The sequence below is a fragment of the Pongo abelii genome, chromosome 7 (assembly GCF_028885655.2).
Source record: "Pongo abelii isolate AG06213 chromosome 7, NHGRI_mPonAbe1-v2.0_pri, whole genome shotgun sequence".
Classification (NCBI taxonomy): Eukaryota; Metazoa; Chordata; class Mammalia; order Primates; family Hominidae; genus Pongo; species Pongo abelii.
The window spans coordinates 96,854,007-96,982,028 of NC_071992.2; the positions used below are offsets into that span (position 1 = coordinate 96,854,007).

Sequence of the window (128,022 nt, forward strand, 5' to 3'; positions counted from 1 at the left end):
TGATTGATGGGCATTTGGGTTTGTTCCATGATTTTGCAATTGTAAATTGTGCTGCTATAAACACGCATGTGCAAGTATCTTTTGTGAATAATGACTTTTTTCCCTATGGGTAGATATCTGGTAATGGGATTGCTGGATCAAATGGTAGTTTTACTTTCAGTTCTTTCAGAAATCTCCACACTGTTTTCCATATCGGCTGTACTAGTTTACATTCCCACCAGCAGTGTAGTAGTGTTCCCTGATCACCGCATCCATGCTAACATCTACTGTTTTTTGATTTTTTGATTATGGCCATTATTGCAGGTTGGGGTGGTATTGTGTTGTGATATTGATTTGCGTTTCCCTCATTAGTGATGTTGAGTGTTTTTTCATATGTTTATTGGGCATCTGTATATCTTCTTTTGAGGATTGTCTATTCATGTCCTTAGTCCACTTTTTGATGTGATTGTTTGTATTTTTCTTACTGATTTTTTGAGTTCGTTGTAGATTCTGGATATTAGTCCTTTGTCAGATATATAGATTGTGAAGATTTTCTCCCACTCTGTGGGTTGTTTGTTTGCTGCTAACTGTTCCTTTTGCCCTGCAAAAGCTCCTTAGTTTAATTAGGTCCCAACTATTTATCTTTTTTATTTACTGCATTTGCTTTTGGGTTCCTGGTCATGAAATCCTTGCCTAAGCTAATGTCTAGAGGGTTTCTCCCAATGTTATATTCTAGAATTTTTATAGTTTCAGCTTTTAGATTTAAGTCCTTAATCCATCTTGAATTTATTTTTGTATAAGATGAGAGATGAGGATCCAGTTTCATTCTCCTACATGTGGCTAGCCAATTATCCCAGTACCATTTGTTGAAAAGGATGTCCTTTTCCCACTTTATGCTTTTGTTTGCTTTGTCAAAGATCAGTTGGCTCTAAGTATTTGGGTTTATTTCTGGGTTCTCTATTCTGTTCCATTGGTCTATGTGCCTATTTTTATACTAGTACCACGCTGTTTTGGTGACCATGGCCTTATAGTATAGTTTGAAATCAGGCAGTGTGATGCCTCCAGATTTGTTATTTTTGCTTAGTCTTGCTTTTGGCTATGCAGGCTCTTTTTTGACTCCATATGAAGTTTAGAATTGTTTCTTCTAATTCGGTGAAGAGTGATGGTGGTATTTTGATGGGATTGCACTGAATTTGTAGATTGCTTTTGGCAGTATGGTCATTTTCACAATATTGATTCTACCATCCATGAGCATGGGATGTGTTTCTATTTGTTTGTATCGGCTATGATTTCTTTCAGCAGTGTTTTGTTTTCCTTGTAGAGGTCTTTCGATTCCTTGGTTAGGTATATTCCCAAGTTTTGTTCTGTTTTGTTTTTTGCAGTTATTGTAAAAGGGGTTGACTTCTTGATTTGATTCTCTGCTTGTTCGCTGTTGGTGTAATAGAAGAGCTACTGACTTGTGTACATTAATCTTGTATCCGGAAAATTTGCTGAATTCTTTTATCAGTTCTAGGAGCTTTCTGGAGGAGTCTTTGCGGTTTACAAGTTAAACAATCATATCGTCAGCAAACAGAGACAGTTTGACTTCCTCTTTACTGAATCGGATGGCTTATTTCTTTCTCTTATCTGATTGCTCTGGCTAGGACTTCCAGTACTATGTTGAAGAGGAGTGGTGAAAGTGAGCATCCTTGTCTTGTTCCAGTTCTCAGAGGAAATGTTTTCAACTTTTCCCCATTTAGTATTATGTTGGCTGTGGGTTTGTCATAGATGGCTTTTATTACATTGAGGTATGTCCCTTCTATGCCAATTTTGCTGACAGTTTTAATCACAAAGCGATGCTGGATTTTGTAGAATGCTTTTTCTGCATCTACTGAGATGATCATGTGATTTTTGTTTTTAATTCTGTTTATGTGGTGTATCACATTTATTGACTTGCATATGTTAAACCATCCCTGCATCCCTGGTATGAAACCCACTCGATCATGGTGGATTATCTTTTTGATATGTTGTTGGAGTCGATTAGCTAGCATTTTGATAAGAGTTTTAGCATCTATGTTTATCAAGGATATCAGTCTGTAGTTTTCTTTTTTTGTTTGTGTCCTTTCCTGTTTGGTATTAGGGCGATGCTGGCTTCATAGAATAAATTAGGGAGGGTTTCTTCTTTCTCTGTCATGTAGAATAGTGTCAATAGGATCAGTACCAATTCTTCTTTGAATGTCTGGTAGAATTCTGCTGTGAATCATCTGGGTCCTGGACTTTTTTTGTTGGTAATTTTTTAATTACATTTCAATCTCACTGCTTGTTATTGGTCTGTTCAGGGTATCTAAGTCTTCCTGATTTAAGCTAGGAGCATTGTATTTTTCCAGGAATTTATCCATTTCTTCTAGGTTTTCTAGTTTATGTGTGTGAAGGTGTTCATAGTAGTCTTGAATGATGTTTTGTATTAGAGTCGCGTCAGTCGTAATACCTACTGTTTTGTTTCTTAGTGAGGTTACTTTGATTTTCTCTCTTCTGTTCTTGGTTATTATTGCTAATGGTCTATCAATTTTATTTATCATTTTAAAGAACCAGCTTTTTGTTTCATTTATCTTTTGTATTTTTTTTGTTTCAATTTCATTTAGTTCTGCTCTGATCTTGGTTATTTCCTTTTTTCTGCTGGGTTTCGGTTTGGTTTGTTGTTCCTGTTTCTCTGTTTCCTTGAGGTGTGACCTTAGAATGTCAGTTTGTGCACTTTCAGTCTTTTTGATGTAGGTGTGTAGGGCTATGAACTTTCATCTTAGCACTGCCTTTGCTGTATCCCAGAGGTTTTGATAGGTTGTGTCATTATTGTCATTCAGTTCAAAGAATTTTTTAATTTCGATCTTGGTTTCATTTTCAACCCCATGCTCGTTCAGGAGCAGGTAATTGAATTTCCATGTATTTGAATGGTTTTGAAGGTTCCTTTTGGAGTTGATTTCCAGTTTTATTCCACTGTGGTCTGAGAGAGTGCTTGACATAATTTCAATTTTCATGAATTGATTGAGGCTTGTTTTATGGCCTATCATATGGTCTTTCTTGGAGAAAGTTCCATGTGTTGTCAAACAGAATGTGTATTCTGTGGTTGTTGCATGAAATGTTGTGTATATACCTGTTAGGTCCATTTGTTCCAAGGTATAGTTAAAATCCATTGTTTCTTTGTTGACTTTCTGTCTTGATGACCTGTCTAGTGCTGTCAGTGGAGTATTGAAGTCCCCCCTATTATTTTGTTGCTGTCTATCTTATTTCTTGAGTCTATTAGTTATTGTTTTATAAACTTGGGAGCTCCAGTGTTAGCTGTATATATGTTTAGGATTGTGATATTTTCCTGTTGGACAAGGCCTTTTACCATTATATAATATCCCTCTTTGTCTCTTTTAACTGCTGTTGCTTTAAAGTTTGTTTTGTCTGATATAAAAATAGCCAGCCTCCTGTCAGATCAGTGGCAGCATTAGATTCTTAGATTCTCATGGGAGCCTGAACCCTACTGTGAACTGTTCATGTGAGGGATCTAGGCTGCATGCTCCTTATGAGAATCTAACTAGTGCCTGATGAAACCACCACTCCCCAAACCCCTGTCCATGGAAAAATTGTCTTCCACAAAATTGGTTTCTGATGCTAAAAAGGCTGGGGACTGCTGTTCTATATAGCTAATCAGAAGCCTTTATTTAAAAACAAAACATCTTAACTGATAAGAAAGCACATGTATTTGCAAATTAAAATGATAATTTTCAATCAACTAATATTTGGAGACTTTCTTGGCCAAAAATACATACCTATAAGACTAATGACTTTTCTCTTAATTTCTAGCCTTTACTTACGATTTGAATGATATAACAATAGTGATAAAATCTCAAATAAGAAGCACAAAAAAATCCCATTTTCAATGCCACATTTATGAAATTAGCATTTGCGGGGGGCCTTGAAATTTTTTTTCCAATGAATGATTCATATAAAATATTCATATATATTTATCCAAATTTAATTTTTAATATATAATATTTTCACACAACTAAAAATGCAAGTATGTATATAGTAGAAGGTCTTCTCCCACTCTAGTTCTCTATCAAGTATTTTTTCTTATAGGCAATCGAAATTTAGAGGGCCTTGAGTATGTTTCCAGAGATGTTCTATGTTATATATAACACAAACACACACACACACACACACACATGCATCATACTATATATACTGTTCTGCATCTTGATTTTTCCACTTAACAATATATCTTAAAAAATATATATTGGACATCACTCCATAAATACATAAATTGTTTCCTTTTTTAACAGAATAGCCATTTCACATTCAGTTAAATGGACATGCTATTAGTATAGCCTAGGGTATGTTCCAGTAACAAACTATCCCCAAATCTGAGTGGCTTAAAACCGCAAAGTTTTATTTCTAGCTCATGCTATATGTTTATCATGAGTTGGCCAGGAGTTCTGTCCCACGTCTACATCAGTAGGCCATCCAGGCAAATGCAGCAAGCTTTATCCAGTCATTTTGGCAGTAGGAAAGAGAATTTTAGACTCACACTAAAATTAAATGATTCCATCTAAAAGTGGTAGAAGTTATTTCTGTTTATGGCATTGGACAAAAGGGTCACATGGCCATATACCACCTCAATAGAACCAGGAAGTGCTGAAAACATTTGAGCATCCCTAATAACCAGAGGGTCTATCATACTTTTAAAATCAGTTTTCTACTGATGATCCTTTAGCTGTTTTCAATTATTTGCTACAATAAATAAATACTATAGTAAATGTGCACATGTCATTTTGCATGTGTGAATACATCTATAGGGTATATTCCTGGAAGTAGAATTTTGCATGCATCTTTACAAGTCTACCTGTGGCACACAGCACACCAGGAATTTAGTTTCTCCACATTTGACATACACTGAACACAGATTATTAAAATTATGTATTTATTTTTGAGGTGGGATGTGAAAGCAAAAAGGTATTTCAGTGGAGGTATTTCCTTCAAAGATCCCAAGAATATGTTGTATTAATTTTGATTTTACTAAATGTATTAGATAAAGAATATGATGTTTCTTGGCCTTTAGCTCTTTAATATATTTAGTTATTATATGTATCTTCTTTTAGAAGTCTTCCAATGGCTGGGTGCGGTGGTTCACGTCTGTAATCCCAGCACTTTGGGAGGCTGAGGTGGGCAGATCACTTGAGGTCAGGAGGTCAAGATCAGCCTGGTCAACAGGGCAAAACCTTGTCTCTATTAAAAATACAAAAAAATTAGCTGGGCATGGTGGCACAGGCCCATAATTTCAGCTACTCAGGAGGCTGAAGTAGGAGAATCGCTTGAACTCGGGAGGTGGAGGTTGCAGTGAGCCGAGATTCCACCACGCACTCCAGCCTGGGCGACAAAGTGAGACTCCGTCTCAAAAAAATAAGTAAATAAATAAATGAGGTCTTTCAGGGACACAATTTATTACAGTTATATTGTCTGAGCCGGAATAGGGAACAAGAATAGCTACAATGTTTTGTGTTTAAATCTTATTCCCAATATTCTCACAATTACTTTTACATTTCAGTTAAGTCAGAATCATAGTCCTGGATGTTGCACTAAAGGCTAGGATTAGATGATGGAATCCTCTAATTATTTGTTTTTACTAAATATCCCAATAGACCCATGGAAGGTTGATTGTGGTATATTAAAAAATTATTCTATGACTACATTAGTTTGGGAAGCATCAGGTTAAACACCAGTGAATTTTTTAACCAGAGTACTTTACATAGCCTCGTTTAATATAGGTGCAGAAACTAAATTTACGACATAAGAATACACCAGATGTTGCCTCAAATTTATTTCACCGTGGAGCTAATGTTTTATGAGCTTCTCCCTAGAGAGCCTAATTCTTAAAAGAATACATTTAGATAAATATTGGTTTAAAACCATACTAAACCATAATTCGACAAGCAGCAATTGAGCATGAATTATATTTTAGTCCTATGTAATCATTCTCTGATTACATAAAAGTAGGCCAAAGTCCTTGTTTCAAGTAGTCTGCAGGCTTATGGAAAATAATAACACAAAAAATACAAGTCACTGCTATGCATACAGAATATAAATGAGAATTTGCCTGAGACAAAAGAATTATTTAATTTTCTTTTCTTTTTTTTTTTTCGAGACAGAGTCTTGCTCTGTCTCCCAGGCTGGAGTGCAATGGCATGATCTCAGCTCACCGCAACCTCCACCTCCTGGGTTCAAGCAATTCTCCTGCCTCAGCCTCCAGAGTAGCTGGGACTACAGGCACACACCACCATGCCCAGTTAATTTTTGTAGTTTTAGTAAAGATGGGGTTTCACCATGTTGGCCAGGATGGTCTTGATTTCTTGACCTTGTGATCCGCCCACCTCGGCCTCCTAAAGTGCTGGGATTACAGGTGTGAGCCACCGCGCCTGGCCTATTTAATTTCCAATACAGAATCTGACACATTTGTTCAAGTTTCTTTTTTTTTGAGACGGAGTCTCCCTCTGTCGTCCAGGCTGGAGTGCAGTGGCACAATCTCAGCTCACTGCAAGCTCCGCCTCCAGGGTTCACGCCATTCTCCTGCCTCAGCCTCCGGAGTAGCTGGGACTACAGGCGCCCGCCACCACACCCAGCTAATTTTTTGTATTTTTAGTAGAGACGGGGTTTCACTGTGTTAGCCAGGATGGTCTCAATCTCCTGACCTCGTGATCCGCCCGCCTCTGCCTCCCAAAGTGCTGGGATTACAGGCGTGAGCCACCGCGCCCAGCCTCAAGTTTCTATTTTGATGTTCATTCACTTTTTCATTGTAAGGAAGTAAATTACTTAGCACAAGAGAAAAACTGTTTTGTTTTGTTTTTTTTTTTGCAATCTAAAGTGTTCCCCAGTGAAATTCTGAGGAAACAAATGTTATCTCAGTTGACTCATGGCTTTAATTTTACTGTTTTCAGATTCGTCAGACAGCAATGAATAAAATAATTGCCCGACTAAAGAGGAGATATCCTCTTTAGATAAAACAACTGAAGACCCATTACCAAAATAGGGAAAAAGAAACAATCTCTATGAAAGAGCTTCAAATAAAAATATGTAGGTGCTTTGGACTTTTTTATTTCTTTATTTTGTCAGCCATGTCATAAATGTTTAGACTGACAAATATCTGAGAAAAATCATCACATAAAAATCCCCTTAAAGCAAATGTCATTTTGATGCAATTAATTTTTGATTACTCTTTGACACCTGCTAAGCTTCTTTCATATGAAAAAAGTATACTCTTGTTGGCATGTCACTAGTGTAATGCCCTCAAATATGTTAACATTATTCATGATTTCATTCTTAAGTACATTTTGACTGAATTATCTTGAGTTAGGATATAAACAAAATGACTTTACAAATAAATGTTTTGAAGGGAAGTTTCTTGAGATGCTTCCTTGATGATGTAAAGTCAAAGGTTTAACCATATTTTCAGCAATGATCTGAAAATGGGTTTTTATTCTTAAAAATATACAGATATGTCTATTTTATTTGCATGTATTCTCTTTCTTTTTTACCTAATGAAAAAAAAGTTAACAGTGGGTTCTTATGAGCTATTTTACAAAGGAAAATTGAGTTCTCTTCTGAGACAAAACTGAGATGTAAACATACTGGTTTAAAATTTGTAAGAAACAATGTACACACCTACTTTCCACCTGGTACTTGCCAGTAAGAGAAAAGCGTGACAATTGTCCATATATTGTTGCATTTTGACCTTACTGGTCAACAGCTGTCAGCTCCCGTAGAGCTCCATCAAGCATCTTAACAAACATACTCCTGCCAAGCCACCTTTTAAACATATCTTTCCAAGTCCTAGTGATACTAAAGTTAGAATGAGAGATTTAACATGTTTGTAAGTTTTTAGGTTCTAATTACAAATATATGTAATTTATTAAATATTTTTTAATCTTATTTTGGTGCCACTTTATTTGCCCAATTTACAGCTATTTGAAATAGAAACTAATACACTTATATGCCTTTAGATGACCTCTATTTTACTTTTATAAGTTTTAATCTAAGCCATAACATCTTTGCTTTGAATATATTGTCAACAAAATGAGTTCATTAAATAAAACTCTTCTATTAATTAAAAAGGACAGTGGTCTGCCCAAGTAACTACCTTATCATTCTCTACACAGGGTAAACAGACATTCAATATGTTGGTAAAAATATAGACTTATCACAAAAAAAAATAAAAGAAGAACTAGCATCTGGTCTTCTTTAGTTGTTTTAAGAAACATTCTATGGACAAAGCATGTACTTTCTGCATGAGAATCCAGATGTTGGACACAATCTAGTCCCTTAGAGTTTTCCATTGTCCCCCCAAAGGCAAAGTTCTGTCAACGCCTCTCAGCTGGACCCTAGGCACAAGTCTAGCTTATGCCCACCCACCCTGCCCAACTGTCTCCTTAAAACAGGCCTTTCTGCCCATATTTTTGTTCATCCAGAGAGGGAAGCTATGGTGAGGTAAGAGTCTTGAGTAAAATATACAACAGAATACTTTATAAATATAATAAATTCAATTTTATTCTTCCTATTGTGTAAGACTCGGGATAGACTGAGAAATTTTCCTGCTTCTCTAACATTTTTGATCCAAGCTGTTTTATCCTGGAGGTTGCCTTACTCTCAGGGGAGAAATAGTAGGACTTTGCTTTTGACTGCATGGCCTAAAAGCATGGCCTGGAGCAAGTCTCTAAGACAAGGGCAAGAGAAAATCAACAGGACAGGGAAAGGATTGAGAAGAGTCTGTTGCTGGGTAGAAATGCTAAACTCTAATCAGAGTGCCAACAAGGATACAATGAAAGCTGGAATGAAGGCAGAGCCCACTCTTAAAGGCTCTTATGCCTTTGCTCAATCCATTGGGGCCAGTGCTACCCAATCACAAGGCTTGAAAAGGGAGGACTTTGTGATCATAAGTGTCTCTTTCCTAATACTTTTACCCGTGGAAACACTCTTCTGCTCCAAAAGTCTGGTTTGACCCTCAGGAAAGGGAAGGAATTCCCTACCACATGACTAAGATTGAATTTCTTAGCATCCTGGGGGGATAAATCTCAGAACCAGATTTAACTTCATTTTGAACAAATAAGAGAATGTAACATTTCTACATCCCTAAACAGATACAGTGCCAAAAAGGTCTTCTCCATGGACATTATAGTCAATTTTTTGAATGTCAAAGACAGAGAGAATTCTAAAAGCAGCAAGAGAAAAGCATCTAGTCACTTATAAAAGAACCCCCATCAGATTAACAGTGGGTTTCTGAACAGAAACTTTACAAGATTGGAGAGAATGAGATAATATATTCAAAATGCTGAAAGAAAAAGAGTTAGCCACAGATTCCATACCCAGCAAAGTTATTTTTCATAAATGAAGGAGAAATAAAGTCTCTCCTAAACAAGCAAAAACTGAGAGAATTAATCACAATTAGACTGACTCTATAAGAAATGCTCATGGGGTCCTACACCTGGAAGTGAAACAGCAATATCTACCATCATGAAAACACACAAAAACATAAAAACAACTGGTAGAGCAAACACACAAACAAGGAAGAGGAAAAGCTCAAATGTTACCAATACAGAAAACCACCAAATGACACTGAAACAAGAAGAGAGAAAGAAAAACACAAAAAATAAACAAAACAACCATAAATCAATTAATAAAATGAAATAAGCATAAATGTATCAATAATAACCTTGAATGTTAACAGATTAAATTTCCACTTAAAAGAAATACATTGGCTAGCTGGATTTTTTTTTTTTTTTTTTGAGATAGAGTCTCGCTCTGTCACCCAAGTACAGTGGCATAATCTCGGCTGACTGCAACCTCTACCTCCCGGGTTCAAGTGATTATCTTGCCTCAGCCTCCCCAGTAGCTGAGACTACAGACGTGCTCCATCATGCCTGGCTAATTTTTGTATTTTTAGTAGAGACAAGGTTTCACTATGTTGGCCAGGCTGGTCTCGAACTCCTGACCTTGTGATCCTCCCACCTTGGCCTTCCAAAGTGCTGGGATTATAGGCGTGAGCCACTGCACCCAGCCCTGGATTTTTTAATGACCCAACTATAAGCTACCTACAGGAAACTCACCTCACATGTAAAGACACATGTAGACTAAAAGTAAACAGATTGAAAAAGATATTCTATTGAAACAAACCACAAGCAAGCAGAAGTAGCTATAATTATATCAAATAAAATAGACTTTAAGTCAAAAATAGTAAAAAGAGACAAAGAAGGTCATGATATAATGATAAAGATATCAATTCAGCAAGAGATTATGACAATTCCAAACATAAATGCACCATGCACTGAGGATCCAGATACATATAACAAATATTACTAGATTTAAAGGGAGAGAGAGACTGTAATACAGTAATAGTTGGGGACTTTGATACCCCATTCTCAGCATTAAACAGATTATCTAGAAAGAAACTTAACAAAGATATTGGATTTAAACTGAACATTAGATCAAATTAACCTAACAGACATTGACAGAACATTTCATTCAGCAATTACAGAATACATATTCTTCTCAGTACATGGGAGATTCTCCAGGATAGACCACATGTTAGGACACAAAACAAGTCTCAGCAAATTTTAAAAAATCAAAATTATATTAAGTACCTTCTCAGACCACAATGGAATAAAACTAGAAATCCATAAAAAGAGAAACATTGAAATCATACAAATATATGAAAATCAAACAACAGACTCTTGAAAGACCACTGGGTCAAGGAAGAAGTTAATGAAGAATCAAAAGTCTCTTGAATCAAATGAAAATCAGCACGCAACATGTCAAAACCTGTGAGATACAACAAAAGCAGTGACAAGAGGGAAGTTTATAATAGCAATAAGCACCTACGTCAAAAAGGTAGAAATATTTCAAATAAACAATCTAACAATGCACCTCAAGGAACTAGAAAAGCAAGAAGAAACCAAACTCAAAATTCACAGTAGGAAAGAAATAACAAAGATCAGAGCAGAACTGAACAAAATAGAGACAAAGAATCAACAAAACAAAAAGTTTGTTCATTTAAAAAGATAAACAAAATTGATAAAACATTTGTTAGACCAATCAAGAAAAAAAGAATGCCCAAATAAACAATCAAAAATGAAAAAGGAGACATTACAACCGATATCACAGAAATACAAAAGAGCATCAGAGATTATTATGAATGACTACACACTAAAAAACTGGAAAGCCTGGGGGAAATGAATAAATTCCTGGACACATACAACCTACCACGATTGAGTCAGGAAGAAATAGAAAACTTGAACAGACCAATAACAAGTAATAAGATCAAGGTAATAATAAAAAGTCTCCCAACAAAGAAACAGCCAGGAATTGATAGCTTCACAGCTGAATTCTAACAAATATTTACAGAAAAACTAACACCAGTTTTCTTCAAACTCTTCCAAAACTGAAGAGGAGGGAATTCTCCCTGTCTCATTATATAAGGCCAGCATTACCCTGACACCAAAAGCAGACAGGACACAACAAAAATCAAAAAAACCTACAGGCTAATATCACTGATGAATGTAGATGCAAAAATCCTCCACAAAATATTATCAAACTGTGTCCAAAACCCCATCAAAAAAGTAATACACCCTAATCAAGTGGATTTATTCCAGGGATGCAAAGATTGTTCAACTACACAAATCAGTCAATGTGATACATCATATCAATAGGCTGAAGGACAAAAAACATATAATCATCTCAATGGACAAAGAAAAACATTTGATAAAATTCAACAACCTGGAGAGTGACATCAGCAAGTTGGCTGACTAAAGAAGCCTAGAATTCTTCCCCCAACAAGAAAGGACCAAGTCAATGAATAAACAGCTAAGATTTGACTAGAGTGTCAAAGGCGTGGTGTTAGAGTGCAGGAGGTGAGTGGAGATGCACCTGTGGTGATTGTAAGTCCAGGAGAGGAGCATGGAGGCACCGGCCTCTGCAGCTCCATCTTCCCCACCCAGATTAGATTAGCCTGGACTCAGAAGGGACTTCCCATTATAGGTAAAAGGTAAGTAAGCAAAAGATTCTTACCAGCCCCCATTGCCACTGCAGATACCTACAGTTTTTACAACAGGCAAATCCCACAGTCCTCACAATTTCTGAGCCCAGTTTGAAGAGCTACTAGGAATTCACACAGCTGCATTGTCCTAGATTAGGAACACAAGGTGTGTGACTTCCCACCCTGACCAATCCCCTGTGAGCCAAGCTGCTGCAGATATCTCTTTGATATATTGATTTCCTTTCTTTTGGATATGTACTCTGAAGTGGAATTGCTGGATCATATGGTGATTTTATTTTTAGTGTTTCTGAGGAACCTCCGTACTGTTCTTCATAGTGGATATTCTAATTTACATTCCCACCCACAGTGTACAAGGGTTCCTCTTTCTCCATTTTCTCACCAGCATTTATTAGATAATAATCTTTTTGATGAAGGCCATTTTAACTGGTGTGAGATGATATCTATTATAGTTTTGATTTGCATTTCTCTGATGGTTAGTGGTGTTGAGCACCATTTCATATACCTGTTGGCCATTTGTTTGTCTTCTTTTGAGAAATATCTAGTCAGATCTTTTGGTTATAAATCCCTTGTCAGATGGATAGTTAGCAAATATTTTCTTCCATTCAGTGGATTGTCTCTTCACTTTGTTGATTGTTTCTTTTGTTGTGCAGAAGCTTTTCAGTTTGATGTTATACCATTTGTCAATTTTGGGTTTTGTTTCCTGTGTTTTTAAGGTCATACCCCAAAAATCTGCCAAGACCAATGTCTTGGAGCACACCTTGAATGTTTTCTTCCAGTCGTTTCATAGATTCAGGTCTTAGACACAAGTCTTTAATTCATTGTGATTTTTCGCTTTTTGTGTATAGTGAGAGATAAGGGTTCTATTTTTATTCTTCTGCATATAGTTATCCAGTTTTACCAGCATTATTTATTAAAGACTGTCCTTTCCCTATTGTATGTTCTTAGCACCTTCGTTGAAAATGAGTTGGCTGTAAATATCTGGATTTATATCTGAATTCTCTATTCTGTTCTATTGATATGTGTCTGTTTTTATGCCAGTCTCCTGCTCATTTGGTTACTATAGATTTATGTTAAAATTTGAAGTCAGGTAGTGTGATGCTTCCAGCTTTGTTCTTTTGGCTTAAAATCGCTTTACCTATGAAGGGTCTTTTGTGGTTCCATATAAATTTTAGGATGTTTTGTCTATTTCTGTGAAGAATATCATTGGCATTTTGGCAGGAATTTCGATGAATCTGTAAATTGCTTTGGGTATTATCATTTTCACAATATTAATTCTTCTAATCCATGAGCATGGAATAACTTCCCATTTTTTGTGTGTCCTCTTCAATTTCTTTCATCACTGTTTTATTGGTTGTTTATGTATAGATCATTAACTTCTTTGATTAAATTGATTCCTATGTATTTTATGTTCTTTCTTTTTCTTCTTTCCAACTTTTATTTTAGGGTCAAAGGGTACACATGCAGGTTTGTTACATGGGTAAATTACATGTTGTGGGTGTTTGGTGTACAAATAATTTTGTCACCCAGATAATCAGCATAATATTCAATAGGTAGATTTTCATTTCTCACCCTCCTCCCACCCTCCACCCTCAAGTAGGCACCAGTGTCTATTGTTCCCTTCTTTGTGTCTATGTGTACTCAATGTTTAGCTCACATTTGTAAGTGAGAACATGCAATATTTGGTTTTCTATTCCTGTGTTAATTCTCTTAGGATATTGGCCTCCAGCTCTATCCATTTTGCTGCAAAGGACATGATCCCATTCTTTTTATAGCTGTGTATACTCCATGATGTATATGTACCACATTTTCTTTATTCATCCCACTGTTGATGGGCATCTAGGTTAATTCCAGGTCTTTGTTATTATCAATAGTGCTGTGATGAACATATGCATGCATGTATCTTTATGATAGAACAATTTATATTCCTTTAGGTATATACCCAGTTATGGGATTGCTGAGTCAAATGGTAGCTCTATTTTAAGTTCTTTGAGAAATCTTCAGACTGCTTTCCACAATGGCTGAATTAATTTACCTTCCAACCAGCAGTGTATACATGTTCCCTTTCCTCCACAACCCCACAAGAATCTATTATTTTCCACTTTTTAATAATAGCCATTCTAACTGGTGTGAGATAGTATCTCACTGTGGTTGTGATTTGCATTTCCCTAATGATTAGTGATACTGAGCATTTATTCCTGTCCTTGTTGCCCACCTGTATGTCTTCTTTTGAGAAGTGTCTGTTCATGTCCTTTGCCCACTTTTTTAATGGGGCTGTTTGGTTTTTGGTTGTTGATTTGTTTGCAAACATTTTTCTCATTCTGTAGGTTGTGTGTTTACTCTGTTGATAGTTTCTTTTGATGTACAGATGCTTTTTAGTTTAATTAAGTCCCACTTATCAATTTTTGTTTTTGTTGTAATTGCTTTTGGAGTCCTTGTCATGAAGTCTTTGTCAGGGCTGATGTCCAGAATAATATTTCCTATGTTTCCTTCTTGGATTTTTATCGTTTTGGGTTTGACATTTAAGTCTTTAATCTCCCTTGAGTTAATTTTTGTATATGGTGAAAAGTTGGGGTCCAGTTTCAATCCTATGCTTATGGCTGGCCAGTTATCCCAGCACCATTTATTGAACAGGGAGCCGTTTCCCCACTGCTTGTTATTGTTGGCTTTATTGAAGATCAGATGGTTGTAGGTGTGCAGCTTTATTTCTTGGTTCTCTGACTTGTTTCATTGGTCTATGTGTCTGTTTTTGGACCAGTACCATGCTGTTTTAGTAACTGTAGCCTTGTAAGTTGGGTAATGTGATGCTCCCAGGTTCGTTCTTTTTCTTTAGGATTGCTTTGGCTATTCAGACTCTTTTTTAGTTCCAAACTAATTTAAGAATATTTTTTCAATTTTGTGAAAAATGTTATTGATAGTTTGATAGAAATAGCATTGAATCTGTAAATGTCTTTGGGCAGTATGGCCATTTTAACAATATTGATTCTTCCTATCCATGAGCATGGAATGTTTTTCCATTTGTTTGTGTCATCTCTGATTTCTCTGAACAGTGTTTTGTAATTCTCATTGTACAGATATTTCACCTCCCTGGTTAGCTGTATTTATAGATATTTTATTATTTTGGCTATTTTGAAGCCACAAAAGCATTAGTAGCATTTCTATACACCAGTAATGTCCAAACTGAGAGCCAATAACTTGATTTGGCTCTCAGCTTGGACATTATTGATGTATAGAAATGCTACTAATTTTTGTACATTAATTTTGTATCCTGAAACTGCTGAAGTTGTTTATCATATCTAGGAGTCTGTATTAGTCAGGGTTCTCTAGAGGGACAGAACTAATAGGATAGATGTATATATAAATAAACAGGAGTTTATTAAGGTGTGTTGACTCACGCAATCACAAGGTGAAGTACCACAATAGGCCATCGATAAGCTGAGGAGCAAGAAAGCCAGTCCAAGTCCCAAAACTTCAAAAGTAGGGAAGCCGACAGTGCAGCCTTCAGTCAGTGATCAAAGGTCCAAGAGTCCAAGAGCTGAAGAACCTGGAGTGTGATGTTCAAGGTCAGGAAGCATCCAACAATGTACACTGGAAGACTAAGCCAGTCTAGTTTTTCCACGTTCCTCTGCCTGCTTTTATCCTAGCCACACTGGCAGCTAATTAGATGATCCCCACCCAGTTTTGAGGGTGTGTCTGCCTCTCCCAGTCCACTGACGCAAATGTTAATCTCCTTTAGTAACACTCTCACAGACACACCCAGGAACAATACTTTGCATCCTTCAATCCAGTCAAATTGACACTCAATATTAACCATCACAGAGCCTTTGGGCAGAGACTGTGGGGTTTTCTAGATATAGAATCATATTTTCTGTGAAAAGGAATAGTTTGACTTCCTCCCTTCCTATCTGGATGCCTGTTATTTCTTTCTCTTGACTGATTGCTCTGGCTAGGACTTCTGGTATTTTATATTCTTTGTAAATTGTAGCTATTACAAATGGGATTGCTTGATTTCTTTTTCAGATTGTTTACTGTTGGTATGTATAAATGCTACTGATTTTTGTATATTAATTTTGTATACTGCAACTTTACTGAATTTATTAGTTACAACAGTTTTTTTGTGAAGTCTTTATGTCTTTCTAAGTATAAGATCATGCTGTCTGTCAATAAGGCTAATTTGACTTTTTCCTTTATAGTTTGGATGCCCCTTTATTACTTTCTCTTGCCTAATTTCTCTGGCCAGGACTTCCAGTATTACGTTGAATAAAATTGGTGAAAGTAAGCATTCTAGTATTATTTTAAATCTTATAGGAAAGGTCTTAAATGTTTCCCCACTCAGTACAATAACAGATCCTTTAAGGAGAAGGGATTTGGAGATACAGGTTTGCTGGAAACACCACAGGAAGAGAAACAAAAAGGCGCAGTCATCAGATGAAATCTATATGAATATCCCAGCTGGGGGCTGGCAGTGGATGTGTTCAAACTTAGAAGTGAATCAGGGGAGCTTTAAAGCCTTGAACCCACTTCAATATGGCATGTTGGAGCCACAGCCCATCCCTAAGCACAGCACTCCAGATCAGCAACTATGGATGAGGTGACTGTGACCTCACTCAGGTTGCATAAGTAGGGATATATTTATGCCTTTCAAGTTGCTGAAGGAACCAGCAACTAGAAGAGAAAAAAGGGAAAGCTCCATAAAGAGCAAATCATGCCCCCTTCCCAAAGGAAAAAGACTGGGACTGGATAGTTGGATCTTGCCAATGCTGGAGTCATGGGAGAAATCTTCAAATTAAATTTGCGAGTTAATTTTTTTAAATGAACGGAAATGAATCCTTTAAAACAAAACAAGCCCTGGCAGGGTCATTCATGCCTGTAATCTCAGCACTTTGGGAGGCCAAGGATTAAGGATTGCTTGAGCCTAGGAGTTTGAGACCAACCTGGGCAACATAGTGAGAACTAGTCTCTACAAAAAATAAAACAAATTACCCTTCTCCTGTCTGCAACAATCTCTCTAGCTGGCAAAAACACAGGGGATCCATCACCTTCACCTCCCAGAAATCACAAACAGCCCGTACCTCCCCCTGACCCCACTTCTAACCTGGCAGTCCCTGAGACAGCAGGTCACCCAATTCACTTTCTCCCTGTTTAGGGAGAATAAGAAAGATTGACAAACCCCTGCTTAAGCAGACATTTAAAAAATACGTATGTGTCTTCCTTTTCTTTAGACAGCACCATACCTTATGAAGATTCTTTTGGCACCTCCAGCTCTTTGGGTTGCTGGGAGCAAAGCACCTCTCTCTCCCTGCAAACTGCACCTTCTGAAACAGGCTGCCTTTTCCCCTCTCTGCAGGCAGGCATCAAGTACCCAAAGAAGACAGCTGGTTCTGAGTGGTCTCTCTCTAGTTAGCCTTTTGGGAAATAGTTGGCCTTAAACATAGATGCTTTCTTGAATTTAAAATTTGAACCATATAATGACTTTTGTTCATAACTTTGAGTCACTGAAATTCCAACATGAAAAATTCCAGACAACATTCTATTATTTACACATATATAATCAGTTCAAAAGGCATTTCTAAAATTGTTCTAATTGTGATAACATAATCTCCGTTTAAGCAATAGATTGTCCTACCTGAGAATTCCAAGAAGAGAATTGAGGTGAACCTGAGGAAGGACCATCGGACTTCCACCTGCACACTATGCAGAGGCAGCACTTACCAACGAGTCCTCTGAGGTTAGAGGATTTCCAGGCTCTGTTAGAGGATTATTGTTCTATTTATGCTTCCTGTCTCACCATTTCAACATATGCTCAGCATTGGTTTTACAGGGACCATTTATACTTTACAAACTACATCCAAGAGTAAGAGACAGAAAGAAGTTGTAATGAAATGCAAAATATTATGATTCTCAGATTGTCTGGATTGAGTCTTCAAGAAAACATGCAAAAAAGCAATATTGGCTAACCTTCATTCCTAAAACAATCAAGTGATAACATTTTAAAAGCATCATAATTTGAATGGCCAAAGATTTTTTTTTTAAAATTCAGCTTTACTTATTTTGCTTCTTTCTGCTAATAAAATAAAAATGATTTATTTAACGTTTATTCTTCTTTTACAAAGTTTGAATGACTGTAGGAATCACATTTTGATAATTTCTTTTGATTACTACTTGATTTGATCTGAGACTATTTATTTATTTATTTATTTTATTTTATTCATTTATTTTGAGATGAATTCTTGTTCTGTCGCCCAGGCTGGAGTGCAGTGGTGCAATCCTGGCCCACTGCAATCTCTGCCTCCTGAGTTCAAACGATTCTTTTGCCTCAGCCTCCCAAGTAGCTGGGACTATAGGCGTGTGCCACCACGCCCGGCTAATTTTTGTATTTTTAGTAGAGATGAGGTTTCGCCTTGTTTGCCAGGGTGGTCTCGAACACATGACCTCAGGTGATCTGCCCACCTCAGCCTCCCAAAGTGCTGGGATTACAAGTGTGAGCCACCACGCCCAGCCTGAGACTATTTATTTTAACCATCTACTTAAATAAAAATGTGCAGGACAGGCAGTTAGATCTCATCACTGCTCCATTAACTCATCATTTTAAAGCAGCTTCATCTGAGCTTGGAGAACACTGACTTATGTTAAGTAATAGACTCCCTCTAGTGGATAAAGATGGGAGGAGCAGACTGAGTTTTTTTTGGTTTTTGTTTTGGATTCCCCAAAAGCTAGACTTTGTTAGATTCAATTTATCAAGGCTCCAGCAAGCAGTGTATGAACTTCTTTGTAGTTTAATTTCATCTGCATTGTTGTATTTTATTTCCATCATGGTTCTCTTCATCCTTGAAGTCATTCAGCTAATAAATATTTATTGGATGCCTGCGATGTGTCAGGCACGGTTCCATGCACTGGAGATACAGCAGTGAGTGAACAAAACAATTTGAAATCCTGTCTTTGGGAAACTTAAGACAATATTAGATTATTATCATCATGTGCTTTCTACATGCCAGACTATGTACTTAGTAGTTTGCAATTATTATTAAATTGAGTCTTCCCAACAACCATGTTTGAAAACTGAGAAGCTAAGAAACTTGCCCCAGATCAAACAGAAACTGACGGACCAGAACACCTCAGGGACTTCTCTGACCATCTGGTCAGTTACAGACAACCCAGTAATTCTGAGTGGCCCTGTCTTGATTTTCATTGTGTTATGCTTTTTTTAATTGTCTGTCTTCTCCAACTAACATCATTATAACCCTAGCACCTGAAACCTTCCACTGGGTTCTCCAGAAACACCTGGTTAAATGACTTAAGGATAATGAAATAAATGAACAGAGAGTCAAATTCTGGACTATTTGACAGCAAAGTCCTTCTCACCAATGTCTCTACTGCCTGCATGAGTGTCCAGAAAACAGAAAGCAACCCCTTCCTGGATGGCTCAGTTGAATTATTTCAGAGCTATATGTCGGCTCCATTTTCTTAAAGAGTAGGTGAAGAAAATGAGTCTAATATGAATGAGATCTGATTCTGTGGAAGATTTTTAAATCTTTAGCCCTTTTCCTGTTTAGAAAAAAAAAAGTGCAACTTGCTGCCAGTGCTCATTTAATTTTACATAAACTTGCTCTTTGAGGCTGAAGCAAATCTCACTGATTTTCAACATGAAAATAAAATGTAAAAATTGTTCTCTGAATTATTTCTAAACAGAACTAATATGAAAACTGTCTGAATCATTAGAATTGTCTATTTTGGAAAAATCTGATTCATCAAATGAATCTTTGGCCAACAACTGTTCAAGAACAATGGTAGGAACACCATGTTTTGTTAGGATTTGACATTTTCAGTGAATGAGAATTACTGTATTTTGTAAATGGAAATACCACCTCTAAAAACAGAATGCTATAAATAGAATGATGGATTTTGCTTCCAAAGTCACTGTACTAGAGAGATGTGAAAATAATAATAAAAGTGAGATACTTCGTGGAAGTTATCGCGGAGTAAATGCCGCAGCTGCCAACGCCACTGGCAATTACTTTCAAGGAGAATGGGAAAGGGGTTAAACAGGTTCTCATTTGCCAGATCTCCTGGGTTTTACCACTAGACGAATCAGGGAGAAGCTAAAGGTGCCTTCAACTTTTGCAGGAATGTATTCCCCTGAAAGGGCCTATTCTGCTGTGGGCAGCAGGAACTTACCAGAGACAAACAGATTCAAAACCCGCTAGAGATATCATCTATTGGAATTTGGCAATGATTAAAGAGATGGTGATGCAGGAGCAGATGTGGGAATGAGTTCTTTTGGGGACATGATGAACTTTAAGCAAATATAGGAAGTCCAGGTAGAGATGCCCAGAGGGCAGCTGGAAGAGCCACCTGAGTTTGGGAAGGGAGAATTAGGAAGATTAATAAGAGTTATCTGCTGAGAGGTGATAGTTGACATTGTAGAAGAGGTGACTGCAGAAAGGCAGGATAAGATGATTTAGAAACAATTTTTCCTTAGATGATCTTCTTAGTATGGATCCATCCTATTGGGGACAGATTTATCAAGGAAGTTGTTATATGAACTGGACAGAAATGAGCTGCCCTTGCGTGTGCAGCAAAACCTGCTGTGAGTAGAATCTAATGCCAGTATAAAGGAGCCCATTTGCATGGTACTATTTTGTTATTCTATAGTAGTTATTTCGTCAGTCATTATGTGCTCTATACCATTACTTGCCACTAACCAAGTAACTTGAGAGTGTGATAGCTATCATTCAAATCTATTAACCTTTCTTGGTGTGTTTAAAAGTCATTAGCATTCTGGCCAATTGCAGAATAGTAAATATTGAAAGAGTTATCTTACCATTTGAAGTGTTTTCTGGCTACAATAAATATTTGTTCAGGTTGTAGCACTGCCTGGGTAATCACTAGGTAAAAAGGCAGGATCAACTTCCAGTGCTAGAACAAGCAGGAAAAATTACTAGGTGCAGGAACAGGTTTTATGGTGGATTTCTCTTAACCTACTCTTTATGTTTGAATTTTAAAGGGGAATTATCATTGTCTGCTCACATTACACAATGCACAGTAAAACAAACCAAAAAGAGCAAACGAAAAAGCAGTTATTTTAGGACAACAGTTTTAAAAAACAAAACAAAACAAAAACCAAAACAGGGTGATCCTGAATATTGCAAATCAAGAGGCCCAGCCTGTCATCCAAACCTCATTGAATTCACAGAAATGGTTTTTCCCTCCTTGTCAAGCTTTTTCTGTACACGGAGTTTTGAAAGATAAGCTTGCCAATTGATTCTCTGCAGTTCTTTTTTCATTTCACCCTGATTGTTTTCTCCACAATCAGATTAGGATGATAACTGACAACCAACATCTTAATTAGAGAGGTCAAGATATCAGTTTCTGGGGGGTTAAAATGCTCTTAGAGTCACTATTTTTATTTTGTATGTAACAACTTCTTTGATAAACCTTTCTTCAAGAGGCTAGATTCACACTAAGTAGATCCCCTGAGGATCCTTCGTCTCTGATTTCATCTTTCTGCTTTAGTGCAAACACCTCCTGTCCTACAGTGTTAACTATCACCTCTCAGCAGACAACTCTCAGTCTTCCTAATTCTCCTTCCCACACTCAGTTGGCGATTCCAGCTGCCCTCTCTACCTTAATTTCCTACTCTTACTTGAAGCTCAACATGTGCCAGAAGGAACTCATCTCCAAATCTGTTCCTGCATCACAATCTCCCTAATGATTGCCAAAATCCCATGGATGATATCTCTACCCAGGATTTTTGATCTGTCCCCCTCCTATGAGTTCCTGTTGCCCACAGTCAAATTGCCCTCATTCATTATTTCTTGGACTATTATAAAAGCCTTTTAACTGGCTTCCATTATTTCCAAATACACTTCTGTCTGCATGCTGCCATTCATCAGTCTCTAAATCTGGTGTGCAAGTTGCCATTAATCTCTCTGCTGTTCAACAGCCTTGAGCAGCCCAGCCTGGCATCCAGGACCCTGTGCAATAGAGTGTCTCCCAATATGTTCTTAAACCTAAGTGCATGCTCCCTAAACCGGAGTTCTCACCCTTCCCTAACCAGTCCTTCCCTGTCTCCCAGGGTTTTCTTATACCATTTCTTCTTCATGATATGCCAGTCACATCTCTATCTTTCCGGGTTTCATCCATTCTTTAAGGCCTTCAAGTTCAAAAGCCAACTTTTCCACAAAGTATTTCCAATTCCTCCTGGGAGTTTTCCCTCCAAATCCTTATCACACATTGTTGTCTAATTTCATCAAACTTTCCTTATTTTTTTCTTGGTATTAGAGTTATTAATATAATTTATATTAATTTATAATGTGCCTTATTTATTAATAAGACATTAATTTATGTGTCTTATTCCCCCTATACCCCCACACCCCCATGCTGGATGTGGTACAGCAATCAGGTGTAAAGAGAAAATAAGTCTCAGGACCACTAAATCACTAAGCCAAAGGGAAAAGTCAAGCTGGGAACTGCATAACAGGCAAAACTGCCTCCCATTTAATTCCTAAATAAGATAGCTACAAAGATTTTTAAAAGCTACATACCTCGTCAAAATTTTCTCACTAAGAGATTCCTTGTGGTCCCCAAGATCTTTAACCTAACACAGTTCTGTTGAATTTCACACTGACAATGTAAATTGATAGATACAGGAGGAAGGATAGAACTCAAAGTCATCCCTCAGCTCACCTGAGACAAATGCATATCTGATTGCTTCCTTCGCCCTGTGTTTATTTTATCTTATGTAAAAATGCAGATTCACTGAGCCAGATAAATGCAAAAGTGACTATTCTGGCTGGGTGCAGTGGTTCACACCTGTAATCCCAACACTTCAGGAGGACAAGGTGGGCAGATCACGAGGTCAGGAGATTAAGACCATCCTGGCTAACATGGCGAAACCCCATCTCTACTAAAATTACAAAACAAAATTAGCTGGGCGTGGTGGCACGCACCTGTAGTCCCAGCTACTCGGGAGGCTGAGGCAGGAGAATAGCGTGAACCCAGGAGGTGGAGCTTGCAGGGAGCCGAGATTGGCCACTGCACTCCAGGCTGGGCAACAGAGCAAGACTCCGTCTCAAAAAAAAAAAACAAAGTGACTATTCTTCTGCCCACCTCTCACATGTGAATGGCTGATCAAAGATTCAAAAGAATGCAACCATTTGCCTCTTATCTACTACACCTTTTAAATATTTTTTCCCCTTTCCCCACTATCTACCCTTCCCCCTTTAAATATTGAAGCTCTCAAAATCATCTTTGGAGAAAAGCACCGACCTGTCAGCCAGGTGCATGTCCTTAACCTTGGCAAAATAAACTTCTAAATTGATCGGGACATATCTCAGATACCTTTTTGTTTACACAGGAAAAAGCAGGTGGTTTGAATCCTAATTCTAACACCTATCTGCATAGTCATGAGTAGTTTCCTTATCCATTCTAGACTTATTTTTTTCTTATTTGTAAGAAGGGAGTAATGCTCAACTTTTTCAAATTAAATTAAATCATGTATATTAACTACCAGGTACTCACTAAATGCTCCTCTTATTAACTATAATTATCCAGAGGGGGAGCACTCAGACTTCTCATCTCCAGACCCCTGCAATACCCTGCCCATACCTCCAGAAAACAGGTGCTCAGAAGCTTAGTTGAACTGAAGGAACTTGTCTTTAGGTGGGTCCCTTTGCTTAATACTTACCTCAGAATTTAGAAGCAGTTTGACAAGCCCTGTGCTGACTGATGGAGCACTAAAGGATATTTCCCCATTAAATTAGTCAGACTTGGGTTTCAGCTGGATGAAAATGGCCCAATTCTTGCCCAATTATTATAAAGCTGCTGTTGGTATGATGAAGCTCAGCTGTCATTATGTTTCAGAAAAGATGAAGGCATGTGACAAGTAAGTATTCAAAAAAGTGAAAACCCAGTAAATGCAATGACGCCCAAAAACCTCAATCCTGGTTTCCAAGGCAGGAAGTGGCACTACACTGCATCCTCTAATGGCTTCTGGGAGTCATTTAGCTGAGAGGTCTCAAATTTTGGTCTCACTGGAGGATCCTCATGGAAATGACTGGGAAGAGTAAAACAAAATAATAAAATCTGTATTTTCCAGCTGTAACACATGGCCAATCATCAGACAGATAAATCAAACAGTCCCCAGTCCCAATGTGGTACAGTTTCCTGACTTAACTCCATTTGTAGTGATTCTCACAGGCAGGGAGGTTGCGGTACAGATAAAAAGGCTAGAATGAATTTTCCCTTATGGAAACATTTCAAAACAATCTAGGGGTAGCCTTCACTGCCAGTAATTCTGAGAATCACTCTTTAAAGCTCCTATAAATTAATGGCTTTATGGTAATTAGCTAGCAAGTAATGAATACAAGACAGTGATTAAGGAGGAAAGGTTTATGCCCAAGCAAGAAAAGGCACAAATGGGGAAAAGTTGTCTCATCAAACGTCCAAGCCACTGTTTCAGATGAGTTTTCTAGCTGGTACCATGAGTTTAATAAAGAGAAACTAGGATATATAGTTGCTTTATGACAGTAAAATAAAAAAGCCATTCACTGATCAACAAGTACTATAGTTCTCTGGTACATATGCACAACCTCCTCCTCCATACTTCCAGCACAAGTGAGCATACACACACACACCCACACACACACACACACACACACAGCTTTCTCCAGGTCTGCCAAGGGTGCTTACTCTGCACCAATTGCCAAGAATACCTTGTTCTCTACAGAAGCTGAGTGTAATCATTATTTTTCTATTTGTCTGGCTATCTACCTGCCTGTTTCTTGCCCTGTTTCAAAAATCATTTAAGATGGCTATGTGGATATATAACATAACAAGAACTTAAATTAGAAGTGAGATAAAAATAGATATAAAAACAAATCAAAGATGAAAACACAGCAGACAGAGAAATAACTAAAAAGCATAATGCTCCACACAACTGCTACCAGGGAATCACAAATTTGTCTTTAAGTTTTCCAGTGGCGACATTTGAAGAGAAACCTAGTCAATTATATAATTCTGATCTATAAGAGAGATTCCCAAAGTTTTGTGTGCATCTGAGTCACCTGAAGAGCTTATAAAATGATAACCATAATTTCAAATTCTGTAGCTCTGTGGTAGGCTCCTAGAATGTATAATTTAAGCAAGTTCCCATTGACCTTGGAGATAAACACATAAGGACTCGGGAAAAGAACAGTTTTTTTAATATTAAAATCTTAAAATCACAGTGAACTTTCTTCTAGGGAGTAACAAAGAGAACCTTGTGAGATACAATAAACATTCTTACAGTGATGCAAAATGAGTTTCAGAGGTCACTGGTTGCTGCTTACAATAACATTCAAATAGGGTTTCACAGAGCTTTGTAAAAGTAATTATATTGAGATTTGGTGAAAGTGGAAATGAGGGCAAAATATATAATAGTGTTTCCCAGGAACCTGATTTTTGCCAAATTGGCTTGACCCAGGATAGGAATTAAAAAGGACTTTATAACTACTCAGTGTCATCTTTATACCAAGCAAAAAGATAAGAACCCCTTAGTAACTATCCCAGCAAAGCATACAAGCTTCAGGTCAGCACCGAGGCTGATCTGCAAACTATAATGTGGTTTTGAAGGAGTGTAATCTAATTAATCTTGTCTTTAAAGTTTATTCTCCTTCAGGGATTTAGTTGTGATGGAGGGAGGAGGCAGAGAGAGCAGGAATGGAAGGGACTGAGTAAATCCCCACTGTGGGGATTGCTCTTCGTGAAGACCTAAGTCTGTTTTTAGTGGGCTAAAATCATCCAAATTTCTCAGTATGATGAAGTTGTCAATATACATGCATTTTACATAATCACTTAAATTTCCTTTATTTCAGTTTTGTAGCAGAAAATATTTAAGTTTTATTATATTTTTCACATCTCATATCTGTCAGTTTGATCTGAAATGACTGCAAGATTTTGGGGTGCTTCATGGGGTTTTGTTTTGCTTTGTTTTGTTTTTTAACAAATCAAGTATTATATGAGCTGCTCCTTTATGTGAAAAGGAGAAAATCTGGACTACTTTTAGACTATCTATTATTTGCAGGTGTGCATAAAATTATGGCCCTCAAACCTGAGTATAAAATAGCATAAGAGAGATGCTATTAGATATTAAGACTTCATTCACTTATTCAACAAATATTTATAAGAACTCGGTATTTGCCAAGCACTGTGCCAGATAATTAGAGTACAAGAATGAGCAAAACACTGCCTCCACGGTGTTTATAATAATGTCCTTACAGGCAAAATGCAATTATAACATAGTATGGTAAGTGGTCTGAATGAAGAAATGCAGAAGACTCAGGAGAGGAAATAAACCCACCCTTGGGTTGTCAGGAAAGGCTTCTTGAAGTCACAGGGAAGGTAAGACCAAATATGTAGGTAATATACAAGTGGAAGTTAGACATGTGTGGGTGGGTTCAGTGTGAGTTGGGATGGGGTTCAAAATAGAAGGTGGAAGATGGTATTCTTCTGTATCTGCAGATCCTCTGTATCTCTGTATCCTCTGTATCTGCAGGCTGTGCATCTGCAGATTAAACCAAATGCAGATGCAAAATATTTGAGAAAAACAACCAACAACAACAAAAATACAACAAAAAAGAATGATACAAGCTTTTAAAATACAGTATGACAGCTATTTACATAGCATTTATATTGTAATGTAACCATCCAAGGGGTTCACCTTGCCCACTGCCTACATAGAGCTGATTTATCAAGACTGGGGAATTGCGATAGAGAAAGAGTAATTCACGTAGAGCCAGCTGTAGGGAAGACTGGAGTTTTATTATTACTCAAATCAGTCCCTGGAGCATTTGGGGATCAGAGTTTTTAAAGACAATTTGGTGGGAGGGGAGGGGCAGTGAGCCGGGGAGTGTTGATGGGTTGGGTCGGACATAAAATCATAGGACATCACTGTCTTCTTGCACTGAGTCAGTTCCTGGGTGGGGGTCACAAGATCAGATGGCGCAGATTCTCAATCTGGGTGGTGCTGGCTGTTCACCAAGTGAAGGGTCTGCAAAACATCTCAAGCATTGATCTTAACAGCAGTTTAGGGAGGGTTAGAAGCTTGTAGCCTCCAGCCACATGACTCCTAAACCATAATTTCTAATCTCGTGGCTAATGTTAGTAGTCTAGTCCCCAGGCAAGAAGGTGGTTTGTTTGGGGAAAGGGCTGTTATCGTCTTTGTTTTAAACTATAAACTGAGTTCCTCCCAAAGTAAGTTCAGCCTATGCCCAGGAATGAACAAGGACAGCTTGGAGGTTAGAGACAAGATGGAGTCATTTAAGTTGGATCTTTATCACTATCTTAGTCATAATTTTGCAAACGCAGTTTCAGTATTAGGTATTGATATGGTTTAGCTCTGTGTACCCACCCAAATCTCACCTTGAATTGTAATCTCCATAATCCTCATGTGTCAAGGGTAGGACCAGGTGGAGGTAATTGGATCACGGGGGCAGTTTCCCTTATGCTGTTCTCGTGATAGTGAGTTCTCATGAGATCTGATGGTTTCATAAGTATCTTGCATTTCCCCTGCTTGCACTCGCTCCATCCTGCCACCCTGTGAAGAAGGTGCTGGCTTCTCCTTTGCCTTCCGCCATGATTATAAGTTTCCTGAGGCCTCCCCAGCAATGCAGAACTGTGAGTCAATTAAAGCTCTTTCCTTTATAAATTACCCAGTCTTGGGTATTTCTTCATAGCAGTGTGAGAATGGACTAATATAGGTATTATAAATAATCTAGAGATGATTTAAAGTATAAAGGAGGATACCTATAGACTATATGCAAATACTGTAATGCCTAACTTTGTTTTTACTCTAACTCGTTACTTTTAAGTTTTCCCTGCTTGTCTCTTTAGTTACCCAGCCTTGTTTTTCCCATACGAGTAAGACTTTCTCTCGGCTGGGAAAGCCGGACAAACTCCATTTGGCTTCTTGATTTACAAGACATTAAGGGCTCCTTACCCAACCCCCTTCCTCAAGGAGTTAACCTGTGTAAGCTGATCCTCAGCATTTCAAAGGAGCACAATTGACTGATAAGGTACTGAAACAAACAATGTAAGAAGTTCCCAGGATTTTACTCAAAGAGATAACAACATAAAGCCTCGAGACTGTGTCCCGCATAGCACCTATATCTAACTCTAATGTTAGATATAGATGCTTTTCTTTGTTTCTTTGATTCTTGCATGTTTTTACTTCGGTAGAATTATTGCATTTGAGTTCCCCTCCCCTTCCTAAACCAAGGTATAAAAGTTAATCAAGCCCCTTCCTCAAGGCGGAGAGAATTTTGAGCGTTAGCCATCTCTTTGGCCGCCGGCTTAAATAAAGGACTCTTAATTCGTCTCAAAGTGTGGCGTGTTCTCTAACTCGTCTGGGTATAACAATACTACACTATTTTATATTGGGCGTTTGAGCATCTGCAAATTTTGCTATCCACCAGAGGTCCTGGAACTAACCCCCAAAGACACCAAGGGAGGACTGTGTTACCTCTTACCCCTCAAAAACGAAAAAAAAATCTCAGCTTGTTGTGAAGGTTCACAACAGAGGAAGGAATGCTGCTGCAGCTGAAAGAAATCCAGTCTGAACTTTATGTCAGTGTATGAAGCTGGAGGTGAAAACCCTGAGACGAGGAGAGGGGGATCAAGCCTGATGACCTTATAATCCATATTAAGGAATTTAGACTTCATCCCAAAACTGAGGAGCCATTAAGCTGGTGATCACTGATTTGCATTTAGAGAGAGTATTCGAACATCTACAGCCCTCACACCTCACCTTTCATCATGTGTAAAGTCAGATGAATGATGTTAAGGGGTTAACACTTGAAACTCTAAGGTAGTAAAAAAAATTCAGAATGGAGAACGCTATGGTAGGAAAAACCCAAGCACCATGCACAGGTGCACACAGTCCTCACTGCCCTGAGTCTGCCAACTCTGAAGTGGCCAGGCAAGCTGCTACCACTTTGAGGTCAGGGATATGAAGGTACATTGCCAGTTATGAGAAACTAAATCAATGATAATGTTATTACATTGTTCCTCAACATAACATAAATAGTAATTGTATACTTCTCTTATATTTTTCCTCACAAACCCCACCTCCTTTACTCCATCATGCAAGCAAACACAATTTCTAAGAAAAAAGAAAAGGAAAGTGGACATATAGTAGTGTCTGAGCGCCCCCTGCCTTGTACCCCTGGAGATACAAGCTCCCAGATGTTTTTGTTAGTGAGTCAATTATTTAACAGGGATATTGAAATATATTTGTGGAAAAGTGTTCTCAGATGTGATAACAAAAGACAAGTATTTTAATTTCTATATGTTTGTGATTAATGAACATCTTTTAACAGCTGAACCTGGAAGACAACTGAAATCCAGGCCATAGTATGTACAGGGCACCTATGGCTCTGCTGAAGGGAATGTGAGTTAACCCATGACCCATAGTAATTCAATTTACGAAGGATTCCCTTGGTTTTAATACTATTTTACTAAACTCAAATATTGGCTAATGAGGTTATTTGAAGAAAAAAGTAGTGTTTCAGAAATGGAAATACCTAATATAAGATGATTCTTTACGTGTCGTTTGTCATCTAGTGTTAATTTGTGGGAATTAAAAAAGGCCGGTACAATAATATCCAAGGAGGCTCATCAGGTAGCAAAGCAATATTTTAATTTTAAGGTATCAAGTTGTGTCCTAAGACCCTTTAAGTTTCCTGGAGGTGGATGAGTAGGTGGGTATGTGAATTGGCTGCTTTTAAGAAATCAAGCCAGACACGGTGGTCCTTGCCTGTAATCCCCGCACTTTGGGAGGCTAAGACAGGAGGATTGCTTGGGCTCAGGAGTTTGAGACCAGCCTGGGCAACACAGAGACTACATCTCTATAAAAAGTAAATAAAAACAAAAAAGCCATGTGTGGCGGCTCACGCCTGTAGTCCCAGCTACTCAGGAAGCTGAGATGGGAGGATTGCTTGAGCCTGGGAGGTCAAGGCCGCAGTGAGCCATGACTGGGCCCCTGCACTCCAGCCTGGGAGACAGAGCGAGATCCTGTCTGAAAGACAAAAGAAAGTTACATTGAGAACAAAATGGTTCTCAATTCTGGCTGCTTGGTATCACCTGGGAAACTTAAAAAATACAGATGGCCAGGTGACCCTCCAGACCTGGTCAGACTCACTCAGGTGGGACGCCAGCAGTGGCTTATCTATAAGCTCCCCAGGTGGTTCTAACGTGCAGCCAGCAGGAGGACCACTAGGCAGGCGGTTGAGACTGTGCACCCCAGCCGTGTCTCTGCAGAAGTGTCATTGCTTAGCTATGTCACCCTGAGCAGGGAAATTGGGCTAATTAACGTCTATGTGTCTCAGTACAAGGAGGATAATGATGTTTCCTGGAGTTATTGTGAGGTTTAAGTATGATCATGAGTATCAAGTATTTAGCATAATGCATGTTACGTTGTGCTTAGCCAATGCTAAATATTATTAATAACATTTTATCAAGGAAAGTATTTCATGAATTACTTAAACTACCTAAGGGATATGAAGGTATTATATAGGACATACTGGAAATAAGAACATATTACCTATGGCATATTTCCACTCCTCTTAAACAGGCAGCCTGGTGGGGTTGAATGCTGATACCCAGCTCCATCTGAGAAGCTTGTTACTTCTTTTCCAGTGCTTACCTAAAGTGCTTTATAACACGTTGAATTATTCTCAATTTTTCGTAATCTGTCTTTGGGTTCAAAATATCAAATGCCTTAGCAAATTTAATTTGTCCTTTTGGGTCAGATATCCTTTCCTGAATTAAACAAGGAAAAGAGCCACACCATCTACAGATGTGGTGACAGTCGGCACAGTCCTGTTTGTTGGGGGCAACTCCCAGAGAAAGGAGAATCACTGTAACTTACAGTAAACTTCACAATCATAAAAAAGTAATGTATTATTAGTGTAGACTATTCTGGGCAGAATGACTGTCATCTGAAAAGGCTCAGATGAAGAGCTAGTGTTACAGTTTGGTTGGAGAATTCAAACATGACTTATGACAAATTGGATATGAAGACTAGGGAAAGAGAAAACTCAAATATGTTGGTAGCTAATTTGAAAGGGCAGAGGAGAATGCTGCAGTAGAGTAGTAGAAAAGTGTGAGCAAAAAATAGTTAGAAATATATTGAGCAGATCAAGTATGGGCAGGAGATGAAGGGGGAGAATTCAGATGGGAAATATGGGCTGTAGGTCAAGACTGGGGAGTAAGTAGAAAGGATGTGATGGTTGAAATCATGGGGCTTGCATGGGTCTCCTCAGAGTGACTTGATAGTCAGAAGGTAAACTACCAAGGAGAGCACTCTACAGAACTGTATTATCACCAGAGAAGAAAAGTCAGCAAAGGAAACAAAGAAAGGAACAAAGAACATTTCAACATGGGATTTTTTTAAAACAGAACAAGCAAGAGGGAAGAACTGAAGAGAGGTTAAGTTCAAAGCAGAAACAATTTGGCTTCTGTAAATTATTAGGATATCATTGGTGATATCAAAATGTGCAGAACCATTGGAAGTTAGAGCTTCAGCCAGATTGCAATCATCCACATTATTGTGTGTAACTGGAGTCTATTTTTTTCACTGCTGCAGAATAGTCTTCATGTGATTAGACCACACTTTAAAAAAAAAATCCATTCTGTTGGTAGAGTTTTGCATTGTTTACTGTTTAGGGCTATTATAACAGGATGCTACTATAAACATAGTTGTCCATGCTTTTTTTGTGCATTTATTGTGGATAGATGCAGAGGAATGGAGTTGCTGTGTCCTAGGGCAAGCAGAAAATTGGCTTTAGTAGACACCACCAGAATTTCCCAAAGTAGTTATAACAATGCACACCCCTGACAATAGCATATGAGAAGGCAAGGTGTTTCACATGCTTACCAGTCCTTGGTATTGTTGGGGGTTGATTTGGCTTTTATTGTTGTTAGATTCGTGGTTTGCTTTAATGATTCTGGTATACGTAGTGGAGTAAAATTATCTATTTAATTTTCATTTCTTTGATGACTAACAATAGTGAACACTTTTACATTTACTTAGTGTTTGAATATATTATTTTGTGGAATATGTATTTAAATTTTTTGCCTACTTTTTTGTTACATAGGCATTATTTATATTCTCAGTATAATTTGTCAGATAGATGTATTGCAGACTCTATGGGCTGCCCTGCTGACTCTCTTAATTGTGTATTTTGATGATAGACATATTAATGTAGCCCAATGTACCAGTCTTCCTTTAGAGTCAGTGCTTTCTTGTGTGTCCTGTTTATTAAGTCTTTGTCTACCAAGGTCAGGAAGATATGCTATCTTCTCTTTTAGCTTTCATTTTTAGGATTAGGATCCATCTGGAATTGATTTTTCCATATGGTATGATGGGATAAATATTCTTTTTTTCCTCTTCATTATGGATATCCAAATGATTTCACACTCTTAATTGAAAACACCACCTTTCCTTACTGCATTGCAATGACATCATTATCATAAACTAGGTAGTTCTATACATTTGGGTTTATTTCTGGACATTCTGTTCCATTGGTCTATTTGTCTAGCTTTGTGCTAATATCACTGTTTTAATTATAGAGCTCTTTAAAAAGTCTTGATAGTCCCAAACATTATTGGGACTTGGATTGGGATTCTGTTAAATCTATAGATCAATTTGTCAAGGATTGCCATCTGAGCAATACTGAGTGTTCCAAACCGTAAGCATGGTATATTACTCCATTTATAATGATATTTTCAAATTTTTCTCAGTAATGTTTTATAATTTTTCCTCATGGAGTTGTTTTTCGTTTGTTTGTTTTGTTTTGTTTGAGACAGAATCTTACTCTGTCACTCAGGCTGGAGTGCAGTGGCACGACCTTGGCTTACTGCAACCATTGCCTCCTGAGTTCAAGTGATTCTCCTGCCTCAGCCTCCTGAGCAGCCAGGACTACAGGTGTGCACCACCATGTCTGGCTAATTTTTGTATTTTTAGTAAAGACAGGGTTTCGCCATGTTTGCCAGACTGGTCTTGAACTCCTGACCTCTGGTGATCCACCCACCCCGGCCTCCCAAAGTGCCGGGATTCCAGGTGTGAGCCACTGCGCCCAGCCACTCATGGAGTTTTTGCACATCTTTCCTTCGAATAATTTTTAGTTACCTGATGGCTTTTTTAAAATGCCAGCATAAATAGTGTTAAATGCTATCTTATGGGTTGCTAGCTTAAACAAATGCAGTTGATTTCCATACACTGAGTGTGTCTCTGGTGACATCACCAAAGACACAAATTCTAATGGTTTGTCTGTAGATTCTTTTGGATTTTCTAAGTGGACAATCACATAGACTATGACTCACTTTTATTTCTAGCAATCCACCCTTCTACTTTGTTTCCTTGCCTTGCATTAAAGCTCTAGATTTCCCTAAGCAAAATGCTTTTCCTGCATCTCCCAAATTTTTTTGTTTAAAAAGCAGAGGAGGGGTGTTCAACTACGACTATTTTTGTATGTAGCTCTGTGTGTATGCACATACAGAAAGATAATATATCTGACTATAGCATATACATGTTAAGTCTAAGAAGTCTTGTTACTCAAAGAAATATTTTCAAATAGTATTCAATAATTCATTTCTTAATCATCCTTTTTCATTATCTAGAGAAATTTTAGCCACAGAATATCCAATTGCATTTAGAATAAAAATATGTAAAACTGACCTATTTTAAAACATCTTTAGCTTTTTTAAATTCAAAAAACTATAGGCAAAAAATAAGAATCTATATTCAATTACAATGGCAAAGTTTGTATTGTAACTTAACATAAAACCCCTAAAAGTAGTTTAAACTATAAATATTAATAATGTAAATATCAGTTATACTTTTCATTAAAGTTTTATGGAAATATTTAAAATTATATTTATAATACTCTTCTTATATTAAAATAAATTTTATTGCAAAAACAACCCTAGAATAATACAGTATCAGATGTTTTAACTGCACGTGATCAATAGTATTAATAAATTAATTACAGTACTCAAATCCTAGTATCATATATATTTATTTAGATGTACACAAAATAATCCCTACCTTGAAAACTTTATAGCAGCACTTTTCATTGTATCAAACACAAGGCATTTAGAAATCTACAATAAAACTTAGTAGCCTTTTCATGTGCCAAGGGCTAAACAATAAATTAATCCTTTAAAAATACCTATGAACCAGTATAATTTTCTTTTTGTGTTTGATGGGCCAAGGATGATTAAGATATTTATTGGTGGCTGGGTGTGGTGGCTCACGCATGTAATCCCAGCACCTTGGGAGGCCGAGGCAGGTGGATCACGAGGTCAGGAGTCTGAGATCAGCCTGGCCAACATAGTGAAACCCCACCTCTACTAAAAATACAAAAATTAGCTGAGCATGGTGGTGCACACCTGTAGTCCCAGTTACTCGAGAGGCTGAGGCAGGAGAAACACTTGAACCCAGGAGGCAGAGGTTGTGGTGAGCCGAGATTGCGCCACTGCACTCCAGCCTGGGCAACAGAGTGAGACTCTGTCTCAAAAAAAAAAAGAAAAAAGATATTTATTGGTATTTCCTGTCCAGGTTGGTGTGAGACAGAGGAAACTGCAAGTCATACTTGTCTGAAAAATGTCATCTATTCTCTTACTTAAAGGCTGAATGGAATCCAGTTACAATGAAATTATGTAACGATTTGGGAAGAAACCAAATAGTTGAATATTAATAATAATGCATAATTTGCCAACACAAATCAGCATCAACATCTTTGAAATGTGATTATTGAAATTAGTAAAATGTTACACTGTATCTAAATATATCAGATATCTGATGAGAGTGCTTTTTGGGAACAGTTTCTTCTCTCTTAGGGAGTTTAAAGCAAATTAAAATACATACCTTAACTAAGTGCTTCGGAAAATATATTTATTGCAGAAATGCCCACAATAAGCAGCTCTATCTGGCAGTATGTTAACGTGAAACATACAAAAGATAACTAGACTGTTTTTACTTCAAAATTCACATCATCATGAAAAATACAGCAAAAGTACAGAATGATGAGCTCATTACATGTCTACTCTATATAATAACTAGGAATTGATGACTTCAAAATATTCATTCTTACAATGTTTAATTTTGGTTGCCAACTGACAAGCACGGTGCTAGGAGTTATATGAACACCGAATAAAACAAAAAAGTTTCTCTGCAAAGAAAAAATCTTGGTCTAGGAAATATTCAATATATCCTTACAAATTTAAATATGGCTTTTGAGAGCAAACAATTTTTTTTTCCAAATAGGTAACTTTCTAAGCGAGTATCTAGGCATACATATATACAGCAAGTCAAAATTTCAGACCATTGATACTCAGAAATGCAAAATTGCTAACTATTTCAGTTGCTGTTATACTTATTTCATCAACTGTACTTTTTGTGTATTTTTCCTAAAGCTCTTACATGCAATTTTTTTAAATAATGAAATAAACATTACGTCTATTCTTGCAAACCTAGCCATAGTAAAATATGAAACAAGTTCAAAATTCTTAATCTGGACAAAGACAATTTAAACTAAGCATATAATACATCTGAAACACATATCCACAGTGAGTCAGCAAATCTGGAGAAAAGCAACTGTGATTGACTATGAGGCTGCTGCAATTAATCTTCATCATCTCGTTGAAAAGGTACTACCTGAATTTCTTTGGCTATCCTTTCTGCTAATGCTGTACAATTTGCAGCAATTATTCTTCGTGACATTAAATCGAATGGCCCACCTAAAACAAATCAAGTATGGTAAATAGTTATATCTGGTACAAAAATAATTTACATCAAACAAGTACAGCAATGTGCACTATGGTCAATCATGACATTTTACTACTTTCAGTTTTCTTTTAAAAATCTACTGTACTGTCACATAACTACAATGTTTAAGCTTTGGCAATCCATAACTGAGTTTCTAAGTATATATTTTTTTAAATACCAGTTTTTTGGTATTTACTGGCAAGGTTGGTGGGGGAGAGAGAGAGTCTCAAGTCATGCTAGTCTGAAAAATGTCATCTATTCTCTATTTCTTTGTGTGTGTGTGTGTATACACTCTTATTACCTCTTTACTGTTTAAGAATCTATGGACAGAAAATGTGACTCCAATTAATTTTCATACCGCTGTCCTTCCCATTTCCTTATTTCTTTGTTGCCTTTCTCTCAGATCACTGGTGAATTCTTTGAACCCAGGTTCACTCTTCACTTCAAAAATTTCACCATCAGCTCAAAGCAAATATTTAACTTCTCTAGTCCCAACACAGAAGGTGATGGTGGAGGACTGAAGGTCCACCATCAACTATCACAATGGTCAGAATTCAAAGAACTCTGAATACAAGCCTCAGACTCAGTGACTCTCTAGGCTTTCTCTACAGCCTTTCAGGAGTTCCTATTACTCACATTTGAAAAGGCTTAGCCATTTATCACTATTAGTCCCACATTGCCATTAGTTCTCATCCTTGCCTCTATCTCCTAATGTTTATTTTGATTTTGCACAAAATTATATAGCCTGTTTGTCTTAAAATCCAAGCTATCATATGTATCAAACTTTTTTTAAACTCCATATACAGAGGAAAGTCCAAGAGATGTAAAGAGAAAAATGATTCACTTTCTCATAATTTTACCAGTAACATCCATTAGCACACCACCAGCTTCAGTAACAATAATGGCAGCTCCTGCAATATCCCAGCAGTGAATTCTCATTTCATAAAATGCCTCTGTTCCTCCACTTGCCACAATGCACATATTAGTAGCTGCTGTTCCAACACTCTGGATCCTAAAAAATAGTATTCAAAAATGGCAGATTGAAAAACATAACCTTTCAAATAAGGTTTTCCTCCTAACTTCAGTTTGAATGTTGATTGAGATAAGTTGAACCAATCTAGAGAATAACTGTAAAAAAAAGATGGTATTTAATTTTAAAATAAAAATATATAAAATCCAGTTATCGTGATGTACCATATAAATCCCAAAACTAATCCTCACAAAGCAATAATTTAATAAGATAAACATGAAAGCAATAATTTTGCAGAAAAAAAGCCCTAAAACTAATGCTATAATTCTACTATAACAGCATGCAAATATATTCATATTTTTTGAACCCAAGGCAACTACAGCTTCTTTTACACAGATACACACACACACACACACATACACACATACACAATGCACAATAATCTCTAGGGAGCATAAAGTATCATGATATTGATCATTCCCAACTGGATGTGCATCATATCTAGACCTAAAAAGATTGCAACCCACCTGGGTTCTGCATAAACCTAGGCCTCTCTTGAAAGATTACTACAGGTTTTTCCTCTCATAGCACCTCTTCCTTGAAAATACAGCAAGGTAAGATGAATATGTAAGATATAAGTAAGAATAAGTAAGATACTACTTGATAGCAATTATAGTAATAACTTATTCAGTAAAGAATCATCAGCCGGGCGTGGTGGCTCACACCTGCAATCCCAGCACTTTGGGAGGCCAAGGTGGGCAGATCACAAGGTCAGGAGACCGAGACCATTCTGGCTAACACGGTGAAATCCCGTCTCTACTAAAAATATATATATAAAAAAAATTAGCCGGGCGTGGTGGCGGGCGCCTGTAGTCCCAGCTACTCAGGAGGCTGAGGCAGAAGAATGGCGTGAACCTGGGAGGCGGAGCTTGCAGTGAGCCAAGATCAAGCCACTACACTCCAGCCTGGGCAACAGAGCAAGACTCCGTCTCAAAAAAAAAAAAAAAAAAATCATCAATAAATGTTAAAATTAATGGGTAAAAGTTTGATATTTTCAGTATCAAAGTATCTCTCCACAAGATATATAGTAAGTACAGTGAGGAAAAAATAGCATTTTTACAATGATCTATCTACCATCACCAAGTAATCAAAGTTAATATCACCCATAATAGGACAAAAAGATACCATATGCCTCCTGATATGATGCACTGAGAAGTACAGAACATTACTTCTGTGACATTCCTGCCAAAAATGCATAATCCAAATGTAATCATAAAGAAACTAGACAAATTCAAATCAAGAGATAGACTACAAAATAATTGGCCTATACTTTTGAAAAATGTCAAGGTCATAAAAGATAAAGAAAGACCAAGCGAGTTCTAAATTAAAGGAAACTGATGAGAAATGAGAACTGAATGCAATATATGAGTCTGGATTGGACATTGGGTTAAAATTTTTTTCAAAATTTGAATAAAGTCTTTATATTAGATTATGTATCAATGTTAATTTCCTGACTTTCATAATTGTGCTGTGGCTATGTTAGACAATGTTCCTTTTTATTAAAGAAATACACACTGAAATGTGTTTTTAGAAGAAAAAGGTCATTATGTCTGCAAGTTAATTGCAAATGGTTTCTATTCAAACTCCTTTTGTGACTGTTTAAAGCTCTGGAAATAAAGCAGTGGGTTCTATTTACCAAGATCTTTCCCAGTTTATTTTTTAAAAAAGTAATGATAAATTGATTACAAATGTGGTATTTATTTTGTATCTATAAAAAATATTGCACCCAAGTACATCCTTCATCTCAAAGAGATTTTTTAAAAAAAGGATTAGAATGATATAATGTCTTTGATTTGGAATTTTTTCCTGCCTATGTTTTTGCTGCACATCAAATTTAAGAAAGAACTAGCAGGTGCAATAAATTTCCAAGATGTTTGTTTCCCAAATGAATGAAATCAAATGAGCTTTTGTGGCATTTTTTCAGTTATAAAGAAAGATGTGTTTCTCCCCTTTTCATATGAGATATGTGATGGCTGATATCTCATATTATAGAAAGCAAAGACCAAGATCTTCTATAAGTAAGCCCTTAGTATTCTATTCAGAGAGAATCCTAGGCTAGCAGAACAACAGTGATAGCAACTAGTGGTGCTGCCATCACTTCTAATGCACATCATGGGATCTCAGGCAAGGAGTCTTGTAGTCAGCTAGAGCATATATTTTGTGAGCAAATATTACCAAAGAGATTACTTATATTACCAGGTAATTAAGGCTATGGTGTAGATTCTACACTGTGCCTTCTGAATCCTATCTTAGTCTGATCCTCCTATACAGCTAATAGGGTATATCATAAAAAAGACTATGTTTGGGGTTCACAAAGAGTTGAGTTTGTTCCATGCTCAGCTGCTTAAAAACCCTAATCTGGGCCAGGCATGGTGGCTCATGCCTGTAATCCCAGCACTTTGGGAGGCCAAGGAGAGTGGATCACCTGAGGTCAGGTGTTTGAGATCAGCCTGGCCAACATGGTGAAACCCTGTCTCTACTAAAAATACAAAATTAGCCTGGTGTGGTGGCACATGCCTGTAATCCCAGCTACTTGGGAGGCTGAGGCAGGAGAATTGCTTGAACCCAGTAGGCGGAGGTTGCAGTGAGCTGAGATCACACCACTGCACTCCAGCCTGAGCAACAAGAGTGAAACTCCATCACAAAAAACCAAAAACACGAATGTGGACCAAGTTTCTTCTTTGAGTTTTAGCTTTCTTGTCATCAAATAGGGATACTAATTTACCTTAGATCACTGTTACAATAATTACAAATAATATTTGTAAAGCACCAAAAGAGTGCCTGGCATATAAAAGATACATAATAAAAAGTAGCTATGTTTATGATAAAATTATTCTCGAAAGATGATGCCAGAAAATATATACCAGGTACATTTCATCTAATTAAATTTTGAAAAATTAAAGGAAATTAAGCCACAATAATTGTTGTCTCAAAAATATTTGTTCCTAGTTAGGAACCTATTAGACTGTTTCTGCTTGTTTAAAGCATTCATTCAGATTATGACTCCCTTTAGTTTCATTGTTTTGTATAAGTAACTCTGAAATCACATTGCTAAACTAAAGAAGCAGCTGAATGCAAAAGATCTTAAATCAATGTCAGAACTTCTCCTTGGTAATATTTCCCTGGTTATACTTCTGAAAAAATCCTGAAGTAAAAATTAGTTTTTACTTTATCCAACAGCAAAATTAAAGGTAAAATTGTAAACCTCTTGCAGCTCTTTTATGACTAACATAACCATTTTATAGCCCATGGTTACAGTCCTTGCTTCAAGACAGCACACTGTAGCAACAAGTTTATTGCCTTTCCCTCAAGGACATCATTCTGGGAGGTTCTGTAGCTATTTGACAGAGGCTCTCTCTCTTTCACTTTACTCATTACTGTATAGAACAAAGATGTATAGTACAAAATTAGTTTGTACATGGCCAAACTATATTTTTAAGGTCCGACTCCTAAGAGAAGTCCAATATTGGAGAAAGAGAAATGATGTGGGAGCCAGGATTCTAGTCATATTTCCACCCAGCTGTTCGATCTAAGGCAACCACATCACCTCTCTGAGCCTCAGTCGACTCACCTACAAAAAAAGACTGGATTATTAGATGATCTTTGATCAGGTCTAAGACTCTTATAACTCAGTGATGATATTTTCAAAAGGAAAAAAGGTAGAAACAGTAGGCAGTAAAATATGTGTTATTCAAAACTTACAGATTTTGTTGAATGACAAAATTTATGATTTTTAATGCAAACAACTATAATAAAGGTCAGAAATTCTATTTAATATAGCATACCTATATTAAAGACCTCAAAACTCTAGCTTTTCTTGAAAATGTAAACATAAAAGTAAGCATGGATATTTGCTTTTAATTTCTTCATTTATGAAACTGATTACAGAAGGACTCAAGTTTAGAAAGGAATAGTGGCATGCTGATTTTGAAACTCCCCATTACCCACCTGAAAAATAAAATTAAATAAAATCAAAAAGGAGGACAAATAAAACCCACAAGACCTATTCCTTCAGCATGTCTAGGAATCGGAAAATACAAATCTCAAACTACCTGTAAGCAGAAGAAAGAGCAAACAAACTAATTCTAACAGAGCATTCCTAGCCTGTGGATACACAGAGTGGAGAAGAGGCAGAAAAGAAATAAATGCCTTTGTGAATGGATTAATCCATTCATGGATTAGTAGTTTATCGAGTTCTCATGGGAATAAGACGTATTGAGTTATGGGAATATGGCTTTATAAGAACAGGAAGAGAGACCTGAGTGAGCACGCTCTGCTCCCTCGCCATGTGATGCCCTGTGCTACCTCAGGACTCTACAGAGAATCCCCACCAGCAAGAAGGCACTCACCTAATGCAGCCCCTCGACCTTGGACTTCTCAGCCTCTATAACTGAAAGAAATAAATTCCTTTTCTTTATACGTTGCTCAGTTTCAGGTATTCTGTTATAAGCAACAGAAAACAGGCTAAGACTATCTGTCCTTGTGAAAATTTAAGAATTAAACTCTTGGGTGAAAAAGGAACTACAAACAAATTACAGAACTTATGAAATATACTTATTATAATGAAAACAATAAATAATCAGAATGTATGGAAGATATCGAAAGCAGTGATCAGATAAAAATTCATAGCCTAAAAACTTTTATCAATAAATATCAAAGAATTAAAATTTTCTACTCAAAAGGGAAAAAAGAAAACAAAGTGGACAAAAAGGAAACACAAGGATGAAAATAATTGAGTAGAAAAGAGAAAAACAGTAAATAAATCAAAATTCTGGGTCTTTGATAAACCACTAGGTAACAAAACTAAAAACATGAACAAAGAAAAAAAGCACAAATACACAAAATAAGTGACAAGGGGGAAATAATTATTGATATGGAGAAGCCAGAAATGGTTTATAAAATTCTACCTTGCAGACCTCTATGCAAATAATTTGAAAACTTAAAGGAAATGAGTAATTTCTTAGGCTATGGAGATGTTCCAGATCAAAGGAGGCTAGAGACATGACATCTAAATGTGATGCTCACCCTAAACTGCATCCTGTACCAGCAGAAGGCAAATATTGTAAAGGATATTATTAGATCTACTGACAAAACTGACAAGACTGAATATGGATGGTAGATTAGACAAAAAGTATATTTGTGAAGTCAATTGTACTGTGGTTACAGAAAAAAAATCCTATTCTTAAAGAGCCATGATGTATATTATATACTCTAAAATAATGAGGGAGAAAAAAATGTGTGTGTACACACACACACACACACATACAGAGAGACAGAGAGAAGACGAGAAAGAATAATTATATGATAAAGCAAATGGAGTAAAATATTCACAACAGGCAAATCTATTAAAAAAGGCAATTGTTCTTTGCACTATTTTATTTCTACAACTTTTTGTTATGTTTGAAATTATTTTCAAAGAAAACATTTCAAAGCTACATTACAAAATTAGAATTATGGTACCAATTCCGTTTCTATTAATATTTCATTTCTAAAGGAAAATATATTATTTTAAGATGTTAAATGATCTAGAACTTTAGGTGGAAAATGAAAAGAGCTCACCCGTGAATAGGAATGCAAGAGAGCTTTTCCATATTGGAAAGAATAGTTCTTAGAGTTTCTGATGTTCTGCAATAGCCCAGCTCGGTCACCAAGAGTGATTTGGTAATATCTAAAAAGGAAATGTTTTAAATAATCACTAGATTTTAATAACTAGAATTCTAAAAAAATGACTTTTATTCAGAAGAAAATATAACATGTTTATCCCTCTTCCTAGTTTTATCAAATTCATTTCTAAGCTTTTAAATATTAAAACTGATAAACTTATTATTTCCAAGTCAGCTTTTTATAAGCATCAAAAAGAGTCCAGCTCCTTAGACCATTCCCCAAATGTACAGAATATAACCAATTTGCCTGCAGGCATAATATGTGTCGTGAAAAACGAGCAAATATCTTAAACACAAAAAGGTAGATGTTAGAAACTAAATTCAATAGGGAACTTATATATAGATTTGAAAGAAAACAAAAGTGAAAATTACATAGTAGCTCTTCTCTCACTTCCATTTACAAAGCTGGCAAATTATCCAAGGCTTTCCATTTTCCTCTGAAACATCCTGACTGCAGCTCAGGACACACTCGACACCCCACACTTCACCTCTTCCCATCAGACAAGATGTATGTTCACCAGGTGTGTTTGTCCTGAGCATTTTTGTAACTGTTGTACTGCTTTTTAAAATTAATTTTAAGTTCCAGAGTACATGTGCAGGATGTGAAGGTTTGTTACATAGGTAAATGTGTGCCATGGTGGTTTGCTGCACCTATCAACCTATCACCTAGGTATTAAGCTCAGCATGCATTAGCTACTTTTCCTGATGTTCTCCCGCCCGCCAACTCACCCCCGACTGACAGGTCCCAGTGTGTATTGTTCCCCTCCCTGTGTCCGTGTGTTCTCATTGTTCAGTCCCATGTATAAGTGAGAACATGAAATGTTTGGTTTTCTGTTCCTGCGTTACTTTGATGAGGGTAATGGCTTCCATCTCCACCTATGTCCCTGCAAAGGACATGATCTCATTCCTTTTTATGGCTGCATAGTATTCCATAGTATATATGTACCATATTTTCTTTATCCAGTCTATCATTGATGGGCATTTGGGTTGATTCCGTGTCTTTACTATTGTGAATAGTGTTGCAATGAACATATGTGTGCATGTATCTTTGTAACTGAATGATTTATATTCCTTTGGGTCTATACCCAGTAATGGGATTGCTAGGTCAAATAGTATTTCTGGTTCTAGATCTTTGAGGAAATCGCCACACTGTTTTCTACAATGGTTGAACTAATTTACATTCCCACCAACAATGTAAAAGTGTTCCTATTTCTCCACAACCTTGCCAGCATCTGTTATTTGACTTTTTAATAATTGCCATTCTGACTGGTGTGAGATGGTATCTCATTGTGATTTTGATTTACATTTGTTTAATGATTAGTGATGTTGAGCTTGCTTTCACGTGTTTTTTGGCCTCATGAATGTCTTCTCTTGAGAAGTGTCTGTTCATTGTCCTCTGCCCACTTTTTCACAGGGTTGTGTTTTTCTTGTAAATTTGTTTAAGCTCCTTGTAGACACTGAATATTAGAACTTTGTCAGCTGGCTAGATTGCAAAAAGTTTCTCCCACTCTGTAGGTTGCCTGTTCTCTTTGATGATAGTTTCTTTTGCTGTGCAGCAGCTCTTTAGCTTAATTAGATTCCATTTGTCAATTTTTGCTTTTGTTGCAATTGCTTTTGGCAATTTCGTCATGAAATCTTTGCCCGTGCCTATGTCCTGAATAGTATTGCCTAGATTTTCTTCTAGGTTTTTTATAGTTTTTGGTTTAACCCATCTGGAGTTAATTTTTGTATAAGGTGTAAGGGTCCAGTTTCAATTTTCTGCATATGGCTAGCCAGTTCTCCCAGCAGCTTTTATTAAATAGGGAATCCTTTCCCCATTGCTTTTATTAAATAGGGAATCCTTTCCCCATTGCTTGTTTTTAACAGATTTGTTGAAGATCAATGGTTGTAGATGTGCAGTGTTATTTCTGAGTTCTCTATTCTGTTCCATTGGTCTATGTGTCTCTTTTTGTACCAGTACCATACTGTTTCAGTTATTGTGCCTTGTAGTTTGAAGTCTGGTAGCATGATGCCTCTAGCTTTGTTCTTTTTGCTTAGGATTTTCTTGGCTATATGAGTTCTTTTTTGGTTCCATGTGAATTTTAAAATAGTTTCTTCTACATTTGTGAAGAATGTTAATGGTAGTTTAATGGGAATAGCATTGAATCTATAAATTACTTTGATCAGTATGGCCATTTTAATGATATTGATTCTTCCTATCCATGAGTATGGAATGTTTTTCCATTTGTTTGTGTCCTCTCTGATTTCCTTGAGCAGTGGTTTGTAGTTCTCCTTGAGGAGGTCCTTCACTTCTCTTGACAGCTGTATTCCTAGGCATTTTATTCTTTTTGCTGCTCTACTTTTAATAGTTAAATAATTTAATACTTTGTAAAGTGAAGAATAATTATGCAAAGGAAAAGAGTTGTTTCTATGAAAGCTACCACATTTCTTTGGTTCATATATATTTCTATTATCATATGATTTACTTTACCTATTTTATATAGATTATCCTCTGATTTACCTAACCTATTTTATATATATATTTATATAATTATAATTTTTATATAAATATAATATGTATTGTATTTTAACTTTTATATAAAATATATGTATTATATTTTGTTATAATAGGTAAGGTAAATCACAGGATAATTTTGGGATAATTTTGTTCTTTATGCAAATCAAAAAGCCTATATGATTAGGGATTAATGAAGTGGGGATGACAAATAAATGTACATTTCAGACTTTCATCACCAATGAAAAAATAAAGCATTTTTATAGACTTAAAACTGTCATTTTAAGCAGTGTTAGATTTTGGAGAAGGATTCAAAATGAAAAAAATCTCTACAGTAATACAATGTTAATAGAAATTAGTCATGCACTGAGTTCATTTTAGTGAGCAACCATCGTTTAAATATCAGAAAAGTAGGGCTGGGCACGGTGGCTCACGCCTGTGAACCCAACATTTTGGGAGGCCAAGGCGGGTGGATCACAAGGTCAGGAGATTGAGACCATCCTGGCTAACATGGTGAAACCCCATCTCTACTAAAAATACAAAAAATTAGCCGGCGCGCCTGTAGTCCCAGCTACTCAGGAGGCTGAGCAGGAGAATCACTTGAACTTGGGAGGCGGAGGTTGCCGTGAGCCCAGATCATTCCACTGCACTCCAGCCTGGGTGACAGAGTGAGACGCTGTCTCCAAAAAAAAAAAAAAAAAAAAAAAAAAATCAGAAAAGTAATTTCTTAGTTCAAATTAGCGAAATCTTTAAAAGGATTGTCTTTATTTGAGAACAGTGCTTTTTCAGACATATTCTGATATTCAAATTCACTTTATAACAGAATTACAGATTAACCTTTTAATTATATCTTTCTTAAAAAGCTGTCAGAATTCCCTTTCTTCAGGAGATATTTTCACCAGTGTGTTGTTTGATTCCACAGATTAAGCTTTTGCTTTCTTCATTATTATTAAGAACTTCTTATATATTAGAGAGATTGCCATTCATTGCTTTTTTGTCTTTTCGAAGAGACACAGGCAGACTTGCCAGACTAAAGCTGACACCTTTAAAAGCGTGCAACAAGAATATCCCCACGATTATTGTAAAGCCAGTCAAAAGTACCAGTGACATCATCAATGGGCATATCTTGCCACTTCTTAAAAACAACAGCTGAACAAGTTTAAAAACTGATGTTTTAAAGAATATGTAATATATTGGAGTCATGATGGAAGTGTTAAATATATCCAGGGCCCAATTTAGGTAATTAATCTATGTGTTCACACAGACAATGCGGCTTAGCAGCAGAACACAGGCCAGGGGATGTGGCAGCGCAGGCTTTCCAGCAAGCAGCTCTCTGATAGCACTGCCTAGGCTCTTAACCCAGGAGACTGAAAATGTGCCAATTTGTTACATACACAAACGTGCAGATTGTTACATACACAAGATCATTGTCCATGGTGGGGACCCACCAGGAAGATTAATATCATGGCCATAATGACCACAAGTGTTGCAAAGTCCACAAAACCTGGATCACCTAGCTTGTGAGATATTTTATTTAGTCTCAATATCCTCTTCTTTTGGAGGATGAGTGATCATAACTGTAGATCCTCAAATACTTAGCAAACACCCAAATTTCCCATAAGGATTAAATCTTTCATTTAGAAAGTATGAAGAAAGAATGGCACTTACTAGGACGCTGAGAGCTCCTAGTGGAGTCACCAGTGTGGCCGGTGCAAACCCACATGCAGCTGAGTTGGCCACCTCGCCAGCTCCCATTGACAGCAGTCTAGCCTACCACAACCATTCTTTAGGATATGCATGGCCACCTTGACCTGCTCTCATAGAACCTTTTCTGGCAAGTCGCAGAAAGCCTTTTCTTTTTCCTGCCCCAAATGAAACTTCCTCCAGTGAAAATGCTGGAGCTCATAGCTAATCCCAGACCAATATAAAAGTCATATTTTCCACACCCTTGGCTCATTTAACAAAATGTTCCTGTGAATCACATTGATCACAGAACAGAGAAACTGCCAGTACTGGAGGCAGAATGATGCAATTTTCAAATCGTTTGAAAATAGGACATCAGTGTGAATGTCCTTAAAGGAATGAGTTGCTTCGCTATCTCAGACCTGGTCTCGCTCTGCTCTCACTCTCTGTGACCGAAGGGCAATCACAGCTAGGAGAGTGCGTAAGTTTAATTTGGTCTCTTATGGGGAAAAAAAAAAAGGCTGGAGGAGGTTAGATATGATTTACTCTCTCTCATTTTCTCGTAAATACTACCCTTTATTCTCATTTCAAGTTTTTAAACCCTAGCAGAGTAGCTCCAGCCTGAAAGGAAGGAGTGGCGACCTCACCCCAGTCTGCAGGCCAGCCTCCCAACTTCCCTTCCGCGATCTGGCCCTGGGTACCATGGCTCACACCCGCACACCCGCAAACCCGCACAGAGACCGCCCCGTCTTGCGCAGGCCATCCCGGTAGGAGGTGCGAGCATTCCAGGCGGCATCCTTGTGCAGCTTCCTCCCTGCAGAAGCGCCAAGAAGAATCTGCCCCAGGACCTCTGGCCCCGCTTCCTTCAGTTCTAAGATGCATATTTTTTCACGTTAACATCTTGAAAACTAGGACGCCTCATCCAATCTTTGGGGCCTTAGAATTCAATAAAAAGAAAATGACCTAAAAATCTGCTCTCAAATTAAGTGATTGAGAAGAAAAATTAAATAAAATCTAGGAAGATTCTGAACTCAAATAGCTTTGCAAGTATCTTTAAATTCTTGCTGCATTTAAAATAATCTCAAAGTGCAAACTGAAAAATGTTGGATGTAGTTTGTGTAAGAAAGGTAACTCAAAACTTCAATCGGCTGTGAGAAAGACGGAAAAAAAACCACGTTTTTCTGTGGAATGTCAGCCCCTTTAAATTATCAGGCCCAGAGAGGCATTTAAAGTATACCAGCAGTCAGTTTCACTCCCCCTTGAGCTAAATAATTGCTTCTTGAAGCCACTTGCTATGCAGGCTCTAGACTAACTGATGCCAAGTAGCCATAAAATGCCATATGCTCTACAGTTCAACAATGTATAGCCAATCACTAATTAATGTGATACCGGTAAACCAAAGAAAATTCCTGAAAAACATTAGAAATGACCTCTTCTTCTGATTCATCCTTTTTTCTTTAAAAACTTGAGCCTCTCCTTAGTTCTCTGGAGCACTCTCTAAGACAACCTGGAAGTGTGTCCTGGGCTGCAGACCTCAACCTTGGCCCAAATAAACTCTCTATATTAATTTTGCCTGAGCTTTCTCCTTTTGGGTCGACAGCTGTCACAGAGGAAGAAGACTTCAAATGCCAATCATTCAGTTCATGTAAAATGTATGTGTATCATTTTAAGTGATTCCATCTTTAATTGACTTTTTTCCCCAAATTACTTTCCAGTAATTTGTCACAATGGCATCAGATCAGAGGAATTCTATAAGGAATTTTACTACAATGGCTAATACATAAACCATGAACTCAAACGAGGGTAGGAAGCCAGTCTTAATCATCTTCCTATCTCCATCACCAAATCCAATGCTGAGCCTGAAGTGTTTGCTCAATTACATTTGCTTTCCCTATTTCCACTCCACATTCAAAACTGAAGTTGAAATAACAGAACAAAGAGAAAATAAACACAGTTTATGAATAACTTAACAACTGGGGAATTCCATAGGTAAACATTAAAAGAACAGTAAAATATGAGTACACAATATCAATGGCACTAATAATTGGAGAATAAACCTACCTTCTTGTGAAACCTGTAGTTTTTGATCATTATAAAAGGCACCTTTTCCTTTCCTGGCAGTGTACATCTTATCTTCCACACAACTGTACACAACTCCAAATTCTATCTGCAGAAGAAAAACAAGTTTCTTTTACCAAACCTGAGTATTTTTCCACGTTAAATCAACGAATTCTTCTAAGACCATAACAAGAAAATATCATATACTACTAACAATTGATTGAAATGGCTATACTGTAGGATGCTTTCCAGCCTAATCAGAGAAAGAGTTCATCAGATCTGGAATCCTTCACTCTCACCTCATCTATGTCCAGAGTTAATAGTACTCACCTTACCTCTCTCCCTCCTGCTCCAGAAGAAGACAGAGCTTTTCCATTTTCTAAGGTGAACACACCTCCTGTGTTAGGATTTCTACCCTCTCTTATATTCTCTGAAAAACTGCTCCATCAACTGCTACCTCTTCTCTTGGATTTTTCTTCTCATACCTTCTCACCAAGTTTCTCCCTCCCTTACAAAACCTTCAAAATGTTATTCCCTCCTTTTCCCTTTACTGCCAATGAGTAGTCTACACTTTGCATCTCCTGTGCTCCTCTTAATGCATTACAATTTGGCTTCTGCCCTGATCACTTATTCTTCTGAAAGTCCCTCAGAGAATATCAGTGAACTTTCCTGACCAAATGTATTGTCTGAAGAATTGGAGACTGCTGGCCATCATCAACCATTATTTAATATTTAATTCTGTACCTCCATGTTTCCAGAATTACTCTTTCAGTTCTACCTCACTCACCAATCCATCTCAGAGTCACTATTTTAGAAACTCCTTCTTTGCCTCAGCCTTAAAAGTTAGATACTTCAGGCTTTTCTTCCTTCTTCTATTACTTCCATTTCCCTTGTAGCTCTCCATATTCATACAGGTTGGCCTTTCCAGTCCACAAATTCAACTTATTAATAATTTGGCTCCCATCAACCCCATAATCATAGATAAAAACATATACTTTGGAACCTAGTCTTGCAGAATCTCTATCAAGGAGGTCAAAATCACTCATTGCCTGATCACCTCCCATTGCTTCCCCATAAATCTCACCACTCAAATTTAATCTTAAAAACACTTCCCAATTCTGGCATTTCCTTGGCTATTCTCACTGCCTCTACTTAGTTCATAATCACCCAAACCCCAGTATAATCTCTGCATTGTTAGAATTATCTGTCACTTTCCACTCCAAAACATCTTCTGTTTACCAACTACCTAGAAACAAAAACTAAATTTTCTCACATAGATTGGCCACTGTGCCTTACAGTAAGGCCAAACTAACCTCTGCCCTGGCCACTTCCAGTGCTTCCCTCTCCATGAACATCTCACTGTTCCACGCACACATCATGGTCTTCGACTTCTCCAAGCTCTTCTTTGGATTAAAACGCTTTTCTTTTTTCTTTTCCTTTTTTCCCCAAATCTGGCAAAGCCCTAGTTTTCTAAGGATCAACTCACATGACCAATTTCTAAGACCCCCTTCTGTTATAAAGATTTTCCCAACCCACTTTTGGCAGATTGGTGACATCCTGTGTTCCCACAGTATTTTTTTGTCATAGTTCCACCACATATCATCTTTACCTGTTCACACATCCAACTCTGTGCTGAGCTGTGAGTTCAATGGCAGGACCAGCACACAGCCCAGGGCTGATTATAGACTGAATGCTCACTTAGCTCCTTTTGGACGTTCTCACGATTAACACAACCCTAGGGCTAAGCCTCCATTTGTATTAATTTGTGTTTTATTTTCAGAAATTTCTTTAGTGTTTTTGTGTACAAGTTGATCAAACATATCAAAAATTCCCTGAAGACAGGGATGTAAGATAGTAGCAGATATCTTCACTGTTTAACCAAACAAACAGCCAAACAGCAAGGAAATGCAATAGCTATGGATTTTACTCTACAGGGCTTTCTACACAAGTATTCAATAATGTGTCGATCCCACAATACACTTGCTATTTTCAAACCATGCATTGGCCCTTGCTAATTCTTGGTCTTTAAAGGGCTCTTTTCACTGATACCTATTAAAGCATTCCCAGCTTAAATCCCACCTTTTCCATGAAGCATTTTAGATCACACATAAACTCCTATCCCATTCACTCTCTGACACATATAACGGTGGCTAAATACTGAACTTTCAGTTACTTGTGTGCATTTTCTCCTTACAACCCCTGCTTCTCAGAAAGCATTACATTTTCTTCAATGGAAATGTGTTATGAACATTTTAACAGTCCTGTAGCTTATATTCAAAATAATGCAGTTATATGAATTGAAAATAAAGACACCTAAATTTATTATGAAGATACATTTACTCTTTCCCAGAAAACTAAAGCAAGGCATTTAATCAACTATATGTTTAAAACAACATACCTTCTTATTTACAACAAAGCCAATCGAAACAGCTACAAAAGGAAATCTTAAAAAAAGACAAAACACAAATTCACCAAGATAGAACTTATTGTTAATATAGTTACAAAAATTCATCTTTTTGTAATAGAAGTTCTCATAAAATTTTTCCTATAAACAGTCTTATCCCTCCTCCCCACAATATCTAAGATGCAGAACAGTGTGTATTGTATACAACTCCTTGTGTAAATAGGGAAGGGGACATATTATACACACATACATGCATTCACACAAGATGCTCCTACAGGCATGAAACATCTCGGAAAGGATTCATAAGAAATGGATAACAATGGTCACCTGAGAGATGGGTCCTGAGAAACTGGGGACGGAAGTGGCAAGGGTACCTTCTACTGTATGCCATTTCCTATCTTTTGAGTATCAAATGCCATAATCTAATGACTATGTGAAAATATCTTTTCAAAAAATAAAAGTAAATTTTAAGAAAATTAAAGTGAATTGTTAAAAAGAAAAGAGTTTATTTTCATCATTTTTTCCTGCAGCCTGGAGCCTTGGTAGACACAGGTACTGCATTGTTCAGGATTGCTGTTATTTGTCTCTATTCCAACACCAAACCTGTAACTTCACATCTGAATAGTAGACTGTTCACCATTATTTTTATGGTTGCATGACAGTTTAAACACATAGGTTGAAATTTCTGACCCACAAGAGAGTCAAGATCAAGGCAAAATAGGGTCAACATAAATACTACAAATAAAAACCTCTAAATATGCGTTGTTATTTTAACAAAAATAGGATCAAACTATACACACTGTATCATATAATCTTCTCCTCTTACATTACATCATGAGCATCTTTCCACATTTAACTTACAACACTATCATGTATATAAAGTCTATAAAACTTTATAGATTTTAACAATTCTGTACGTAGTACAGATGTGTACAACTACATGGCAACTTCAAAAGTAACATTGATGGGCTGGGTGTGGTGGCCCAAGCCTGTAATCCCAGCACTTTGGGAGGCCAAGGTGGGAGGATCGCTTGAGGCCAGGCATTTGAGACCAGCCTGGGCAACGTAGTGAGACCCTATCTCTACAAAAATAAATAAACTAGCTTGGTGTGGTGGCTTGCACCCGTAGTCCCAGCTGCTTGGGAGGCTGAGGTGGGAGCATACTTTGAGCCCAGGAGTTCGAGGCTGCAGCGAGCCATGATCTTGCCACTGCACTCCAGCCTGGGTGACAGAGTATGACCCTGTCTTAAAAAAAAAAAAAAAAAAGTAACATCTATGTGGAATCCCACATAATTGGCTACTCATTTTAACTCACATGCGCAATTCCATCAGGCTTTCTTCTAGTGATATCATATACTTAAACTCTGTGCCAGGCACTATACTAAGTTCTTACCTAAATGTACCACTCATACAGTCCCATCAATAAACAATTCTATTAGACAGGTGACATTAATATGGTCTTTTTTAAAACTGAGGCTTAAAAAGATTAACTTGCCCAAAGTCACAAAGTCAATTTAAAAACACCAGAATTCAAGCCTAAGCCTGTTGAACCTCACACTCCTCCAATTTTTAACCCTGTTTTCTCTTCTGGACCGAACTCATTCCATATTGACAGCATTCCAATAGTGACCTCATTAGTTTCTTTCTCGATCTCAAAGAAGCAAGGTTGTTTGCTTCCATTTTTTTTTTTTTTTTTTATATGACTCCAAGAGTAAGAAAAGAATGGTGATCAGGGCATGCTACTCCACATAAAAAGATCACACCCTTAATATTTCTTTACCTCCATATCCGATGAGAAGTCTGCATAATACAATTTGCTCTGTTCACTTTAGATACCCTTTCTTAGAATAAAGATGCATAAACAAAGTGCACAATTCTCTAAAATGCGTATGTTCCTGCACAGAGCACTCTAAAGGGCTATACAGGTAATATACAAAGAGCAATTATATTAAAATGTTTAAAACATACCTAGGTACAAAGTTAGTTGTTCCATCAATAGGGTCAATGATCCATGTAGGGTTGTCAGTTAAGACACCTTTTTCCCGTGCTGCCAGATTCCTCACCAATGAAACTGAAAGCAAGAAGGACACACTCCTATTAGCAATTTCCAAACCATGACATTTCCTTAGCTACACAGTCTTGTATAAAATATAAAAGTCTGCGCCCTACTTTTCTATTGTTGCTTCTTTGTCCCTAGAAAGACTGATAACAGTGAGGCGGAAGCTTTATTTTATTTCACTGAAAGTAAAGTCATGTGAAAAATTACAGCATTCAAAATTTTAAAATGTGGCTGGGCATGGTGGCTCATGCCTGTAATCCCAGCACTTTAGGAGGCCAAGGCGGGTGGATCCCCTGAGGTCAGGAGTTCAAGACCAGCCTGACCAATATGGTGAAACCCCTCTCTACTAAAAATACAAAAATTAGCTGGGCGTGGTAGTATGCACCTGTAGGCCCAGCTACTCAAGAGGCTGAGACAGAAGAATTGCTTGAACCCATGAGGTGGAGGTTGCAGTGAGCTGAGATCGCACTGTCTCAAAAAAAAAAATTATAAAATGTAATACCAGAATAAGTAATGGCATATGCATGGCATGCACATGTATACACACACACGCCAGAAAAGAGCAGTTTTTGGAGATGAGAAATCATTAAGGAAATGCCATGATTTAAAAATGGGTCCAGACACTCTCCAATACTCCCATGAAGAGGCAGAGCCTAATACCCCTTGCCTTGAGTGTGAGCTATACTTAGTAACTTGTTTCTAACTAAATCTTATGGAAATCCCATAAATGGTGCTAGAGTTCACTGGTTTTCTTCTTTCCTATTTTCTTTTCTATTTATTTTCTTTCATTTAAAACTGAACTGTCTTAATAACCACAATCATCATCTTTATTTATCTCTTTTCCTCTTCGCTATAAATATTTTTATTTGGAAGAAATATACTTAGCCACGGCTTTAAACATTTTTTCTTCTCAATGGCTAAAAACACCAGGAATGGCCAATGACATGACTAGGAAGAAGTCCAGAATCACAGTGCTAACAGTTTAGAATGATAATGTTTCTGTTACATTTCTGTACCTGTAAAAGAGCCCTAATTTCAGGATTTTCTCTCAGACTTTCTAGAGCTACAGCCACTCTACCATATAAAGAAGTTTACGATACAGAGAATGAAATTGAACTTTTAAATCATGCCAATGGCAGACGTTTGTCACATTAGCTTCCAAGCACCCAACCATTCCTTTTGCTGTGAAGGAATCCAAATATTCCTCTTTCCTACTCCCTGTCAGCTTGAGCATATGCAAAGCACCTAAGCTCAGAAACCGCATATCCCTGCCCAGAATTTGTAATCTTAAACTAATGAGGTAAAGACAAAAGGTTAGTTAGAAAGTATTCAAACCATCAGAGTCAGGAGTGAGGCTACCAGTGGCCTCCTCAGGCATAGCTCCTGTGTCCCCTCAGATACTCCTCCTCCCTCCCACGGTTCTGGCCCAAGGAGCCCACACCCACAACATAAATCCCTTTTCAGCTTAAACTAACTAAAGTCAATGTCTGTGTCTAAAATCAAAATGCTTGCCTAGTATAAGTGACTCCAACTTAGATTTCATTTTATCATTTGAAATGGAAATTAATACCTATGAGATGGATACTTTTCCTTTATGGAAGAGATAAGCATTTTTTCAACTTTTTGGTCAGTAGCAGTTACCAAATCAGCTGGAGAACTTTTCAGCATAACATTCACTTCATTTTTAACAGCATCACAAACCACCTAAAAAGGGTTTTTGGTAGGCAAATAGAAAAGCATAAGTAATTTTAAATCAAACAAAAAGATAAAACACAAAAATGGTTTAAAACATTCAATCTGACTTTAAATAACATTCCTTAAAGATATTCTTGGCTGGGCATGGTAGCTTAAGCCTGTAATCCCAGCACTTTGGGAGGCCAAGGCGGGCAGATCACCTGAGGTCAGGAGTTTAAGGCCAGCCTGACCAGCATGGAGAAACCCCATCTCTACTAAAAATACAAAATTAGCCAGGCGTGGTGGTGCATGCCTGTAATCCCAGCTACTTAGGAGGCTGAGGCAGGAGAATTGCTTGAACCCAGGAGGCAGAGGTTGTGGTGAGCCGAGGTCATGCCATTGCACTCCAGCCTGGGCAACAAGAGTGAAACTCTGTCTAAAAAAAAAAAAACCCTATTCTTAAGAATTTCTTATAAAAATGTTTATAACATAAGCCTTCAATAATTATGACCTTTTAGGTACAGAATTATGTAATCTAACATCCCATTTTAGCTGCACAACTGTCATCACAAGACGTTTAATGATATAAAATTGAAGTACTCACTATAAAGTGTTTAGTAAAAGGAAAACAAATGCAGATTGAACAAAATACATGTTTTATTTAATAAGGCAACCACACACTTCACACCCATCACATTATGGCTGCCAAAGTTTTAATTCATACCTCTCCAGCTTGTCTTGCTAGGGTTACTGCATAATCCATGCATTCCTGCCAAGGATCAGCCATCTTCTGAAAATATTTAACACATGTCAGCACAAAGTAGTTAGAATTCTCTAAAAGTCTTAATTATAGAATAATTTTTTCACACACACAAAAAATCTTCATTAGCAACAGACTTTCATTTCTAATTTACCCCCTGCCCTATTCCAGAGTTCAATTTTTTTTTCCAAGATTTACTCCTAGACCAATTAAAGAACATTTTCTACCTCGATTATTTCACTATTAATGCAGAAATATACAACAAAAAAAATTCTATTAAATTATCTCCAAATGTGTCCATACCATAACACATTAAAAAACAAAACACACTCTCCGGTGCACGCCTCCAAGATGACAAAGCAAAGAAGGAACAATGGTTGTACCAAAAAAGGGCTGCAGCCACGTGCAGCCTATTCCCAGCACAAACTGTACCCAATGCATGCCCAAGGACAAGGCCATTAAGAAATTCGACATTCAGAACATAGTGGAGGCCACAGCAGTCAGGGACGTTTCTGAAGCAAGCGTCTTCGAAGCCTATTTGCTTCCCGAACTGTATGTGAAGCTACATTACTGTGTGAGTTGCGCAATTCACAGCAAAGTAGTCAGGAACCGATCTCATGAAGCCCGCAAGGATCGAACACCCCCACCCTGATTAAGACCTGCAGGTGCTGCCCCACGACCCCCACCAAAGCCCATGTAAGGAGCTGAGTCCTTAAAGACTGAAGACGGACTGTTCTATGGAGAAAAATAAAATAAAAATTGTGCTTAATATTGCATGTTGAGTGTATCTGTGCCAGATAGGGTGGGGATTTTGTGGGTGTTAGACCAAGTGAGAAGTGACACATAGTATTTTCATGAGAAAGAAAGCTTATTCATGTAAATTAAACCTTAATTGATTGTGGTCATATCCCTGGCCTCGTAATTTGCATAGCTGGGTGAAATAAAGGGAGTTTAGGAAAAAAAAAAAAAAATCAACAACCAAACACTGGTTTAGGAAATAGAGAAAAAGGACACAAGAAAACATTTTAATAGATAGGTAAATGTCTGGGTGAGGGATAAAGTGAAGATAAAAGAAAGAACACTGGGAATACTGAAATAAAAGAAGCTTTGAAAGGAAGGAGCAAAAGGCACATGTACTAACTAAATGCCAGGCAGGCAGGTGCTCTACACAGGAGATTGATTTTTTGATAAGATTATAAAGATCAAGAACTTAAGGCTTAGAGATGAGAACTTCTGTACCTGAGACGATAGAAAGAAATAACACAGTAAGAAGTTGAACTGATTTTAAATTCCATTGTTTTTTCTATTATGGCATTCTGAGAAAAGAAAATTCCAGGACCAAAAGAATAACAAAAAAGAAAAAAAATGAAATGTTTTACTCTGAGATTAGAGAGGAGAAAAAACAACAACATATATTTGTGTTCTGAAGTGTCCAGCTTTCCACTGACTTCTGAAGACTAGAATAACTCATCAGTGGCTTGACCACACTCTAAAGACTGTACCTAGCACAATGAAGCTTTTTAAGCTGTCAGATTCCAAAAATGTGGCCTCAGTATAAAGCAACCCTAGTTTTGTCTTCTTTACAATTGAGAATAGCTAACATAGAGTTGCATCTTGAAGATACTCAGAAATCCCTATCTTGGGGCTTACATTATAGGAAAAGAGACAGAAGAGGAAAGGAGGGCAAAGGACTAATACAGTGAGTTTCTGCCTGTTGCTTTTTCTTTCTGATAAAGGCATTAAAAAAAAATTTTTAAAGGAGGCCACTCTCTGAGTCATATAAGTAACTCCTTAGAGAACTTCAAGAATTGTTACCAAGCTTTTTTTTCATTCCGACACTCATTCTGCTCCGCTGGTCTTAACAGAACTAGACGTTTGCAAGCTGCACCTGCTTTCCTGCCAGAAATGGCTCAAGCCACTCACAGTACTAACGTCACTTCGACCAATTCTTCAGGGCCCATTTCAAAAGCTACCCTCTCTTCTAGGGATTCTCCACCCAGAAGTCACTATGTGTTTCACCCTTCAATAGATGTTTGCTGAATACCTATTTTATGCTATACACTGCACCATGGGGAGGAACACCAGGTCCCATTCGCACCTACTCTCTATGAGGGGACTCAGATATTAATCAAAAATGCACAGACCACATGCAAAATCATAACTGTAATAATAAAGGCTAAGGAGGAGAAGTGCAATGACAAGCATCTAACAGGGGAGATTTCACCTGGACTTAGGCATCAGATCAGGTTTCCCTGAAGACAAGATTAAACCAAGATGAGAACAAGTGAACAGGCATGAACTCACTCAACTGCAGGATGCCTGGTACATGAAGACTAACTAAAGGGCCTAAGTGTGACAGCTCAGACGTCAAGGGAATTAGGAGGGATAAAGCTGGGGAGGAAGTGGGGTCCCTTACTGGGTAGGTCCCTTACAGGTCCTTGTAGGACCTTACAGGTAATGAGGTCCCTTACAGGACCTCAGGGATAAGACTTTGATGGGAGACACTTGAGGAATCACTACATTGTGGCTACTGAACAGACTGGCAGAAAGTGGGTGTGGGTAGACGGTTAGATGATTTACATTCAGGATGCAGTAGAGCGGAGGAGAACTGATGATTGGCTGAAACCTGGGGAGGGAAGTTTTCTGGTGGAGAAGCTAAGGGAGTCAAGAGATATCTGTTCTGGGAGATAAAATTGGGGAGACTCAGTAACAGATTGGCTATGGAGTATGAGGGAGAGGAAGAGTTCAAGGATGACCAGATTTTCCAGTCTGGCAACTGAATGCATAACGGTCACATCTACTGAATGGGGAGTAACAGAAAAAAGAGTCAAGTTTGGGATATGGGTAAGAGGTTGGAAAATTAAGAGTTCAATTAGCAGAGATATGAGGCCTCCCTGAAAACAAAAGAAGCTGTCAATTATTCAGCTGAACAGATAGATCCTGAGCTCAGAGGAGAGGTTTGGCCTGCAGATATAAACATGTAAGTTACTTGAGTAGACAGCAACTGAGGGCCTGAGTCTGGACTTCATCGGATAGGCATGATTGATAGATAATTGTGTAGGAATATCATCCCACAAAATCTGTATGATCTAATAGTAGTAGACTGGGGAAACCCAGTGAGGCCTGTCTGTTCAGATTCTTCTTGGTTCCCCTTTGCAGCATTCCTTCTCCTGGGTATGGAGCGGGGCCTCTTCCAAAATGGGAGTCTTATGACCTACAATCAGACAAAGATAGGCCAGAGAATTTATTTATAACCAGCTACAAGACAAAAAGGTAGAGGAAGATCCTTACCTTGGGGAGAAAAAGCAGCAGATGGAAGGAGGACAGAAGGTCAAAGAGAGAAATTCCATTTTTCTGAGGGCTGCAGTGCCCCGACATTATAACAAAAGACTGTAACAAGGGCCTATGGGAGTTATGAGCCAGTAATGGTGGATGAAAACATATATATGTAATACATTTATTCTGATATACACGTATATATCATATCACAAGTACATTTCTTGATGGAAAGGGGCCGTATTTACTCACTTTCATTTTCCCAAATCCATAAACACCTGAACTGTTTCCTGCTGTGTCTGTCCTGGTCACACCCTTCCCAGCGTGGGAGCCAGGCCATCTTCCTCTTGGCCACCTGTCCCCAGCAGTGCGACTGGAGCAGCCCCATCTCTTACGATGACTACCTGTAAGTGATCTCTCTGCCATCTGTCGGCCACGTGTCCCTAGCAGCGCTACTGGCGCTGCCAGTCATCCGGGCGCTGCCCCATCACTCACGGTGACTAACTGAGCCTGGGATGCGCCAAGTTTCTCTGAGCTTTTCGGAGTAAGGAAAATGAAAAGAGGCAATGATTCCACAGAAGCTGCCACAGGTTAAGTGCAGTGGCGTCCGCGAACCGCTACTCCAACTTCGGGACTGTTCCTGGTCACCCCAGGGCAGCTCCAGATAACGTGGCAGGCAGGGATCACCTAGATGCGGCCTTCGCCCCAGGGGCTGACCGCGCACCGCAGACCGCGCGCGCCCCCGCCCCTGCAGAGGGAAGCGCCCGCCGAACCCGGAGAGGGTGGCGAGGCGGGGCGGGGAAAACAGGGGTCTCACCTCGAGTCGGAGGGCGTCTTGCTAGCTGGGTGCCTGGTGCTATCCAGCCTCAGTGCTTTGGGAGGCCGAGAGGCTGCCCAGGACCAAAAGGTCCCGGCTTCTTGAGCTCATCAATGAGGGGGCGTGGTTGCTTTGCTGGGCCCCGCCCCGAGCTGTGCCCTGCGAGGTTCTGCCAGGCCTGGCCCGGGTCTTCACCGGCGCAGAAGCCTCAGATCTGGCCTCTTCTTTCTCAGTTCTGGTTCTTCTAACTTCTTTTCTCCTGCTTGCCCTTTCTTCTCTAAATCTTTTTAAAATTCAATTCCTCTTTATTTTTCTCTTTTCTTCTTTATTCTTCCATTCACTCACCTTTTCCCATTTCGCTTTCTTTACCCTTTCTCTCATTTTTCCATAGTACCATTTTGACAAAACACAAATTGGAGATATGACTTCGGTTGAGCAGCTTTTATTTGCCAAAGCAATACCTGGTAAACTTATAGTAATTTTTTTTTTTTTAATAATCAGTAGCCAGAACTAACTGCCCTTTTTCTCAATGATGTATTTAGATACCACCGATCGAGCACTTACTATGCTTTCAGCAATTGTATTTTTATATGCATTGTTTTTGTTAAATGTTGCCTGAGGTATGTATAGTTAGCTTCATCATACAGATGAAGAAACTGAGGCTCAGAGAAGGTAAATGATTTGCCCTCACACAGGTCACAGGTCACACAGCAAGAGCAGAGCAGTGAAACACACTGACTCCAAAGTGTTAGGGCTCAGAAAACGACACCCCAAAATGAAGGCCTCAGAAGCAGCCTCACAGAAAAAAGTTATTTGACCCCTCTTGCCTTCCTGCCTCTGGCGCCACATTCTCCCTCAAGACTTGCCTTAGAAACTGGAATTCTTCTTCCCCAAGGCAGGTCCTAGAAACCCAAAAATATAATTCTAATCTCCCCAACTTTTCGTGTAAAAAACAGACCATAAATAAATTTTCCAACCCACTTTTTCTGATTGTAGGTCTCAAGACCCCTGTTCCACAGAGGGTCTTGCCCAATGCACAGAAGGAAGGAATGCACCACAGAGAGGCCAAATAAAATCTAAACAGACAGGCTTTGCCGGGTTTCCCCACTCAGTCTATTCGCATTACATTATACACTTTTGGTCCAGTCCTGTTTCTACACAGCTGGTTATACTTTGTTTGAACCTAAACATAAAAATGGACTGTTCCCTTGTATCTTGGGTCTTCATTCTGAAGGCTCCCATGTCACTTAAAACTATGATCAAATAAATTTGTATCCTTCTCTCCTATTAATCTGTCTTTTGTCAGTTGATTTTCAGCAAGTATTCAAGAACAAAGGGAAATTTTCCCTTTGGTCCTACAAAAGTCCTCACGCAGAGAATGTACGGCACAAGGAGGTTGCATTATACGTGGTACAAGGACTAGTTTATGGTCCTTAAAATGTTTCCTCTTCTTGAAGGGGCGGCATCGTGGTACATACATCATCATCATGCAAAAACTGTTGCACAGATATAAGATGTCCCAGCCACAGCAGGACCAGAAAAGTGAGCTATTTGGCTCCTTGCTTAGGAAGTGATTGTTTCTCTTCATTTAATCAAAGGACAAGATGATGTAACAATCATGTTGCCAATGAAACACTTCCCAGAGATGAATGATGTGAACTGTAGACCCAATTCCCACATCCCACAAAGAGCAAGAAACTTGTCTTTAATTGTTTAAAGAATGATGCCTTAGGTATCTGGTTTGGATATTTCTATTTGCCTATTAAATGACTTTTTGTTTTGTTTTAAAGACAAGCCTTCAGAAGCTAGCTATTTCGTTCTTCATTGTCAATCATCTTAAAAATCTTGCCAACTGCATGATGACAAGTGTTAATTCATAACTAAATAAAATTTTCCAGGCTTTTGCAGAAATGTCATCCATCATCTTTTAACCTTTTTAAATGAATGTGGTCCCAATGATTTGGCAAAGCTGTTAAAATCAGTATAACCAATTTGAAGCAAGAGAGATTAAATATCACCTATATTATTCCTTCAAATGATAATGTTTCAAGCTACCTGTGTCAGGTGAGCAAAAGCCTAGTATTTTTCTAGAGACCTTAGCATCTGCCTCACAATTGTTCTCAGGTAACCTAGATTTTTTCAGTCCAAAGAGGCCGTTCTGCTTCCAAATGCCTACTGAAAGTGAAATGCAAAATCTGTCGGTACACAGGGAAGTCTTAGTGTTCAGATTCGATTGTGGCAAAGCTGCAAACTGGTCTCACAAATCCAAAGGATCTTTGGTCCAATATTGTGAAAGTAGTTCAGAAAGCTGCAGAGACCTCAGTACAGGATGCATTACCCCTGAGTTCCCAAAGGGGCAGTATCTAAAACTCTGGTCCCATCTGCAGCCACTGTTCCTAACCCTAAGAATATCGGCTGTGCCCAGGTGGTTGTGGGGGCTGGGGACAGCAGCACAAACTCTGCTTCCTGGAATGATGTCCAGCTCCTCACTCTTCCAACCTTCCCTAAGGGAAGTTCCCTCTTGAAGGCTTTTGGTATCCTTTCCTGTCAGCTGTCTCCCATCTATGAGAGAGGTTGTAATTACACTGAACCTCAGAATGAAAGAGAGGTGAGATCCAATGTCCCTGACACCTCCCCAGACAGCTGAGTGTACACAAGAGAGTTCTAGGGAAGGGTGGCCTTTGTGAAGCCACAAGAAGGTCTGTTATCCTTTCCCAAAGGCAAGGATGACAGTGCTTACTTGCCCTTTATTTGCATAATAAATAGAGGCCACCGCAGGAATGAGTGGGCAATTTCCCTCCCCAGAAATCATGGGCATCTTGCCAACTGCACTTAGTCTTTGGAGTTGACTTCTTTTAAATGACCTCTCTCTTCATTAAAAAAAAAAGTTTTAGTTTCTACATGCCATGATATTCTCAGTTAATAGTTAATGATTTAAGTGGACTCTGACCTAACATAATTATATATATACCATGGCAGCTGGTCAGGGGTGGAGTGTCCAGGATAGCTAATAAGATCTTACGTTTTGCTACCATAACAAAGTATCATATTCACCTTGTACTCCATAAAACATTCTCAAACCAACACAACTGAAAAGTTACCTCCTTCCTCTGAACTCCTGTGTAGCATTCTACTGTTGGAAGTACTCATTGGATGCTTAACATTTATGGTGTTGGGTATATACACACATGTATTCTTCCTCACCCCATGTCAACTTTTTTATCAGCTCATAAGTGGCTTCTGAATGGATATCATTTTAGTTACTCTTTGACTCTCCCACAGTGCCTGAGTAGGAATTTGGCAATGCTTTAATTGTTAAGCAATTTCTTTTTCTCTTATCTTCTAAGATAAGGGTACAGCTTTTCTTAGCCTTGTAAGACCAAAAGGAACAGTAACGTTTCACATCCAGAACACATGGCTCCTGTGAAAGGAGCCACAGAGGCTAAGTTTGCCTTGGACTTGGAAAAGACAGCTGAATAATGGCCAGGACTAAGAAACTATTTAACAACCAACTTTCAATAGCAACAGTTTTATAAACAAGAAGACACAGCACACAAACTTTAGCAAAAAAGTGCCCCAATGAGAAATGTGAAGCAGGAACTAAGAGACCCAACAGAATCACCTCTAGGTTATCTGTTTTTAGAAACATTAATCCCACTCTGAAAGTCAAATAAATCCCTACGAACATTAAAATAAAACTCAAAGATCTAATTAATCTCTCTAAGAAGTTTGCTCTTTCAGGTATTCTACGCTTGATGACTATTTCAACAGATACTGATAAAGTATGAAAAGGAGTGTTGACACAATTTTTGAAACAGGAATATGAAATGTACCTGACAACCCTAATATCTTACTGTATGTATAAAATTGACAGGCATTGTGATCAGGGGCAATAATGTTAATGTGCAAGTCATTAAAATGGCCAATGTGAAATTTCCGTCTAGAAGCAGAGAAAAGAGACAGCCCCCACCCCTCCTGGGCACGTGCAGGTCATTACAACTCCAAAAGCTTGTGCCTCAGGCAATGACACAATCTGAGACAAAAGAAATCCACAAAATGGCATTAAAAAAAACTGTAATTGCCCCAAGAATTACTGGCAAAGGTCTCTTCCATGCTGTTTGAAACACCTGTAATTCAATCTTGCAACTAAATGTGTATTTATTCAACAGTATTAGTGGTAAAATAAGCATTAGGATATTTCTATCAATATGCATTGGTGCCTGGAGAAGACTGTCTTTTTGTTTGAGCACTTTGACTTTCACATTCTTGATTTCTTCTCTGAGAAATCTTCAGAATCCCAGAGTTGCATAGTCACATTTGTTTCTCCTTCTTCATCAGTCACCAGATTTATGGTAAAGTTTATAACATATGATGATATCTTCTTGGTCAAATAAAGGGTTCAGTTCATCTATAAAAGAGAGACACTACAAAACTGGATTTAAAAAACAAAGTCCAGCTACATGCTGCTTATAAGAGACATCCTAAAACAAACAACACAGAAAAGTTGAATATAAAGGGATAAAAACAAGACATAATAGTTAAATATTCACCAAAAAGAGATAGTGAAATGATATTATTAAAATTCAAAATAGGATTTAAGGCAACATTCATAAAGAGCATATAACAATGCAGATAATATGCTACTCAGCAAAACCATTAGAATTATAAGAAAAAAATGAATAAAACCACACAACAGTGGGAGACTTTAACACATCTGTCTGAAAAACTGATAGATCAAGCTGACCAAAAACTAGTTAAGTACACACACACACAAGCACACACACATCAATATGTGCATACATATGGACAGAGGGGGACTGCAAATGATAAAGCAAACAGGGTAAAGGTAAATAATTGGTGCATTTGGGTAAAGTCTATGGAAAAGTTATATGTACTATGTTTGGAACTTGCCTGTGTTTTAAATGGTATCAAAATAAAAATCATAAAAAATCACTTCCAAATAAGTAAATGAAAAACAATAAGTTTCCCATCCTATGTGAGGAATTGGAAAAAGAACATCAGATAAAATCTTTTTTAAAAGGAGAGAGAAGGAGATAATACAAGGGCAGAAATTGACCAGGCACAGTAGCTCACACCTGTAATCCCAACACTTTGGGAGGCCAAGGCGGGTGGATCACCTGAGGTCAGGAGTTCGAGACCAGCCCAGCCAACATGGTGAAACCCTGTCTCTACAAAAATACAAAAATTAGCCGGGCATGATGGCAAGTGCCTGTAATCCCAGCTACTTGGGAGGCTGAGGTGGGAGAATCGCTTGAACTCGGGAGGTGGAGGTTGCAGTGAGCCGAGATTGCGCCACTGCAGTCTAGCCTGGACGACAGAGCGAGACTCCATCTCAAAAAAAAAAAGTAGAAATTAGTGAAACAGAAAGCAATGAAACAATAGGGGAATAAAACTGATATATGTTTCTTTGAAAAGACTGACAAAAAATAAAGATAAACCTCTAACTGTACTGTTTAAAGGGGAAAGAAAGAAAAGTACAAATGAAAATTATTAAAAATGAAATGGAATGGCTAAAGACACAATAGAGATTTGGGAATATAAGAGAATAACTTGAACAACTTTATAACATCTTTATAATGGATAGAGAACACATGTATTTACATTTAAATAGCAATTCTGAATCAATTAATACTTGCAGACTTTCTTTCCAAAAAGATAGCTAATGCCTTTCTTTCCTTTTAATTCTTAGTCTTTACTTATGATTTGACCTGAGTAATATAACAATAGTGATAAAAGCCCAAATCAGAGGCACCAAAAAATCCCACTTCAATGTCACCTTTGCCAAACTGGCATTTAGAGGGGGCCTTAAAACTTGTTTTTTCGGATGCAGGATTCATATAAAATCTTTGTATATATTTCTCTAAATATAATTTTTAATACATAATATTTTCACACAATTAAAAATGCAGATAAGTATACAGTAAAAGTCTTCTCCAATGTTTGGTACTTTTCCTTACAGACAAAATTTCCAGGGTCTTGGGTATATTTCCAGAGATGTTCCATGTTATATATAACAGACACAGCACACACACACACACACACATATACACAGATATTTTATACCATATATACTCTTCTGGACCTTTATTTTTCCACTTAAAAATAAGTATTTGACAACATGTATTGGTCATCACTCCATGATAAACAGTTTACTTTTTTTAAAAAAATTACTTCACATTCAATTAAACGTTCGTATAGTCTAGGATATGTTCTAGTCACAAACAATCCTCAAATCTCAGTGGCTTAAAACCACAAAGTTATTTCTTGTTTTGTTTTGTTTTTTTGAGACAGAGTCTCGCTCTGTCGCCCAGGCTGGAGTACGGTGGCATGATCTCGGCTCACTGCAAGCTCCGCCTCCGGGGTTCGAGCCATTCTCCTGCCTCAGCCTCCGGAGTAGCTGGGACTACAGGCGCCCACCACCACACCTGGCTAATTTTTTGTATTTTTAGTAGAGACGGGGTTTCACCGTGTTAGCCAGGATGGTCTCGATCTCCTGATCTCATGATCCGCCCGCCTCTGCCTCCCAAAGTGCCAGGATTACAGGCGTGAGCCACCACACCCGGCCCACAAAGTTTTATTTCTAGCTCCTGCTACATGTTTATCATGAGTTGACCAGAAGTTCTATTTCATGTCTTCACTACTAGGGAACCCAGACAAATGCATCTGGCTCTATCTGGTCACTTTGGCAGTAGGAAAGAAAACTGTAGAGAGAATCACTGAAATGAAATAATTTAGTCTAAAAGTGGCAGATGTCATTTTTGTTTACAACGTTGGACAAAGAGGTCACATGGCCACCTATAACCAAAATGGTACCAGGAAATGCTGAAAGTATTTGAACATCTCTAATAACAACCAGAGGATATATCATACTTTAAAAACTGGTTTTCTACTGATGATCGTTTGTTTTCATCCTTTATTTACTACAAATAAACACTATAATAAAAGTGCATATGTCATTTTTCACATGTGAATATATCATAGGATATATTCCTAGAAGTAGAGTTTTGCATGTATCTTTAGAAGTCCACCTGTGGAGAATTAGTCTGAGTGGAATGAGCCAGCCAAGTGGTTGTGTGGTTGCGTCTCCAAAACCGGTAGCGCTTGCAGCATGGCTGACCAACTGACTGAAGAGCAGATTGCAGAATTCAAAGAAGCTTTTTCACTATTTGACAAAGATGGTGATGGAACTATAACAACAAAGGAATTGGGAGCTGTGCTGAGGTCTCTTGTACAGAATCCTACAGAAGCAGAGTTACAGGATGTGATTAATGGAGTAGATGCTGATGGTAATGGCACAATTGACTTCCCTGAATTTCTGACAAAGATGGCAAGAAAAATGAAAGACACAGACAGTGAAGAAGAAATTAGAGAAGCATTCCATGTGTTTGATAAAGATGGCAATGGCTATATTAGTGCTGCAGAACTTTGTCATGTGATGACAAACCTTGGAGAGAAGTTAACAGATGAAGAAGTTGATGAAATGATCAGGGAAGCAGATATTGATGGCAATGGTCAAGTAAACTATGAAGAGTTTGCACAAATGATGACAGCAAAGTGAAGACCTTGTACAGAGTGTGTTAAATTTCTTGTACGAAATTGTTTATTTGCCTTTTGTTTGTAACTTATCTGTAAAAGGTTTCTCCCTACTGTCAAAAAAATATGCGTATATAGTAACTAGGACTTCATTCCTCCATGTTTTCTTCCCTTATCTTACTGTCATTGTCCTGAAACCTTCTTTTAGAAAATTGATCAAGTAACATGTTGCGTGTGGCTTACTCTGGATATATCTAAGCCCTTCTGCACATCTAAACTTAGATGGAGTTGGTCAAATGAGGGAACATCTGAGTTATGCCTTTTCTTAAAGTAGTCTTCTTTAGGAACTGTCAGCATGTTGTTGTTGAAGTGTGGAGTTGTAACTCTGCATGGACTATGGATAGTCAACAATATGTACTTAAAAGCTGCACAATTGCAAAATGGGTGTATTATCCAGGTACTTGTACACTATTTTTTTGTACTGCTGGTCCTGTACCAGAAACATTTTCTTTTACTGTTACTTACTTTTAAAACTTTGTTTAGCCACTTAAAGACAATCTGCTTATGGCACATTTTGCCTCAAATCCATTCCAAGTTGTATATTTGGGAGGCCGAGGGGGGCAGATCACAAGGTCAGGAGTTCAAGACCAGCCTGACCAACATGGTGAAACCCCATCTCTACTAAAAATACAAAAAAACTTAGCTGGGCGTGGTGGCGCATGCCTGTAATCCCAGCTACTCAGGAGGCTGAGGCAGGAGAATCGCTTGAACCCGGGTGGTGGAGGTTGCAGTGAGCCAAGATTGCACCACTGCACTCCAGCCTGGGCAACAGAGCAAGACTCCATCTCAAAAAAAAAAAAAATACAATTCATACCACTCCTAAAAAAAAAAAAAGAAGTCCACCTATGGCATGAAGCACCCCAGAGATTCAGTTTATCCACACTTGACACACAATGAACATAGATTATTACAATGTTTCCATTTTGGGGGTGGCAGGTGATAGTTTTTAGAAATCTTCCAGAGACGCAATTGATTACAGCTACATTCTCTGAGCTAGAATAGGAAACAGGTATGGCTATAATATTTTGTGTGTTAATTCTTAGTCCCAATATTCTCATCAATTATTTAATTTCAGTCAAGTCAGAATTACAGTTCTGGATGTTGCACCAAAGGCCATGATTAGGAGATGGAATCCTCTAATTATTTATTTTTACTAGATTTCCCAATAGGCCCATAGGAGGTTGTGTCATATTAAAATATGATTCTATGATCACATTAATTTGAAAATATCAGGTTAATCAAAGTGAATTATTAACCACAGAACTTTTCACAGCCTCATAATATGAGTGCAAAAACTGGAAATTTGTAACGGGGGAGGAGGGTGGAGCAACATGGCCAAATAGAACCCACCAAATTGTCCCCCCAACAGGAACATAAAATTGGGCAAATATCCACACTAGAAAGTACCTTCACAAGAAGCAAAAATCAGGTGAGCAATCACAGTACCTGATTTTAACATCTTATCAAAGAAAAAGGCACTGAGGAGGATAGGAAAGACAGTCTTGAAGTGCCAATGTCACCCCTCTCCCTTTCCCTGGTAGCCCTGCATGGCGTGGAGAGAAAAATCTGTGTGCCTGGGGGAGGGAGAGTGAAATGACCGTGGGGCTTTGCAATTCAAGTCAATGCTGTACACAGTGAAAAGCAACATGGGGAAGAATTCAGCCAGCATCCAAAAAGGGAGAATTTAGACCAGCCCCAGCCAGCGGGGAATAGTTCACCTCAGTGGTCGGAACCTGAGTTCCAACAAGTCCCATCACTGCAGGCTAAAGTGCTCCATGTCCTAAATAAACCTGAAAGGCAGTCTAGGCCACAACGACTGCAATTCCTGGGCAGGTTTTGGTGCTGTGCTGGGCTTGAAGCCAGTGGACTTGGGGTGCAAGTGACCCAGTGAGATACCAGCTGGGGTGTCTAAAGGAGTGCTTGTGCCACCTATCCCCCAATCTCAGGCAGCACAGCTCACAGACCTAGGAGAGACTCTGCTTGAGGAGAAGAGATGCGAAAGTAAAGAGAACTTTGGCAACTTGGATACCAGCTCAGCTACAGTAAAATTAAGCACCAAGCAGAATCTTGAATCCTGTCTTTTAGGCCCTGGCTCTCAGATGACATTTCTAGAGCCACCCTGGGCCAGAAAAGAGCCTGTTGCCCATACGGGAAAGACATGGGACTGGCAGGATTCACCATCTGCTGACTAAAAAGCCCTTCTTGGGCCTTGAATAAACATCAGCAATAGCTGGGCAGTAGTCACCATGGGCTTTTGGCAAGACCCAGTACCATGCTAGCTTCAGTTGTGACCCAGCACAGTCCCAGTGGTGGTGGCCAATGGGAGTGCATGCATTACCACCCTCCAAATTTTAGAGCATGGAGAGAGAGACTCCATTTGTTTGGAGGAAATCAAGGGAAGAGAAAAAGAGACTCTGCCTGCTAATCCAGGAAATTCTACCTTATCTTGCTGAAGGCCTCTTACTGAATCTGCAATAGTCATAGCATTACAGGGTTTGGGGCGACCCCTCATGCAGATTGGTGACAGTGACCAAAGACTTAAATCAAAACACAATTCTCTTTGAATACTTGGAAAACTTTCTTGAGAAGGATGGGTGTAAACAAACTCAGACTCTGAAGAGAAGAATAAATACCTAACTCTCCAATGCTCAGACATTGACAAACATCCACAAGCATCAAGACCATCCAGGAAAGCATGACTTTACCAAATGAAACAAAAAAGGCACCATGACCAATCCCAGAATGACACAAATATGTCCTCTGACCTTTCACACAAAGAATTCAATATAGCTGTTTTGAGGAAGCTCAGTGAAATTCAAGATAACATAGAGAAGGAATTCAAAATCATATCAGATAAATTTGACAGAGGTTCAAATAATTTTTAAAAAATCAAGCAGAAATTCTGGAGCTGAAAAATTCAAATGACAAACTGAAGAATGCATTATAATTTCTCAACAGCAAAATGGATCAAGCAGGAGGAAGAATTAGTGAGCCTGAAGACAGGCTATTTGAAAATATGCAGGCAGAGGAGATAGAAAAAAGAATAAAAAAGAAGGAAGCATGCCTCCAAGATCTAGAAAATACCCTCAAAACTGCAAAACTAAGAGTTATTAGGCTTAAAGAGGAGGTAGAGAGGTCAGGGCAGAAAGTTTACTCAGAGATAATAACATAGAACTTTTTAAACCTAGAGAGAAGTATCAATATTCAAGTACAATAAAGTTATAGAACACCAAACAGATTTAAGCTAAGTAAGACTATCTGAAGGCATTTAATAATACAATTCCCAATGGTGAACGATAATGAAAGGATCCAAAAAGCAGTAAGAGAAAAGAAACAGATAACATACAATGGAGCTCCAATACATCTGGTAATAGACCTCTCAGTGAAAATCTTACAGTCCAGGAGAGAGTACCATGACATAGGTAAAGTGCCGAAGGAAAAAACTTTTATCCTAGAAAATTATATTTTAAAAAATCCTTCAAACATAAAAAAGAAAGGCTTTCTCGGACAAAAGAAAGCTGAGGGATTTCACCAATACCAGACCTGTCATGCAAGATATGCTAAAGGGAGTTCTTCAATGGGAAAGAAAAAGATATGAATGAGAAATAAATCATTGAACATACCTAACTTAATGGTAATAGTAAATACATAGACAACTACAGAATATCATAACACTAATTGTTGTGTATAAACTACTCATATGATGAACAGGAGGACTAAAACATGAACCTATTGAAAATAGTAAGTACAGAAACTTCTCAAGACATATACAGTATATTATAATAGAAATAGAAAATAAAAAGTTAAAAAGTGGGGAGATAAAGTATATAATTTTTATTAGTTTTCTCTTTGCTTGTTTGTTAGTTTGGCTGTTTTTGCAATTGGAGTTATGTTGTCATCAGCTTAAAATAATGAGTTATAAGATGTTATTTGTGGCCAGGTGCGGTGGCTTACACCTGTAATCCCAGTTGGAAGGCCGAGGTGGGTGGATCACCTGAGGTCAGGAGTTCAAGATCAGCCTGGCCAACATAGTGAAACCTTGTCTCTATTAAAAATACAAAAAATTAGCCAGGTGTGATGGCAGGTGCCTGTAATCCCAGCTACTCGGAAGGCTGAGACAGGAGAATTGCTTGAACCTGGGAGGCAGAGGCAGAGGTTGCAGTTATCTAAGATTGTACCACTGCACTCCAACCTGGGCAACAAGAGAGAAACTCCATCTCAAAAAAAAAAAAAAAAAGATGTTATTTGCAAGCCTCATGGTAATTAAATTAAAAAATAAAAAAACTACAACAGTTACACAAAAAATAAAAAGCAAGAAATTAAAGCATGCCACCAAAGAAAATCACTTTCATAAAAAGGAAGACAGGAAAGAAGGAAATAATGAAGAGAAGACCACAAAACCACCAGAAAATAAATAAGAAAATGACAGTATTAAATCCTTACCTATTAATAATAGCATGGGATATAAATGGACTAAATTCTCCAACCAAAATACAGAGACTGGCTAAATGGATTAAAAAAACAAGCCTTGGCCAGGCACGGTGGCTCACTGTAATCCCAGCACTTTGGGAGGCCAAGTCAGGCAGATCACCAGATGTCAGAAGTTCCAGACCAGCCTGACCAACATGGAGAAACCCTGTCTCTACTAAAAATACAAAATTAGCAGGGTATGGTGGCACATGCCTGTAATCCCAGCTACTCAGGAGGCTGAGGCAGGAGGATCGCTTGAACCCAGCAGGCAGAGGTTGTGGTGAGCTGAGATCACACCATTGTACTCCAGCCTAGGCAACAAGAGCAAAACTCCATCTCAAGAAAAAAAAAACAAACAAAAACAAACAAACAAAAAACACACAAGAAGCACACTTCACCTATAAAGACATAAATACACTGAAAATGAAAAGATGGAAAAAAAAATTCCATGCAAATGGAAACCAAAAAAAGAACAGGAGTACCCATACTTATATCAGATAGAATAGATTTCTAAAAAAAAAACACCATAGAGACAAGGAAGGTCATTATATAATGATAAAGGGATCAATCTAGCAAGAGGATATAACAATTCTAAACATATATGCACCACACACTGAGGGTATATATATACACATATATATATACACACACACACACACACACACATATGTAGATTTACAGGGAGAGATAGACTCCAACAATAATACCTGGAGATTTCAACACCCCACTAGCAGCATTGGACATATCTTCCTGACAGAAAATCAACAAAGAAACATCGGACTTAATCTGCACTATGGAACAAATGGAACTAATAGGTATTTACAGGACATTTCATTAAACATCTACGGAATACACATTCTTCCCCTCAGCACATGGATCATTCTCAAGGTTAGATCATATGTTAGCTAACAAAAGAAGTCTTAAAATTTTTTTAATTGAAATTATGTCAAGTATCTGTTCTGACCACAATGGAATAAAACTAGAAATCAATAACAAGAATAATTTTGGAAACTATACAAACACACAGAAATTAAACAATATCCTCCTGAATGACCAGTGGGTCAATAAAGAGATTAAGAAAGAAATTTTAAAATTTCCTGAAACAAATGATAATGGAAGCACAACATACCAAACCTTGTGGGATACAGTAAAAGCACTAAAAAGAGGAAAGTTTAGAACTATAAGTGCCTACATCAAAAAGTAGAAGATCTTCAAAAAAAAAAAAAACACAAAAAACAAAAAACCCACAACCTAACCCATCTTAAAAACTAGAAAAGCAAGTGCAAACCAAACCCAAAATTAATAGAACAAAAGAAATAATAAAGATCAGAGCAGAAATAAATGAAATTAAAATGAAGAAAACAATACAAAACATTAATGAAACAAAAAGATGCCTTTTGGCAACAAAATCAACAAACCTTCAGCCATAGTAAGAGAAAAAGAGAGAAGACCCAAATAAATAAAATTCTGGATGAAAAAGGAAACATTACAACAGATACTGCAGAAGTTCAAAGGATTGTTAGAGACTAGTACAAGCAACTATATGCCAATAAATTGGAAAACATAGAAAAAAGGGATAAATTCCTAGATTCATACAAACTACCAAGATTAAACCATGAAGAAATCCAAAACCTGAATAAGACCTATGACAAGTAATGAGATTGAAGTCATAATAAAAAGTCTCCTATCAAAGAAAAGCCCCAGGACCTGATGGCTTCACTGCTGAATTTTACCAAACATTTAAAGAAGAACTAATACAAATCCTACTCAAACTATACTTCCAAGCTCATTTTACAAGGCCAATATTAACCATTATATCAAAAACAGACAAAGACACATCAGAAAAAGAAAACAATAGGTCAATATCTCTGATTAATATTGATGCAAAAATCCTCAACAAAATACTAGCAAACTGAATTCAACAACACATTAAAAGGATTATTCATCATGACCAAGTAGGATTTATTGTAAGGATGCAAGGATGTTTCAGTATACACACATCATTCAGTGTGATAAATCATATCAACACAATGAAGGACAAAAATCATATGATCATTTTAATTGATGCTTAAAGGCATTTGATAAAACTCAACAATAGGCACTTACATCAAAAAACTGAAAAAACTTCCAATAAACAACCTAACAACGCATCTTAAAGAAGTAGAAAAGCTAGTTCATGATAAAAAACCCTCAAAAACTGGGTACACAAGGAACATACCTCAACACAAGAAAAGTCATATACAACAGACCCACAGCTAGTATCAGTCTGAATGAGGAGATCTGAAACAAGAATGCCCACTTTCACCACTATTATTTAATATAGTACTGGAAGTCCTAGCTAGAGCAATCTGACAAGAGAAATAAATAAAGTGTACCCAAATTGGAAAGAAAGATGTCAAATTATCCTTATTTGCAGATGATATGAACTTATATTTGGAAAAACCTAAAGACTCCACCAAAAAACTATTCAAACTGATAAGCAAATTCAGTAAAGTTTGAGGATACAAAATCAATATACAATAATCAGTAGCATTCCTATAAGACAACAGCAAACAATATGAAAAGAAATCAAAAAAGTGATTCCATTTATAATAGCTACAAATAAAATACCTAGGAATAAATATAACCAAAGACAAGGACAATCTCTCTGTGAGAACTATAAAATGTCGATGAAAGAAATTGAAGAGGACACAAAAAATGGAAAAATATTCCATGTTCATGAATTAGAAGAAACAATATTATTAAAATGTCGATGCTACACAGAATAATCTGCAAATTCAGTGCAATCCCTATCAAAATATCAATAACATTCTTCACAGAAATAGAAAAAAAAACCCTCTAAAATTAATATGGAACCACGAAAGACCCAGAATAGCCAAAGCAATCCTGAGCAAAAATAACAAAACTAGGAAATCACTTTACCTGAAAATTAACTACAGAGCTATAGTAACCAAAACAGCATGGTACTGGCATAAAAACACACACATAGACCAATGGAACAGAAAGGAGCCCAGAAATAAATCCATATATCTACATAGAACTGATTTTCGACAAAGGTGCCAAAAATACATATTAGGGAAAGAACAGTCTCTTCAATAAATGGTGCCTGGAAAACTATATTCATATTCAGAAGAATGAGACTAGATCCCTATCTCTTTCCACATACAAAAATCAAGTCAGGCTGGGCACGGTGGCTTATGCCTGTAATTCCAACACTTCAGGATGCTGAAGCTGACAGATCACATGAGGCCAGGAGTTTGAAACTAGCCTGGCCAACATGGCGAAACCCCATCTCAACTAAAAATACAAAAAATTAGCCGCGTGTGGTGGTGTGCCACTGTAATCCCAGGGAATGGGGTGGCTTAGGCAGGAGAATCACTTGAACCCAGGAGGCAGAGGCTGCAGTGAGCCAAGATCGCACCACTGCCCTCCAGCTTGGGCAACAGAGCAAGACCCTGCCTAAAAAAAGAAAAACAAAAGAAAATCAAAATGGATTAAAGATGTAAATCTGACACCTGAAGCTACGAAACGGCTGACAGAAAACATTGGGAAGACTCTCTAGGAAATTGGTTTGGGCAATGATTTCTTGAGTAATACCCTATAAGCACAGGCAAGTAAAGCAAAAATGGACAAATGGGATCATATCAAGTTAGAAAGCTTCTGCCTAGCAAAGGAAGCAATCAACAAAGTGAAGAGACAGCCCACAGAATGGGAGAAAATATTTGCAAACTATTCATCTGACAAGGGATTAATAACCAGAATATAGAAGAAGTTCAAACAACTCAAGAGGAAAAAGAATCTAATAATCCTATTTTTTAAATGGGCAAAAGATCTGAAAAGACATTTTTCAAAAGAAGACATACAAATGGCAACCAGGTATATAAAAGGTGCTCAATATATCATTGATTATCAGACAAATGCAAATCAAAACTACAATGGGATACCATCTTACCCCAGTTATATACTTTTATCCAAAAGACAGGCAATAACAAATGCTGGCAAGGATGTGGAGAAAAGGCAACCCTTGTACAGTGTTGGTGGGAATGTAAATTATTAATACAGCCACTATAGAGAATGGTATGGAGCTTCTGCAAAACACTAAAATAGAGCTACCAAATGATCCAGCAATCTGACTGCTAGGCATATACCCGAAAGAGAGGAAATCAGCATATTGAAGCAATATCTTCACTCTTAGATTTATTGTGGTATAATAGCCAAGATTTGGAAGCAAATTATGTGTCCATCACCAGACAAATGGATAAAGAAAATGCAGTACATATACACAATGGAGTATGATTCAGCCATAAAAAAGAATAAGATCCTGTCATTTGCAAGAACTAGAGGACATGGATGGAACTGGAGGACATTATGTTAAGTGAAATAAGCCAGGCACAGAAAGACAAACTTCACATGTTCTTACTCATTTGTGGGCACTAATAATTAAAATAATTGAACTCATGGAGATAGAGAGCAGAATGATGACTGCGAAGGGTAGAGGGGAGGCAAGGTGAATGGGGATGGTTAATAGTACAAAAATATAGTTCGATAGAATAAATAAGATCTAATATTTGATATCACAACAGGGTTACTTCAGTCAACAATAACTTATAGTACATTTTCAAATAACTAAAAGTGTATCACTGGAATGTTCTTAACACAAAGAAATGATAAGTGAGATAATAAATGTCCCACTTACCCTGATGTGATTATTATGCATTGTATGCCTACATCCAAACATTTCATGTACCCTATACATGTATATATGTACTATATACGTATGAAAATTAAAAATTAAAAAAATTTAAACATTTTAAAATGAGAAATATGATAAATCCAGAAAAAATACATTTTATTATAATAATATATGAGTTATTTTCACACTATTACACTAGCAGCAGATGCCACTTTTCCAGATGGCCTTTGTTTCTCTACCATACTCTCTTGTTTGTGCAAAGACCAATCTAGCACCCAACAGTGTCAAAGCTAAATAAATGTTTGTTGAATGGAAAAAAAAAAGAGAATACACCAGGTAGTTCCTCAAATTTATTTGACCATGGAGGTAATGTTCTACGAGCTTCTGTCTAGAGAGCCTAATTCTCAATAGAACATATTTAGGGAAATACTGGCTTATAGTATTAAAAACATAATTCAACAAGTAATTATTGAGCATGAATTATATTCTACCCCTATGGTAATCATTCCATGCTTATAGAAAAGTAGGCTAAAGTCCTCATTTCAAGTAGTTTGCAGGCTCTTGGGAAATAACAGGAAATATATAGCAAGTCACAGCGGTTTACACAGAATATAAATGAGCATTTGCCTAAGACAAAATAATTATTTAATACTCAATATAGAGTCTGACACATTTATTCAATTCAAGTGTCTGTTTTGCTGACCAGTCACAATTTCATTTTTAAGGATGTGAAATATTTAGCAGACGAGAAGAATCCTTTCTTTCAGTCTAAAGTGTTCCCCAGTGAAATTTGAAAGAAACAAATGTTATCTCAGTCGATTCATACCTTTAATTTTACTGTTTCCCCCTCCCACAGAAGTGAATAAAACAACTGCCTGACTAAAGAGGAGGTATCTTATGGTTTAAATGATTAAGCTCCGCTACCAAAATAGGGGAAAAAAAACAATCTCTAGAAACAAGTTTCAAACTAAAAATAGGTGTTTTGGACTTTTTTATTTCTCAGTTTTTTTCAGCCATATCATAAACGTTTAGATTGACAAATATGATCCAAGTATAATCATCACATAATGATCCCCTTAAAACAAATGTCATTTTGTGCAGTTAATTTTTGATTATTCTTTGGCACCTGCTAAGCTTCTTTCAAATGAAAAACTATACTCTTGCTGGCACGTTACTGGTGTAATGTCCTGAAATATGTTAATATTATTCATGATTTTGTTCTTAAGTACATTTTAACTGAATTATCTTGAGTTAGGATATAAACAAAATGACTTTGCCAAATAAATTTTGAAAAAAGAAATTGATGTAATTTCTTTAATGTTTATTCTTCTATGACAAAGTTTGAGGAACTATAAGAATCACATTTTGATCATTTCTTTTCGATACTATTTATTTTTTATCTGAGACCATTTAGTTTAATCATCTGCCTAAATCAAAATGTACAGGATAGGTCATTAGGTCTACTCGTTGTTCCGTTAATCATCATTTTAAAACAGCTTCAGCCGTGCTTGGGAATGGCTGACTTGTGTTAAGTAATATACGCCCTCTAGTGGATGAAGATGGAGAAGAAAGTATTTGAGTTTTTCACTTAGGGCTAGTTATGAGTTCAATTTCTGAGCACTAATTCTGTTTTCTGGCTTGGATTTCCCCAAAAATGTAACACTTTGAGGCAAGGCATGGTGGCTCATGCCTGTAATCTCAGTACGTTGGGAGGCTGAGGCAGGAGAGTTGCTTGAGGTTAGGAGTTCCAGACCAGCCTGGGCAACATAGTGAGACCCGATCTATACCAAAAATTAAAAAATTAGCCAGGTGTGGTGGCACATGCCAGTAGTCCCAGCTACTTGGGAGGCTGAGACGAGAGGATTGCTTGAGCCCAGAAGGTTGAGGCTGCAGTGAGCCATGATCCCATCACTCACTACACTCCAGCCTGGGCTACAGAGTGAGACCACAATCTCAAAGAAGAAGAAGAAGGAGGAGGAGAAGAAGAAGAAACACTTTGTTATGTTAAATTTACAAAGCCTCCATCAAGTAGTGTATGAATTTTCCTTGTGGTTTAATTTCATCTCCATTATTGTCTTTTTGTGCCATCATGGTTCTCTTCATCTTTAAAGTCAGTCAGCCAACAAATATTTATTGGATGCCTGCCATGTGCCAGGCATAGCTCTATGCACTTGGGATGTAGCAGTGAGTGAACAAAACAATTTGAAATCCTGTAATTGTAAAATTTAAAACAATATCAGATAATGATCATTGTATGGTTCCTACATACCAGACCACATACTTAGTTATTTGCAATTATTATTGAACTGAATGCCCAAGAACGCTGTTTGAAAACTGAGGAGATTAGGCTGGACACCACAGCTCACGCCTGTAATCCCCGCATTTGGGGAGGCTGAGACAGGCGGATCATCTGAGGTCAGGAGTTCGAGACCAGCCTGGCTAACATGGCGAAACCCTGTCTCTACTAAAAATACAAAAATTTGCCGGGCGTGGTGACGGGTGCCTGTAATCCCGGCTACTAGGGAAGCTGAGGTGGGAGAATCACTTGAACTCAGGAGACAGGTTGCAGTGAGCCAAGATTGTGTCATTGCACTCCAGCCTGGGCCACAGGAGCAAAACTCTGTCTCAGGAAAAAAAAAAAAAAAAAAAAGAAGAGGAAAAGAGAAGAAGAGGGAGAGGAAGGAGAAGGAGAAAGAGAAGAAGAAGAAGAAGACAACAACTCAGGGGCTAAGACACTTGCCAAAGATCACACAGAAAATCTGAGCCTTGTGGCCTTGTTTTGAATTTTATTATGGTATTTTAAAAATTTTCCCCTGCAGCTAAAATGTATGCTCCATGAGGGCAGGGACGGTGTCTACTTGTTCATCACCATAACCCTGGGACCTGAAACCTGCCACTGGGTTCTCCAGAAATATCTGGTTAAATGACTTAAGGATAATGAAATAAATGAGCAGAGAGTTGAACTCTGGACTAATTGCCACCAAAGCCCTTCTCACCAATGTCTCTACTGCCTGCATGAGTGTCCAGAAAACAGGAAGCAACCCCTTACTGGATGGCTCAATTGAATTATTTCAGAGCTATATGTCGGTTCCACTTTTTTAAAGAGTAGGCAAAGAAAATGAGTCTAAAATGAGCAAGATCTGATTCTTTAGAAGATTTAAAAATCTTTGGCCAGGCACGGTGGCTCATGCCTATAATCCCAGTACTTTGGGAGGCCGAGGTGGGCGGATCACCTGAGGTCAGGAGTTGGAGACCAGCCTGACCAACATGGAGAAACTCCATCTCTATTAAAAATACAAAATTAGCTGGGTGTGGGGGCGCAAGCCTGTAATCCCAGCTACTCGGGAGGCTGAGGCAGGAGAATCGCTTGAACCCAGGAGGCAGAAGTTGCGGTGAGCTGAGATCACGCCATTGCACTCCAGCCTGGGCAACAAGAGCAAAACTCCATCTCAAAAAAAACCAACCAAACAAAAAAAATATTTAAGCAGAATCTTCTTTGCCAATTCTCCTGAGTTTTATCACTAGAGAAAACAGGGAGAAGCCAAAGTGCCTTCACTCATGAAGAAATGTATTCCCCTTAAAGGGCCATTCATGCTCTTGGGCTGGAGAGTGGAGCTGGACAGAATTGAGCTTCCCTTTCACTTGCTGAGAAACCTGCTGTGAGTAGCCTCTCATGCCAGTATAAATGGGTTCATTTCCATGGTAATATTTTGTTATGTATTTTATAGTAGTTATTTCCTTGATCATTATATGCTCTATACCATTATTTGCCACTAACCTAGTGACTTAAGAGTACGATAGCTGTCATTCAGATTTATTAACCTTTCTTCATATATTTGAAAGTCATTATGAGTGTACTGGCTTAAGCTAATAGCAGATTAGTAAATATTGAAAGAGTCATCTTGCCATTTGAAGTGTTTTCTGGCTAGAATAAATGTTTGTTCAGGTTGTAGACCTGCCCAGGTAATCACCAGGTAAAAATGCAGGATCAACTTCCAGTGCTAGAACAAGCAGGATAAATTACTAGGTGCAGGAATGGGTTTTATGGTGGATCTCTCTTAACCTATTATTTAGGTTTATATTTTAAAGGGGAATTATCTATGCTTGCTCCTATTACACTGGACAGAGTAAAACAAACCAAAAGGAGGAAACAGAACAAAGGTTATTTCAGGACAATAGTTATAAAAATAAAACCAAACAGGGTGATCCCAAATATCACAAATTGGGAGGCCTAGCCTGTCATCCAAACTTTATTACAATCACAGGGGTGGTTCTCCTCTCCTTGTTAAGTCTTTTCTGTATGAGGAGTTTTGAAAGATAAATTTGCCAACTGATTCCTTGCAGTTCTTCCTTCGCATCACCTGATTGTTTTCTCCATAGTCAAATTGTGCTCTTAATTGATAACCAACATCTTAGGTCAAGATATCAGTTCCTGGTGGGTTTAAATGCTTTCAGTCACTTTTTTTTTTTTTTTTTTTTTTTTTTGTGATGGAGTCTCTGTTGCCCAGGCTGGAGTGCAGTGGCTCTATCTCGGCTCACTGCAAGCTCCACCTCCCAGTTCAAGCAATTATCCTGCCTCAGCCTCCTGAGTAGCTGGGATTACAGGCACCTGCCACCATGGTTAGCTAATTTTTTATGTTTTTAGTAGAGATGGGGTTTCACCATGTTGGCCAGGTCTCGAACTCCTGACCTCAAGTGATCTGTCCACCTCGGCCTCCCAAAGTGCTGGTATTGTAGGCATGAGCCACCGTGCCCAGCCTCAGTCTCTATTTTTATTTTATACATAACAACTTCCTTGACAAGCCTTTCTTCAAGAGGATGGATCCACACTAAGATCCTCTAAGGAGGATCTTTTACCTGTGATCTCATCCTTTTGCATTTCTGCAATCACCTCTTTTCCCATAGTGTCAACTATCACCTCAGCAGAAAAATCTGTCTTCCTAATTCTCCCTTCCCAAACTCAGGTGGCGATTCCAGCTGCCCCCTGGGCATCTCTACTTGGACTTCCTACTGTTGCTTGAAGCTCAACATGCCCCCAAAAGAACTCATCCCCAAATCTGCTCCTGTGTCACCGTCTCCCTAATCTTTGCCAAAATCCCATGGATGTTATCTCCACTAAGAGTTTCGGATCTGTCCCCGTCCTGTGAGCTTCTGCTGCCTACAGTCAGGTTTCCATCACTCATTCTTTCTTGGACTACTGTAAGTCTTTTAACTGGCTTCAGTCACTTTCAAATATACCCCTATTTGCATGCTGCTATTCAACAACCTCTAAATCCTGTGTGCTAGCTGCCATCAGTCTCTTCACTGCTCCACAGCCTTGAACAGTCCCATGGCAAATTAGAAAGAAACTCCTCAGCCCAGCCTGGCATCCAAGACCCTGCACAACAGGTCCCTCCCAAGGGTTCCTTAGACTTACCCTGCATGCTCCTTAAATCGGAGTTCTCACCCTTCCCTAAACTAACCAGTCCTTCTCTGTCTCCCAGGATTTTCTCCTGGCGTTTCCCCTTCATGGTATGCCAATCCCCCCTCCAGCTTTCCAGATTTCATCCATTCTTTATGGCCTTAAATTCAAAAACCAACTTTTCCATGAAGTATTTCCAATTCCTTCTGAGAGTTTTCCTTACAAATCTTTTTTTTTTTTTTTTTTTTTTTCTTGTTTTGAGACAGAGTCTCACTCTGTTGCCCAGGCTGGACTGCAGTGGTGAGATCACAGCTCACTGCAGCCTCCACTTTGCAGGCTCAGGCAATTCTCCTGCTTAGCATCCTGAGTAGCTGGGACCACAGGCACATACCACCACACCTGGCTAATTTTTAAAACTACTTGTAGAAACAGGCGTCTCCCTATGTTGCCCAGGCTAGTCTCAAACTCCTGGGCTCAATCAGTCCTCCTACCTCTGCCTCTCAAAGTGCTGGGATTACAGGTATGAGCCACCACACTGGCATCTCCAAATCTTTATAGCAGATAATTGGTCTTATTCCATCAAACTTTCCTTATATTCTTCTTCTTAGTATTGTAGCTAATTACATTAAATCATGTATATTAACTGCCAGGTGCTCACTAAATACTGCTTTTATTAACTATCATTATCCAAAGGGAGAGCACTCAGCCTTCCCATCTCCAGACCCCTGAGTGCCCTGCCCATACCTTCAGAAAACAGGTGCTCCGAAGCTTGGTTGAACTGAAGGACCTTGTCTTTAGGTGGGTCCCTTTGCTTAATACTTATCTCAGAATTTAGAAGCAGTTTAACAATCACTGTCCTGACTGACAGAGCACTAAAGGATATCCCCCATTAGATTAATCAGGCTCTAGGGTTTCAGCTGGACCAAAATAGCCAAATTCTTACCCAATTATTATAAAGCTGCTTTTGGTATGGTGAAGTCCAGCTGACAGGGTTTCAGAACACATGGAACCATGTTACAAGCCAGTATCCAAAAAAGTGAAAACCCAGCAAATGCAGTGACACCCAACCTTTTCAATCCTAAATTCCTAAGGCAGAAAGTGGCATCGGGCTACAATCCTTAATGTCTCCCTCAGGTTAGCTGAGAGGTCTCAAATTTTGATCTTACTGGATCTTCTTCATGGTAATGACTGGGGAGAGTAATACAAGATAAGAAGATCTGGTTTACCTGGCCTGGCCGTAACACATGACCACTTGTCAGATAGATAAATCAAATAGTCTCTCTATGTGGTATTGAGGCAGGAAAATAGGGGCTGGAGGGAGGGAATGTAAGGCCAGTTCACACTTCAGCTATAACAGGAAATATCCTCTCCATAGGGCATATGCCTAAATGACTTTGTAACTTTACTTCATCCTCTCCATTTACATAGGGCGTACTGGAAGTAACCAAAGGGATTCTCTCAGGGGTATTTAAACTCCCAAAAATTCTGTAACAGGGCCTTTGAGCCCCTGTGCTCAGGCCCGCTCCCACACGGTGGAGTGTACTTTCATTTTTTACTAAAACCCTCCATTCTTTCCTTGCTTTGTGCATTTTGTCCAATTCTTTGTTCAAGATGCCAAGAACCTGGACACCCTCTACAGTTAACAGTGTAATTCTTAGGCTCAACCCCATTTATGGTGATTCTCACAGGTAGGGTGGTTGTAGTACAGACAGAAAAATGGAAAGTGAATTTCCTCTTATGGAAACATATCAAAACAATCTAGGGGAGGCCTTCCCTCCCAGGAATTCTCAGAATTACTCTCTAAAGCTGTTGTAAATTAATGCCTTCATAGGGATTAGCTACTAGGTAACAAAGACAACTAAGGTGGAAAGGTTTGTAGCCAAGCAAGAAAGGGCACAAAAGAGGGTAAGGATTTGTCCTATCATCCACATTACTGTTTCACATGAGCTTTCTAGCAAGTACATGTACCATGAATTGAATGAAGAGCAACAAGGAAGTACAGTTGTTTCTTTTCTTTTTTTTTTTTTTTTTTTTGAGACGGAGTCTCGCTCTGTTGCCCAGGCTGGAGTGCAGTAGCACAATCTTGGCTCACTGCAAGCTCCGCCTCCCGGGTTCATGCCATTCTCCTGCCTCAGCCTCCTGAGTGGCTGGGATTACAGGCGCCCACCACCATGCCTGGCTAATTTTTTTTTGTATTTTTAGTAGAGACAGGGTTTTTGAGACAGCGTCTCACTCTGTCACTCAGGCTGGAGTGCAGTGGTGCCATATAAGTCACTGTAACCTCCAACTCCTGGGCTCAAGCATCTTCATTCCTCAGACTCCTTAGCTAGGAATACAGGTGCATGCTGCCACACTCATCTAATTTTTAAAATTTCATATAGATGGGGTCTTGCTATGTTGCCCAGGCTGGTCTCAAAATCCTGGCCTCCAGTGGCCTTTCTGCCTCAGCCTCCTAAAGGGCTGGCATTACAGGCAGGAACCACTGAACCCAGCCAACAGTTGCTTTTGGATGGAAAAGTAAAAAGTCATTCACTGGTCAACAAACACAATAGTTTTCTAATTCACATGCATGACTTCCTCTCGTCTACTTAAACAACACATACATACACACAATACATACACACACACACACACACACACACACGGCCTTCTCCAGGTTTGCAAAGGGTGCTTACTCTGCACCAGTTGCCAAGAATACCTTGTTCTCTACAGAAGCTGTGTGTAATAACTATTTTTCTATTTGTCTGGCTATCTACCTGCCTGCTTCTTGCCATGTTTCAAAAAAGACTTAAGATGGCTTATGTGGATATGTCATATGACAAGAACTTAAATTAGAAGTGAAATGAAAATAGAAATAAAAACAAACCAAAGGTAAACCCACAGCAGACAGAGAAATAACTAAAAATCATAATGCTCCACACATCTGCTACCAGTGAACCACAAATTTACCTCTAAGCTTTCCAGTGGCCAAATTTGAAGAGAAGCCTAGTCAATTACATAATTCCTCTCTATAAGGGGGATTCCCAAATTTTGTGTGCATCTGAATCACCTGAAGAGTTTATAAAACTAGAATCACTGAGGCCCCACTTACAGAATTTCAAATTCTGTAGATCTAGGACGCGATGCTGGAACTTATAATTTCATCAAGTTCTCACTAATCTCTCAGATAATAAAAAATGAATCACTCAAGACAACAACAGTTATTTTTCATATTAAAATTATATAGGATTTTCTTCTAGGAAGTGGCAAAGAGAGCCTTGTAAGATACAATGAATGAACATAGAGATGAGTTTCAGAGGTCATGGGCTATTGCTTACAATAAACAACAACTTTCAAGATAGACTTTTACAGAGCTATTTAAAAGTGATTATGTTGAGATTTGGTGAAAGTGGGACCAAGACAAAAGCTATGTTTTCCTTTTCCATGAAGTTTTTTTTTTTTTTTTTTTTTTTTTTTTTTTTTTTACCAGTTTGTCTTGACCCAAGGTAGGAACTAAAAAGGACTTTATTCAGTCTCATTATCTTTCTACCAAGCATAAACTTAAGAACCCCTCAGTAAATATGATAGCAAGGCATACAAACTGCAGGGCCTTGGCAGCACTGAGGTTTATCTGCAAACTATAATGTGGTGTTGGAAGAATGTAATCTAATTAATCATATCTTTAAAGTTTATTCTCCCTCAGGGCTTGAATTGTGACGGACGGAGGAGGCAGAGAGAGCGGAAATGGAAGGGACTGAGTTCATCGCCACTATGGCAATTGCTCTTTGTGAATACCTAAGTCTGTTTTTAGTGGGCTGAAATCATCTAAAGCAGGCTTGTCTATCCTGCCGCCCACAGGCTGCATGTGGTACAGGATAGCTTTGAATGTGGACCAACGCAAATTTGTAAACTTTCTTAAAACATTAAGACTTTTTTGCTTTTTTTGTTTAAGTTCATCAGCTATCATTAGTGTTAGTGTCAGTACATGTTATGTGTAGCCCAAGACAATTCTTCTTCCAATGTGGCCCAGGGAAGCCAAAAGATTGGACACCCCGATAAGTTCTCAATATGGTGAAGTTCTCAGTATACCTGAATTTTGCATGGTCATGTAAAGTTACATTCATTTTGATTTTGTAGCAGAATGGACAGAAATTTTATTATATTTTTCATATCTCACATCTGTCCCTTTGAATCTGAAGTGAATCTGCAAGACTTTGGGGTTCTTCATAGCTTGGTTTAAAAAAAACAAATCAAGTACTAGATGGGCTGGTCTTTAGCTTTTCTGGGAAAGGGACAGTTGGGGTGGTTCTAGGCAATCTATTATTTGCAGGCATGCATATATTATGGCTCTCAAACCTGGGTACAAGATGGCATAAGAGAGCTGTCATTAGGTATTGACACCTCAAGTATTCAACAAATATTTATAGAGGGCTTGTTATTAACCAAGCACTGTACCAGATGTTGAGAATACAAGAATGAACAAAGGACCGCCTCCATCCTCCATGGTGTTCACAGGGCCATATTTACCTACAAGAGGCAGTTATAACAAAGCAGGTAAGCTGTCTGAAGAAATGCAGAGCACTCAGGAGAAGAAATATATCCACACTTCGGTGGTCAAAGGATTCTTGGAGGAAGCTAAAAGAAAGCTAAAACCAAATATGTGGGTAATATGTAAATAGATATTAAACATGTAAAGGTAGGTTAAGCCTGAGTTAAGATGAGGTTCAAAGGGGAAGGTAAGAGAGAGTATTACTAAAAACCAAATAAAGTGAAATGAGCCAGCTTGTGAAGGTTCATAAGCTAGAAGAAGGCATGCTGCAGAAGCTGAAAAAACTCCAATCTGACCTCTATGTATGTGAAGCTGGAGGTGAAAAGGCTGAGAGGCAAGGAGAGGGGACCAGATAGTGAATGGCCTTCTAATCCAAATTAAGGAATTTAGACTTTATCCCAAGAAAACTGAGAAACCATTAGGCTGGCGATCATGTATTTGCATTTAGAAAGATTACTTGAACCTCTACATCCCTCACACCTGGGCAGGCACGGTGGCTCATGCCTGTAACCCCAGGACATTTCAGGCTGAGGCAGGAGGATTGTTTGAGACTAGAAGTTTGAGATCAGCCTGGGGAACACAGCAAGACCCAGTCTCTACAAAAAATTTAAAAATTAGCCAGGTGTCGTGGCACATGCCTGTAGTCCCAGCTATTTGGGAGACTGAGCGGGGAAGGTCAATAGGTCAACTGAGTCTATGAATTCGAGGTTACAGTGAGCTATGATGGCACCACTGCATTCTAGCCTGAACAACAGAGCAAGACACTGTCATTCATTCATTCATTCATACACACATACATAAAGTATTAAAAAAAATAAAACAAATCCCCCACACCTCACCTTTATGTATAAGGTCAGATGAGCGATGTTGCCAACTCTGAGGTAGCTGGATGAGTACTGCCACTTTGAGGTCAGGGATATAAAGGTATTTTGCCAGTTATGAGAGACTAAATAAATGACAATATTATTACACTGTTCCTCAACATAAGTAATGTATACTTCTCTCATACTATTTCTCACATACCCCACCTCCATTACTTCATCAAGCAAACAGTTTCTGAGGAAAAAGAACACGAAAGTGGGCATATAGTAGTATCAAAGCACCCCCTGCCTTGTAGCCCTAGAGATATGACAAGCTCCCCGAAAGGTAAGCAGGTATTTGTAAACGTTTTTATTAGTAAGTCAATTATTTAATAGGGATATTAACATATATTGGTGGAAAGGTGTTCTCAGGTGTGATAAGGAATTATTTTGTTTTCTATATGTTTATGATTAATAAACGTCTTTTAACAGCTGAACCTTTAAGACAACTGAAATCCAAGCCATAGTGTATACAGGGCGCCTACGGCTCTGCTGAAGGGAATGCTAGTTAACCCATGACCTGGAGTAATTCAATTTATGAAGAATTCTCTTGGTTTTAATACTATATTACTAAACTCAAATATTGGCTAATGAGGTTATTTGAAGAAAAAATAAAGTGTTTCAGAAATGGAAATGCTTAATATGATTCCCTGTGTGTAGTTTGCCATCTAGTGTTAATTTGTGGAAATAAAAAAGGCAGGTACAATAATTTCCAAGCAGGCTCATCAGGTGGCAAAGGCATGGCTCACAGCAACATTTCCTTGTAAAGGTATCAAGTCATACCCTAAGACCCTCTGAGGTTTGTTGAGGTGGATGAGTAGGTGAGTTGGCTACTTCTAAGAAATCAGTTACTCTTGGAAAACGAAATAATTCTCAATCCTGGCTGCCTGATATTGTTACCTGAAAACTTAAAAAAATATACAGATGGCCAGGCGACCCTCCAAACCTGGTCAGTCAGATCCACTCAGGAGGGACCCCAGCAGTGGACGGTCTGTACGCTCCCCAGGTGGTTCCCATGTGCAGCTTGAGGGGGAGGATCCCTGGGCAGGGGGGTTAAGATTGCACACCCTAGCTGTGTCACTGCAGGAGTGTCACCACTTACCTGTGTCACCCTAAGTGGGGAAATTGGGCTAATTAAATATGTGCTTTGGTACAATGAAAATAACTTCTCCTGGTGTTATTGTGAGGTTTAATTATCATCATGAATATTTAGTGCTTAACACAACACATGGTACAGTGCACTCAACAAATGCTAAATATCATAAATAACATTTATTATCAAGGAAAATATTTTAAGAGCTATTTAGAGGAAGAAACTACCTAAGAAATGAACTTATTACATATGACATATTAGAAATTAGAACATATTACCTATGAAATATTTCCATTCTTCTTAAACAGGTAGCCTTGTGGGATTGAATGCTGATACCCAGCTCAATCTGAAGGGTGCCTCCTGAGACGCATGTTACTTCTTATCCAGTGCAGACCTAAAGTGATTTCCAATTATTTCCAATCTGTCTTTGGGTTTAAAATTTCCAATAACCTAGCAAATTTCACTTGTCTTCTTGAGTCAGATATCCTCTTCTGAAGTAAACAGAGAACAGAGTCACACCAACTACAGACATGGTGACAGTAAGCACAGCCGTTTGTTGGGAGCAATTCCCAGAGAAAGGAGAATCACTGTGACTTTATCTTCACAATCATAAAAAAAATTAACCTATTATTACTGTAAGCTGTTCTGGGCAGAAGGAATATTACCTGAAAAGGTTCAGAGGAGGCCAGTGAAGAGCTAGTGGTCCAGTCTGGCAGGAGTATTCAGTGGGAATGTTAGGTGGGGTCAAATGATAAAAAAACCTTGACTACAAAAAATTGGATGTGAGGACTAGGGAAAGAGAAACATCAAATATATCAAATGCTAATCTTGAAAGGGCAGAGAAAAATGAAAACAGTTGAGTAGCAGAAAATTCTGAGCAAAAATTCATTTGTTTTATCTGAGACATTGAAATCAAGTAGACGACGGTCAGAAGGGGGCATCCAGGAAGGAGCAGGGCAGGGTAGAGGCGGTGGCAGGGAAGGGGTGAAATTCAGAAAGAAAATATGGGCTGTAGGTCAAGATTTGGGAGTCAGTAGAATGGATATGATGATCGAAGTCATGGGGCGTGCATGAGTTTCCCTAGAGTGACTTGATAGAAGAGAAACCACCAGCCCAGCCCGGTAGCGCAGGCTTGTAATCCAGCACTTGAGAGGCCAAGGGGGGAGGATCCTGGAGCCCAGGAATTTGAGATTCAGCCTGGGCAACACAGCGACACCCCATGTCTAAAAAAATAAAAATTTGTTTAAATTAGCCGAGCATGGTGGCACCTGCCTGTAGGTCCAGCTACTCAGGAGGCTGAGGTGGGAGGATTGCTGGAACCCAGGAATTCAAGGTTACAGTGAGCCATGATCAAGCCACTGCACCCCAGCCTGGGCAACAGAGTGAGACTCTACCTCAAAAAAAAAAAAAAAAAAAAAAGAAAATCCATCTGTTACTGATAGACTTTTGCATTGTTTACCATTTAGGGCTAATATAACAGAATGCTACTACGAACATAGTTTTATGTGCCTTTTGGTGATATATGTGTGCATGTATGCTGAATAGGTGCAGAGAAATGAAGCTGCTAGATCTACGACAGATGATTAGCTTTAGTAGATACCAGCAGTTTCCTAAAGTGGTTATACCAATGTACACCCCTGGCAATAGCATATGATGTTGGGAGGTTATTTAGTTTATGTGTTCACTGGATTTATTATTTGCTTTCGCCATTCTGATGTATGTAGTGGTATAAGATTGTTTTAATTTGCATTTTTGGGATGACTAATAACATTGAACACTTTCTTTTTTATTGTTTGAATATATCATTTTGTGGAGTATGTAGTAAAATTATTTGCCTATTTTGTAATTGGATCTTTTTTTTTTTTTTTTTTGCTACATAGGAGTTATTTATAGCCTCAGTATAATTTCTTAGATAGATGTATTGCAAACTCTGTGGGTTGCCCTTCTCTCTTAACGGTGTATTTTGATGATAGACCTATTAATGCAGCCCAATTTGTCAGTCTTTCTTTAGGTTTAGTGCTTTTTTTGTATCCTGTTTTTTGTACCCTGTCTTTGCCTACCAAGGACAAGAAGATATGCTATCTTCTAGAAGCTTTCTTTCACCTTTTATTTTTAGGTCTAGGATCATCTGGAATCAATTTGTGTGCATGGCATGATGGGACCAATATTCTATGTTCTCCTTTAATATGGATATCCAACTGTTTCCATACCACTTATTGAAAAGACGATCATTTCCATACTACATTGCAATGATATCATTTTCATCAACTGGATAGTTCTATACGTTTGGGTTTATCTCCGGACGCTCTGTCCCACTGGTCTATTTGTCTAGCCTTGTGCTAATATCACTGTTTTAATTACAGAGTTCTACAAGTCTTCGTATCTAGTGGTCTAGTCTTCTAACATTGCTCTTCTGCTTTAAAATGGTTTTAGCTATTTTGGGTTCTCTATATTTCATATACATTTCAGTCCTCCCTCTTTACTCCCTCCCCCAAGCATCCAAGCATTATTGAGATTTTCTGGAATCTGCAGATAAATTTGGGAAGGATTGCCATCTGGGCAATATTGAGTGTTCCAAACCATAAACATAGTATATTATGCCATTTACTATGATCTTTTGTATTTTTCACAGCAATATTTTGGTTTTGTAGTTTTTCCTGTGTGGAGCTTTTACATGTTTGTCAGGACAATTTCTAGGTATCTGATGGCTTTAAAAAACATTATTCACCAAATTCTATCTTAAGTATTGCTAGCTTATACAAATGCAGTTGATTTCTGTACACTGACCTTATCTCTAGTGACATCACTAAAGACACTAATTCTAATGGTTTGTCTGCAGATTCTTTTGGATTTTCTAAGTGGACAATCGCATAGACTATGAAATATTTTTCTTTCTAACAGTAAATCCCTCTATTTCCCTAATTTCCAGCTAAGGTTATAGATTTCCCTATGTGCAGTACTTTAACCAGTATCCCATACATTTTAGTACATTTATAAAACAAAGGACCATTAGATAGTTGAGGATGCTAAAAAATGAAAGAGAACAAATAAAAAATACAACCAAAGAACAAAAAGCAACTAAAAATTGAGGAACTTGAAAGGGACAATGTAGGACCTAGAATATGTTTTAAAATATACAGAAGAATATCATGAGAAAGATAACATATTTAGTCAATGAAATAAGAAGAGTGATTTTTTAAAAGTTAATAGGTTGGAAGATAAAGTAATGGAAATCTCCTAGAAGCTAAAGCAAAGAGATTTTTTTTTTTTTTTTTTTTTTTTTGAGATGGAGCTTCACTCTTATTGACCAGGCTGGAGTACAGTGGCTCGATCTTGGCTCACTGCAACCTCCACGTCCCAAGTTCAAGCGATTCTCCTGCCTCAGCCTCCTGATTAGCTGGGATTACAGGTGCCCGCCACCATACCCAGCTAATTTTTGTATTTTTAGTAGAGACGAGGTTTCGCCATGTTAGCCAGGCTGGTCTTGAACTCCTGACCTCAGGTGATTCACCTGCCTCGGCCTCCCAAAGTGCTGGGATTACAGGCATGAGCCACTGCGCCCAGCCGCAAAAAGATGTTAAACAGAGGAAATAAGTTGATAAATGTAGAGGGTTCAACAACTGAATAACAGAAATTCTAGAAAGAGAAGAAAGAGACTAAGGAAGGGGGGAAGTTACCACAGAAACAAAACACTAAAGACTGGAGGAATTTCCAGCACAAAAAGACACGAAAAATTAACACAAAGAATGAAAAAGACGTAAGTCAATGATCATCACAGGGAAATCAGAAAACTCTAGATAAGAGAAAAACTTAAAATCTTCAACAGAAAAGAGTACACACCGATGGAGTGACCGTCACAACAGTGTCTCATCAGCAACGCTGAAAGCTCTGAGAGTGAAGCAATGCTTTAAAAATTCTGAGGGAAACATTGCTGCAACCTAGAGTTCCAGACCTAGGCAAACTATGAATGCAGCAGGCAGGAATAGACATCTGCTGATACCAGAGATCACAAATTTTACCTCCCAAGTACGTTTCACAGGAAGCACTTGGAAGATGGACTCATCAAAATGAGCTAAGAAAGACTCAGGATATGGAAAATTCAGCATAGAAGCAGAGGCAAGCCCTGAAGGATGGTGCAGCACACCCGGCCAGCAACCAGTTCAAACAGAAGAAAAGGAAAAGGGCCCCAAAAGGGCTATCTCCAGAGAGAAAAGAAAATAGTTCTCACACAACAGAATACTTGAGTATGGTGAACCAATGGAAAATAAAGTAGTTTTACAATCCTGGGAGAAATCTGTTAATTTCAGGAAGTATAAAAAGTTGCACAGGAAAGAAACTGTAATCACAATACACTACTTGTTAGCTAACTAATTAATAAAAGTCATAAGTTAAACAATGGACATAATTTTAACAAAAAATTTTATATATCACTATTGTAGAAGGATGGAAAAGAGGACGGAAAAGCAACTCATGGGGTCTGCTTCCATAATACCAAGTTAACTGAGACGGAGTGAAGCCAATAAATAAAGATTTAGTAGAACGTTATCTATCCTTTTCAAAGATGGAGGTAAATACCAGCAACAACTGCTAAAAGAGTTTGAGGAGATAAACTCGGGTGGGATAGAATGGAACAGGAAAATGCTGGTTTTCATTCTTAACTGTGTAGCAGTATTTGAAATTTTAAACTGTGTGTGTGACTAAATAGACAGTAATAAAAAGTACGTATTTTTTCTAAATGAGGCAGGGTAAACATAGGGAACTGAGGTAAAAGGAAACAGTTTAAAATAATTATTTTTGTTTTCTTCAAACATGATATTTTAGGCTCTAGACTAGATCTTAAAATTAAAGACAAATTAGTCAGAATAATACATATCCCAGGAAAACTTCTGACTTAGCATTGTAAACCAGTTCTAAGAATGGCTGGTAATTCATAACAAAGCCAAATAATGCTTCACAAGTAAGTATAGGATAGAATGAACACAATTTCGTTAAAAGGCAAGTACATATATTTTATGTACATATATTTTGTGTTCAAGTACATATATGTATGTATATTTATGTATGTACCTGTGAATGTATATGCAGAAAGGTAATATACCCTGATACAACATATACATGTTAAGTCTAAGAAGTCCTGTTACTCAAAGAAATATTTTCAAATATTATTATTAATTTGTCAATCATCCTTTTTCAGCCTCTAAAGAAATTTCAGACACAAAATATGCAATTGCATTTAGAATAAATAGATGTAAAAGCTATTATAGAAAAAATACAGGTTTTTAGAAAAGTTGGAAAGATTACAGGCAAAAAATAAGAACGTATATTAAATTACATTTGCAAGTTTCAAATATTTGTAACTCAACACAAAAACCTCTAAAAGTAAATCGGGTGCAATGGCTCACATCTGTAATCCCAGCACTTTGGAAGGCTGAGGCAGGAGGATCACTTGAGCCCAATGAGACCAGCCTAAGCAACATAGCAAGATTCTGTCTCTACAAAAACTAAAAAATTAGCCAGGCATGGTGGCATGTGCCTGTGGTTCCAGTTACTAGGGAGGCTGAGGTGGGAGGACTGCTTGAGCCCAGAAGGTTGAGACTGCAATGAATGGTGATCATGCCACTGCATTCCTGTTTGAGCAGAAGAGCAAGACACTGTCTTCAAAAAACAAAAACAAAACAAAGCCTCTAAAAGTAGTTTGAACTATTAACTTTAATAATGTAAATATCATGGCCTGGCTCGGTGGCTCACATCTGTAATCCCAGCACTTTGGGAGGCCAAGGAGCCTGGAAAACATAGGAAGACCCCATCTTTACAAAAATAAAATTAAAACATTAGTAGGGCATGGTGGCATGAACTTATAGTCCCAGCTACTCAGGAGACTGAAAGAGGAGGATCACTTGAGCTCAGGAATTTAAGGATACAGTGAGCTATGACTGCACCACAGCACAGTCAGAGTGAGACCCTGGGCAACAGAGCAAGACCTTGAATCTAAAAATAATAATAATGATAATGGTAATAATAATAAAAATATCAATTAATTTAAAGTTTTATTCATGATTGTCTTATTAAAATAAATTTAATTGCAAAAACAACCTCTCTTAGAATACAGTATCAGATGTTTTAAGTACATGTGATCAACAGTACAAATACTTATAGCACTCAAACCTTAGTATCACACATACTTAATATGTTAGATATACACAACAATAAAATCACTCCCTACCTTGAAAACTTTATAGAAGCACTTTTAATTTTACAACACAAAGCTCAAACGAACCTACAATAAGTCTAGTAGTCTGTTCACATGACAAGGGATAAGGCTGAACAATAAATTAACCCTTTAAAAATGTCTATGAACCAGTACAATTTTCTTTTTGAGTTCTGCAGAGCAATGACCACTAAAAAATATTTTTAAAGGCTGAAGAGAATCCAGTGGCAATGAAGTTAATTAAATAAGAAGACTAAGAGAAAAATAAGTAGTTCAATATTAACAATACAGTATATTTGCCAGCACAATCAAATCAGTATAAACACCTTTAAAACATGAATACTGAACTTAGTAAAATGTTATATTGTATCTAATTATGTCAGATATCTGATGAGAGTGCTTTTTATTAAAGAAATAGTTTCTTCTCTCTTACACAGGACTTTAAAGCAAATCCAAACAGACAATTTAACTGTTTTGGAAAATGTATTCACTGCAGAAATGCCCACAATAAGCAATGCTATCTGATGGTATGGTAATGTGAAATGGTATGGTAACGTGAAATATAAAAAATTTAACTAGATAATTTTTACTTCAAACCTGAAGCAAAAGTACAGAATGCTGAGTTCATTACTTTATGTATCTATTGTAACTAGGAATTACTACCTTAAAAATATTCATTCTTACAATGTTTGTTTAGTTGCCTAGATATGTAATGGGCCAGGTGCTATATGAACACTGAAGAATAAAACAAAAAAGGTTCTCTGCGAAGAAAAAAACGTTGGCCTAGGGTACTCAGTATATCCTTACAAATTTAATTATATATGGTTTTTGAAACTAAAGAGAAATGTTTCTCCAAAGTTAACGTTCTAAGTGGGTGTCTCTGCACCTATATAGTAAGTCAAAATTTCAGGGGACCACAGATACTTAGAAACACAAAATTGCTAATTGACTATTTCAGTTGATGTTATATTTATCAACTGTACTTCCTGGGTATGTTTCCTAAAGTACATCCTTACATGCAAAATTTTTTAAATCAGTGAAACAAACATTATGTCAATTCTTGCAAAGCTACACATAGTAAAATAAGAAACAAGTTCCCAATTTTTGACCTGGACAAAGAGAATTTAAACCAAGCATATCATACATCCAAAACACATATCCATTGATGAGTCACCAAATCCGGGGAAAAGCAACTGGGATTGACTATGAGGCTGCTGTAATTAATCTTCATCATCTCGTTGCAAAGGTATAACCTGAATTTCTTTGGCTATCCTTTCTGCTAATATTCTATTATTTGCAGCAATTACTCTTCGTGACATCAAATCAAATGGTCCGCCTAAAAGCAAACAAGTATGAAAAATAATTTTATCTGGTACAAAAATAATTCATATAAAACAAGTATAGCAATACGTACTATGGTCACAACATTTTAATACTTTCAGTTTTCTTAAACAAAAATCTACTCTGTTACATTTCTACAACGTATAAGCTCAGACAATATATAACTAAGTTTCTAAGCATAATTTCTGAGTAAATAATAAAGTCATACCAGTTAGAAAATGTCATATTTTCTCTATTTCTATTTTTGTGCATTCTTATTACCTCTTTATTGTTTAAGAATCTATGGACAGAAAATGTGAATCCAATGCATTTTCATACCACTGTCCTTCCCATTTCCTTATTTCTTTGTTGCCTTTCTCCCAGATCACTGGTGAATTCTTTCAACCCAGATTCACCCTTCAGTTTAAAATTTTCACCATCAGTCGAAAGCAATTATTTAACTTCTCTAGTCTCAACACAGAAAGTGATGGTAGAGGAAGTCCATCATCAACTATCACCACTGTCACCATTCAAAGAGCTCTGGGTATAAGCCTCAGACTCGGTGACTGTCTAGGCCAAGGGTGTCCAATATTTTGGCTTCCCTGGGCCACACTGGAAGAATAAGAATGGTCTTGGGCCACACATAAAATACACTAGCACTAATGATGGCTGATGAGCTAAAAAAAAAAATTTTTAATCGCAAAAAACTCATTATGTCTTAAGAAGGCTTACAAAGTTGTGTTGGGCCACATTCAAAGCCATCCTGAGCCACATGTGGCCCATGGATTGCAGGTTGGACAAACTTGGTCTATGCTTTTTCTACAGCCTTTCAGGAGTACCTGAAACTCACACTAGAAAAGGATTAGCCATTTATCATTGTAAGTCTCATATTACCATTACCTTACCTCTGTCTCCTAAAGCTTATTTTGATTTTGCACACAATTATACAGCTTGTTTCTGCTTTAAAAGCTGCAGTATAACATATATCAAAAAGTTTTTTAAATTCTACATATGGACAAAAGTCCAACAGATGTGTGGAGATCTGCTTCACTTTCCATAATTTTACCTGTAACATCCATTAGCACGCCACCAGCTTCAGTAACAATAATGCCAGCTCCTGCAACATCCCAGCAGTGAATTCCCATTTCATAATATGCATCTGCTCCGCCAGTTGCCACAAGGCACATATTAACAGCTGCTGTTCCAACACTCCGGATCCTAACAAATAGAATTTAGAAATAAAATTGGAAAAAATAATCCTTTCAAGTAAAATATTCCTCCTTAACTTCACTTTAAGTGTTGATTGAAGAAACTTGGAACAACCTAGAGGATAAAGATTTTAAGAGGTGATATCTAATTGTAAAATAAAAATATGTATAAATCTAATTATCATCGTATATTATATAAATCACAAAACCCTCACAAAGCAATAATTTAGTAAGAAACATTAAAACAATAATTTTTCATATAAAATAAAGATAATGCTTAATTCTACAATAATGAAATGCAAGTATATTAATATTTGTCTAAATCCAGCTACTAAAGCTTATATTATTTTACACACATATACACATACCCACAATGCAAACAGTCTCTAGGAGGTGTAAAATATGATGGTATGGGTCATTTTCAACTGGGTGTGCGTCATACATGTGCCTAAAGCAACAACAGCATGCCAGGCTCTGGACAGACCTAAGCCTGCCTTGGAAAATTACTGCAGGTTTGCCCTCTCATAGCAACTCTTCCTTGAATACAAGTTAAGTTGAATATGAATACACTGGATAGCAATTATAGTAATAATTTATTCAGTAAAGAATCAATGTTAAAATTAATGGGTGAAAGTCTGATATTTACAGAGTGTCAGTGTCTCTCCACAAGATACATAATAAGTACAATGGAAAAATAACATCTTTACAATGGTCTACCATTACCAAGTGATCCAAGTTAATATCACTCACAATGGGACAAAAAGAAATGTGCCTGATAAAATGCACTGAGAAGGACAGAACATTACTTTTGTGGCATTCCTGCCAAAAATCCATGATCCAAACATAATCATGAGGAAACTAGACAAATTCAAATTCAAGAGACAGACTACAAAATAATTGGCCTATACTTCTGAAAAATGTCAAGATCACAAAAGACAAAGACTAAGCAAGTTCTAAATTAAAGGAAATAGATGAGAAATGACAACTAAATGCAATCCATGACTCGAGACTGGACGTTGGATTAAAATTTTCAAAATTTGAATAAAGTCTTTATATTAGATTATGCATCCATGTTAATTCCCTTACTTTTATCATTGTACTGTGGCTATGTTAGACAATGTCCCTTTTATTAAAGACATACACGCTCAAATGTGTATTTAGAAGACAAACATCATCATGTCTACAAGTTACTTTCAAGTGGTTTTTACACAAATTCCTTCTGCAACTGTTTAAAGCGATGGTAATAAGGGAGTGAGTTCTGTTCAATGAGATCTTTCACAGTTTATTTATTTAAAAACATGGAAAACTGATGACTAATGTGGCATTTGTTTTATATCTCAAAAATAAAAATAAAAAAAATTGCACCTAAGTACATCCTTTACACCAAAGAAATTTTAAAAAGGATTAGAATAACATGATGTCATTGATTTGGCATGTTTTCCATCATATGTTTTTGAAGCACATTAAATTTGAGAAAGTAGTAGTAAGTGCACCAAATTTCCACAGATATTTGTTACCCAGATAAAATCAAATTAACTTTAGTGACAGTTTTTTAGTTATAAAGAAAAGTGCATTTCCCCACTTCTCCCATGAGATATGTGATATGTGATATCTCATATCATAGAATGCAAATACCAAGGTCTTTCATAACTAATTCCCTGGTATTCTATTCAGATATAGAATCCTAGGCTAGCCGAACAACAGTGATATCTACTAGCGGTGCTTCCGTCACTTCTAATGAGCACCATGGGATCTCAAGCAAATGGTCTTAGAATCAGCAAGAGAATATTCTTTTATGGAAAATACTATGAAAGGATTACCAAACAGATTGCTTAACTACCAGGTAATTAAGACTATGGTGTAGATTCTGCACTATGTGTTCTGAATCCTATCTTATGTGGTCCTCCTATACAGCTGTGGTCTGCCTATGCAGCTAACATGGTATACTGTAAAAAGGATTATGTTTGATGTCACAAAGATTTGAGTTTGCTCCCATGTCACGTAATCAAATAAGGATTCCAATTTACTTTAGACAAATGTAGTAATGACTACAGCTAATATTTGTAAAGCACCTAGCAGAGTGCCTAGCATATAAAATGTCCATAATAAAAATAGCTATTTTTATGATGAAATTGTTCTCTAAACCATGATGTCAGAAAATATCATATACCATACATAGTGCATTTCATCTACATGAATTCCTGAAAATTAAACGAATGAAATGGATCCAGAATAACGTACTTTGCCTCATAAATGTTGGTTTTTAGGAACCTATTAGACTGTTTCTGCTTATTTAAAGCATTCATTCAGATTATAACTCTCTTTATAGTTTCATTGTTTTGTATAAGTGATTCTGAAATCCCATTGCAAAACTGAAGAATCAGCTGAATGCAAAAGATCATAAAAGCAATCAGTAGTCAGTACTTCTTAGTAATATTTTCCTGGTTATACTTTTGAAAAAAACCTGAAGTAAAAATTAGTTTTTATTTCAGTCAACAGCAAAATTAAAGGTTAAAAGTTGTAAACCTCTTGCAACTCGTTTATGAGTAACATAACCATTTTATAGCCCATGGTTAAAGTCCTTGCTTCAAGACAGCACACCGTAGCAGCAAGTTTATTGCCCTTCTCTCAAGGGCATCATTCTGGGAGGTTCTGTAGCTATTTGACAGAGGCTCTCTTTCACTTTACTCATTACTATATAGACCACATATGCATAGTACATAATTAGTTTGTACATGGTCAACCTATATTTTGAAGGGTCTGACTTCTAAGAGAAGTCCAATACTGAAGAAAGAGGAATGATCTGGGAGCCAGGATTCTAGTCCTATTTCTATCCAGCTGTGTGATCTCAAGCAGCCACATCACCTACTTGAACCTCAGTCAACTCATCTACAAAATAAGGCTGGATTATTAGACGATCTTTGATCAGTTCTAAGGCTCTTATAACTCATTGATAATATTTTCACAAAGAAAAAGATAGAAATAGTAGGTGGTGAAAATATTATCTGTTGTTATTTACATTCACCAGATTTTTTCAATAAAGGATTTTTATTATGATTTTTCATATAAACAACTATGGTCAAACAAATACTATTTAATGGCCGGGCGCGGTGGCTCACACCTGTAATCCTAGCACTTTGGGAGGCCAAGGCGGGTGAATCACGAGGTGAAGAGATTAAGACCATCCTGGCTAACATGGTGAAACCCCGTCTCTACTAAAAATACAAAAAATTAGCCGGGCGTGGTGGTGGGCACCTGTAGTCCCAGCTACTTCAGAGACTGAGGCAGGAGAATCACTTGAACCCTGGTGGTGGAGACTGCAGTGAGCCAAGATTGCACCATTGCACTCCAGCCTGGCGACAGAGTTAGACTTCATCTCAGAAAAAAAATAAAAAAAATAAAATAATATATAGCATTAACTATATTAAAGTTAAGGACCTCAAACCTTTACCTTTTCTTGAAGATTTAAGGATAAAAGTAATGATAAATATTTCCTTTTAATTTCTTCATTTATTAAACTGTCATTACAGAGGGACTCTGAGATTTGGAGAATAATAATGGCATGCCGATTTTGAAACTCCCTGTATATCCTCCTGGAAAATAATAAAATGAAATCAACCAGGAGGACAAATAAAACCCATAGGACCCATTCCTTCAGCTAGAAATCAGGAAACACAAACTCTCAAACTACCTCTAAGTAGAAGAAAAACAAACAAATAAATTCTAACAGAGCACCGGAAGCCCGCAGATACACAGAGTAGGGCAGAGAAGGCAAAAAAGACTTTGTGAGGAAGAACAAGGAGAAGCAGAGGACCCACAGGGAACAAAGACAAAACCACCCTCAGAAAAGAGTCAGTAAGACAATAAACACAAAAACAAAAACACTGAGCACAGATCAGCACTTGGTAATTCATAGTCCTGGCTACAGGTAAGGGGCTAGAAAACACTCAGAACCTGACCAGGCAGCCTCAGAGAAGCTGTGATTCTGAAGGAGAATCAGATAAGATAGCAGAGATGGTACTCCTTGGAACCAAGTGAAGGAAAAGTAGGAACTAAGAGTGAAAACTTAAGGATCCTGCAGAAATGAATGATAAACAAGACAAGCCAACTCTATCTACAACCAGCAGGTATTCATAAAAGAAAACGCACAGATGGGCACAACTGGCAAAATAAGAAATTCAGAAAGCAGGAACCCTGATCACAAAACGAAGTGAAAATAGAAAAAAGTAGACCACATTCACACAAAACTACTGCAAAACATCAGACGCTGTTAATAAAATGGTTCTGTTTTTCCTTTTTGCTGTAAAGTGTCTCCCCCAAAACCAACAATGAAGGGGAATAAAACGAATATCAATCCAATCCGAATTAAATATTTTCATACAAAAACTTGTGAATACTGAAAAAAATGTCACATCAGCAATATAGAAACTAAGAGCAGAAATGGACCAAAATACATACATAAAACAAGATGACTGAACTCAGGAAAGAAATGGGGGGGAAATAAAAGACAAAATTATGTCAGGAACGAAGAATAAATTACAAGGTGCCAATAAAAGAACAGATGAAAAGAAAACTTAATAAAGAGAAATTAGGAAAAGCAATAAAAGAAGTAAAAAGAGACAGAGAGAAAATGGCTGAAATGAAGACACAAAGGAGATGGAGCATTCCTACTGGTGTCTTTAAAGAAAAAAATAACAGAAGTGCAATAGTACTTAAACTATATCTTAAGGAAACTTCCCAGAAATTAAAAAGACATGAACCTATATAGTGAAACAGATAACTGACCCAAAATGAGCAATTCTAAGATATATCCTTTAAAAACTGTTAGCCAAAAATTAAGGGGAAAAAAAACAGCTTCCAGTTAAAAGATAAAATAATGTAAAAGCCAAGAAAAATTAGATTTGCATCAGATTTCTCAAAAACAATATACAAAGCAAGGCAACAGTGAAAGAACATTTTCAAGAAATTTATACTTTCATTAAGGATACTATATCCAGCCAAGCTGTCCTTCAAGTCTCAAGGCCACACAAAAGTATTTTGGAAAATACCCAAACTCAGGGAAAACTGTGCACATGTGCCCTCCCCCAAGGAATCTACTTAGAGGATGAAGTTCATCCAATTAAAAAGGTGCCTGGGACACTTCACAAAAGGACTGTGAGCATTTTATAATGTCAAATGAAGAACTAGGATCAAAAAGCGGGGTTATGGGTTGAAGAATATGTAAATATAATATGTTCTGGCAAAGCAGACAGAATGCAACTTTAAAAATGGGATAAAGAGAGAGAAAAGGGGAATGGGAGACTGTTACATAGGCAATAGGCGAAGCCAAAACATTCTAGATAGTAAATAGTTAAGTAAGAAAAGAATATTAAAGGTACTATAAAAGTTTTATTACAAAACAAACCTGCTGGAATAAAACGTAAACTTTATAAATACAAAAAGAAATTTGAAAAGAGACAGAGAAGGCACATCAAATGAACACAGTAACTATAACGTCATACAGACAGTAATTATAACACACAATAATACAACAGAATTGAGACAAAAGCAGTCATATCAATAAATCAATAGGCCTAACCTATCTATTAAAAGAAAAAGATTTTCAAATTGACTTATAAAGTGAAATTCCATGCAACGCTGTATACAACAGGCACACTTCAAATGTAGTGGTTCAAAGGACTAAAAATAAAAGGGTAGACAAAGATTTATCAGGCAAACAGGAAAAATAAAACAGCAGGGGCCGGGCACAGTGGCTCACGCCTGTAATCCCAGAACTTTGGGAGGCAGAGGTGGGTGGATCACTTCAGGTCAGGAGTTCCAGACCAGCCTGGCCAACGTGGCGAAACCCTGTCTCTACTAAAAATACAAAAGCCAGGCATGGTGGTGCGTACCTGTAATCCCAACTACTCGGGAGGCTGAGGCAGGAGAACTGCTTGAACCTGGGAGGCGCAGGTTGCAGTGAACCGAGATTGTGCCACTGCACTCCGGCCTGGGTGACAAAGGGAGACTCTGTCTCAAAAAAAAAAAAAAAAAAAAAAGAAAGCAGGAATTGCAATTCTGATGTCAAAGTAAATTTCAAGCACAAAAACATGAAACAAGACAAAGAATACGTAAAAATTACACAATAAACTATGTATGTAACTATTATGAATAAACATCAAATAACACAGCTTCCACCTACATAAAATAAATGAGTTGCAAGGAGAAATACAGAGAAACATACTAATAATAAAAGACTGATACATCAGAGACTCTCGGTATAAGACAGGGCAAATAAAAAAAATTAATTAGGTAAATCTTTTGGCTATATACTGAATGTCATACCCTGGAAATAGGGAATTATACTATTTTTCAGTGCATATGAAACTTACAAAAGTTGTTCACAGAATAGGGCACAAAGAAACCATCAGTAGGTTTCAGAAAGCAGAATTGTTATAATGTAATAAAACTAGAGATTAAAGATTAAATTTTTAAAAATCCAAAAAGATGTCTGCTATGGTTGAATGTTTGTCCCCTCCAAAACGCATGTTGAAACTTAATCCCCATTGTGGCAGTACTGGTGTGGCGGCCTTTTAAGAGGTATTAGGTCATGAGGGCTTTGCCTTCTAGGTTCATGGCTTATAGGTTAAGGGTGGGGTGATGCTGATAACAAATAGAAGCGGCTTTGAAATGGGTAATAGGTAGAAGACAGAAGAATTCAGAGGAGCAGGCTAGAAAATGCCTGCATTTCCGTGAATGAAGCATTAAGGGAGATTTTGGTGTGGGCTTAGAAGACAAGGCCAGGGAAAGTTTGGAATGCCTTAGAGATTGAGTTAAGTAGCTCTGACCAGAATGCTGATAGAAATAGGAACAGTATTCTGATGTGGTCTCAGATAAAACTGAGGAACAAGGTATCGGATCCTGGAGGAAAGGCCATCCTGGTTATAAACTGGCAAAGAACTTGTCTGAACTGTGTCCATGACTGAGGGTTTCTTTTTTTTTTTTTTTGAGACAGAGTCTCGCTCTGTCACCCAGGCTGGAGTGCAGTGGCACTATCTCGGCTCACTGCAAGCTCCACCTCCCAGTTTCACGCCATTCTCCTGCCTCAGCCTTCGGAGTAGCTGGGACTACAGGCGCCCGCCACCATGCCTGGCTAATTTTTTGTATTTTTAGTAGAGACAGGGTTTCACCATATTAGCGAGGATGGTCTTGATCTCCTGACCTCGTGATCCACCTGCCTCAGCCTCCCAAAGTGCTGGGATTACAAGAGTGAGCCACCGCAGCCAGCCGACTGACAGGGTTTCTTGAAAGCCTAAACTTGAGAGTAAGGAATTAGGGTATCTGGCAGAAAAAATTTCTAAACAAATTATAGAAGTAGCTGCATGGTTACTTTTGACCATTTATGCTGAGATTTGCAAGCAAAGAAGTAATTTAAAGACAAATTTATAATTAAAGGGGAAGCAGAGTGGCCAGATGCAGTGGCTCACACCTATAATGCCAGCATTTTGGGAAGCCAACTTGGGCAGATCGCTTGAGCCCAGGAGTTGGAGATCAGCCTGGGCAGCATGGCGAAACCCCATTTCTACACAAAATACCAAAAATATAAAAATTAACTGGATGTGGTGATGCAAACCTGTGGTCCCAGCTACTTGGGAGGCTGAAGTGGGAGGACTGCTTGAGCCCAGGAGGTTGAGGCTAGAGTGAGCTATAATTGCACCACTGCAATCCAGCCTGGGCAACAGAGTGAGAACCCATCTCCAAAAAACAAAACAACCAACCAACCAACCAAAAAGAAAGGAAGCAGAGCAAAAAAATTTGGAAAACTCTCGGCCTGGCCAAGTAAAGAGTGAAAAGGTGTGTTCAAAGGAGGAAACCAAGGGTTAGCCAGGAACCATTTGCTAAATAGATTAGCACAGCTACAAGGGAGCCAGGTGTTATTTCTAAAGACAATGAAAGAAAGAACCTGAAGGCATTTAAGAGATCTTCAAGGCTGCCCCTCCCTTTACAGGCCCAAAGGAGGGCAGAATGGTTTCATGGAACAGGCCTGGGATACTCTCCAGTGCTGGCTGCCCAGGGCCACCCTAGACCGTGCTCCCTACATCCCAGCCAAGGTCAAGTGACCCTAGGTGTGGCTTATACCACATCTCTACAAGGTATAAGTTGTAAATGTTAGCAGTATGATACCAATTCTGCAAGCTTGCATAAAGGAAGAGCTGTGGAGGCTTTCCAGCCTCCACTTGGCCTCAAAGATTGTCCTCAGAAGCCTGGAAGCCCGGGAAGAGACTTGTCTCAAGGGCAGAGCCACAGTGGAACTGTGGGGTTAGTGGTAGCTGAGAATCTCCACCAAGGTAAAGCCTAGTAGAGCCCAGGAAGTAAGGCCACCACAAGAGTCCCTACTAGGGTAATGCCTAACTAGTGGAGCCATGAAAGCAGGACCACCACCTGGGCCTCAGAACTGTGGAGTCACTAGCAGCATGCAAGGTACACCTTGGAAAGCTTCAGGCACTGGACTCCAACCCATGCCAGTAGCCATATGGGCTGTATCCTGCAAAGCCACAGGGGCAGGGCTGCCACAGGCCTTTACCCAGCCCTCGACCCCCCGTGTCTCCATGAGGTGGTACATGCAGTCAAAAGTGATTATTCTTCAGCTTTAAGATTTCATGTCTGCCCTGCTGGAATTCTGGACTTGCCTAGGGCCTGTTCTTTCTTTTTGCCTAATTTTCCCTTTTGGAATGGGAATACCTGTCTTATGCCTGTGTCACTACTGTATCTTTTTTTTTTTTTTTTTTTTTTTTTTTTTTGAGATGGAGTCTTGCTCTGTCGCCCAGGCTGGAGTGCAGTGGCGCGATCTCGGCTCACTGCAAGCTCCGCCTCCCGGGTTCACGCCATTCTCCTGCCTCAGCCTCTGGAGTAGCTCGGACTACAGGCGCCCGCCACCACACCTGGCTAATTTTTTTGTATTTTTAGTAGAGACGGGGTTTCACCGCGTTAGCCAGGACGGATCTCTTGACCTCGTGATCTGCCCACCTCGGCCTCCCAAAGTGCTGGGATTACAGGCATGAGCCACCGCGCCCGGCCGTCACTATTGTATCTTTGAAGCAGATAGCTTGTTTTGATTTCACAGGCTCACAAATGAGACTGTGGACTTTAAACTTTTAAGTTTGTGATAGAACAAGTGAAGACTTTGGGACCCTGGGGATGGAATGAGTGTATTTGTATGGAAAAAAACAAATCTGGGGAGTGTCAGGGGTGGAATGCTGTGGTTTGAATGTTTGTTCCCTCCAAAACTCATGTTGAAACTTAATCTCCAATCTAGCAGTACTGAAAGGTGGGGTCTCTAAGAGGGCTATGCCCTCATGAATGGATTAATCCACTCGTGGGTTAATAGATTAATGAGTCATCATAGGACTAGGACTGGTGGCTTTATAAGGAGAAGAATAGAGACCTGAGCTAGCATGCTCAGCCCCACCATGTCACATTCTGTGCTGCCTCAAGACTCTACAAAGAATCCCCACCAGCAAGAAGGCCCTCATCAGATGCAGCCCCTCGACCTTGGACTTCTGAGCCTCTATAACTGAAAGAAATAAACTCCTTTTCTTTATACATATACATTACCCAGTTTCAGGTATTATGAGCAACAGAAAATGGACTAAGACAGACTCTCCTTGTGAAAATTTAAGGATATAACTCTCCAGTAAAAGAGGAAATACAAGCAAATTACAGAATTTATGAAAAAAATTATAATGAAAACAGTAAGTATTTATGGGATATAATGAAAACAATGATCAGATGAAATTCATAGCCTAAATACCTACATCAATAAACATAAAGGAATTACAATAAATTTTCTAATCAAAAAGGAAACAAAGTAAACCAAAAGTAAGCACAAAGATGAAAATAATAGTGCAGAAAAGAAAAAAACAGCTAAAATTAAAATCGTGGTTCTTTGAGAAAAAAGAACAAGAAAAAAAGCACAAATAGACAAAATAAGTGACAAGGGGGAAATAACCACTGACATAGAGAAGCCAGAAATTAATTATGAGTCTATCTTACAGACTTCTATGCAAATAATTTGAAAACTTAAAGGAAGTAATTTCATAGGCTGTGGAAATGTTCCAGATCAAAGAAGGCTAAGGAGACATGACACCTAAAAATAATGCTGACTCTAGACTGAATCCTACTTTATTGGAAGGCAAATGCTATAAAGGACATTAGCAGATTAACTGACAAAACTGAATATGGATGACAAATTAGATAAAAAGTATATTTATGAAATCAATGGTTTCATGGTTATGGAACAGAATCTCCCTATTCTTTAGAAACCATGATGTACATAATTTACTCTAAAATGGTACAGAAAAAAAAAGGTGTGTGTATGCACACACACATGTATACAAAGAGAGAGAGAGAGAATAATGGTAAAGAGCTTACCCATGAACAGGAATGCAAAAAAGCTTTTCCATATTAGAAAGAACAATTCTCACAGTCTCTGGTGTTCTGGAAGAGCCCAACTCAGTCACCAAGAGAGATTTGGTAATATCTAAAAAGAAAGTGTTAGGTTTCAATATTTAGAATTCTAGAAAATATCTGACACTTGTAATTCAGCAGAGGGCATTTGTATCCCTCTTTCTTGTTTTATCATGTTTCTTTATAAGCATTTAAATAATAAAATACTGATAAAATTAATTATCCCCAAGTGATCCTTTTTACAAGCATCAGAGTCCAGCTGCTTATGCCCTTCCTGAAAAAGTACATAATGTAACCAATTTGCCTGCATACATAATACTTAGTGGGAAACAGCAAATGTCTTAAATACTTAAAAAGGAAAAAGGAGAGACTAAATTCAATAAGGGATTTATGTACAGATGTGAAAGAAAACAAATTACAGTAAAAGTAAAAATTTCACTTTTACAACAAAAGTAAAATTCTCTGACATCCATTTACAAGGCTGACAGGTTATCCAAGGTTTTCCATTTGAAGCTCAGGACACACCCAACACCCCAGATCGCACCTCCTCCCACCAATTGAGATGTATGTTCGTTCACCAGCTGTGTTTGATCTGAGCATTTCTGTAACTGCTGTATTACATTTAATAGTTACATAATTTAGGGCTGGGCATGGTGGCTCACACCTGTAATCCCAGCACTTTGGGAGGCGGAGGCAGGCAGATCACGAGGTCAGGAGTTCGAGACCAGTCTGGCCAACATGGTGAAACCCCGTCTCTACTAAAAATACAAAAATTAGCCAGGCGTGGTGGCACACGCTTGTAATCCCAGCTACTCAGGAGGCTGAGGCAGGAGAATAGCTTAAACCTGGGAGGTGGAGGTTGCAGTGATCCGAGATCACGCCACTGCACTCCAGCCTGGGCAACAGAGCAAGACTCTGTCTCGGTGACGGGGAGGGGGGGGGGGCAGGAATTTACATAATTTAATACTTTGTAAAGTGAAGAATGACTATGCAAAGGAAAAGAGTCGTTTCTATGAAAGCTATCATATTCCTTCGGTCTAAGATTTGTATTTTCTCACATGATGACATCTAGAAAAATAAGAATGCATCCTCCATTTCATGGGGTCTTAGATTTTAATAAAAAGGAAATAGCCTAAAAATCTGCTCTTAAATTAAGTGTTTGAGGGGAAAAAGTATAAAAGTCTAGAAAGATTCTAAACTCAAATTATTTTGCAAGTACCTCTAAGTTCTTGCTGCACTGAAAAGAATTTCAATGTGCAAACTGTGGAAAATGTTTGATGTGGTTTATGGAAGAATAGTAACTCAAAACTTCAATAAGCTGTGAGAAAGAAAAAGCAAAGTTTTAATCTGCAGAATGCCAGTACCTTTAAATTATCAAGCCCGAAGAGGCATTTAAAATATACCAGCAGACAGTCTCACTCCCCTGGAGTTAAATAATTACCACTTGAAGCCGCCTGCTACGGGGGGCTCTAGACTCACTGATGCCAAGCAGCCATAAAATGCCATACAGTCTATAATTCAACAGTGTATAGCCAATCACTAAGCAATGTTATTTCTGTAAACAAATGAGAATTCCTGAAGTACAACTTTTCTAATCATCCCCTCTCCCAGTGTGTCCCTTCTTCTTTAAAAACCTGAGCCTCTGCTAAGTTCTCTGGAGCACTCTCCAAGGCAATCTAGAAGTGTGTCCTGGGCTGCAGTCCTCAACTTTGGCCCAAATAAACTCTCTGTTAATTTTGCCTGCGCTTCCTTTTTTTAGGCCAACAGTTTTAATAGAGAAGGAAGAACTTAAATTGCCATTTGGCTTATAAAAATATATATGTCTCATTTTCAGTGATTGCCAGCTTTAATGGGCTTTTTTTTCCCCCATTTACTTTGTAGTAATTGGTCCTGGGGCATCAGATCAGAGGAATTCTACAAAGAATTTTAGATGCAGTAGATAAAACATAAACCATGAACTCCACAAGGGCAGTGTGAAAGGAAAATAAATCTGAGGACCCAAAAAACACTAAGCCAAGGGAAAAGTCAAGCTGGGAACTATGTCAGGCAAACCTCCCTCCCATTTAATTCCTAAATAAGACACCTACAAAGACAAAAGAGCTACATACCTCCCTTACAATTTGCCCACAAGGAAATTCCTTGTGGACCTCAAGATCTTTACCCTAAAACAGTTCTGGCTGAATTTTGCCCTGGCAATGTAGACCGATAGCTTATCTTCACAGGTGTGGGAGAGAAAGTCATCCCTCTGCTCACCTGAGACAAATTCATATCTGATTGCTTCATCTGCCCTATTGTTTATGTAAAAATGCAGATTCACTGAGCCAGACTCAATTGTGTATTTAAAGGCTGATTATGGACGTCAAAGAATATAATCATTTGTCTTGTATCTACCTATAACCTGAACACTGCCCCATTCCCCACTTCTAGTTGTCCTGCCTTTATGTACATCTTACACATATTGATGTTTCATGACTCCCTAAAATGTATAAAAGCAAGCTGTACCCCAACCACCTTGGGCACATGTTGTCAGGACCTCCTGAGGCTGTGTCACGAGTGCATCCTTAACTTCAGCAAAATAAACTTCTAAACTGACTGAGACCTGTCTCAGATATTTTGGATTCACAATAGGAAGCCAGTCTTAATCATCTTCCTATCTCTATCACAAAATATAATGCTGAGCCTGAAGTGTTTGCTCAATTACATTTCTTTCCCTACTTCCACTCCACATTCAAAACTGAAGTCAAAAAGAATAAAGAGATAATAAACACAATTTATGAATCAGTTAACACTTGGAGAATTCCATAGGTGAATATTAAAAAACAATAAAATATTGAGTACACAATATGAATAGCATCAAAAATTGGAATTAATCCTACCTTCTTGTTGTGAAACTTGTAGTTTTTGACCATTACAAAAGGCACCTTTTCCTTTTCTGGCAGTGTACATCTTGCCTTCCACACAACTATACACAACTCCAAATTCTATCTGCAGAGGAAAACAAGTTTCCTTTACCAAACCTAAGTATGTTTCATACACTTTTTTCTAAGAAAATAACAAGACAATCTGGTATACTGACTAGTAACAACGGACTGAAATGGCTAAACTGTGGGATACTTAAAATGTTAATTTCCAGACTAATCAAGAGAAAGAGGTCACCAGAACTGATATCCTTGACTCTCCTCCCATCCAAGTCCGCCACCTTACCTCTCTCCCTCCTGCCTCGGAAGACAGGGCTTTCCTATTTTCTAAGTGAACGCTTCTCCGGTGTTAGGACTCCTACCTTCACATACATTCTCTGAAAAACTGCTCCATCAGCCGATTCCCTCATCTCTTGGATTTTTCTTCTTATACCTTCTCATTAAGTTTCTCTCCTCCTTACAAAACCTTTGAAATGTTATTCTATCTTTTCCCCTTCATTGCCAATGAGTAACTTTGCATCTCCTATTCTCCTCTTAATATATTACAATGTGGCTTCTGCCCTGATCACTCATTCTTCTGAAAGTCCCACAAAGAGAATATCAACAAACTTTGTTTGTTGCCTCAAATTTCTTGTCTGAAGAATCGGAGTCTCCTGGCTCAACACTTATTCAATACTTAATTCACTACCTCCATGCTCCCAGCATTATTCTTAGTTCTACCTCACCTACTAATTCGTCTCAGTTATGATTTTAGAACATTCTTTTCTGCCTCACCCTGAAAAGTTAGGCACCTCAGGCTTTTTTCTTCCTTCTCCCATTGCTTCCATTTCCCTTTTAGCTCTCCATATTCACACAGGTTGGTTTTTTACAGTCCACAAATTCATTTTGGCTCCCATCAACCTCATAATCGGGGGAAGAACCTACGGCTCCAAACCTAGTCTTGCAGAATTTCAAAGACAAAATCACTCATTGCCTGATCACCTCCCATTCCTTCCCCATAAATCTCCTTCAAATTTAATCTCAAAAACACTTTCCAATTTCGGCATTTCCTTGGCTATTCTCACTGCCTCTACTTAGTTCAGAATCACCCACACCCCAGTATAATCTCTACATTGCTAGAATTATCTGTCACTTTCCACTTCAAAACCTCTACTGGTTCCCAACTACCTAGAAACACAAACTAAATTTTCTTGCATGGACTGGCCACAGTGCCTCACAGTAAGGCCAAACTAACTCCTGGCCACTTGCAGTGCTTCCCTCTCCATGAACATCTCACCATTCCCCACACATATCATGGTCTTCAATTTCTCCAAGCTGTTCTTTCTGATTAAAACGCTTTCCTCTTCCCACCAACCCCTCCACACCCGCCAATCTGGAAACTCCTAGTTTTCTAAGGGCCAACACATGACGAACTTCTAAGACCCCTGCTGTTATGAAGATTTTCCCAACCCACTCTCAGCAGAATTGGTGACATCCTGTGTTCCCATAGTTTTTTTCACAGTTCCACCACATATCATCTTTACCTGTTCACACATCTAACTTTGTGCTGAGCTGTTGAGTTCAATGGCAGGGCCAGCACACAGCCCAGAGCTGATTATATTCTGAATACTCATGCAGCTTCTTCTGGACATTCTCATTAATTAATACAACCCTGGGGCTAAGCTATCATTTGTCCAATATGTGTTTTATGTTCAGAAATGTTATAACTGCTTTTATACATGTTGATCTTATATATCAAAAGTTCCTTGAAGATAGGTAGGTAAAATGTTAGTAACCATCCTTTACTGTTTGACCAATTAAGCAGCCAAACAGCAAGGAAATGCTATAGCTATGTGTTTTATTCTGCTAGGCTTTAGATATAAGTATTTAGACATAAGACAACTTGAACTATGTGTAGGTTCCTAAAGAGAGTCTGTATTTTCCAACCATGCTTTGGCCCCTGCTACTTGCTGGTTTCTAAATGTATTTCTTCACTAACACCTACTAAAGCATTCCCAGCTCAAATCTCACCTCTTCCACGAAGCATTTTAGATCACATATCAACTTCTATCCCATCTGATTCTATCACACATATAATGGTTACTAAATACTGAGTTGTATTTCAGTTACTTGTGTGTATTTCCTTCTTACAACTCCTGCTTCTCAGAGTACATTAAATTTTATTCAATGGAAATGTATCATGAAAATTCTAATAGTCCTGTAGCTTATATTCAAAATAATGCAGTTATATAATCAAATATACAGACAAACCTGAATTATGAAAACACATTTACTTTTTCTCAGAATATGAGAGCAAGGCATATAATCAACTATACGTTTAAAAAATCATACCTTTTTATTTACAGCAAAGCCAATTGAAACAGCTACAAAAGGAAATCTTTTTTTTAAAAAAAAGGACAAAACACAAATTAACCAACATAGAACTTTTGTTAATAAAATTAATCTTTTCATAATATAAGTGTTCTTAAAATTTTTCCTATAAAAAGTCTCATCTCCACTCCCCACAAAATCTAAGATGCAAAACAGTTTGTATGGTATACAACCCTTTGTAAATAGATAAAGTGGAGGTATTATACACACACATCCTCCCCCGCCAACACACACATTCACACAGGATGCTTCTATAGGCATGAAACATCTCTGAAAGGATTCACAAGAAACTCATAACAATGGTCATCTCCAGAGATGGATCCTGGGAAACCAGAAACGGAAGTGTGAAGGGCATTTTGCACTGCGTTTTCTATCTTTTGAAGGTCAAATTCTATGAATATAGTAGCTATGTAAAAATATTTTTTCATGGCCACGCACAGCAGCTCACTCCTCCCAGCACTAATTTAGGAGGCCAAAGCAGGAAGATTACTCGAACCCAGGAGTTCGAGGCCAGCCTGGCTGGGCAACATGGTGAGATCTTGTTTCTACAAAAAAAAATCACAAAATTATCTGAGTGTGGTGGTGCACGCCTATAATCCAAGCTTCCCGGGTAGACTGAGACAGAAGGATCCCTTGAGCCCAGAAGGTCAATGCTGCAGTGAGCCGTAATCATGCCACTGCACGCCAGCCTGGGTGACAGAGACGCTGTCCCCCTTTAAAAAAAAGCCAAAATGTAAAAACTTTTAAATCAATTTGGTTAAAAAAGAAAACTGTAAAAACTTTTAAATTGATTTGGTTAAAAAGCATATATTTTAGTGATTTTTTCCTTTTTTTTTTTGGAGACGAAGCTTAGCTGTTGTTGCCCAGGCTGGAGTGCAGTGGCATGATCTCAGCTCACTGCAACCTCCACCTCCCAGGTTCAAGTGATTCTCCTGCCTCAGCCTCCCAAGTAGCTGGGATTACAAGCACGTGCCCCCACACCCGGCTAATTTTGTATTTTTAGTAGAGACGGGGTTTCTCCATGTTGGTCAGGCTGGTCTTAAACTTCCGACCTCAGGTGATCCACCCACCTTGGCCTCCCAAAGTGCTGGGATTACAGGCATGAGCCACCACGCCCGGCCTGTGATTTTTTTTTCCTGTGTCCTAGACAGTGATAAACACAAATACTGCACTGGACAAAATAAATGGCTGTTACTTGTCTCTACTCCAACAGCAAACTTTAGGCTTGGCCTCTGAAAAGTAGACTTTGAGCCAAAATTTTTCCATAGCTGCATGACAGTCTGAACACAGGTTGTAACTGCTGACTCACAAGAGAATTAAGATCAAGGAAACAGACAAGATCAACATTCAACTATTGAAGCTAAAGCTGTTGAAAATACAAACTTTTAAATATGTAAGAAAGTTTTTTAACAAAAATAAGATACTATACACACTGTATTGTACAGTCTTCTCTTCTGTGAAAATATTATCATCTTTCCACATTTAAAAGATATAACAGTCTATCACATATAGATTCTAAACCTTAGGTTTGTAGATTTCAAGGACTGTATATATAGTACAGATGTGTATGACTACATGGGAACTTCAAATATGACATCTATATGTAATCCCACCAGAAGCAGCTACTAATTTTAACTCTCATGGGCAATTCCATCAGGCTTTCTTCTAGTAATATCATATACTTACTCTGTGTCGGCACTATACTAAGTTCTTACGTGAATGTACTACTCATAGAGTTGAGTTACAATTCTATGAGGCAAGTGCTATTAATACGGCCTTTTTATAAATGTTTTTTAATATTGTGGCCTAGAAAAGTTAACTAACTTGCCTAAGGTGAAAAAGCCAGTAAAAAAGCACCAAAATGCAAGTCTATTGATCCTAACACCCATGCAATTTTTTTTTTTTTTTTTTTTTCTGCCAGCCCCAGCCCCAGCCCCAGCCCCAACCCCAGCCCCATCCCCATTCCCATCACCCTAAGGGCCGAGGGGAGGGGCCTCCTCTGCACTTTTTAACCCTGTTTTTTCTCCTGGACTGAACTCATTCTATATCAACAGCATTCCCCAAGAGTGACTTCATTAGTTTTACTAAAATACAATCTTTTTAACATAGTCAGTTTATGATTTTTTAAATTTATTTTTATTTTTTGAAAACTTATCTTTGGCCAGGTGCAGTGGTTCACGCCTGTAACCCCAGCACTTTGGGAGGTTGAGGCAGGTGGATCACCTGAGGTCAGGAGTTCAAGACCAGCCTGGCCAACATGGTGAAACCCTGCCTCTACTAAAAATACAAAAATTAGTCGGGCGTGGTGGCAGGTGCCTGTAATCCCACCTACTTGGGAGGCTGAGGCAGAAGAATCGCTTGAACCCAGGAGGTGGAGGTTGCAGTGAGCCGAGACTGCGCCACTGCATCCCAGCCTGGCCAACAAGAGGGAAACTCCATCTCAAAAAAAAAAACAAAACATATTTTTACATAGTTACTACTAATAGATGCATATTAGTAGATCCATATAGATCTACGGTATGTGCCACTCAAAGAACAGAAAATGGCATGCAGTGCAAAGTGCCCTTCCCACTCTCAAAGCAGCCATGTTGTTTGCTTCCCTTGTTAGATAGCGCCAACAGTGGGAAAAAGAATGGTGAACGGGGCACTTGGCACCACAGGACAAGATCACATTAATATTTCTTTACCTCCTCCATATCTGATAAGTCTGCATAATACATTTTGCTCCACTATTATATTTTATATACACTTTATTAGAATAAAGAAGCATAAACAAAGTATACAATTTTCTAAAGTGTACATGCTCCTAAACAGAGTATCTATAGGTCAATCCAGTTAATATGCAAAGAGTAATTATATTAGAAATTTTAAAACATACCTATGTACAAAGTTAGTTGTTCCATCAATAGGGTCAATGATCCATGTGGGGTTGTCAGTTAAGATACTTTTTTCCCCAGCTGCCACAGATTCCTCACCAATGAAACTAAAAGCAAGTAGGACAAACTCTTAATCTTTACATTGATTTCAACAATTTCCAAATCATAACATGTCCTTAGGTACACAGAGTATTATAAAACATAGCAGGCTGGGTGTGGAGGTTCACGCCTGTAATCCTAGCACTTTGGGAGGCCGGGGAGGGCGGATCACCTAAGTCAGGAGTTCAAGACCAGCCTGGCCAATGTGGTGAAACCCCATCTCTATTAAAAATACAAAAATTAGCTGGGCATGGTGGCAGGCGCCTGTAATCCCAGCAACTTGGAAGGCTGAGGCAGGAGAATGGCTTTAGCCTGGGAGGCGGAGGTTGCAGTGAGCCGAGATCGCGCCACTGCACTCCAGCCTGGGTAACTGAAGAGACTCTGTCTCAGGAAAAAAAAAAAAAAAAAAAAGCAAAAGTCTGTACCCTACACTTTTCTATTGTTGCTTCTTCTTCCTTCAGGTAAAGACTGATAAATGTAAGGAAGCTTTAATTTATTTCCCCCAGAACAAAGCGATGTGAAAAATTTCAAAATTCAAATTCTAAGATGTTATACTAGGGTAAGGTGCGTGTCCACACACATTTGTGGCAGATGAGAAATCATTAAGGAAATGTAATGATTTTAAAAATAGGGGCCAGGTGTGGTGGCTCAGGTCTGTAATCCCAACACTTTGGGAGGCCAAGGTGGGCGGATCATGAGGTCAGGAGTTCAAGACCAGCCTGACCAACATGGTGAAATCCTGTCTCTATTAAAAATACAAAAATAAGCCAGGCATGGTGGCGCGTGCCTGTAATCCCAGCTACTCAGGAGGCTGAGGCAGGAGAATCACTTGAACCTGGGAGGTGGAGGTTGCAGTGAGGCGAGATCACGCCACTGCACTCCAGCCTGCCTGACAGAGCGTGTCTCCGTCTAAGAAAAAAAAAAAAAAAAGTCACTCTCTAATACTCTCCTCCCTTCAAGAGGTGGAGCCTAATATCCCTTCCTTGAGTGTGAGCTATGCACAGATACTTGTTTCTAACCAATAAAGCATAAGTGACAGTATACAAAACTTTGGAGACTAGTTCACAAAATGCCCCTCTAATTTGCATCTGGTTCACTGTTTCTCCCTTCCTGTGCCACCTGCTCTAGGAGATGTCAGCTTCCATGTTGTGAGCTACTCTGTGAAGAGGCTGCATGGTAAGGAACTGAGAGAAGCTACCAGCAGACAACTCCCCCAGGAACTGACATCTGCCAACAATCACATGAGTGAATGGATCCTTCAGTTCCAGTCCAACCTTCAGTTGACTGCAGCCATGACCAACACTTTGACTGTAACTTCATGGAAGACCTTGGCAAGAACCGTGTAGTCAAGCTACTCTCATATGCAGAACCCCAAGAAATGGTGAGATAATAAACATTTCTTGTACAGAGTAAATAAAAATACCTGTGAGATGGATACTTTTCCTTTATGGAAGAGATAAGCATTTTTTCTACTTTTTGGTCCGTAGCAGTTACCAAATCAACTGGAGAACTTTTCAGCATAACATTCATTTCATTTTTTATAGCTTCACAAACTACCTAAAAAGAGGTTTTGGTAAGCAAATAGAAAAGGCATAATTTTAAACAAAAAGATAAAATACATAAATGGCTTAAGACATTCAATCTGTCTTAAATAATATTCTTTAAAGACATTCTTAAAAATGTCTTACAAATATAGCTATAAAATAAGCCTTTAATAGTTACGTCTTTCTAAAAACAAAAATTATATAATCTTACATCTTATTTTAGATTCACAACTGTCATCACAGAAAATTTGATCATATAAAATTAGGGTATACACTCTATTTAAAGTATTTAGTAAAATGAAAATAAATGTAGATTGATCAAAGTGTATATTTTATTTAACAAGGCAGGCTGGGTGTGGTGGTTCACTGCATGTAATCCCAGCACTTTGGGAGGCCAAGGTGGTCCAGGAATTCAAGACCAGCCTGCACAACACAGCGAGACCCTCATCTCCACACAAAAATTTAAAAAATGAAAAGTAGCTGGACATAGTGGCTCATGCCTGCTGTAGTCCCAGCTACTCAGGAGGCTGAAGTGGGAGGATTGCTTGAGCCCAGGCCTGGGAAGTTGAGGCTGGAGTGAGCCATGATCCGGCCACTACATTCCAGCTTGGGTGACAAGCAAGACCGTTTCAAAAAAAGAAACCAAAACGAAACAAACAAAACAAGGCAACAACACAGTGTACCCACCAATCACATTATAACTGACAAAATCTTAGCTCATACCTCTCCAGCTTGTCTTGCTAGAGTTACTGCATAATCCATGCATTCCTGCCAAGGATCAGCCATCTTCTGAAAATATTTGACAAATATCTGTACAAAGTAGTTACAACTGTCTTAGAAGTCTTAATTACAGAATAGTTAGTTCACAAAAAACGTCTTAATTAGAAACAGACTGTCATTTCAGGATTCACCCCCTGCCCTAGAGTTTTTCCCCAAGATTTACGCCTATACCCAGTAAAAAACATTTCTCACCTAAATTACCTAATTTCTGTATCAAATATTTTCATAAAGACTATTCTATGAAATTGCTTTCCAGTGTGTCTGTACCATATTACATTTTTTTAAAAAACCAAAACACTCGTTTGGAGAATAGATAAGAAACACAAGAAATACTTTAAAAGTTAGGATAATATTTTGGAGGAGAATACAGTGAAAACAAGAGAAAGAACACTGGGAATACTGAAATAAAAGAAGCTTGAAAGGAAGCAGCTAAAGGTACTTGAAAAAATTATGTGTAAAGATGAAGAACTTAAGGTTCAGAGATGAGAAATAATTTGCCCAAAATTACAAACAAATGACACAGAACTTGAATTCAATTCTGATTTTAAAGTCCATTGTTCTTTCTATTATAACATTCTGGGAAAAGAAATTCCAGGACCAAAAAAAAAAGAAAAAAGCAAATTTATTTCCCTGAGTTTCAGAGAGGGAAAAAAAAACCCAACATATATTTGTGTTCCAAACTGTCCAGCTTTCCACTGACTTCTGAAGACTAAAATAACTCACCACTGGCTTGATCACACTCTGAAGTCTGTACCTAGCACAGTAAAGCTTTTTAAGCTGTCAGACTAAAAACCGTGGCACCATTTATAAAACAACCCTAATTTTGTCTCCTTTCCAAAAGAAAATAATAGACACAGAGTTACATCTTGAAGACTATTCAGAAACTCCTATCTTGGGGCCCACATTATAGGAAAGAGGACAGGAGTGGAAAGGAGGGCAAAAGACCCACACGCTGAATTTCTGCCTGATGCTTTTTCTTCCTGATAAAAGCATTTTTTAAAAGTTTGTTTTAAAGGAAGCCACTCTGTGATTCATATAAGCAACTCCTTCAAGCTCTTCAAGAATTCTTTCCAAACTTTTTTTTTTCACTCTTACTCCCATTCTGCTCCACTAGTCTTAACAGAACTAGATGTTCTCAAGCTGTACCTGCTTTCCTGCCAGAAACAGCTCAAGCCACTCACACCCCCGCCTTCTAACAGCACTAATGTAACTCTACAAATTCTTCAGGACCCATTTCAAAAGCTACTTCTAGGGATTCTCCACCCAGAAGTCACTATGTCCTTCACCCTTCAATAGATGTTTACTGAATACCTATTATATGCTATACACTGTATCATGGGGAGCAAAAAATCAGGTCCTGTTCACACTTTCTAGGAGGGGACTCAATATCAATCAAAAACTAAAGACTACATGCAAAGTAACAACTGGAATAATAAAAGTTAAGGAGGAGAAGTGCAATGAGAAGCATCTAACAGAGGAGCTTTCACCTGGACTTAGGCATCAGATCAGATTTCCCTGAAGACAAGATTAAACCAAGATGAGAAGAACAAGTGAACAGGCATGAACTCAATCAACTGCAGGATGCCTGGTACATAAAGACTAACTGAACGGCCGGCCTAAGTGTGACAGCTCAGATTAAGGGAAACAGGAGAGACAAAGCTGGGGAGGTAGTGGGGATCATCCCCTACAGGGGGGCCTTAGGGATAAGACATTGATTGAAGAGGCTTCAGGAATCACTTCATTGTGGCTACTGAACAGAAGGGTAGAAAGTGGGTGTGGGTAGAGGGTTAGCAGATTTACATTCAGGATGCAGTAGTGGGAGGATACCTGATGATTGGCTGAAACCTGGGAGGGAAGTTTTGCTGGTAGAGAAGTTAAGAGAGTCAGAGATACCTGCTTTGAGGGAATCAGTAACAGATTGGCTACAGAGTACCAGGGACAGGAAGACTTCAGATTTCCTCTGAATCTGGATGTCCAGATTTCCCACTCTGGCAACTGTATGGATAACGGTCACAGTCTACTGAAACAGGGAGCAACAAAAAAAGAGTCAAGTTTGGGATATAGGTAGGAGTTTGAGAGATCAGGAGTTTAATTAGCAGAAGATGAGAGGCCTCTGTAAAATCAAAAGATGTCAGTTATGCAGCTGAATCCTGGATCCTGAGCTCACAGGAAAGGTATGGCCTGCATGTAGAAACATGTAAGTTACTTGAGTAGACAGCAACTGAGGTCTTGAGTCTGGACATCATTGGATAGGCATGATTGACAACTGTGTAGAAATGTGATCCCACAAAATCAGTATGATCCAAATGGAACAGACTGACTGTGGAAACCCAGCAAGGACTGTCTGTTCAGATTCATCTTGGCCTCTCTGTCCAGCATTCCTTTCTCCCGTATATGGGGCAAGACCCCTTGTGAAATGGAGGTCTTACGATCTACAATCAGACAAGATAGGTCAGAGAATTTCTTCATGGCTAGTTCTAAGACAGAAAGGTGGGCCAAGATTCCTGTCAAGGGCTATGGGAGTTATGAGACAGGAATGGTGGATGCAAACCATATATATATAGATATATATATACACACACACACACACACATATAATATAGTAAATATACTTTATATACTATATATTTATATACTATATATAAGTATATATACTATACGTAAGTATATTTATACACTATATGTAAGTATATATACGATACGTTAAGTATATTTATACACTATAAGTATATATACGATACGTAAGTATATTTATACACTATATATAAGTATATATACGATACGTAACTATATTTATACACTATACATAAGTATATATACGATACGTAAGTATATTTATACACTATAAGTATATATACGATACGTAAGTATATTTATACACTATATATAAGTATATATACGATACGTAAGTATATTTATACACTATATATAAGTATATATACGATACGTAAGTATATTTATACGCTATAAGTATATATACGATACGTAAGTATATTTATATATTATACATAAGTATATACGCTATACATATATTTATGTACTATACATAAGTATATATACTATACATAAGTATATTTATGTACTATACATAAGTGTATATACTATACATAAGTATATTTATGTACTATACATAAGTGTATATATACTATACATAAGTATATTTATGTACTATACATAAGTATATATACTATACATAAGTATATTTATGTACTATACATAAGTATATATACTATACATAAGTATATTTATGTACTATACATAAGTATATATACTACACATATTTATGTACTATACATAAGTATATATACTACACATATTTATGTACTATACATAAGTATATATACTACACATATTTATGTACTATACATAAGTATATATACTACACATATTTATGTACTATACACAAGTATATATACTATACATATTTATGTACTATACATAAGTATATATACTATACATAAGTATATTTATGTACTATATATAAAGTATATAAGTACATTTTATATATATTTTTATATATAGTTATATATAATATACGAATAGTTATATATATATAAATCACAGTACATTTATTGATGGGCAGGGTCTGTAGTTTACTCACTTTCATTTTCCCAAAGCCATAAACACCTGAACTGTTTCCTGCTGTTTCTGTCCTGGTCACAGCCTTCCAGCGTGGGAGCCAGGCCACCTTCCTTTTTGCCACCTGTCCCAGCACCGCTACTGCGGACAGCACAGGACCTGGGCGCTGCCCCATCACTTAGAGTGACTACCTGGGCCTGGGGATGCACCAAGTTTCTCGAAGCTTTTCGGAGTTGGGGACATGAAAAGGGGCAATTATTCTACAGAAGCCGCCACAAAGGTTAAGTGAGGTCGCGTGAGCGAACCGCTACTCCAATGCCGGAACTGGTCCTGGGCGCCCAGGGCAGCTCCGGATAACACAGCAGTCAGGGGTCACCCAGAGGCGGCCTCCGTCCTAGGCGCCGACCGGGCACCGCGTTCGCCCCCGCCCCTGCGGAGGGAAGGGGCCGCCCTGGAAACCCACAGCGCCCGCTGAACCCGGAGGGTGCGGTGGGGGGGCGCGTGAGGAAAATAACGCTCTCACCTTGAGTCGGAGGACGTCCTGCCAGTTCTGTGAACCGTGTTACCGCGCTCGTCTCTTCCGGAGGTAGAGGGGCTACTCGCAACAGGAAGTTCCGCCCTTAAAAACTCCGTTCCTGAGGGGGCGTGGTTGCTTTGCTGGGCCCCGCCCGGAGCTGCGCCCTGCGAACCTCTTCCAGGCCGGGCCGGGTCCTGACCCGCGCTGGAGCATCGGATACTGCCTCTTCTTTCTCGCTTCTGGTTCTTTTCTCCTGCTTGTCTTTTCATCTCTCAGTTTTTAAAAATTACTTCTCTCTTTATTTTGCCTTTTTCTTCTTTCGTCCTCCATTCATTCACGGTTTCCCATTTAGCTTTCTTTCTTCTTTCTCCCATTTATTCTATAGTACTATTTTGACAAAACCCAGATTGCAGATATGATTCCGATTGTGCAGCTTTTAGGTGCTAACCTAAAGCTGGTAAACCTATACTAGATTTAAAAAAAAATAAACTGATAACCAGAACCAACTGCCCAATTCTTGATAATTTACTTACATACTATTTATTAAGGACTTAACTATGCTTCAAGCAATTGTGTGGGTTTTTTTTGTTGTTGTTTTTTTGAGACGGAATTTCACTTTTGTCGCCAGGGCTGGAGTGCAATGGCGTGATCTCGGCTCACTGCAACGTCCGCCTCGCGGATTCAAGTGATTCTCATGCCTCAGCCTCCTGAGTAGCTAGGATTACAGACGCCTGCTACAATGCCCGGCTAATTTTTGTATCTTTTGTAGAGACGGGGTTTCACCATGTTGCTCAGGCTGGTCTCAAACTCCTGGACTCAAGTGATCCGCCTACCTCAGCCTCCCAAAGATTACAGGCGTGAGCCACCACGCCTGGCCGAATTGTGTTTCTATATGCATTATTTTCCTTAAAGTTTTAACAGTTTCTTGAAAAAGGTATGATTAACTTTGTCAGACAGATGAGGAAACTGAGGCTCAGAGTAGTTAAGTGATTTGTCCTCAGGTCACACAGCAAGAGCAGAGAGTGAAACACACTGAGTTCAAAGTTTTGGGGTTCAGAAAATGATACCCCACAATGAAGGCCTCAGAAGCAGACTTAGAAGCAAAAATTTTCCTCTGACTCCTTTTGTTCTCCTGTCTCTCATCCCACATTCTTCCCCAGACTAGTCATAGAAACTAGAATTCCTCTTTCCCAAATCAGGTCCCAGAAATCAGTACCCCTTTTTTATAAAGCCAGCCATAAAACGTAAAAATACTACTCTAGGCCGGGTAAGGTGGCTCACACCTGTAATCCCAGCACTTTGGGAGGCCAAGGCGGGCAGATTATGAGGTCAGGAGATCGAGACCATCCTGGCTAACACAGTGAAACCCCGTCTCTATCAAAAACAAAAAAAAATTAGCCGGGCGTGGTGGCGGGCACCTGTAGTCCCAGCTACTCGGGAGGCTGAGGCAGGAGAATGGCGTGAACCCGGGAGGTGGAGCTTGCAGTGAGCCGAAATCGCGCCACTGCACTCCAGCCTGGGTGACAGAGGCAGACTCCGTCTCAAAAAAAAAAAAAAAAAAAAAAAAAAAAAAAAATATATATATATATATATGGCATTCTCCCTGTGTTTCTATGTAAAATCTGACCACAAAGAAATTATATGACTCGCCCTGTCTGAGTTTAGGTCATAAGACCCCCATTCCAAAGAGGGTCCTATAGAGAGAGGCCAAGAAGAACCTAAGCAGACAGGTCTTACTGGATTTCCCCAGTCTAATAATATTAGGTTATACCCTCCTTGTCCAACTGTATTCTACACAGCTGTCCATACATTGTTGAAACTAAGCATAAAATGGACTGTCCTCTTATACCTTTGGGTCTTCATTCTGAAGGCTCCCAAGTCACATAAAACTATGATCAAATAAAATCCTTTTCTTCTATTTATCTGACTTTTGTCAGTTGATTTTCACCAAACCTTCAGAGGACAAAAGGGAAGTTTTTTCTTTGGCCCTACAAAAGTTTACACACTGAGAATATATGGCACAATGAGATCACATTACATGAGGTACAAGGACTAGTTATGGTCTTAAAATGTTTCTTCTTCTTAAAAGAGTTGGCCAGGTGCAGTGGCTCATGCCTGTAATCCCATCACTTTGGGAGGCTGAGGCAGGCAGATCACCTGAGGTCAGAAGTTCAAGACCAGCCTGATCAACATGGTGAAACTCTGTCTCTACTAAAAATACAAAAATTAGCCAGACATGGTGGTGGGTGCCTGTAATCCCAGCTACGCAGGAGGCTGAGGCAGGAGAATCGCTTGAACCCTGGAGGTGGAGGTTGAAGTGAGCTGAGATAGGGCCATTGCACTCCAGCCTGGGTAACAAAAGTGAAACTCCATCTCAAAAAAGAAAGAGTGACATCATGGTACATATATCATCATAGTGCAAAAAGCATTGCACAGATATAAGACGTCCTAGCTACAACTGGACCAGGAAAGTAAGTTAGTTATTTGGCTCTTTGCTTAGGAAGTTACTGGTTTTTTTTTTGTTTAATCGAAAGACAAAATGTCACCAATATGTTTCAAATGAAATGTCTTAGAGATGAGTGATTTGGACTGGACTCAATTCTCACAACTCACAAGGACCAATAAACGTCTTTAATCCAAAAAGAGTGATGCCTTAGGTATCTGGTTTGGATGCCTATCAGATGATACCTTATTTTCTTAAAAAAAAGAAAAAAAAAGGCTTCCGAGGATAGTTTTTCGGTTCTTCATTGCCAATCTTCTTAAAATAAAAATATTGCCAACCGCATGCTGACAAATGCTCATTCGTAACCAACTAATATTTCCCAAGTTTTGACAGAAAAGTCATTAGTCATCTAAGTTTATGTAAATGAATACGGTTTCAGGGACTTGAAAAAACTGCTAAAATCAGCATAAACAATTTGAAGTAAAATAAACTAAATATCAAATATCTTATCCCTTCAAACGAAAACCTTTCAAGCTTCCTATGTCAGGTGAGCAGGAAGTCCAGTTTTTCCAAGAGGCCTCACCTCAATGGCTACTTCACATTGGTTCTCAGGTAACTCAGTATTTTTCAGTCCAAAGAGGCTGTTCTGCTTCCAAATGCCTTACCGAAAGTGAAGTGAAAATCTGCCGGTTCACAGGGAAGTCTTAGTGTTCAGGCTCTATTATAGCGGGGCTGGAAACTGGTTTCACAAATCCAAAGGATCTTTTCTCTGATGCTGTGAAGGTAGTTCACATGGCTGTAGAGACCTCAAGCATGGCCCTTGAGTTCCCAAAGGGGCAATTTTTAAAACTACAGTCCTATATGCAGCCATTGTTCCCAAACCTAAGAATATCTGCTGTGCCCAGGTGGTTGTGGGGGGCAGGGGACAGCAGCACAAGCTCTGCTTCCTGGCATGATGTCCAGCTCCTCACTCTTCCAACCTTCCCTAAGGGGAGATCCCTCTTGGAGGCCTTTGGTATCCTTTCCTGTCAGCTGACTCCCTTCTATGAGAGAGGTTGTAATTACGCTGAACCTCAGAATGAAAGAGAGGTGAGATCCAGTGCCCCTGATACCTCCCCAGACAGCTGAGTGTACACAAGAGAGTTCTAGGGAAGGGTGGCCCTTGTGAAGCCACAAAGTGGTCTGGTCATCCTTCCCAGTGAGCAATAGGTGCCTCCTTGTTCTGTATTTGTATAATAAAGAGGGGCCACAGGAATTCCTTCCCCAGAAATTGTGGGCATCTTGCCAACTACACTTAGTCTTTGGAGATGACTTCTTTTTAAATAACCACTCTTTTCACTAAAAAATAATTCAGGTTCCACATGTGAAGACGTTCTTGGTTATAATAATTATTTAAGTGGACTTTGATTTAAATGATCAAATATAAATACACCATGGCAGCTGTTCAGGGCTGGAGTGTCCAAGGATATCTAATAAGATCTCATGTTTTGATATAACAGATTGGAGTTCCATATATTGGTTAAGACTTTGACATACCCTTATAAGGCCAACAGCTTTCCAAGATATAAAAATATATATCATAAAATTGTTATTCTTGGAAGAGTGTATCATAGAATCATCTCTTAAGAGCTGGAAAGAAACTTTTTAAAAAATTGGCATAACCATTCTATCTCTGGATCGTTATTCTATCTAATCGTGGCTGTGGAAAATAGTTGGTATGAACTCAACTGATTAGTCAGTCTGCTTTATGCCTCTCATTCTTATTTTTCTAAAAAGGAATAACTTGGGTCACCCCATCCCTATCCATATTTTCGGACAAGTTTTACCATGTAAAATCTGTCCTCCTTGATACATCTATTAAAGAAATAAAATATACTCCAAATTCCATCCATGCCCTTGCAACTGCTTTATAAGATCATTTAAATATGCATAATGTAACAAAAATAATAATAGGGCTTACCATGTGTCAGACATTCTTATGAGGACCTTGCTCATATTAATTCACTTAATCCTCACAGTAATACCACAAGGTAGGTACTACCATTATCACCATTTTCAACATGAATTTGGGCACAGAGAAATCAAGTAACTTGACCAAAATGTTCCCCAGCTGGTAAGATGATGGAGCTAGAAGTGCAGCCCAAGAGGTCAGGAGTTCAAGACCAGCCTGGCCAACATGGTGAAACCAGGTCTCTACCAAAAATACAAAAATTAGCTGGGCGTTGTGGCAGGCGCCTGTAATCCCAGCTACTCAGGAGGCTGAGGCAGGAGAATTGCTTGAACCTGGAAGGCAGAGGTTGCAGTGAATGGAGATTGCGCCACTGTACTCCAGTCTGGGTGACAGAGTGAGCCTCCGTCTCCAAAAAAAAAAAAAGAAAAAGAAAAAAAAACAAGTCGGCCAGGCACGGTGGCTCAGGCCTGTAATCCCAGCACTTTGGGAGGCCGAGGCGGGCGGATCACCTGAGGTTGGGAGTTTGAGACCAGCCTGACCAACATGGAGAAACCCCATCTCTACTAAAAATACAAAATTAGCCGGGTGTGGTGGTACGTGCCTGTAGTCCCAGCTACTCGGGAGACTGAGGCAGGAATCGCTTGGACCTGGGAGGTGGAGGTTGTGGTGAGCCAAGATCGCGCCATTGCACTCCAGCCTGGGCAACAAGAGCGAAACTCTGTCTCAGAAAAACAAAACAAAACAAACAAAAAACCCAAAACATTATGTAAGTTAAATTTGTACAAATGTAATTCTATTTTAAACCCATAGTGGATATTGCAGTTTAAAGGAGTAAAATATTCTACACAGGCAATTATCATTTTATAAACCAAATAAACATCTATCATGTCTATTTGGTTTATATCAGATTTTACACAAATTTTGGTAGTCATATACTGGATTTGGGGGCATTTAAAGAAAAAAGAACTTTGGTTATCTTATCAACTGGCAAAGTAAACAAAAATCCTCTAATTCTATGATCAAGATGGTCAATAGTACTGACAGAAAATGGTGAAAGTTTTCGGCTCCGTACATAGTTATACGATTGCTATTTCAAACTAGCAGCAGATCTACCAGGGTTGAAAGTTAAAACTGATAAAATAATAGCACTTACTATGTCCCAGGCACTCTTCCAAGCACATTACATGTATACTTTCACTTCATTCCTAGGACAATCTATGGAGTTGACACCATTAGCTTTGTTTGTTCAATGAGAAAACTGGACTATAAGAAGATTAAAGAATTTGCCATAAGGCTAGGAAATAGGGAAAGCAGGATTATTTAGAGTGATATTTCCTATTCTC

The 128,022-nt window shown here is 38.2% G+C and overlaps 4 protein-coding genes and 2 pseudogenes across 11 annotated transcripts; 2 read left to right on the top strand and 4 right to left on the bottom strand.

Moving 5' to 3' along the window:
* Nucleotides 1-35,440: 35,440 nt before the first annotated feature.
* LOC100455294 (inositol monophosphatase 1) lies at nt 35,441-55,747 on the bottom strand. Its single transcript, XM_054561798.2, is given in 9 exon segments — nt 35,441-35,815; nt 36,704-36,855; nt 42,433-42,541; nt 48,775-48,880; nt 51,170-51,215; nt 53,144-53,227; nt 53,229-53,246; nt 54,805-54,938; nt 55,633-55,747. Coding segments are annotated over 9 exon segments (828 nt in total). The 5' UTR covers nt 55,696-55,747; the 3' UTR covers nt 35,441-35,699.
* On the bottom strand, nt 45,886-46,987 carry LOC100456387 (magnesium transporter NIPA2-like; annotated as a pseudogene).
* Nucleotides 55,748-56,041: 294 nt separating the features above from the next.
* On the top strand, nt 56,042-56,320 carry LOC112134633 (small ribosomal subunit protein eS26-like). Its single transcript, XM_024250979.2, has one exon. The coding sequence runs from the start codon at nt 56,042-56,044 to the stop codon at nt 56,318-56,320; it is 279 nt and encodes a 92-aa protein (XP_024106747.2).
* A 6,697-nt stretch (nt 56,321-63,017) lies between these two features.
* Nucleotides 63,018-65,619, bottom strand: LOC103891349 (sodium/bile acid cotransporter 5-like; annotated as a pseudogene).
* Nucleotides 65,620-66,817: 1,198 nt separating this feature from the next.
* LOC100455662 (calmodulin-alpha-like) lies at nt 66,818-67,377 on the top strand. The gene has a single exon (XM_009243901.4). The coding sequence runs from the start codon at nt 66,891-66,893 to the stop codon at nt 67,338-67,340; it is 450 nt and encodes a 149-aa protein (XP_009242176.3). The 5' UTR covers nt 66,818-66,890; the 3' UTR covers nt 67,341-67,377.
* Nucleotides 67,378-94,450: 27,073 nt separating this feature from the next.
* IMPA1 (inositol monophosphatase 1) lies at nt 94,451-122,755 on the bottom strand. 8 transcript variants are annotated; one of them, XM_024250698.3, is made up of 10 exons: nt 122,292-122,755; nt 120,083-120,206; nt 118,133-118,219; nt 117,289-117,422; nt 115,769-115,873; nt 112,852-112,897; nt 110,479-110,587; nt 107,567-107,675; nt 97,015-97,166; nt 94,451-95,964 (listed from the first exon to the last, which is right to left on the bottom strand). In XM_024250698.3, exons 3-10 carry the CDS (start codon nt 118,193-118,195, stop codon nt 95,849-95,851), a joined length of 834 nt encoding a protein of 277 aa, XP_024106466.3. In that variant the 5' UTR covers nt 118,196-118,219; nt 120,083-120,206; nt 122,292-122,755; the 3' UTR covers nt 94,451-95,848.
* Between the last annotated feature and the right edge of the window lie 5,267 nt (nt 122,756-128,022).

Coding starts and splice junctions, on each gene's coding strand:
- LOC112134633 (XM_024250979.2), top strand. CDS start 56,042: ATGGTTGTACCAAAAAAGGGCTGCAGCCACGTGCAGCCTATTCCCAGC.
- LOC100455662 (XM_009243901.4), top strand. CDS start 66,891: ATGGCTGACCAACTGACTGAAGAGCAGATTGCAGAATTCAAAGAAGCT.
- IMPA1 (XM_024250695.3), bottom strand. CDS start 121,943: ATGGGGCAGCGCCCAGGTCCTGTGCTGTCCGCAGTAGCGGTGCTGGGA. Junction 107,676..110,478: donor ACAAGTTTCACAACAAGAAG/GTAGGATTAATT, acceptor CTTTCTTTTTAG/ATATTACCAAATCTCTCTTG. Junction 95,965..97,014: donor CGTGCTAATGGATGTTACAG/GTAAAATTATGG, acceptor GTTTGCTTTTAG/GCGGACCATTTGATTTGATG.